This window comes from Odontesthes bonariensis, chromosome 21, assembly GCF_027942865.1.
Source record: "Odontesthes bonariensis isolate fOdoBon6 chromosome 21, fOdoBon6.hap1, whole genome shotgun sequence".
NCBI lineage: Eukaryota > Metazoa > Chordata > Actinopteri > Atheriniformes > Atherinopsidae > Odontesthes > Odontesthes bonariensis.
This window is the reverse complement of record NC_134526.1, coordinates 8,015,783-8,131,487: the sequence shown is the minus strand read 5'-3', so window position 1 is coordinate 8,131,487 and position 115,705 is coordinate 8,015,783. Positions and strand designations below refer to the sequence as shown.

At 40.6% G+C, this 115,705-nt stretch overlaps 8 protein-coding genes and 4 non-coding genes across 18 annotated transcripts; 3 read left to right on the top strand and 9 right to left on the bottom strand.

Annotated features, from left to right (window-relative positions):
• Positions 1–3,745: 3,745 nt before the first annotated feature.
• Positions 3,746–7,657, top strand: mylpfa (myosin light chain, phosphorylatable, fast skeletal muscle a). The gene is made up of 7 exons (XM_075454926.1): positions 3,746–3,854; positions 4,521–4,619; positions 5,815–5,890; positions 5,971–6,075; positions 6,223–6,301; positions 6,401–6,449; positions 6,837–7,657. The coding sequence occupies exons 1-7, from the start codon at positions 3,852–3,854 to the stop codon at positions 6,936–6,938; spliced, it is 513 nt and encodes a 170-aa protein (XP_075311041.1). The 5' UTR covers positions 3,746–3,851; the 3' UTR covers positions 6,939–7,657.
• Positions 7,658–8,029: 372 nt separating this feature from the next.
• On the bottom strand, positions 8,030–17,979 carry tbc1d10b (TBC1 domain family, member 10b). The gene is made up of 10 exons (XM_075453431.1): positions 17,506–17,979; positions 15,336–16,355; positions 14,448–14,547; positions 14,224–14,331; positions 13,624–13,730; positions 13,095–13,209; positions 12,496–12,561; positions 12,227–12,416; positions 11,881–12,035; positions 8,030–11,711 (listed from the first exon to the last, which is right to left on the bottom strand). Exons 2-10 carry the CDS (start codon positions 16,334–16,336, stop codon positions 10,794–10,796), a joined length of 2,760 nt encoding a protein of 919 aa, XP_075309546.1. The 5' UTR covers positions 16,337–16,355; positions 17,506–17,979; the 3' UTR covers positions 8,030–10,793.
• A 1,900-nt stretch (positions 17,980–19,879) lies between these two features.
• hsd3b7 (hydroxy-delta-5-steroid dehydrogenase, 3 beta- and steroid delta-isomerase) lies at positions 19,880–30,346 on the bottom strand. Of its 2 annotated transcripts, none has more exons than XM_075454246.1 (6): positions 30,124–30,346; positions 28,164–28,319; positions 25,566–25,674; positions 23,468–23,567; positions 22,728–22,890; positions 19,880–21,391 (listed from the first exon to the last, which is right to left on the bottom strand). In XM_075454246.1, the coding sequence occupies exons 1-6, from the start codon at positions 30,311–30,313 to the stop codon at positions 20,979–20,981; spliced, it is 1,131 nt and encodes a 376-aa protein (XP_075310361.1). In that variant the 5' UTR covers positions 30,314–30,346; the 3' UTR covers positions 19,880–20,978. The 2 variants fall into 2 exon arrangements, with proteins under 2 accessions (XP_075310361.1, XP_075310362.1); XM_075454247.1 differs by lacking the exon at positions 30,124–30,346 and adding an exon at positions 28,933–29,028.
• Positions 30,347–33,760: 3,414 nt separating this feature from the next.
• On the bottom strand, positions 33,761–56,047 carry setd1a (SET domain containing 1A, histone lysine methyltransferase). Of its 2 annotated transcripts, none has more exons than XM_075454830.1 (21): positions 55,981–56,047; positions 54,785–54,929; positions 54,595–54,693; positions 53,550–53,820; positions 52,293–52,423; positions 50,935–51,191; positions 48,938–50,615; positions 46,367–47,359; positions 45,793–45,960; positions 45,324–45,408; positions 45,096–45,238; positions 44,785–44,821; positions 44,511–44,697; positions 44,325–44,368; positions 42,889–44,174; positions 41,740–42,094; positions 41,409–41,590; positions 37,332–37,442; positions 36,736–36,855; positions 36,417–36,554; positions 33,761–36,325 (listed from the first exon to the last, which is right to left on the bottom strand). In XM_075454830.1, the coding sequence occupies exons 2-21, from the start codon at positions 54,920–54,922 to the stop codon at positions 36,152–36,154; spliced, it is 6,597 nt and encodes a 2,198-aa protein (XP_075310945.1). In that variant the 5' UTR covers positions 54,923–54,929; positions 55,981–56,047; the 3' UTR covers positions 33,761–36,151. The 2 variants fall into 2 exon arrangements, with proteins under 2 accessions (XP_075310945.1, XP_075310946.1); XM_075454831.1 differs by lacking the exon at positions 55,981–56,047 and adding an exon at positions 55,873–55,971.
• A 2,483-nt stretch (positions 56,048–58,530) lies between these two features.
• Positions 58,531–63,361, bottom strand: ccdc47 (coiled-coil domain containing 47). Its single transcript, XM_075454924.1, has 13 exons — positions 63,274–63,361; positions 61,999–62,297; positions 61,787–61,888; positions 61,003–61,177; positions 60,737–60,858; positions 60,583–60,648; positions 60,379–60,480; positions 60,064–60,174; positions 59,856–59,941; positions 59,717–59,775; positions 59,514–59,623; positions 59,262–59,429; positions 58,531–59,143 (listed from the first exon to the last, which is right to left on the bottom strand). The coding sequence occupies exons 2-13, from the start codon at positions 62,287–62,289 to the stop codon at positions 59,063–59,065; spliced, it is 1,473 nt and encodes a 490-aa protein (XP_075311039.1). The 5' UTR covers positions 62,290–62,297; positions 63,274–63,361; the 3' UTR covers positions 58,531–59,062.
• A 1,388-nt stretch (positions 63,362–64,749) lies between these two features.
• On the top strand, positions 64,750–69,532 carry dcaf7 (ddb1 and cul4 associated factor 7). The gene is made up of 7 exons (XM_075454925.1): positions 64,750–65,137; positions 65,447–65,605; positions 67,014–67,125; positions 67,249–67,367; positions 67,450–67,659; positions 67,983–68,100; positions 68,348–69,532. The coding sequence occupies exons 1-7, from the start codon at positions 65,000–65,002 to the stop codon at positions 68,518–68,520; spliced, it is 1,029 nt and encodes a 342-aa protein (XP_075311040.1). The 5' UTR covers positions 64,750–64,999; the 3' UTR covers positions 68,521–69,532.
• Positions 69,533–72,273: 2,741 nt separating this feature from the next.
• kcnh6a (potassium voltage-gated channel, subfamily H (eag-related), member 6a) lies at positions 72,274–101,290 on the bottom strand. 5 transcript variants are annotated; one of them, XM_075454919.1, is made up of 17 exons: positions 100,744–101,290; positions 97,541–97,771; positions 95,672–95,821; positions 95,234–95,337; positions 93,794–94,103; positions 92,980–93,182; positions 89,568–89,678; positions 80,534–80,959; positions 79,557–79,986; positions 79,101–79,300; positions 77,345–77,597; positions 76,606–76,799; positions 76,395–76,494; positions 75,323–75,610; positions 74,705–74,888; positions 73,945–74,161; positions 72,274–73,692 (listed from the first exon to the last, which is right to left on the bottom strand). In XM_075454919.1, exons 1-17 carry the CDS (start codon positions 100,817–100,819, stop codon positions 73,405–73,407), a joined length of 3,765 nt encoding a protein of 1,254 aa, XP_075311034.1. In that variant the 5' UTR covers positions 100,820–101,290; the 3' UTR covers positions 72,274–73,404. The 5 variants fall into 5 exon arrangements, with proteins under 5 accessions (XP_075311034.1, XP_075311035.1, XP_075311036.1 ...); XM_075454920.1 differs by having other exon boundaries at positions 74,705–74,885; XM_075454921.1 differs by having other exon boundaries at positions 79,557–79,983.
• Positions 74,586–74,657, top strand: trnac-gca (transfer RNA cysteine (anticodon GCA)). Its single transcript has one exon. It is a non-coding gene; the product is annotated as a tRNA-Cys (tRNA).
• Positions 77,978–78,049, bottom strand: trnac-gca (transfer RNA cysteine (anticodon GCA)). Its single transcript has one exon. It is a non-coding gene; the product is annotated as a tRNA-Cys (tRNA).
• trnac-gca (transfer RNA cysteine (anticodon GCA)) lies at positions 78,522–78,593 on the bottom strand. The gene has a single exon. It is a non-coding gene; the product is annotated as a tRNA-Cys (tRNA).
• trnac-gca (transfer RNA cysteine (anticodon GCA)) lies at positions 95,856–95,927 on the bottom strand. Its single transcript has one exon. It is a non-coding gene; the product is annotated as a tRNA-Cys (tRNA).
• A 4,202-nt stretch (positions 101,291–105,492) lies between the features above and the next one.
• Positions 105,493–111,492, bottom strand: gfap (glial fibrillary acidic protein). The gene is made up of 9 exons (XM_075454566.1): positions 110,954–111,492; positions 109,217–109,277; positions 109,022–109,117; positions 108,737–108,898; positions 108,382–108,507; positions 107,910–108,130; positions 107,776–107,819; positions 107,258–107,340; positions 105,493–107,075 (listed from the first exon to the last, which is right to left on the bottom strand). Exons 1-9 carry the CDS (start codon positions 111,472–111,474, stop codon positions 107,034–107,036), a joined length of 1,356 nt encoding a protein of 451 aa, XP_075310681.1. The 5' UTR covers positions 111,475–111,492; the 3' UTR covers positions 105,493–107,033.
• Positions 111,493–115,705: the final 4,213 nt, after the last annotated feature.

The window sequence follows — 115,705 nt, the reverse complement described above, 5'->3', positions numbered from 1 at the left end:
TCTGACAATAAGCCAACCAGTGATGAAGAGGAAGTTATTGATCAAGGAATCTTTTAGTCAATGAGCTTCAGAGTCGCATGGTGACAGTCAGTGGAGGATGGAGAACAGCAGAGGGAGCTGCAGCAACATTATTATGGAATGTTTTCACATCTGGAGGATTCATACAAATAGGATCCATCCATTCATCTATCTATCTATCTATCTATCTATCTATCTATCTATCTATCTATCTATCTATCTATCTATCTATCTATCTATCTATCTATCTATCTATCTATCTATCTATCTATCTATCTATCTATCCTCAGAGACAAAAATTCAGATGTATTTTTCCGACTGACCAAAAATAAAAAAGACATTAGACCTGCCCAAAAACTGAAAATTAAAGCTACTGCATGGCAATGGATGAAACACAAACAGATGGCATCAAATAGCAAAACAAGGCAACCTGAGGCTGGTGTGCAATCGAACACACAAGAACATAAAATAACAGATGAATGTCTCTTGTGCCGCATCACTTCTTTAGACATGTCTTCCCCATAGGTCAAGCTGAGAGATTCTTCACATTCCAGAGCATACATACATACATACCAATCATCGAAAAGTGATTGATGACTTCAGAGGAGTGTGCTGACATGGGTCGTTTTACTGCAGCAGCGCGCGGTACGCACACATCTGTATGGAATACTTCCTCATGACAGTAGCATGTAGGCACATTGATAAGTGAGTAAAGTCAGTGAAGTGCACCAGCTGGCCCATCCGTCAAAAGCTTTGCATGCCACAGCTTCTTCTCATAGTTTTAGGGATAGCTTGACACTCATGGTATGTGGAAAAATGAAGACTGAATCTGCGGATCTCCACCACACAAAGTTATTTCCCACTTACGACTAATTTGGAAGACAAGTTAATTAGAAATGTTTGATACAAGCCAAAAGTATAATGAATCTCAGGAATGTGACAAACTGTTGCTGGAAGGTAGACATGATATGATACAATTTATCATATTAAAATGGGTGTTTCATGAAAAAACTAAAAAAGGAAAACTTGGAAAAAGACATTTGAATGTTTTACTTTATTTTTAGAACATCTGACTCTTAATTTTCGTGGAGGTCTCACACTTTTACTGTCACATGTCAGTCGTTCAGTTGCTCTGCAGGAGTGAGCAAAGGCACGTCACTTCAAACAAGTTAAAAAGGGGCTGAAAATGTTCCTAACAACTTTGTCAGCCTTCAACAAGTCCACCTTTTCTTTACATGCAGGCTGTGTCTTCTCGTACACGATGATCTCAAACTCAATGGCTCGTTGAAATGAATGTTCTCTACTAAAGAGGTCATTCGAGCTTTATGCTTCACGCACTTTCATCTTCAATGCAGCAGATACGTATTAGATGCTGAGGAGGTCAGAAGTCTTCACACATGGAGTAGATCCATAGGAACAATCAACTTCAGTAGCCTTGGAGGTTATTTAGATTTTTTTGAGAAATTAGTGAGAAACAAAACTCCCACCCAAAGGTTTTGGGTCTTATTTTTAAGCCCTTGTTTTTTTCTGCACAAGTAATTTTTAACTTGGTTTAACTAACTGCTTACTCAGCATAAGAATGATATAGTGGCAATACAGGAGATTTTCTTTATATATTTACTAAGAAACACACTGTATAAACAAATCAACTTACTGTTATGTCAACCAATATAAAAACAGACCAAAAAAATCTCTAAAAATGCTTTCAAACGTTGTGTACATCTAATAAATGTATAAAATGAAGCCTTACTGTTCCTGTCCCTGCACAAATAAAGTGATAAAAACATCTTTTTGCCACAAAAAGATAGCAATCATCAAATGGCCCAGAGGTCAAAGGTCAGCAAGAGCAAGGAGAGGACAGGCAGCAAGTGTCTGACCCACACAAACATCTGACTGATCCAGATTACAGCAGAAAGTAGAAACAAGTAAAGATCAGATGTGACTGTCAGGGAGAAGAGATCATTGGAGTCAATAACAGGAACAAACCAAAGTGCAAAAATAAATTGATCTAATGTATCAGATTAACAAATTTGTTAATTTAATTAGATCAGATCATCTCTGAGGTAAATTTGGATGTAAAACCTTAAAGATAACAAACGAAAGAAAGCAAGTTGCCCACAGGGGCCGAGAGGTGGCAGACCATCAAGTTTATTTAGCTATTTTGGTCTCTCTCAGCTGTCCTTTTTATGTTCCCTTCTGAATGTCTGCTGCTATCACCCTGCCAAGTAATCCCCTTATATTTAAAGGGGGGCGTGAGGGCTAGAGGGTGGGAGAGGGGGGCCAACAGGTGGGAAATTCTTCATAACAGTACCCACTCACCAAACACACCTTTATTATGATGGGACAGGTGCTTTCACTTGTCTGGCACATTGTCGTATATCTAAAGTTGGCTACACAGTGAAACAAACAGAAAAAAAGAGAAGAAGTAGTCAAAATTGTGATGAAACCACATAATATGGTTTCAAACATAAAGGTAATCTATCTATTGTAGGATATTTATATGCGTTTTGCTACTATGAAAAATGTTCTGATCCATTTGAATGCAGGGTTTTTACTTTTGGTAGTCTTGTACATTATGATATTATATTAATAGGAGTGTTTCATCTGCTGCAGCCATGTTTCATAGCATATATTAAACTTACATTATTGATTTGAAACATATTTTGATTTTTTTCATTACTTACGTGCCTTTTGCCTTCCACATACTTCTTGTTTTAGGTTACCTTATGTTTCACAATCAATGATTGAAATCTTAATGATGACTATTCCAAAGATATTAACCGAATTGATGATAAAGCATCAGAAATAATCACACCAATGTTTGAATTGTTTTTAATAACTACGTATGCTCAGAAAGTGAGATAATCAGATCAAATTAAAAGCATCAATAATCATTTTTGCTTTCTCAACTTTAGTGTCTGGTTCTAAAACCCATTTCATCAGGACAGAGTTACTAGAAAGCTTAAAAAGAATAAAAGACTAAACAGAAAGTACATAAAAAAAACATTTCTTAGTTAAGGCTCTGCATGTGTTTACATCAATGCTGCAAGAAAGACAGCATCTATACAGACTGAGAGATAAATAATAGTCTGTGAGCATTTATATATTCAAAGATACTCTAGGGCCTTATTTGTGATTTCCACAATTATGGATACAACTAAATATTTATCCTCCAACACTTTATTCTGTGTGTGAAGGAATATTTTTATTCATCTTCATGAACAATCACACATGTTCATGCATGTGTGCATCACTTCAGTTGGAAAAGCTCATATGTGACATTTGCAACGTTACAGTTTAAAAAAAGGCAGCAGAGCTGTGTGCGCATGCAGGGAAAAAGCTGCATCAGTATAGCTGCGGACATAAAATATAACATCGCAATGGACATCACAAACCAAAAATAAAGTCGGAGACTGGTCACAGAGCCTTTCTATAAGCAGATGGACATGAGGGTGGAGGGACAGTGTCCAGTGGTCCTACTAAGCATCTATGCCCTGAATGTCCTTATTAGTCCACGTGGGACTGCAAACCTGCAGTATGGTCCCCCAGCTATCAGGTTTACTTAATTCCAAGACTCCTGCATCTATTTTTGATCTCCTGTAAGGTGATACGCTATCCCGCCATTCTGTCTCCTTTACTTTTACCATCAGTTCATCACTGACCATCCTCTCTCACACCCTCTCTCTTTTTTATCCCCATCCAAACTTGAAGCTGTGGCTAAAGATAGACAGGCCTGCAGAGAGGTATATAAGCCCCCCAGGATATACGTAGGCCGCGGGTTCACACAGTCTTCTCTTCCTTGATCATTCAAGCCTGACTCGTAGCTTCTCAAGATGGTGAGTACCAGAGTACCTGCACTCTGCTGATGGAAATATCAACAGGGGAATCAAACCAAACCTATGGATTTACTCTTCTTTTGTGTATCACAGCATGAATTAGAGATTCCAGTAGATCAAACAGTATGTTTCGGACATTTTTATGGATATTTTTGAGATAACCGCAGTTCGTGGTGACGCTGATATCAGGTGCTTGGTAATGATCGGTTACTAGAATTGTAAATTCTAGAATTGTAATCTAGAATTGTAAATTCTAGTTTTATTCAGAAATGTCAAATCCAAAGTTGTGCAGAACGAGAGAACAGGAGAAGATTTTTACGATGAAATATTTAAGGATTTAAGGATTACTCTTGAACTTGTCAAAGAGAAATTTCCGACTTAAGGACCGGGACCTATAGAAAAGTACATAAGACTGTTCGGAAGTATAAGAAATCAATGTATTTACTATTCTGCTATGCTAAATTGATCATTTGTGTCACAGCTTTGATAAGTTAAATAAATAAATGTTTGATTAAACAATGAAATTTGGAGACTGTTTACTTGAGAAAATAAATTTTAGGTAGATAAATGCAGAGTAACACTGCTTTCTATTAAGGGAATCTCAGCATAGCTGTCGATTAGCATTCAAATTAATTTCAAGACTTAACCAATGTGTTTATCCCCCAGTCACCAAAGAAGGCAAAGAGGAGGGCAGGAGGCGGAGACAGCGGCTCCTCCAATGTGTTCTCCATGTTTGAGCAGAGCCAGATTCAGGAGTACAAAGAGGTGAGGTTTGTTTTAAAATGCAGTGACACATCAACCCAACAGCAGGCGGCTTTTTCTACTCCATGAGCATCATTCATGTCGGAATAAGGCGAAGCCCGGGGAGGCTTAATGCTTGCGTGTTAATATGGGTTAGTGGTCAGAACCAATTCCAGAGTACCAGAGTTTGCTTTGTGGCTCTTAGATCTATTTTCTCATCAGTTGTTCTTTCGCATGCCTCCATCTCTCCCCTGACAATTCAATAAGTATGAGAATGTTATTAGATGGAGCGCTGAAATTTTGACGCCATCTGAAGCTCTCCATATTTTGCTCACCTTTGACCTCCCACTCAGCTGTCACTCTGACATCTCTTCAAGGCTCCTTTTGAACAAGCAGAACAACCGGAGCTCTGCGTTTCAACGCAAATAGAACGTGTTACATATATTTGGACTTTATACAAATGCAAACGGCACGGGGTGCGTGTAACTGCCATGTGTGGAGTCCATTAAGGTCAAGGAGATGGGGTTTTACACGGGAATGTTGTCAAGAGATTGCATGATGATGGTGTCTGGATTTTTTGTGTTGCCAAGGGATACGTGCCCAAAACAGAGGAAGCATTCCTGCTGCGATAGGTGATACAGGCTTCTTAAGTGCCACTTGGGGAAGTATGACATGATGATTAGGACGATCTTAGCACTTTGCACAGATGGAAAGATACCAGCCAGAGGGATGTATTTGTAGCCATCAGAGTATGTGTGAGACAAGGTAAGAAATAGGATGGCAAGATGAGAGTGTGGGAAGAAGAAAGGTCAGTGACTAAGTTCAAGTTCAAGTTCAAGTCCAAGAGGTTATCTTAAGTTTCACAGACGTATCGCAGAGCAGATCAGACAGCTGTTCCCTGATGATACTTTCCCAAATTAACATGTAAGAAAAGCCCAGCAGGCACATTAAGCAACCCCACCAGCCCCTCCTGCCCAGCTTAAGGCCACCCGGGCTCAGTCTGACTTTTTGGGTGCAGCTTTTTTCTTGCACAATATCCACTAACGACATTTGCACATAACTGTGACAAAGATACTTTCCAGCTGCCATTTAAATGAGCAAACTGTTGACAGAGAGGTCTGAAAAAGCATGGAGCTAGTTCTCCCCCCTGGCCGTCAACACGTGTTAAATCTGTCCCAAGTGTTTCCTTCCAGCAATAAACCCAGTCTCTGCTTCCCAGGCCTTCACAATCATTGACCAGAACAGAGATGGCATCATCAGCAAAGATGACCTTAGAGACGTTCTGGCCTCAATGGGTGAGTCCTGATCGAACAAATCTACTCCAGGAAAGCATGTGGCGTTATATTATCCTGACTCAAATTTCTGCACTGCCCAGGCCAACTGAACGTGAAGAATGAGGAGCTGGAAGCAATGATCAAGGAGGCCAGCGGCCCCATCAACTTCACCGTCTTCCTCACCATGTTTGGAGAGAAGCTGAAGGGTGAACACTACATTTTTTTCATTTAGATTGCGTATTTGTATTAAAAACTATGTACAACATTTCATTAAAGTGATTTTGGGACTGTAGAAATAATGAAAACTAGTACTTTGGTACATAAGATCCATCTGTTCCTCCCTTTTTTGCCAGGCGCTGACCCCGAGGACGTCATTGTTACCGCCTTCAAAGTCCTGGACCCCGAGGGTACTGGAGCCATCAAGAAGGAATTGTGAGGACTTTTTAAGAATTATTTTACCGTCCACCATGTATGTCCAAATAAGAGGGATGGATTATTGACTCCCAAACTATTTTGCTTTGCCTATTTCAGCCTCCAGGAGCTCCTGACTACTCAGTGCGACAGGTTCACCCCTGAAGAGGTAAAATCCCCAAACTCTTCATCTTGCATGCTATACACAGTGGTCTTGAGGTAATAGAAAGGAGCAAAACAACTACAAATAAAGTACGGAATACAAGCAGTTGTTCTTCAAGCCTACATTGCGCGTGGATTTGTCCAGAGCCAAAATGAGTCACATCCTCGTTTTTTACAGTGAAGATCATCCATTTGTTTTTGGGATTAGTCTTCTCTTTAGCTACTTACTTACAGGTAATTTGCTGTTATGACATGAGGAACTTTCTTTGTTAGTAAAGGGGATAGTTTGACAACACAACTAAATGTCTTGAGAAAATGGTGTCTTTCTTAGATTGATAGATAGACTGATTGTTGTGGATTTTCTTTTTGATCACCCTGGTTTCCTCTCTCGCAGATGAAGAACATGTGGGCCGCCTTCCCCCCAGATGTGGCTGGCAACGTAGACTACAAAAACATCTGCTACGTCATCACACACGGAGAGGAGAAAGAGGAGTAAAGAAAAAGCGAGAAGACAGTTATCCCTTTGCTTTCTGCCTTCCCCTACATTTTCTTTCCTCCTCGTTCTTCCCTCTCCCTCTCCTTCCGTGTAAACCCATGTGCTCAGCCACTCACGTTCAAACCAAAGACTTGTCACACTGACATGTGAGATGGTTGATGTCTATGGGATGTCTATGTTTGCTTATGGGAATAGGGACGATTTTCAATAAAAATTATCCTGTAACATCATTTCCAACCTCAAGCTTTACTCAAACGACCTCACTTTCCTACTTCTTTACCTCTCTCTGCCCTATCACTTCACCCTCTGAAGTGTTTGTGTGAATGAAACACGTCCCTCCGCCTCCCTCGGCATCTGAGAGGGAAACAAGGTTTATTTGGAGGGCCTCACCAAACACGAGGACCTCATTCCAAATTCTGAAGATGTCCTCTTGGGTAGAAACAGTGAGATGTTGGAGAGTATCCACACAGGGAAAAAGCTGCATCCTTAAAGTGATGACAGCTTTCTTTCCTCGAAACATGTGAGAGTCTGAAGGAGAGGAGAGAAAGGGACGAAAGAAAACATACAAGTCTTCGATTTCTTTCCCTTCACTCCTTCTAAGTAAATCGCCTTTTTTTCCATAAGCTGTGTCAAATCCAGCAACGAAACTTTTCCTCGTCTTTCCTCTGTGATGAATAAAAGGGACAAAATGTGAATAAAATCACCTTGCTTTTGTACAATGGTGTGTCTGTTCAGTGGCTCTGTGGGGTTTGTGGAACTCAACAGTGAAAAAACTATTACTGACACCTGGTGGAGCACTTTGCATATGTGTGTTCACACTTCAGCCTGAAAGCACAGTACAAATAATTATCACGATCATATCACATCCTGTCTAATACAGCAAGTGTACTTCTCCTGCTTGAAAATAACCAAGGGCTATCTAAATCAAGCCACAAGTTCATAATATGCCTAAAACATGATGAAAAGTCTTATGATCAAGTCACATCAGCGTAAAGAAAACCTAAAGACTGAATTCTTTATCATGTCTGTTAAATCATTAGAGCAGTCATGTGCAAACAGAAACACACCGAGACAGAAACACACCATGATGATTTAATATATTATGGTTTATTACTCATCACAAATGTCATTACTTATAAATACAAGTTGTTGATCTGAAGGAATGAATTAATTTAGCTATGATTTTATTTCACTTTCGCCAGAGAGAGTGACATGTAAACTTAAAGACACAAAAGACATAACGGCATGGCATGAACAACAGCTAACACACTTTTTTTAAGTACTTGCATCAGTGGAGTCATTCCCAATGAAGTGTAGTAAAGGACAACTTCAGCATTAATGTGGAAATGCACGAAGGACAAGAGGACAGAAATGGATCTTCTTAATTCATCCTCAATATTGCAGAGCAAAGTGCTGAGTCTACAGCGAGCATCAGATTCACTTGATCGTCACGTCTCCGGCTGTCGTAACAAAGATAACTGACGTTATCATCCCGACGTGAGATGTGAGGAGGTATTGCTCTTAAAAAAAAATCAGTCCACATGCCTGAAAGTGTGCTGAAAAAAAAACCAAACAAAAAAACAAACAAACGAACAAAAAACACCCACTGAAGCACAAAATGAGATTTTCCATGGGACCGCTCTGATTAAGTCAGTGCTGCTGTCACCACACACACCGACAGTCACGATGGAAGAAGGTTTGCATAGATGCGTTTGGGTTACCCATGCGAAAACGACTCAATCTGTGCCAACAGTGGTGTGAAAACAGAGGATTAAGTGAGACATTTACACATCTAAATGACAACCATGAAAAGACCTGAAACAAGTGGAGAAACGGTGAATATGGAGGATATGTTGGCTACAATTACGCGAAAGTCCCGCTAATTATTAACTACGAAAACAGTACAGTTAAAGAGCATCAATGTTTTGTTTTTTTTGATGGTTTTCACACTAACTACCCGACACTATTCATTGTATACTGATGGGGTTCAGTGCCATTTAATGTATGCATAAATATGTTACAGTACAGAACACTGAGTGTAAATAGATTAGGAAGTTAGTTCTTAAGTCATTATGAATGTTAGAACAAAAACTGGTGAGACGAACATACTGAAGATCTTCAATTAAAGAGCTGTACAAAGCTCATAAATCACCTCCCTGTTTATCATACAGTACAAAGACTTTTTCTTCCCATATATTCTGGCTGGATCAACCGTCTCAAAGTTTGTTCTATCGGAGGCCCATTTTTTTTCACTCAAGTCTGCTTAATACTGCACTTCCATGAACTCGAGACTCGTGAACCAAACTGACCGAACTAACGATGACAGTAAAATTAAATAATAGAAAAGACATGCATCAAGTTTGTTGTGTAAAAGCAGAGGACTTGACGTGCAAAGGAAAAAAAAAACCAAAAAAGATCCTCCTGCAACTACGTTGTGTAATCTGCCATCATTCCAGTCCATCAGGTATCGCTTACTCACTTAGAAAAATAGTAAGAATGAAAATAATAATTCATAATATACTATATTTGATTAAATTAACCACTTTGTACATAAATACAGTCGCCCACAGGTCAAAGATCAGAGGTTAATGCTACATTGGCACACCCGGCACCTCTCGTCAAGTGGCTTCCTATAGATCCTCAAAGTAGAGATTTCAAACTACCAAGACTCAATTTCTATGTCAACTTCAGTGGTGCTTTGTGACAGAAACTCACAAGTGCAAATCAAATCCTTCATTCTTTTAAGATGCTTGAAATCACATTCTAATGGATAACGCACAGAAGCTCTTACCCATTCTGAAATTTTGGCGAAATAAAACGCATACACCATTTGGATCTAATCAATATCAACGTTAATTTTACAGAAGGACATTTGGTCTGCGTGACGCTCTTTCACACAAACAGTTTATTAACAACGCTGTGAATCTAAGATAACTTAAAATAAAAACTACGCATGCTCCCCTTTTGTTAGTTTGTCCAGACTAAAAGCGTCCGGTTGTACTTCTCCCTCTTTTCATCTGCTGTCCATCAGATCTACTCCAATGACAGAACGAAAGTAGTTTCTATGGGACCAACCATAGAAAGGAATAAATGGTGCTTTGACGTTAGCTTTGAAATAAAAAAATAACAGCATCGGGAGACCGTACACAGAACAACACATTTCACTATACTACTAAGGCACACACTCACTAACAACATTTAACAAGACAATAAATACAACCTGAACACGACTAGCATTTCTGTCTTCAGTGCCTGCATTTGAGATGACTTCATTTATTTATTTTTTAGTCTTTTTATTATTTTTTTTTACCCAGATATTCATATTACCTGCCAACGAGGAAGTCTCGACAGGATAGATGGAGTGTTAACTGGATCCTATGTACTGTAGCTACACTTCTAATTTACATAATCTATGGCACTATTTCTGAAAATATTCAGTCCAACACTCCCCAGCTCTGATGTCTCTCTAACAACTGCCATCAATCTGTTAAAAATGAAAACAAAAATAAAAAAAAACTAAAACAGATAATGACTGTAAATCCTGAAGAGATATTCAGATTCACAGCCTGTGCTCCAGTTGAAAAAAGGATATTTGTCCCACGTCAATAAAACTCAGTGAAAAAGAAAGCATTAAGCAAAAGGCCAAATGCCCCTCGAGGTGCTATTAAAACCATGATCCAGTCTTCTCCATCACAGTCCTTGAACTTGTTTAAGTCTTAGAAACAACGTGTTACACGGGAAGTCATCCCCATCTTTTATATTAATTCCTCTTTCTGTTTCTGGAGGGCTTTTGTTCCTCTGTCCTCTTTTATGTTTAGCCTCCCTTTTCATTATCCCAGAACGACGGGGTGAAAACTAGGCCGAATCTCCCGCCGCTGTCGCTCCGTTTTTGTCCTCCACCTCTCCTCCCCCTTTGTCTTTTTTCTTCCCTCCTTTCTTCTTCTCTTTTTCTAGCCTCTCTTTCTCTTTCTTCTGCCTCTCCTTTTCAGCTTTTTCCTTTTCCTTCTTTTCTTTTAGTTTTTTCTTCTCGTCTTCTTTTTCCTTCCTCTTGTCCTCTTTGCTTTTCTTCTTCTTCTTTCCTTCTTCCTCTCCAGCCGCAGCGTCAGCTGATGGTGTCGCTTCTTTTTGTGGATCCAGACATGGCAGCAGAGGGGCATTGTTTGCAGTAGGAGAGGGGATAGTTTGAGTAATTTGCTCCGAGACAATCTTAGGGGATGGGGACAGAGTGTTAGGTGGGGGTGTGCTTTGCATGGCAGCAGGCTGGATCTGTGCTGATGAGCTCTCTGCAGCTTGAGCCGATCCACGGGATGAGCCAGTTTCCCCCCCGACTAAGGGACTTTGGGCACGGAATACCGGTGGTTTCTGACCTGCCCCTGGGGGAATAGGTGGTTTATGGCTGGGGCCTCGGCTTGGGCTTGATGACAGTGCAGATGAAGAGTGAGCTGGCGTAGGCTCCATTCCTGACGGCCCTGAGAAGGAGCCCGTCTTAGTTTGGGAACGGAAAGGAGCCTTAGACCTTCGGAAGCCAGGGAGTGAGAGGAGGCTGGAGGAAGCCCTGAGGGGTCCTGGCGGTGGGACTGGGCTTCCAAGGAATGAGAAGCTACCACCAGAGCTGATGGAGGCAGCGCGGCGTTTGAACTCATAGATGGCTCTGGTACCATGGAGTCTGCGCCCTGGCTGGTGTGTCAGCTCCCCTCTCGACTCCCTCCATTTCCTCACCTGAACGCTGCACTCCCTTTCAATGAGAGCCTCAGTCACTGGAAGCATAATGACCTGGACATCAACACATCAGACAGCGACGAGACAGAGAGAGGAAGTGAAGAGCATTGGACTGGGCATGACATGACAAAATGACTCATTACTCGTGTCTCCGAGTGAGAAACAGAAGCAAGATCAGTTCATGAGAACGCTCCGCAAAAAACTCAGAGACAGAAAGACTCACCTCCTGTACCAATATGTCTTCTCGGATAGTGTCGGGTGAGATGTTTCTTAGACGCTCCATGGTCTCATACATGCCCTGTAGTTCCCGCAGTTTATCCACAGAGCCAAGCATCTGTTTCAGTAACACCAAGCCCACACGAAATACGATCTTTACACCTACAACCAGAGAATTCAATTAGGTTTCTGACAAACCACAGAAGAAGAACAAAACTACACAAAACATATCAGTGAAATGATCCAGTTATCACCATTCTGATACAAGAAAAAGTTCAATATGCATCCAATCAATCTCACATAATTCACCACCAGTCAGAGCTGGTTGCGAGCTGTGAAGATATGAGTTATACCTTCACAGAAAAACATGTCCCATACACGCAGGACACAGGACCATGGTAATGTGCGTGAGAAGATACACATGAACCACTCGGTCATGTAGAGAATGGGATCAATCTTGAACTTCTTAAGATGCCGGTATGCCATTGGACATGTACGCCGCAACAGATAGAAGAATATCTCGCCATCCAGCTGGATCGCCTCCTAAAAAACAGAGACTTGAGAGGTCAACAAAAGGTGATAAATTGACAGAAAAGGACGGAGAGGGTGTTGATTCACTCACCAGCCCTGCACTGTAGTAGCCAGGAAGATACTTCTCACATATCTGGACGAGGCACCAAAAAGCTTGCTGTAAAACGAAACCAATTTACAAGGTTACGGTCGTTAAAACACACCACACATGCTGCTCAAATGTTATCAATGTTACATAGCGTCCTTAACCATCCACATTCCTATTTTTATTTTAGGCTTTAAATTGTATCTGCATATTATTTATGAATTTGATCACTCTGCTGCTCCTTTTTGCAACTGTGATGTGCAACTTTGAGGCAAAAAAGCTTTCAAATTCTCATAGTCGCATACAGCACTACCTATTTATTTATGGAACTGAGCAAACTACGGTTTCAGGTGGTCAGAGTATAGATTTGGAAACTGTGTGGTCTCTATTGTGGTGTGTCGTATGACTTTTCTATATGCATGTATTTTTTTCCCCCATGGTTTTGTCCTTCTAAGTGTTGCTTCTGCTCTGTTTAACACTGTAGCTAGGACTTGAGTTGTAAAAGTGCTATTAGAAACATTCTTGGGAAAGCAGCCACTTAACACATCAGGGCTTTTCGGTTGACATTGCAATACCATAAGCATTTATTTCCTATACAACGTCACCTCAGCAGGCATATGCATGAGCAGCACTGCAGCCACTGGAGCCTGGGCCTGGCAGTAGCCCTCATCAGGCCGGTAGATGGTGTAGGCCTTAAGGATTCGGTACAAGTCCTGTTGTCTGTGGGAACAAGCATGAAAATTACTGAGTAGCCAACAAGTTGAACCCCAGTATTAACAGTATTCCTTAGCTGCATCAGTATCTGATATGGTTACCTTTTCTTTAAATTCAGATACAAAACATTGTCTAATAGTGATCATCTAAAATGTGTTCCTTGTATTCAGGTGCAGCGTATTCAACAGATTGAACTTGTGGATGTCTTTAAAATGAAGGACACAGCAATAGGAATGCAGATTTTACTATTTTTGGACAACAAGAAAAAAAGAAGAAGAAAATCACAAGATAAATATATGAGTGAGTTATGAATAGATCTGGCAGCCATTTATATAACTTGTCTGCCCAAGTTTTAACACTGCGTTGGAAACCCTGAGGTATGTTTAACTATGGTGCAAAATAAAGTGCAGGTGACTTTACCCGTGACCACCACGAGCAGCAAACATCTCATGAAAGGGGAACTGCCGGTGGAGATCCTTCTCTATAATGTCCAGCCATTTAGCCTCACCTGGCTCTCTTTCCAGCTCCTGTGGTGAACAATGTGGAAAAGAAACAATCTTTGTAATCAATTTTTGATTCCATAAATTAGCCATTAAAGTAGGTTACACTACAAAACCCTCTATAAAAATTAAATAAAGTGGAAGAGGATTTCTTCTGCATATGAAAGGAACATGGGTACGTAATCTCTTGGGTCGCAGGTCAAGCCAAGGCCAGACCCCCAACTTGGATAAAGAGGCAGGGCCAGAGCAGGCAGGATTACTGGTCAAGATAAGAAGCTTACAGCTTGCTTGATCCGTGCCAGCGCCCCTTTAGCACCCCTGGAGCTTAAATTGCCCTACTCAGCTACTCTTTACAGTGGTCCCCACCTCAGTTACTCAGTCAAAACACCATGACTCATTCACTGATCTTACCCTTCTCAAGAACTACAATCGATCGTTTGAAGGATTATAAACAAATTAATAAATAAGAAAACCATGAAAGTCTAGTTAAAAAAAAAAGAAAAAGAAGAGGACACGTTACATCAAATTTCCCAGGGTTAGCATTCAGAAGGTCTTGGCTGTTGGACAGTAACTGCCAGGCTTTGGACCTGAGAGAAGATGGAATCCCCTTCCTACAGCGCAGCTTCACCTGTAATGCACCGACACACCGAGTATTAGCCGACACGTCAAATATAACACTTCCATTCACTCACAGTTCTCGTTTTTAGCCACACATAAATCCAACAGAAATGTGGCTGCGCATACCTTCTGGAAACGATGTTTGACCCACTTATCCCAGTGGCAGAACATATCCAGCCATTTCATCTCCCTCTGCCGGGCAACTTCAACTCGAACGTCCTTTTCGCTGGAAACATGAACAATAAAAAAATTACTCAATAACTGGCAGAACTGGGAAGTTGTTTTTTCCACTTCTCATAATCCTAAATATTGCATATCTCTTAGTCCACAGACAGAAAAGCACTAACTCACTTTTTTACTGTTATTTGCACATTATTATGCTGAATAACACAGTTACAGAAAATCATTAACAGCCACCAGAACGCACTGCTGATGGAAGATCAATAAGATCTTAATTATTTATCAGTCGAAGTGCAATTAGCCCGTCAGAAAAACAGAAGCTAATCTGACCAAAAGAGTGAGGAAGAGAGCTGATGGGTGTGAGGGGGTGATGCCACAGAGACACAGAGTCAGTACATACTGACTCACTAAAGCGCTCTCAGCATTATCTGAGTCAGACCAAGGGGAGATAAAGGACAGACAGTTATGTTTAGTGCAGCAGAGAAGAAAAAGACTACAGAAAAAAGAGGTTGAGACTGAAAACAAAGGTCAGATAGAGCAGAGTGGCTAATTGAAAGGAACACAGTTGAGCTAGATGTACATTTGTCCGTGAAAGCCATTTCTGTTGCCCTAATAGTGTTTCATATTGGAAAAAAAAGAGACCTCATGCTCTAGATAAAGCATGATGGTAAAAACTAGATGACTTTTTACCTCCCTCACAAAACCACATTTAATAAGTGTTTAAAAATATCTTAAACCAAGCTATTCAACATGATAAAAATGAGCAAACACGATAAGCATTTTTCTCAGTAACAGGGAGTGTGAGTGATTATGACTTTATGTCCTATGACCTACCCTGCTTCACTGAACTGGTTTCCACCCAGGAAGCCATATTTATCAGTGCGTCTGACAGTCAGGCCATTGATCTCTGAGTCTGAACCCAGAGAGCTCCCATCCTCTCCCAATCCAGACAAGGACTCCAACGTTCCTGACATCAGACTGGCTGATTCTAGATAGCTGAGGTTGTCGAGGGCTGGCCGCTGGTTGGGGTTTGGTAGTGGGATGAATGGTTCGTGGATCAGTGGAACAGTGGGGCTGGGGTGTCCACTGGCCCCACTTCTGGTGGGGGAAGTGGGCAGGTCTCCCTTCCTGGCTTCACTGGAAGGGTCATGCATTGGGGACAGAGGAGGAGGCACACTTTGAGGATTTTGTGCTTCTTGGAGTGGCTGAGGTTTCTCCTCATCAGCTGTTGATGCTGCCAAAGGAGCAGGTGTGGCATTAAAATCCACACTCATTTGGGGTAGACCCACTGTAAGCTGCTCATCATCCATGACAGGGTCTGGGTTACAGGTGACATGCACATTAGGGTACAGATTAGGACTGGGATTTTGATAAGGAGAGGGTGATGCCTGAAGCACATTTCTCTGAGATGAAGGCTCACTTGCCAGTTCTAAAGTCTCAGTTTCAGTATTTAAGAGCTCCGCAGGTGGGTTACTGGTCACTGTCTCCAGCTTATCAATATGAGCTCCAGTTTCTGTATCATTCCCCACTGATTCCTCTCTTTGTGGAGCAGCCTCGTGTACCAATGTTGGAAGGGAGGTCTCAGCAGGGAGTGTTGTGGGATTTGTAGGTAGGTGGGGAGTCAAAGGTGAACCCCTTAACAGTGCTGTGGGAGTGCTTCCGGTCAAAGCTCCATCAGTGTAAAGGGAAGACTTGGGTACAGGCATCTCCTTAAAAGACTCGGAAACAGGTTTGTTGGAAGCAGGGAGCACTGACGAAGACGGTGCGATGGATGGAGTCGCATGAGGATCACCAAGTGCAGGAGGTGATGGGGATAAGGTGGAGAGCTCAGCCATGGTTCCACTCTGATCTCTCCTTCATAAATAAATAGAAAACAAAAGTGAGTTATCTTTATCCATAGTGAGGGTGTTTATTCAGTTCAAACTATAATAATGAATGAACACCTTCAACGCTTTACTCAATCTTTTAAATAATGAAAAGTCAGAGGAGATATATTCCAATACAAAGGGTAAATATACAAACTTCCTTTACAAGCCATTGCTTTCAGTGACTTTAAAGAGCAATTTTTCACAGAATATGAGTTGAATGCGTTTGATAACCAAGAGCTCTATTAAGCATAAAAAAAAGCATATTCAAAATCATGGCAAATTCCTGGACACTGCTGACATATACAACTTGGAAGAGGATTTATAATACAGTTATAATGAATCCACTTCAAGCAAAGTGTGATACTGTCGTAGTTTGAACTGAACTGAGTAAGGCAAGGCAATTTTATGTGTAGAGCACAATTCGTACACAAGGCAATTCAAAGGGCTTATCTTTGAATTGTATCAAATTGTAACTTTGAAAAGTATAACTTTATTAATACTCAAATGGAAACTGCATACATTTCTGAAAAAAAATCTAATTACAGACAGCAACAGATGCCTCAAGCTATATTTCCTCTTTTGCTACAGAAGCATTTCACAGTTAAATGATAATGGCATGGTTTTATAATTCAGGAAGTTGTTAATGGATGATACATTGAAGACATTAGCGAAGATGACGCCAAAAAAAATCAAATAGGCTACTATCAATGTAATATTCAATTTCCCACAGCTTCACAAAAGCGGTGAGCAGAGTGTCAAATACGTCGCTCACAGAGATTTAATAACTTTTTTATCATGTACCATGGCATATGCATTGAGATGTAACACTGTCAACAAAGCGCCTGGAAACCCATGGTGAACCAGTATTTTGCTGATAAAGCAGGTCCCTAACTGTGATGGTTGTCCCACACAGACATCGGTTACATGCTGCTGTAGCAGCGAATAGCACCACTCTCTTTGTTGTCAATCTCACTAGAGGCCGATGCAACTCAACTTCCCGATTCAGGGGCAACGGTATACTAATAGCTGACAGTTAACACCCTCATTGCCTACCGAGGCCCTGGCCGAGCAGAGCCCACGGCCTTGTCCTGCCAAGTGCCCCGATCAACAACAACTTCATCTCCGCTTTAACTCACCTACGACCGGCGTGTCACACTGATCCGTCCGCCTGGATAGCCAGGGGGTTCCTGTAGGCACGTCCCCCCGCCACAGTTTCGGTTCCGTAATCTCCGTTTGATGAAAACACGAAAGAGCAAGACCAGTGTAGGAGCCGCTGAACAGCGAGAGCAACTGGAAGAGCAAACGTCCTGCAATCTGCAAGCTAGCTAGCTAAGTTACAAGCTAGCTAAGTTAGCTAATTTTAGCCTACTGTTACTATTAGCATTAGCGTTGTTAGTGTTCTGTTTCTGTTAGCCTTGCTAGTTAGCAGAAGGTCTCCGTTACCTCGGTTAGATATGCGACCTTACTGTAGCCAGTCTTATCAAATGTAAGCAACCCTCTTAGTAATACTTTATATGATGAATCAAAAGAACATTGTGTGATTAATTTATCCAAGCATAGCGGGAGGGTTGCATCCAACACGAACAGCTTGCATTTCCTACTGACAGCTACGTGCGTGTTCTCGTCAATGTCGTCGGGCACGCACACGTACAGGAGCCTCCCTTCCACAAAGCAGAAATTGATATTGTACTTCTTTCAGCTCAGTTACTTTTCAACAGTATTTTCTTTAGGTTTTGACGTAATTTTATATCAGTCACGCAAATTATTTATTCGTTAAACTATGTTTATGTTTGAAGTTACCTAAAAAAAACATTCGAAGATACTTCTTAAGTGAAGCAATGGATGGAAGGTTAGTCATATATTTCTTAATAAAAGCACTAGATGGCAACACCGTCCATAATACTGATAAGCTTTTCACCTCTCCATGGAGATTCAGGGTTGTGATACCAAAACACACTCAGACTCACATGTCTGGTTTATATTGCCCGTGGGCACTCTCCATTGACACAATGTGTTCCCTGATGCCTAACCCAAACCTTTACCCTAAAACCAAGTCTTAACCCTAAAAAAAAATCACTTGTACAGACCAAGTTTCTGTCACAGGAAGACCCCAACAGTTAGTGTGCAGTCAGATTTTTGTCCCTATCATGTTGGAAAAACAAATACACGTGTGCAGTCACAAAGAGTGTTGTTTTCATGACTTCAGGCAACACTGCATTGACTTTTACCCATTCGACATGCACCAATCGAAACCTTAACTAGCTGTCTTACCCTTGCCTGAGCCTACATTAATCTAACCTTAAGACAGGTCGTCATCTTAAACCTTTATTTTCATTACGGGGACTTGATTGTCCCCATAAGGACAGCACATTAGACCTGTTATTTTAAAGCAAATTGAAATGATTCCCATTCTCCATGCTGTGGAATGACCAGATATAAAATTATTTTGATTTTGGACCATGGGAAGGCCTGCCTCATGAGCCATAAAGTTTTAATGTTTATTTTTGCAAAAAACGCCTGACATTTTGCCTCATTTTGCCTCATAACCTCCATATAATTAATCATAGAGCATTATGAGAGGTACCATATGAAAGCTGGTAAAATGTACTTTCAGGTGATACCAAATATATTCATGAACTAGACAGTCATGGTAGTTTTTAAAGCAAAAATGTGCTAAATTTTAGGCGATTTTGGAGGTTTCAGATCAGACATCACATCATTGTACTTGTAACATGTACTGAATAAACAAATATAATGGCAGATTGAACTTTGAAATGAAATATATTTACAGTAATAGCCTTGCACATCCTCATAATATGATTTTGTAAGATTTTAGTGTCCACTATTTACCAACAAACTCATACTGAGGCATGCTTTCTGTCAGATATATGAAAATTGGACACATATCCATGAAAATATGTACTATTCATCAAGATTATTCTGTAGGACAACGACAACAAGCTTTGAAATAATTATCTGAATATCGAGGGGACAAAAAAGAACCAGCAATTGTGTGCAGGGATTATGAGTAATTTCTCTTCCCTTGGACATGTCAGTGTTGTGGTGTGGTTTTATCACTATGAATATAAATAAAGTTGAGTTGATTGCTACGAAAACCCTTTGAATGAAATGGGAGACATCCAAACATAGTGTGACGTCATACTATTTAACAGAGAAACTGAGTTAAACTTCGGAAGACAAGGAAACACCATTCAGCTGGCTCGAACAAGTTTCTACAAGAATGTAGAGGCTCAACCCTTTGTACTGTTGGAAAGCAAACGGTTTCCATAGTAACTAAAAACAATTACCAAGTGGAAATGTTAAGACAGCAGCGACTTCTGATCATTTGTTGTGTTTCTAGGTGGTGCACACTTTAATGATGACATTCACCGTGTTCCATAACATGATGCGCTGTAAGTGACATCAGTTATGGAAACATAAACATTGGAATGTGGACCTTCCCTGTAATGTAAAACACATGCAAGGATACAACAAGAAAGGCTATGAAGATTGTATTAAATAGACTTTATTTAGAATTACAAAAAGAAAATTAACAAAATAAACATATTAGTATAAGTATTGAAAAAAAAAAAACGTTTATATCCATATTATATATTAAACAATGTGGATGTAAAAGCTTGTAAATCATGTTTACATCAATCAACTTACAGGTAGGGTAAGGGGGTCTTGCCTAAGGACCCTTACTGGAGGTAGTACCTTTCATGCAGAGGATTTGAACCCAGGTCACCAACATGAAAGGTAGCTATCTTACCACTACACTCCAGTCCGAGTGAAGTAAATCATCTTTACTTTTGTCATAATTTACATAACTTATGAGCTCTGATGTGAGAGTTTATATTTAAACACTGGCACAACATGTCGGCAGATGTGCCAGCAAAAAAAAAACTGAACTAAAAATATATTTATTGTATATTTTTTTTTTAAATATTACACATTCTTTAATATTGTATTACATAAACAAAACAAATGCGGTAAAAGTGTTTCTGGACAAACTTCTGACTTTTGTGTATAGCACCAAACAGCTTTAAAATGAAGCTTGTAGACAAACAAATAGCATATTTATTGTGTAATGCTTTTAAAACCAACGATTAAAAGCATCTTTTCAGAACTAACTATTAGATTTAATATTGCTTTCTCCCTTCTTTTCACAACACACACTTCGTGCCCTTTCTCTTTTGAAACTGATGTTTGGAAAAGAACTTGGAAGCTGAGTTTATCAAAGAGAGCTGAGCACACATGGACCATCTTAATACATCAAGAAAAAAGTGCTTAATTATTTTGTGAATATTCTTCAGTTTGTGGTACAAGATATACTTTTGGAGAGTTTTCAAGCAAAAGTGACTATAGTTCCCTCTTGGATATTGTGTCATATTCCATGACAAAATCACAGTAATAACTTGTTTAATCACACATTTGATTTGAGTCTGCATGGATGTTTATACCATTTTAATACTATTGCTTTCTTGTAAAGACCACTTGCCCCCACTGAACAGCAGGCCACTCCTTCCCACATTAGTATCTGGGATCCTGCTCGTCTACATAGCAGCATCACAACACACAACAGTGTGTTGCGGTGGATGAGTTTACATCAAGAACTTTTGATTTTCTCTGAAGGAAACGTGTTGACCCATTTCTGTGTACGGGCCAGACATTGATTCCAGTCAAAGAGGGGGCGATAGTGGAAATATCTCTCAGCTTTGTCTGTGCGCACTGTGAACGTGGTACTGGCCACAGCCAAGGTGTAACGATTCAGCAACGGTGTGTAGTTGCACAGTGGACTCAGTAACCACCGGAGGAGGTCATTAAACATGGCCAAGAACCAGAGCACCACAGCAGGCATGCGGGCCTTTCTGAAGTTGAATGCAGAAAGCAATGTTGTATTGAAATCCTCATAACTCTTGTAGGGTGAGTCATCGTAGCAGAAGAAAGCTTCACCTCCAACTTTCTGGGGATTTTCCTTCAGGGCTCTGGCAGCGAGCACATGCATCCAAGCCACGTTGCCTAGCAACACAAACAAGTGGGTGAATATTAAAATGAGTGAAAGAGGAGTTTCTTCAAATTTTATGCATGTATAAATAGTTTTTGCGCCCCATTAGAGATTTTTCCTTTTTAAAAAGTTTAAACAATATAATCATATTTGTTTTACAATGTACTGAATGAGCCAGAGAGATAGATTTAGGATACAAGTTTGATTAAGTTGGACAAAAAGTATTCAGTTTCTCATCACTTAAAAACAATCATGAACCTGGTTGGTATTCCTCAAATTTAAGGATTTACACGACTGATAGATGAACATGAACCAGACATTTGCACGATTGAAAAGATTTAAAAGAAACACGTCAACACAAGCTTTAGTTACATGTTGAGTACCTTTTTCAAATATTGTCTAATTGTGTCATCAATCAAAATGAAGATGTTTTTTTTCCACGCAGAGTTAATTCTTTGTAGAAAATAATGTGTATCCAATAACAATGTTTTATAACCACATGCTGCTGAATATGAATATATGAAATAAGAGACAATATCAGTTTTAAAAATGAGAGTTAATATATTAAGCACCGGCGTTTTGACATTGTGTTAAAGAACTCTAAAGCCTAAGTGATGTGTGGTGTAATTTCACAACTCTGACCATGCTGAACTGACATCATGGAAGTTCAGCTGATATGAAAGCTGCACTGACTGACAAAATATTTACAGTGCCTGATCATAATGGCATCCAAAGGTCATCAAGTTTTGAGCCAACTTGTACAATTCCACATACAACCAATGTGTAACGTAAACATCTGGCCTGGCTGTTGGAAATTAATTAAAACCCTTTATTATATTATGATGTAAGATTGTTATCTATTTGTTAACAGGCAACAGCTTAAGCCATGACTAAACATAAAGCAAAAACAATATGTTGAGGCTGAATTTAGGAGAGTTTTTCCTTTATACATATGTCATATGTCCAAGTGCTGTTGTCATAACAACAAACCATGTGATATACATCTAATCTGCATTTTCTATTTCTTAATGTTACAGTGCATTCATCCCTAACCTGCCACTCTTTTAAGAGTCAGCAACAGAGCATCATGATTTTTTTTTCAAATCATACTCTGAAGTGTAACAATGAACAATATCGGGTGCAGAAATATTCAAACGTTTCTCTGAAATACAAAAGAAATGCAAATGAATGTGTTTCTGCTTTTAGTTCAGGGCAGAACTTAAGTTACTGTGCTTGACTTGAACATGGTTCCCCATTTGCAGCTAACTCTTTATTGCTTTTCTTTTGAGATAAAAGTGGAACTGAGGTTGTATTATTAGGCCACAGATTCTTCAGAACAGTAGTTTTTACCTGCATAGACTCGCCCATGCTCAATGTGGTCTGGGATGCCCCCAATAATCAAGCCTCCCCTTTGAACAGCCATTGTGTAGAAGTCCTTAATTAGCTCATGTCCCTCACCGTAGATCCCCGTCGGTCTCAGTGAGCAGGTGTTTAAACACTTCCCACCCTTCACCTGGACAAGAAATCAAAAAACAACAATGACTGTGTTAGAACATTAAGGAGTGTGAGGATGCCAAGAAACGAATGGGTCAAAGGGAACAACAGCAATCAGCCCACAGCAAGATAACAAGGGAGATGGTCTGAATTTCTGTGGCAAAGTTGCACAAGCAACAACACCACAAAAATGCTGTCCAAGCGGGAGTCAAACCAGCTCTCAACAGCTCAAATAAATCAAAACTTTCATGTTGCTCCCCAGTCTTCAGGCTTCAAGAAACAAATATTCTGTGTTGTACGCACAATAATGAGAAATAGGAGTACAAATGATGGGATAAAATAAATGTTTTCTCTTCCACTTCTTTGGCTTTAGTTGTTTTGGTATTAACATGATGTAAACAGGTTTTTATTAGCTTTCTCACTGCGTCTGTATCAAGTACTCTACTGTTCAAATGCGCTTTTCAAACACTCCTGACTTGAACTTCAAAATGTGAATACTCTTTAAGACCGTAAAGTTGCAGAATGTGCACAACAAGAAAAAGAAGAAAGACAATGACTTCTTTATTGTGAGATGAATATTGTGAAATGAGTTGTACCTTGGTGCCATTAGCTTCAAGCACAATCTTCTCTGCCTTTGCTTTACTCTTGGGATAGGCCATCGTGTGATTCACTTTGTAAGGTGTGTCTTCATCACCCCTGTAGAAAAACAAAATACACTTTCAGAGAAGCACTCAGGAGAAAGCCAGCATTTTCTTGAGCTTGCATTTGTGCGAGTAGAGTGTGCTTGATAAAGCCAATTGATGAACAGCTATTGTGATCATAAAAGGAGAAAGAAGGAGAAACAGAATCAAACTTATATCAGTTCTGTCTTTCTTTGAATACTATTCTAAGCTTTCATCTTGTTGGTTTTCCTTATCCTGATCAGAACAAAACTCTTTATCAAGAGCAGGCAGAATGACTTAATGTTATGGCATCAGGCAGAAATTCCAAAAAATGCTGTGAGGTGCAGCTGTAGCAAACACACACACACACACACACACACACACAAAATCTGGAACAGCGTTGGCGATTCCTGCTGGCAGATTGGTGCAGGAGCCTTGCAACTACAAGTTCTCACTAGTTCATAGAGGGATTACATCAGTTTGTTTAAATATTTGAACCAGTTGAGCTGTCACAGTCAACGAACCGCAGTGTTCAGTGGAAAATAAGTCAGCCTTTTCAAATCAGCCGCCACTGATGAAATTAGAAATAAATGCAGAAGGGATTTTTGCTCACTTTATTGGATTATAGCAAGTCACAGGTCTGCAGCCTGATTTTCATACATAAAAAAAATAAAAATAAAATAAAAATGGAAACCAATGTCTGCACTGAAGTAGGGGAGTAGTGAGCACTCACAGAGTGAACTAAGATCATTTCTTATCAGCATCTGAGTCTAGGTCTGCAACAAAGTGCACACACACGTCCTTTGGATTTCATTCTTATTTTCCATTTTAAATGTTCAGATTCTTATCCTTCACGAGAGAGTCTGATGTCAAAGAGACCTGTGTGTTTACAGATCAAGCTAATCTCTTCTAGGCATTACTTTTCAAAGCATCCTTACATTTCTTTCTGTGCCTTAAACTTAGCTCTGATGTATATGCCAACAGACAATTGTGATTTATGTTTTGTATTATTATGCTGTCAAGTTCAGAAAACCATGATTGATTAGTAAAATACATATTTACATATTTCACACCGTCTCCACCTAGATTCCTACGTTTTTGCTGGAATGTAAACCAGCTGGGCGTGACAAACTGGGCGTGACTCCTTTGTAACAGACATAACTTTAATCTCTAACTTTGTGTTGTTTTAATGAAAGCAAAGTCTTGGATGAACTTCTACCCAAACAGTAGTTAGTCTCATGATGCAGTTATTCCAAACTAAACAACATGAGAATGTGAAATATTAACCTGGGTCATGAGTCACTTCTGCAATCATCTTTGCAAATTCTTTTCCTTTTTCGGTGCCTGGTCTTTGTGCATCCTTGCACCAAAAGACTCAATATTAATCAAGGAGTCAAATTTCCTTGTATAGAATGACACAAACGTCCAGAGAGGCAGTCAATATTTGAAAAAACACTGCATCTGTGGGCTGCTGATGCCACAGTTACTGTCATTTACAAGATTCAAGATGTCACATTGAGTGCAATACAGAGAAACATAACTGCTTTTAAATGATCTCATGACAGGTAATAAAACCCATTTCACCTTCAAGCTACAAACATGTCATGGCTGCTACAACATTACACAACGCATCTGTCATACCACAGTCTCATGCAACACATTACCCAGGGAGCATGTCGCTTTCCAGTTCTGTAACACTAAAACTCCAGTTTACTATGTTTTTCCTTCCAGAGGGAATTCAAAACCCCTTTGAAAGTCTATGAGGGTACAGGATACTGTATTTATGAAGACTGTGTGTGACCATGACTCCACCCAAACAAAAATGTTTTTCTGTACAGGCCTCATGTTTTCCATGATGGTACATTAAAGAGACGGATGAATAAAGGACTGGTCTCTCTGGAAAAAAAAACAAGGGAGATAAAGAGATTCTAAATTGCTAACATGTGGGCTCTGTAAGGAAGGCCACTTAGGCTGCACTACCAGTTTATCAAAGTGTATCAAGTGTACAGATTAGTATTATTTTTAGATTTACCTCTTAAAGTGGTCTCCATTGATGTTAGGACCAATAACCTCCATGCTGCTGGTATAAACCAGACACTCAACCCCACACTCCACACAGGCCTTGATCACGTTCTCAGTTCCTGAGAGGAGAGAGAAAAACAAGAATCAGTAGTTAATATAACTGTGTTCAGTTTGGATAGATCTGAATTTATTTTGTTAGGACACACACAAGATTTTCCTCCAATCCCACATGTTTTGTAGAGTTGGATTTCTTCTGGCTTCGGGTTTCAGTGACTTGAAACCACAAGTTTAAAGTTATATATCAATCTGGATTTAAGAGTAAAAGATTTAAATGCATACACTGTAACATAACGAAAAGGATGGTTGACTTAGGATTACTATTGAGTCCACGAGGAAGGAATAAACATGTAATTAACTTAAAAGGGGGCATTGCAACATGTGTTTGGATTTGTTGACAGGAAACTTTTTTTCCCCCCCACAAAAGTCTGGCCTCTATTATCAACAGCTGACGTACACTGCAAAAAATAAATAGTTATTTTCAAACCCAAAGTCTTTCCAATTTGACTTATTTGGCCTGTTTTTTTTTTTACATTAAGCTTGAAGTTAAACTTAATGAATCATAACAGGGACATAGTTCACAGGCAGCACTGTTACATTTGGCCTTCTTTGGCATGAAATGAAGTTATGTGTGTCTTGAAATCCAATACAAGAATGCCAATTCACTTTTTAACGCATTTTGGCCAAAAAAAAAAAAAGTAAAAATTGACAAACTAGATTATGTCACAGTGGTGGCTTTAAGGTGAAACATTCAGGAAATACTCGGAATAACTCCATTAGGAAGAGTGAGATTTTGCCTCCAGGACTGAAGAAGGGAGACTTCACAGCTATTTGAAAAAAATGTGGTGCAGACAAGGAGCCCTTGAGATCAGAGCAGAAGGAAAAATGATCAAATTCTTAAAATATTTGTCATTCTTTCAGCATAACTGAAGCATTAGGTACAGCACTTCAGAATCAAATCTTTCCGTACTTCTCGACCCAGGTGGAGAAATACGTTTGGGCATTTTTTAAATGGAAAACATATAAAAAAAATCAACTAATCACTCTTGTGGTATTTTTGAGGTCTTCTTTGCTGCTTTCGGGAAATGATAAACCAACAGCTGAGTCAGCTTCCAGATGACAAAAGCATCTTTTGTGTGCTGAATCAGTGAAGACAATTGATTACCAGAGTCAAGGCAAAAACAATTCAGTTTAGCCCAAAAGTAAAAACGCGTTCAGTTGCAATGTGACCATTGCTCTCTATCTGAATTTAGATCAGAACAGATTCCCATAAATCTAAAAAATGATTTAGTTTCATAAGAAAAACATCTGACCGGCTGTTGTCAATAGATTTGTCTCCTTAGTCACTTGTGCTTCAAGGCCAGAGACAATGAGCTGCAGTATTTCCTGAACACATGTGTGCATCGATAAGGCTTCAAGTAATACGAAGCATTGCCTGCTCATATCCAAAGCTGGATACAGCTTATTCCTCTGTGCCACAGAGCTCTATTGTTGTCAAACACCATTCAAACACCCGCCCTTCATTATACTGAGCAGTGGTCTGTAGTTTATTTTGAATCTAAAACACATTGACCAAACGGCTGCTGTAAACACTTTCAGGGAAGAAAAATCTTAAAACATCGGTGGCTGCATCAGCATAAACTTGTGGCGTGTTAATGTGTCAGGAGTAAAGAGGTTAAGGTGAGAGCTTGCAGCACAAACCACGGTGATTGAAAAGCTCATCTATCCTCTGATTACATGGATTTACCCTGCACAAACACTACCTGCACACTAAATATGGACTTTTGCTCTACTTTTATACTCACTGATCATTTCTGAGGCTGGAATTGGTGCCGTGTTTCACTGTTTATGCTGTTTAGTTAAAAAATATAGAATTTGCATGCGACACAAACATTGAGTCACTCCATATGACAGCAGCCAGAAACGCACATAATCACATTCAAACACGCCATCTCTGTGTTTGTCTCACTTAATCAGCAAGACCTAAGGACTGTACATGTTTAAACATGCTTTAACAGCATTTATTGTTATGAGCACAACACATTAAACAGGGGCACTATCAGGTTTCTATAAGAAGAGTCTACAACACGTCTATAAGGAGACTTCTGACTCACTGCCTTGAGCTTTTAACAGTAAAATGAGAGCATTTTGAGTGTCAATCAGAGCTTCTCTGATTGGAGACATCGTGCACAGCATTACGGGACACTTGGACTCGCACCAGTTTCAACATTAACAGCAGTTAGAGCCTCAAGGAAAATGAATCAGTGAAATGTCAGACCATAAATCAACCAAAAATTAATCAATTGCACAACCTTTGAACACAATGTCACCATTATCTTAAGTTTAAGTGAAGTGACATAACGTCTTTGTCTTCATGGGTACCGTTTTTTAAACTGAAAAGGAAGGAGCGCCCCGGGTAACCATCCGGGGAGATTTCCTCTGCATTTCTCGATTCTCAAGAAAAATTCATAAACCTTTTCCACCCATTGATGTTTCCGGTTAAAGCTTGTTCCTTGTTATCATTCAAAATCATCCCTTCCCTTAGTCACACCTGTTACGTTGACAGAGTAGATGAGTTTCTCTGGGACTTTGTGCCAAACATCCACCAAGCTGGCCGTGTGGATGACAACATCTACCCCGCGGGTGGCCTCCAACACACTGCTGCAGTCTGTGATGTCTCCTTGAGTGACAGTCACCTTTATCCGCTCTGCACGAGAAACAGGAAGACACAAAGAAAAACATTTAATGCCATGTGTGGTGAAAGATAAGGGTGAGTGTGAACATGCAAGAAAAAGAAAACCTTCTTAAATCAGTTTATACTTAGATTAGAAAGCATCCAAGCGAAAAATGCCTTGGTTTTATATCAGCTGTATCATGGTGGCATGAAACCTGGATGAGATTTCCTAATCCAGACAAGTAGAATTTTGTACATTGCCCTAATATAGCCTGCACAGTTAATGAAAAACCCAACAACTTAAACTGCATTAACCTGTTCAGGTTAATGAGTGTTTCTCTGCAATTACAACCGGCTCTGTGTAACAAAATTAAGCTAACACCTGTGAGACTTCCTCAGAGCTGGATCAAACTGGTGGTTCCCCCTCCCGCCCCCACCACCGGGGGCTCCAGAGTTAAAGAGGTTGTGCAAAATGTAGTCCCGTTCAATGAATTGCATCATTGCCCAGAATGTGTTCAAACAAGAACCTTTTGTAGAAACAATGCATAATGATCGATTGCAGAAATGATACATTTCAATAATCTAATGGTGTATATAGCCATTCCACACAGTTCCCTCTCACACGAGACCTGCCGTGGAGCATTACCATTGAGTCTTGTTATCATTCTGAAGGTCTTGAACCCTTGGTTTATCTTTGCTCTCATGCCATGGCCTTGAAATGCTGATAGAGTGCTGCAGCTGACACAGAAGGGGAAGAGGAATGGACTTTTGAACGTCGCCTCAGATAGTCTGATGCAATTCTGACTAAAAATGTTACATCCTCTCATTTAACATTAAACCCATTTCAAGTCATTCCAACTGACAAAGGAGGATGCCATGCTCAGTTATTCATTCATTTCTTTCTGCTGTGTGGAATTAACTAGGCGTCTGCGAGAGAGCTATCCTGTTTCTGTAAGCCAGTCTGTCTGAAGGAACAGATCATGGGACAGATGTGTCATTTGGGGGTTTGGAGGCTTCTTCTAACTGAATGAAAGGTCTTTTGTATTTTTTGTTTAAAGTGATTTACAGCATTTCATGTTGCAAACTGCAAAACCCTCAACCCAAAAACAAAAACCACAGACTAGCTTATACTTGATTTAATTGCTATTTTTGTTTTACCAGGAAGTAAAGCCTTATTCTGATAGATACAGAGCCACCACCTGTTTTCACTGTCTGTTCCACAGAAGAGGCCGCGGACCTTTCATTAATCACACAGAAGTGATGACATCTTTTTCGTGGTATAGGAAAATAAGGGGAGTTGACCATCCTGATATCAGGATATTTGTCCAGCCTGCAGGTTGACCCTTTGACCACAAACCATGTGATGGAAATCATTGTTTAAAGTTTTTAAAGCATTTTTGTTCCCTTTTGGTGAGGCAGATTAGAGCTGTACTTAAGTCATGACTCTCAAAGTTACTCCTTTGATGTTCAACTCAAATATTAAGTGATTAAGATTCAATAAACACATCTAAATTCATTAGGATTTTAGGATCAAGTACAGAAATCCATGTGAAAACTACACATTTTTACCAGAAGGGTCATAAGAATCATAAGTAAAATGCACTTGAAATCAAATATAATGCAAGATTTCACTCATCACTTGATTGTTAGGAAGCTTTTGCTGCTTTTCCATAAAGGTGATAAGTGACAGTTTTCATAAGAAATCCTTGTCAGTCAGAAATACGCAGAGCAGGTTATGAACGGAAAAAAAAACATGCCATCCCCACAGAAAACATATGATTAAAACAAGATTGTAAACATACACAGCGTAACTAAAGAACATCTTATCAGCTCTTACCTGTGCTGAGTCCCTTTAAGCTGGGATCTATGTGTTTGTCAAACACCCGGATCTCCACCAGCTTGTCCTCCTTCTCCAACAAAAGCGTCAGCAGATGCTTACCGAGAAATCCGCATCCGCCGGTGATCAAATAAACGCGCTCTCGTTCGTTTTCAGACATGTTGAGACTCTGCTGCAGTGACAGCTGCATCCGCTGCTTTAAACCCCAGAAACAAGCTCGATCGAGCTTATAGTCTCCGATGCGCGCGCAAACAGGGGAGGTGCCGTTGCTCTCTATATACAACTCAGAGCTATGACAACGGGCACGCGACATAGTGACGCGTGTGCTCATTGAGCAATATAAAATAACATTTTCACTATTTTGGAAACACACAAGCAAAGGAAAAAATCTTGGTTAAAACGATTTTCCACAAGTCGATATTCCAAAGGGGCTATTTTGTAGCATTTTATGATCGATTTACCTCGTTACTGAGTCAACAGAGTTTCTAAGCAACATGTGTTAACTGCCATATATTACTGTGGGGAAAACAAGGAGATTTAGTGTGAAATAAAAGTGCCACAAAAAGGGGGGAAGAATGAATGTGGAAATTAAAAAAAAGTATTGTAACGTCCAGACGCAAGTGTTGAAAGGATGAAAGGAGATCAGCGAACAGCTGCTTTATTGAACAGAGCTGGTTACTGTCCAAAGAAAAGAGAAACCGTAAATTAAGAGTCTCAGTGCGTCTCAGTGCGTCTGGGGGTGTTGTCTGGATGCACGGAAACAATGAAAAAATTCAAATTTTCTCATTTGATTTCTTCTTCTTAAACATATTAATGCCTTGTGTCGCACTCCTAAATGCTTACCATCTTTATTTTTGTTGTGTGCACTTGTTTTAAATAATAGAATAAAATTAAAAATATAGCTGCAAGCAGCAATGTGGGGGTCCTAGCAGAATGGCCCAATAGGCAAGGCTTGGGCTGCTCAGGAAGGCGTCTTGAGTCCATGCAACAAGTTTGGCATCGATACATCAATGCATCGCAGAGATACGGCCAAATGTCCCGTTTACGCATCGGCGTAGAGTTTGATTGGCTGTCGCGGTTACACGGAAGTGAAGTAAAAAAATCCACATGATAACTTATGTGCGGCTTGGTCTGAAGATTGTATTTGCCAAGTTCCGTCGAGATTGGACAATCTCAGTGGCCTGAAATGCTTTTTGAAGGTTTTCGATTAAATTCAAAATGGCGGACAATCCAAGATGGCGCTCATGACGTCATGACGTGCATTGACCTCGGCTGCATCCAGGGATTCCATTGGTACCTCATTTGTGACATTTGGACCAAGGGGTCCAAAGTTATGAGCAAAAATGCATTTTGGCTACATATAGCGCCACCTATAGGCCGAACGTCACCAAACTTCTTGGGCCTCTTACCATCTTGGTCGTAAGTCTGTGTTATAAGTTTGACATCATAACATCAAATGGTTACCAAGATATGGCCTCACTTCCGGTTTGGGGGCGTCAACGTCGAATTTGATTGGCTTTTATGGAAAAATGGAAGCCTAATTAAAAATTCCCTTGGATAACTTTTGTGCGGCTTGGTCTTAAGAGTCTATGTGCCAAGTTTCGTGTAAATTGGACAATCTCTGTGACCTGAAATGCTTTTTTAAGCTTTTTGATAAAATTCAAAATGGCGGAAAATCTAGGCATACGCAAATTGACGTCGTAGGGTGCGTTGGACTCGTCATGATCCAAGGATTCCAACGATGCCTCATTTGTGAAATTTGGACCAAGTAGTCCAAAGTTATTAGGCTGAATGCACTTTGAACTTTGACGTGTTGGTGGCGCTAGAGAGTAAGCTCTTGGGGCATGAAAATTCTTGACTTTGGTTTTGGCACTTGGCTGATTAGGTGTGCCAAATTTCACAACTTTTTACCATAGCGTTCATGGGGCTGCCATAGACTTCAATTGCAGCGGAAACGGATTAATAATAATAATAATAATAATAATAATAGGAAAAGCTACTAACTCAATGGGTTCCTGCAGCTTCGCTGCTAGGACCCCCAATAACATCCCAATGAGATTCCTCCACTGCGAAAAGCCAGCTTTCAAAAATAAGAAAAAAAAAGTACAAAAATTAGGTGTATTTTGCTTTAAAAAAAGCAAAATTATCTGCCAATGGAACAAGAAAATGTGGCTTGTGAAGATTTTTCAAAACAAGTACAAATATCTAATCTCAATTAACCCACAAATACCTTAGAATTAGTGTATTTTAACTAATAACAAGTACATTTTTCTTGATTCTAATTAAATACATGTGGCCTATTTTCTCAATATATTGAAAAATATTCTTGAATTAAGTAAATGCTAGAGCCATTATCTTGACATAGTGGTATGCACTAGGCCTTATAATTCTTGAAACCAGCTTGGAAACTGTTGATATTCTAGCTTCAAGCATGTACTTACTCAAAACAGGTCATAAAATCTCAGTAACAAGCTGTAATATCTTATTTAGATAATTAAGGACAGAAACACTTAAAACAAGTGAAACAGTCTAACATAAAAACTGCTTACTAAGAAGAACTATCTTATCAGACAAAAAATAAGCATATATCCCTTTGATCTAAGATATTTATTTTTTACTTAGAATTCACTTTTTGCAGTGTCGTTTGATTTGGTTTTATATTTTGGGGAAGTAATTGCAGATCATTAACTTCTGGTCCTTGAACTTCAGCCAAAGTTACTCTCGGGACCATTAAACACGTCACACAATGTTAGGAGGATACTTGGAGGAAGGAAGAACTGGTCAGAGTTCTCTTTGCATGCATGGTGTCATCAAAAAAGGAATTAGGACATGACGATTAAAGGTGTCAGGAAGGCAATTAGAACAAATTCCGGTATTTCTATGACTTAGAATTTTAGAGTCACAAAAACTTCCAGATGTTTAAGGGTTTGACTATGACCTGAACTTCTTTATCCAATTCATACAAATTACAAAAGTGTGGCAGAGCTGAAACAGTCTTCCAACCACAGTGCAACTCAGACCGCAGGCTTTTTATATTCCTGCTCATCACTCTGCATTCAATCTGAAAGCCTCTGTTGGAACAATCATGGAAAACAGGTCAGACTTGTTTTTGTTTCAGTTTCAGAACTTCTGACTCAAGCTTTTCTAAACACCTTCTAAAATGTGGAATTCTGCAGTCTAAACCACAGCCTGCAGGTTAAAAACAAAAAAACAAAAACAGAATGACTCATAGGAAACTACTGAGGTACCTTTTCCCCTAAACAATCACTTCCAGGTCCTGGATGCACTTCTGGTAAGTTAACTAGGTGTTACCCGTTATTCAGAGCAGACCACATGTAGTTTTAACCAGAGGCTAACATCTGCTCTGTGAGATTTACTCCCTTGCTCTCTCTTCTTGTCGTCACCTGATTAAAAAAAAAAAAATTTTTTACTATTTCTAGATCCAAACTGAGTTTCTCACATCTGAACGGGAAATGCTGCAGATGTGTTAACTTCCACTTCCTGCTAAATCTACTCTGCTAGCTATCTCTAAAGGCACGTAAAAGCCTTCAAAAAGCAGTAGTCACAACCCCTCAGACAGCATTTGCTGCCTTTCTAACAGTGGGGCAGCGTTGTTAAGGCAAAACAGGAGAATTACTTTATTTAAAAAATATTTTAATGCACCATTAATAAAGGGTCCAACGCATTAATACAAGAGAAATATTGCAAATAATATTAAAATCATCAAATTAAAAGGAAAAACAATAAAAAATAAATGAATGGAAGGTATGTACAGGTTTCCTCCTCATGGAGAGAGGAAAAGGAACAACATATTTACAGCTTGGAATCAGTGTGTTTCTACGAGAAACAAACACCTCTACAATATTTACACGGACTTCTTCGATTTTTTTTTTCCTTTTTATCTTGTAGTAAAGAGGGTATGTTTGTATGGAAAGGCTTTCATTGCAACAAGTTATATCTTACACAAGTTCCTGTTTGGGAGGGAGCAAAAAAAAAAAAAAAGAAAAAAAGAAAAAGGTCGAGTTAAAAGTTCAACATTAAAGGTAAACTTTGGACGGCCATAGCCTTTTGGGGAAAAAAAGGGGGTAACACGAGGGTCATAGACATCCTCCGTCTGCCGTGCGCCGCAAACCTGCTGAGGTCTGTAAATCTAGCAGGCACACAGTCAGTCACGCACCTTTCACCCATCCGCACCGCAAACAGATCGGAAACTAGACATCTGCCCATGAAGCAATCGTCAGGGAGGGATGTTTTGTAAGGGACAAACGGTAAAACATTCCCAGATAAAATAAATATTAATGCATTCTGTGAAAGCCAGAAAAGCAAAAGTGGGAAGGGGTGGGGACCTTACAAAACCAAACCTTTTAAGAGACATGACCTTATAAAGCAAATGTGCCTTTTAAAAAGACATCTGCAGCACAGAATAAGTTTAACACTGACCACACAGTTTCACAAGGACCTGCAGGAGCTTTGTGGTGACACGCTTTTGATAATTAAAGGAACAGGAAGCTGGCACATAAGGGCACGTTGTCAGGAGCCAGTACACAAACTAACATCCTTCCAAACACCCTTTGTTACCTAATATTGTTGATATACGTGTTTTTTAACCAACATTTACACAACCACGGTGACGCCAACATCATTATTCAGGCTTGCTTTTGAAATTTGAGCGTCTGGATGACGTCTGGAGAAGATTATCCAGGAAAGGGGCAGGTTAGGACTCATCCTTGACAGAAACCAGGATTTAGAGCCTCAGAAAGTGGAAAAACTTAGTCAAGGTGACTCAACAGAAGGTCAGAGTACAGTTGCTGTTGGGATTATTAAATATCAATGAGAAATATGCAAATGGGGGAAAAGCTGCATGACTTTCTCCTCCAGAACAGCACCACTGTTGTGGGGATGAAAACAACTGCTGACATCACCTTCTGATGCAGCCCCCACTGATGCTGTGCTGAATGCATTAAACAGCTAATTTCTTAGGTTGTACACAGCCAACATTCGTAGGGAATGCAGGACGCACACAGAAGCTGCAAAGAGCAAACAAATGAGTCGTCAAAAGCATGTGCAATGTTGGTCAAAACCTGTGGGGGGGGGGGGGGTCAATTTTATGTTGTGCTGATCCTGCAGGTAACAATTCAGCGGCAATGTTACGGAAATAAACACACTTGGCTGACAGGAGGTCGCAGCAACTCAGGAGCAGAGAGAGGACAGGTGAATCACAAAGCCACTGAGGACAGTGGATGGGTGCACTGAAGCTCTTTTAACTGTAAGATACTTACAGCTAATGCAACTAAGTAACATTACTATCAATAACAGCAAGAGTAATATTCTAATAATACAAGGAAATTAAATTAAAATAAGCTCCAAAACAACCTTCACACTTGGGAATCTTGCATAACTGAAGACCAAATTGACTGACGTTTGTCATCCTAAAAGTGTGCACTTCACTGGCGTTTTTAAAAACCCTGAATTTGTCTGGTATGATATTCGTGTGCGTTTGTGCGCGGATGTCTACGGGTGAGTGGGTGCAGGAGAGATTTGACACTGGAGGGATAATCCCGGGCTATAGACTATGTGAGCCGACGCGGACATAAAACAACTGTGCGTTATCGCTGGCCTCTATAAAACGGATGATGGCAAGGGGACAGAAAAACCTTTCATGCCTGGGTTCAAGGAACAATTACCTCGGAAAACATTAGACATTCCATTCCATCAGTCCAGCAATACTTCCACGAACAGAACCAATGCTGAGGGGAGTCTCCAGTGTTCTCATGCCAGATTATGAGAAAAAAAGAGAAAAACATCACACACTGGCACATGGAACTGCCTAGGCAATGAAAAGAGTGCGTGAAAAGTGCATGGCTGTGCGTCACTGTTTTCCAACTTATTGTGAGGACCCATGAGGCCATCCGGGGAACACTGGAGATAGCGGGGTGGCTTTGTTTCGAGTCGCAATCTGAGAATGGTGAATTACGGAGGTTTCCGGGTCTGGCCGGCCATTGTCAAGTGAGGGAAAGAAGTGCTTTTACTAGTTAAGTGTTCCACGACAGTTCTCTGTTCCACACAGACAGGGGATCTTGTTCTCCTCCAGAGGGAATTTGTAGTCATAGGTAATCTCCTCATTGACGGCGATAGCCTGCTTTGAGTAGATCACAATCTTTTTCTGTGATTCTATGGTGATAACCTTGGCGTAGCAGTTTGGCTAGAAGAAGAAAAATGAGCAGCAGTGGGATTAGTCTCAAATAAAACACGTCAGATTCGGACTAATGTATGCAGAGGGTGTTCAGACTCACAGTGCAGCAGTGGTTGATGAATCGTGCCAGATTACCACACTTGGTGGCATCTATAATTGTGTCGTGGTCCACTCTGAACAAGTAGCTGCTCCCGATGCCCTGCTGTGTGTACCGCTTCTCTCGATGGTCAGCCACCATCTGGACATACAAGACAACAGATAATACGGTTATTGACACTGTGTGCAAGTCAATTCCCTTTACGATCCTACTCAAATAGCAATGCTCCTTTAATGACTGTTCATCATTGTACTTGGAGGCAGGCTGTAGCTGGAACGTTTTAAGATATTCACTATGTTTAACTCAGATACGGAAGCAGTACCTGTCTGATGTTTTGGCCAACATACTCAATGACCATCTCATCAGCAGCAATGGGCTCCATGGCGAACAGGCCCCATTCGTGGATCCTGCTGCGTCCAAAACGAAGCTTTTTCTTGCGGAACTGTGTAAGGAGAAACAGGCAGTTTTAATTACTTCCATGGTAAGATTTTTTTTGACTAATTAAATCATCTTACAGATAACACTGAAAGCATATGGAAGCAGAAAAACCCAGCCCTACGTATTACTAACATTCACTGCTCCAGCTGCACTTTTGTTTTACAGCTCCAGTGAAAAATGGTGCCCACCCAAAGACCGAGCCACTGCCCTCTGTTAGGACGTTGGTGATGAGGGAAAATACCAAGTTTAACTATCTGTCTGAGACTGTAGCCCAACCATCAGTGATTGTGCCTCAAGTTTTGTTTAACTTTTCATTTATATCTCAACTACTCTCACAACAAGGCACTTTATAGGTAAAGGCATCTTGCCAAGACTCTAGGACTGTGATAAAAACACTCTGGTGTCTGGTGCACCGTGCATGTACCAGAGTTGACACACTATACCACGGCTGTTGTAATAAAACACCATGTCTGGCTGTACCTTAAGCTGGTTGAGTTTCAGCAGGTCAGAGTCCATGACAGCTGTGGTTCCGATGACAGTGAGGAGGCGGCGCTGCTCTGAACGCCTTTCTGAAAGCACTCGGTTAGCTCCCTGGCAGGAAAACAGACATGAAAGAAGTTTATAAAGTGCATCTTGAACAAGATTACTTTATCACATGGCCTTGAGTTGCTGGAAACTGATCGAGATATGCACCTTGACCTTGATTCGCAATAGTGTGAGTGAAGTTCAATTATTCAAATTGATAACTACTTCTGGGAAAAAAAAAAAAAAAAAGAAGAAGAAGCTGTGTGTGCGATGTTAGAGGCAAGTTTCCATTTTATTTCCACCACAAAAACTGAACTTAACCTTGTGGCATGTATTTTGTAACTGCTTCAATGCCACTGTGAAGGAACAAACAGCTATAACTTCATTTAAATAGTGTCCGAAAAACAATTAAATACCTCATAAGATGCAAAAGTCAAAGGGGAATCCAAGTGGAAGGAGATATTTATTAACAGAGTAACCTTTAAAAACCCTCATCTTATCAGCTTCTCAAGGACACTGCTTTACATTTTCAGGTCAATGTAGCCATTTTACTTTATTTATGAAATCTTTTTTATTAGATTCATTTTATTTTATATTATTTTAACAAATAAACCCTTACTTAGCAGCCATTACACGACAAGCCATCAGCTAAGATAAATATGGCCATTGCATAGGTTACTTAATAAAATATTAAATGTATGGATTAAACAATACCTGAACAGTGTGTTAAATAAGAACAATTTCAGGGACTGTGAAGAGATGCAAACAGCTTTAAAACAGTTAAAGATAGTTAAAGATGTGTTTCGGGTGTATTACATTCAGTGCCAGAAAGGGAAACGTTTCCCAGTTCATGAGAGTTAATGATTCTATAATTGTTATTATGTGTATAGAACACCTCGAACCTCTCTAAGGAAATACCATCAACCTTTTGGTCTTTTAAAAAAACACCAGGGTGACCACACCGCATGTCTGTGTACCTGTGGTGAATGCAGACTGTACACAGAGCAGTAATGATAAAGCTTCTGGTCGACTTTGATCAGGACATCAAAGAGTCTGACTGAGATGGTGTTCAATTATATCTCCGTTTACATCCTAAAACAATTCAAATAGAATTTTAAAAAAAGGGAAAAAAAGTATAAAAGGAAAAAAATATGTGTCTCCCAAACCATCAGACATCCAATGATTTGGAAAATCTGACTCATATCTTTGGTCTGTATGAAGAAACACGTTTTTCTCTATGGTGACAGCGAAGTCATCCGGAGAAAGGCAGCATGGAAAACACATCACTGGCAAATTCAGACTTTGCATTGCAACCCAACTAAGCTGATTTCCTGCTCAACCGATAGTCAAATCAAATGTGACGTAATGCTTGCAGATTATCCGACTGTCTGTATAAGCAGATACCTTCCCAAACAACAAACAAGCTGCATCTTTGAGGAGTAACTCAACTCCACACAGGTCGAGGTGAAATGGTGGCGCATCATATGGAACCAACTGCCAGGAAGCAGACACCCTTTCCACTTCTAAGACCAGGCTTAAAACTTTCCTTTCTGATAAAGCTTATAGTTAGAGATGGCTCAGGTGACCCTGAAACATCCCATAGTTAAGCTGCTATAGGCCCAGACTGTTGGGGGGCCTCATCTGTCACCTTTCCTCACTTTACTCTCCGTTTCCCCCGTTTAATTTCTCAAATGATATCATGTACATTTGGCATTATTGTGGTCATTAACTGGTGTTTCCCTGTTCCAACAGATATCCTTTGAATGGTGTTACAGTGTTTTTTTCCCCTCTTTTCTGTCCTCTCAAACCCCAGCTGGTGGAGGCAGATGGCCACCCTTCCTGAATCTGGTTCTGATGGAGGTTTCTTCCTGTTAAAAGGGAGTCGTTTCTCTCCAGTCGCCTCAGGCACGCTCAGGACGGGAGATAGGACTGAAGACAAGTTTCAGTGCAATCTGTTGGTTTCTTTAGCTCGGAAATTGTTTTTGAAAAGGCTCTGTATGAATGAATTGGATTAATTTGGAATTGAATTCATTGGCTTTGATTGGATTATGATTACAATGAATTGAACTCCAATTGGCTTGAACTGGACGATATTATTGAAGTGCCTTGAGATGACATTTCTTGTAATTTGGCGCTATATAAATAAAACCGAATTGAAACTGAATCATGAACATTGACACTTTCGATGTGACTCGAACCCTATTTGCTGGTATGAAACAAGGGAGACGTACTCATCAGCAGGCACTGAAATGATGAAAATGTCAAATGACAAAAACGACTCAATTAGGAAAGGCTGACAAGATTAATTTGTGTGTTTGTGAGAGAAAGAATTCAGGAACATCTGGGTCCTGAAACCAAAAACGTCAAGGATAATTGAGACAATGTACGTCATCAATTACTAACCTCAAAAACAAAAAATATATATATATATATATTTTTTTTTAAATCAGTAGAATAAAATAATATATCCCATGATAATAGTCATGAGCATATTTAAACAGCAAGTGACTGGTTCTCCTTTAAAAGATTGGGATTTAAAGTCTGGTGTTCTGATCTGCAGCAACGAGTTTGATATCTTCGTGTCAAGTTTAAAGGAAGAACAAAAACCCCAAAGCATGCCTAAGTATAGCTGTAAACCCCAAATATGTCATCACTGGAACCACAAGGACTCGTCTACAATCAGAAAAGCATTCAAAAAATTTCAGGAGAAGGCCCGAGCTTCAGTTTGCCAATGAGCACAAAGGCAGAGAACAGGTCTTATGGAAAAACGTGCTCTGAACAGATAAACTAAAGATCTTTTTTTTTTTTTTTTGAGGCAACAGTAACGGCAGACATGTCGGATTCTGAGAACAGAACTTCGATTCGTGATAGTTGAAATTTTATGGTTAGTTTGCTTAACCCATTCAAACCTGAAGCAACACTGGAGTGTTTCTGCCTTTCATAACTGAAGGTATGTTTGCATGCCGTTACCTTATAAGTCTAATGTGACGGAAACTGAGCATCAATTTCAAGACATACAGCCACTACTTATATTCAAAATATCAATAAACATGGACACAAACTCAACAACTACCAAAAAAAGTTGAAGTTTTAACCTATAAGTCTTATTTTAGTGACGTTAGAATAATTCAAACACTCGTCTGGTGTCTGTTTTACAGCACAGTTACACACCACCTTAATAACTGGAAAGATAATATTGCATCTACTGGCAAACCTTGTGAAAAGTACATAGATTATGTTTTTATGGCTTTTGTACAATATGAACCATATAAAGGACAAAAATCTTTCATCAAAAATATACAATGTGAATTGATCTACAACCTTTTAAAATAGTCAGGTTGCAGATGCACAGAGAATAAGGGGTTGCATCTCAGTAAGTTGCTCATAAGCCATTTGTGGAAACTAGTTCAACAATAAGTAGCTGTGTCATTCGATGGTAAAAAGGCTTCCGACTTTCACAAACAGAGGCCAAGTTATGAAACTTTGTGCCGATAATGAAATGGCTGTGGGCAACCTTCACATCAGACCCTGCCAGGAAAACTCCTAAGGGGTCTTAGAAGAGTCCTATTCCCTTTTCATAATAACCATACTCAGCAAAGATTACACCCCACAAAGTCTGCATGTGAGCCAGGTTTGGCCTGAACAACATGGATCATTTTCCCCGATGAAATCATCTGGAACCACGCTAAGATTGTTTTCACACTTTGCTTGAACTTTACAAAGTTTTTACATTTAGCGGTCTCTAGAACACAGAGTTCTCCAGCTTCATCTCATCTGCACCTCCAGCATTTTATCCTGTTCTCTCAACAAGACATCTGATAACAGCAACAATGGAGCAACCACTCACGGTACTTAAATCTCATTATGTTGAAGAGAGAACATCTAAACGAGCTGCTCAAATACATCATATGTCCCTAATTTAGGACATGTTTGAGACATAAACGAGAGAGAAAGAGGTTCCACCAGAGAGAATTGTGCACCTAAAGACAGACTTAGACAGCAGAGATTAAATGAAACCACCAGTCCACCTACCGAGCTGTCGACATTCTCGACCTCCCGTATGACCTGCTCAGGCAGGTCCAGGTCTAAGTAGACATCCTTCTCCTTGCGACTGATGGCATAGTAGCCCTCACTCCTGGCACAACCAGTCACATGCTCTCGGAGCTGTCCATCTGCGTTCTTCTTTTTACGGCGGGGGTTCGGCAAATTGGTTAGTGCAGCACAACGGTCAAGGACAACGACACATCAATGTGTAATTACCAATAGTAGAGAAAAGTGCCAATTCACACAAGCTATGTAGTGATTGAAAAGTCACATATTGTTTGGAAATGACCCAAACTATCATTGTCGTTATAAAGGATATTCGTATGGCTGACCCAGTGAGTGTCATTGAGCCAGTCGGAGCTGTGGTTGTCCTGTAGCAGCTTCTCGTAGGTTTTCTTCAGCAACATCAAGTCTTCACCATCCAGTCCAGAGTTCCAAATGTCATACAGGATGGTCATTTGTTCAAACTCACTGCGGTTATCATACTTTACTGCTAGTGGCTCAGGAGCTGGGGTGGGTTTGGACCACCGACGGGCTGATGTCACCCCTGCCTCCTGCAGAAAGAGGCGCTCACTCTTCCTTACTTCTTCAACCAGGTCATCCTCAGTATCCGAGCTGGACAGCTCTCCAGACTCGAGCTCCTCCACATCCACATCCTCCTCTAAGTCGGAAACCTGGAAAATAAATCATTTTAGGGGAAATTAAAAACTAAGATCCAATGTTACTAGTTTTAGGTGAAGTTCTAGTAAGGGTTCACACTAATGTATTGTCCAAAATACACCAGACTAAAAGGCACGGTTAGTCAAATAAGATGCAACATATGTTATGGGTGGTTTTATTTCTGTGGTGATTAATGACTTATGATAACATAACCTGTTTTGGGAAAGAATCACAGCTGCTGTCTTAAAGAGTGAAGTTCAAACATTTAACTACTAACAATAAGAGAGATGCCACAGGATCCATCTGACTCAGTCAAGGAGATGACAAAGACCCTTTATCATGGGTCTGCATTGTCATTTTAAATTTCTTAAAGCACGTTTCACAACAGAAAATGGTGTTACCAAACCTAAGCGGAAAAAAGAAAATATATGAATAAGCACTCTCTGTGCGGCCTGTTGCAAAGCAAGTAGCTGGAGCTGGAAGTGAATACCAGTGGGTCTGTGTTGACTACATCAGTCTGGTTACTGTGGAGAGCTTCTAAAGGCCACATTTATCTCTTCCTCCCTGTCAGCTTCTGTTTGTGATATACTATATTAAGATGCATTATAAATAAGGCCTGTCATTTTCTTTATCTGGGGTGTTTCATGTGACATTTCTAAAAATGTCACCAGCACGGAAAGCTAAATATGGGCACAGAGATGAGTCGCGCTTCTATGGTCTGACAGCATTGGTAAAGATTTCCGAATCTGTTGCATGGTTCATGATGATGACATCCACCAACATCTACAGGAAACCACGTATCACGCACCTCGAGTTTCCGCTTCCTCTGTTTCTTGCCAGGTTGCTCCTTCTGTTTTTTTGTGTGATGAAGCTCAATATTTTCTTTGTCCTTTCTCCTCCTCTTCTTGCTCTTGTCCTGTTCAAGTTCTAAACTCTTGCCAGCATGATACTTCTTCTTTGATGATGGAGACACAGCTGCCACTGGGCTCATATCAGAGTCACACAGCTCTCCCACTGAAGACAAGTATTCTCCTGTATCCACCCTGGATGGCAGTGCCTCTCCAATGACCTCCTCTGGTGCTTCAAGGACCCCTGAAATGGAGTTGAGATCTGCTGGCAGTAAAACTGAAGAATCCTGTCTGGAGGAAGTCTTTTTGGTAGAGGACGGTGCTGCGAGCAGAGGAGGTTTGCAGTAGTTGTGCTCCATAATGACAATAACACCCCCTGGGCCCATGACCAAGGCCAGTGACTCTGGGGAGAAGAGATCTTTTTCCATCTTCTGCTCCTCTGCTTCATCGGATGTCTCCGTCTCCTCAGAGTCCCCAGCGTCAGGGTCCATTTTTAAGGCGACGTCAGCCAACACAGACAGGTCAGTTGTCGAGGAAGAGGCCAGCTGCAGCAGGGTGGAAGCTCCTAACTGCTCTCTGAGTCTCAATCTCTGCTCAATGTCTTCCTCACCCTCATCTTCCTCCCGGAGAGAAGCGGAAATGCTGGTTGTCCGAGGTTTGCCTCTGAACCGTTTGCTGACAGAAGGTGGAGGTGGGGCCTCCTCGAAGGCCATCCTACACATAGAGGCATGGTCCAAAGGCAGGTTCTGGACAGTGCGGCATACCATAACTGGTGGGGCAGTAGATTTGGGAGAGTCTTTGCCTGCGCCCCGTTTGCCAGGGGATTTGATAGGAGTGGTCTGTGGAGAAACAAGAGGTCCTTTTTTGGACTCCTCAGAGTCTGGGGTCCTCTCAGACGGCGGAACAATGAGAGCATTGCCTTCACCTGGTTTTGAGGCAAAGGGGAGAAGCTGGATTCCTTGACTGGGACGACTTGTAGAGGATAGTGCAGCAGTGATGGGAGAGTCTGGAGGCCTGCCAGAGATGAGGGGAGATTCCCCAGCCACTTGAGATGGAGATGAAGACAGCAGCGCAGCTGGCAGTTGCGTTTTGCCATCATTCTCATCTGTGGAAAATGAGACCGTCTTCCTGCGTTTTTTAAGAGGGGGTACAAGAACAATAGGAGACGAAGGCCGTAGGCATGGTGGAGATGAAGGGTGCTTGGTAGATGCTGCCGTTGCATCCGCCTTGTTGTCCTTCGTGACGCCTGAGAAAAGTTTTGAGAGACAAGTTCAAAGTAAACACAGTGAACCTTATTCACCCTAATGAATGTGTGTGAGGCTAATCACAGAATGTCAACTTCCTTCATTTGAATTTACTTGTGAGTGTTTGTTAATGACACAAAACAAGGACTGACCTTTTTTGATGTCTGCCTTTGAAAGGGCAGCAGTATTATGTTCCCTATGAAAAACAAAACAGGAATTTGGAGAACAAAAGCAGAACAATTATGATCAAAAGCTTCCAAACGTTAAATTATGCAAAACTGACAACCCCCCCCAATTCCGAGGACAGCTACTGATCAAAGGATTTATATGTTTTATACCCATTATCCTCTTTCTCAGTTGTGCTGTCCATGGTTGAGTCATCCAAAGAGTCTGGCCCTTCACTCTCAACCTGCTCTCCTTCCTCTTCGTCCTCAGAGGAGGATGAAGAAGATGATGCTGAGGAGGAAGAGCCCTCAGAGGATGAAGAGAGGCTCTCGTCATCGCTATCAGCACTGAGGGCATCATCTACAAAAAAAACCAAAAAACATTAGCATTAACTGAAAGCTAACAGACAAAAAAAACATTGTAAAGATATAAATGGTTGTGCTTTACCATCAGATTCCTTTTCACTCTCCACTTCCTCATCCTCCTATACATGAGAAAGAATTGTTATTGCTGCACTCACATGAATCACAGTGAAACACTGCCATCTAGCTAACAACAAGGACAATCTGATTTCTATCAAACTTGGAAATTGAACATAAAACTAATTCAAAAAAATTTATCGTCTCACATTTCATATGAAACAAAAACTTGTTTATGAAATAAATCGTCATTGACGCATTACACAACAAACTGGTTTGAAAGCTGTGTTCTGTCATTTGTTTTGAAAGAAAGAAAATAGAAACTATGAATAACTTTGCCTTTTCAGTTGAAGAGCCATCAGACGTTTCCTCTCCCTCGCTGTCAAGCTCCCAAGGCTTACGAGTTCTTGGCTTCTTTTTCCTCCTCTTGTTGTCCCTTTCAGCTCCGTGCCGGTCTGTTTGTGGCAATCTTCCATCTGCAGCTGGAGACCAGACAATGTTCAGATAGTTATTTGCAGCAGATGCAATCCGTCTTTTAAAGATGATTAACATTTAAATGAAACAAACCTTCGTCGTCTTCATCTGGTGGAGTTGAGGGTCGTGGTCTCTTCATGTCTCCCTCTTCAAGCTCCTGAGGTTCTTTTCTTTTTACCTGCACAATTGGACCCGCACATTTATTTATTCTTTTTAAATCAATGAAACATAGCCAAGAACGTACTGCAAATTTTCTGGCTATTTTTCACAGCTTGCATGAGCCAATACCACAAACTCTAACAATAACAAACTGTACTCGTCAGCCGTATACATATCAAAATCAAACATGTTTATATAACACTAATTGCATGAGGATCATTATAATGATGATGATTGAGAGTCTAATCCAGGAAAAGCACGAACTTCTCTCAATATGCAAAGTTTAAAAATACCTCTACATTACCTACTGTAATAAGAGGTGAAGATCACGTTTCAATATTTACTGTGAGCTGTAATGTATAGAGAAAGAGATGGAAAATTTGCAGACATCTTGTGCTTTTACCTTGAAGGAAGGTAATCGCAGCGCTCCACGGAGAGACAAGCCTTCCACACCACCACTCTTTGCCCAATCCACAAGAGACATGAGAGGCTCCCGTGGACGGTTGACCTTTTCCTCCTTTTTGTCATCATCCCGTAGGGCAGACACCCCTCTTACCATTGTCTGGAAAGGCTGGAAAAAGAAAAGATTTACTTGTTGAAAAGATTGTTCATAGGCTCCCGATCTTTGTTCTAGCCTTTCAGATTAACAGCTTCACAACAGTTAGCCTTTATCACAGTTAATTGCTGCATGGCCTCTGACTACTGAGAATTACCAAACCAGCTAAAAATAAAAACGATAACAGAGGAAACATCTTCCATATAAAAATAACCCGTTGCTAGAAATAAAAATGTGAGATGTACTACAGATCTCTACAGACCGTCAACAAACTACAATAAAAAAATGATAGCAACAATCTCACGTTTCTATATCATTACAGGGAATAAATAAAGTATCAAATCTCACTTTTTCATAAAAACAAACAAAACAGCAAGCTTAAATCTGACAGTCCCCTCACTGTTGTGAAACGTCTCCTTACCTTAGCCTTGGTCTCCTTCCTCTCCCACCACTCGTCAAAAGTGGCAAATGCAACATTTTCCACCATCTTGCGGTTTAAGTCCCTCTGCATGATGTTCTTCATTTCTTGGATCAAAGTGGCCAAGACCATCTGCACTGTTGCCTCATGCGGACTATCAGCCAACATGGACATCTCCTCTCCAGGAGCCCTGTACTCATCTCCCTCCCCAGGCAGCATGGTGCCATAGCCAGGTGGGGGCATGTAAGACGGGTAGTGTGGAGGCAAGACGTGTGGTGGCCAGCCAGCGTGGTGAGGGGGTATGCTGTGGTGTGGGTGCGGTGGTATTTGGGTGCTGTGGGGGTCGGGGTAGGGATAAGACATATGGGGAGGCATGTACCGGTGGTCTTGGTCATAATGACCGCCTGCCCCACTGCCCTCTTGGTCCATGTAGGGGTGATGGGAATGGGGTGGTGGCATAGAGTGGAGATGGTAGGAAGAGTAGTCTGCAGTAGCAGCCTCACCTGGGCCTGAGGTGCCATTGGATGAAGACATGCGCAGCTGGTGTAGGCGACTCAGCATGTGGGTCTGCATTTGGAAGGACATAGGAGTTCCACCACTGTACTGGTTCATCAGCTCCATGGAAGTTGCGTAGTCATACATGTGGTGGGGCATTGGAGGAGGATACTCGGGGTGCAGCTCCATATGGGGGAGGGGAGGAATCCCTGGTGGTGGTGGGGGCTGGAGAGAGTAACCAGGGGGAGGAGGAGGAGGTAAATGAGGAGGGTAGGAGGGTATGGGTGGGTGCATGGAATTGCCAAAGTGCTGTGTAGAGTCAGAGATGGGTGGGGGTGAAGACGAGGGGTCTGCTGTTTGTGACAGCACAGCTTGAGATGTAGACGGTGAGGATCCCGAGGTGACCGATGGCTGATGGGTGGTCACCGTTGTTATGGCAGTTGTTTCCTCTTCCTCCTCATCTGAGATCTCCATGTCTTCCCCAGAAGAATGAGGGGAAGCCTGACATAAAAACAGAGTGATTACTGTTTAAACTCGGAAAAACGCCCAAGTGTTTAATTAAACGCACTCCACAGCGATAACCAAATCTAGAAGAAAGAATATCCGTTGCACTTAAGATTGCAACAAAGCTGTAAATAACCTTTGTGTGCGTTCTATAAGGGCCAAGCAGGCGAGAAATCATGAACTAATATAGCTCCTATAAAAACACTAAAGTCCACATCATTCATGTGTCTATATTTGACCATCATGTCCACAAGAGACCATAATGCTGAGAAATGTTATGAGAGCCATAACTGCTTGTATCAGTATACTTATCTTACGCATAAGCATGTCTGTTAAAATATCTTCCAAAGGTCATCTGATCACGCCATCTTCATTTTGGATGCATAATGCAAAATGTGCCATAAGAGTTGCTCAGTGTGCAGAGATCAAGCTCCAAACATTTTAGCTGCATTTCGGGGATTCTTTGGAAACTGTGACTTTGGAAATATGCTCTTGTTTATCTTATTGTCATCTAACATATAATAAAACGCCAGTAGTGAGTAAGAATTGGTGTGTGTGTTTTCTGTGAGTGAAAAAGGATGGAGAATTAATGTGAGCCTTATGTGGTCATCATCATAACAACATGGGGTGGAAACAGAGGTGCACAGACTGTCGTCTGCCTGTGTAGACTCAGCAAGCAGACTATTGCTCCTGTTTCGCTCAGGCCTTTAAACAGTCTGTTCATTTTGATGAGAATAAGATGTTCAATCAACAGATAATCATTCATTCTGACATTAAACACGTAAAGATATTTCAGAGAAAAGACTGTCATGCATTTCTTGGCCAAACATTTGCCAGAAAACTAGTTTAACAGCTTTAAACTTGGAACTGCAACCTGTCTGCCAGCAATATTTACTCTACAGAAGAGACTAAAAGTTCAATCAACTTTAGTACATCCAATCACACCGTAAAGAAAGAGCTGTCTTTCACTACATTTATGGGTCAGTTACTCTGTGCAGTTCATTGGCAACTTAATACAATATTTATTCCACCAAATAATGTTTATCAGTGCTTTGCTTTGGTTATAATTTATCCTTTTAGTGCTCAGTTTACAGTAATGGGTTAATATAATTAAATTAAGTTAGTTACTTACAGATTTCCTATCCACATACAGCAACATTTGCTTTAATATAGTTTTGGAATTTATTGCCAATTCAATTTATTTCTTGCGTCAGTTATCAAGTGATGCATTCAAGCGAGTGTCGAGTTAAAATTGATATAAATTGAGTTCCTAAATTTTGTGCTGTTCCTCCAAAATGTTTCATTATTGGAGCCTTGCTGCAGTTTATCTTGAGGTTTCACAATTTATCTACAAACGGGGCCTTTTTGGTTGCCGAGTTGGGTAGTAAAGACGTCTTTTGTACAGTGCATTCAGCAGAGACCCAAACCCGGGCAAGACATTACAAAGAAGAAAGTTGCTGTCAACATCAATCACATTTTGAGTCTACATTGGCAACTCTTGGGCCTCCAGAAGATCCCCCATGTATTTTTGTGTTTGTACCAAAGATGCATCATTTAGAAACGTCCTCATCATACCTGACTCTGCCCATTAAAAGGCGGTGTGTGCGCCCCTGTCCTGCTCCCTGCATTTGCAGAACCAGCCTGAGAAGACTCTTCCTGCAGAGCTCCAGTCACAGCGAGGCTGACCTGGGGTTGGGATTCTTCTGGAGGTAGGATGTGGGGCGAGTAGGTGGAAGACGGTAGTGTGGCTGCTTTAAGCACAGTCGGACTTTTCCTACTGTCTCCTTTTCCCCGTTTCCTTCCTCTGTGGCCATCTCTGTCTCTTTCCCCTTTCTTCCTATGGTCCTTCTCCCCCCTTTCTCCCATGTGTTCCTGCTCCCCTCTTGCATCACCTGACCGACCTCTCCGTTCCGCTCCATCCCCACCTCTGCCCCTCTGCTTCTCCTCTTTCCCATCGTCCTCATCTTCCTCATCAGAAGCAAGAAAAGAAAACTTAGCCTTTTGCTCTTTTAAGAGCATCTCAATACGAGAGTCCAGACTGCTGCTGTGGTAGACAAATGGTACGCTTTCATTCGTAGAATCTGGCTCCGGGGAGGAGGAGTCCCGATGAGGGGGAGGTGGCGAGCTGGAGGAAGAGGAAAGATGGTGAGGAAGGGAGGTTGATGAGGGGGAGTTTGAGGAGGAAGCAACAGAGGGGTGGGCAGGAGAAGACGGTGGGGGTGTCTTGGGTGGGGCAGGTGGAGTGCTGGGACGGCGTTTGGGCTTCCATTGGTCTTCGCAGACAGGACTGTCGTGGTTAAAGTCCAGAGTCCCGAGTGTCTCGGCTACAGCTGCTGCAATTACAGAGGCTGGTGGGAGTGGAGGTGGTGGTGGGGGAGGTGGGGGCAGAGTACTGTGATGGGCAGTATGGTAATCTTTGTCAGCACCTACGGAGGGCAGAGGACCCCTCTCTGCAAGGCTTGTGCTCCCTGGACGGTTGGAAACATCCAGTCCCTGAGGAGGGGCAGGGGCAGGCTCTTTGGAGGAGTATGCAGAGTAAGATGACGGGGGAGGAGACATGCTGTTAGAGGACGAGCGGTAGGAGTTGGAATTGTATCTGGGGTCAGAGCTATTGGAGTAGTCACTGTCTCTGTCCCTATCTCGGTCTCTATCTCTGTCTCGGTCCCTGTCGTGGCTGCTTCTTCTGCGACTGCTGCTGCCATGGTGGTTGTGAGAATGGTGGTGGTTGCGGTGTCTCTGGTGGCTGTGGTCACCTGACCGGGAGCCCAGGCTGTCTCGCCGGTACCCCCTTTCATCCCTGCGATCCGAATGGTGGTGGGAATGGTACTTTGAGGAAGAGTTTGTGTCCTGCTGGTGATGGTAAGATGACCTTCTGGAACTGACCCCCCCTGCTCCATATCTACCTCCCGAGTCTCTTTCCCGGTCCCTCTCCCTTTCTAACATTGGAGGCTGATCATACTGATTTGAAATGGGTGGTGGAGGCATTGAGGAGTGATGCGCCATGTGTAACCCAGGTCCTCCAACACTGGGGTAGGGGGGGTAGCACGGCGGCTCATTGGGACGGTATGGTGCGGCTGGAGGGTACACAGGGCGACCTCTGTGGTACACTGATGGTTCCTGTGCATCGTCAGGGTAGCGAGATACTTTGTAGCCTCCAACAGTAGATGAGACTGCAGAAGATGAAGATGAAGAAGGTAACATGTCCTGGGGAGGATAGCCGCTGCCCAAAGTGCCTGTATTATAGCCAGTATGCCTGCAACACAGATTAGGCAGAACAAATGATAATTTAGTAGACTCACATTCAAAACCACTTGACCATGGCTTCAAGAGTTACTGCCTCTTCTGTTAAAGAAAGCAAAGCTAAAACAGTGAGATTTAAGATTCCAGTTACATCAACTCCTTTAATCTCCATCCAAAACACACTAACACTAAAATATCTTAATTAAAATCTACCCAGCCACCCAATCAATGCCACATAACTGCAGCAAAGAATCTGTCAGAAATTCCCTTTTGTGTGTAAGCTAAAATTGAACTGAAACAAAAAGAAAATGAATTATGAAAGCTTTGCTAACCTGCTGCTGGTGTAGCCTGAGTCTTGAGAGAAAGGAGTTCCAGATCTGGATGTGTAAGGTGTTCCTCCACCCCCCTGAGATGAAGCAGAGGAGCTTGGGGTGAATGGGCCCGTCAAGGAGGATGGGGGTGTGTCTAAACGCTGATCGCTGTAGCTGGTATCTACAGAACATGGTGTGACGTTTCCTGATGTGAGGGCCTGGACCCCTGCTGCCAAAACCGCAAGGTCAGTGGAAATCCTCCGCCTCATTTCAGTTGGCTGTAAAGAAAGGCAGATTATTTTTTTTAAATTTGGAAAACCAAAGAAGTGTAAGTTGTTTACTCTATAACTACAGTACACATTGTTTGATCTTATATGCCATTTTACCATTAACACTCAAATGTTACTCTATTTCTGTCTTAACACCTGATGAGCTCACAAATTCTCAGCACTGTTGCCAAGCTGGTAACTGGGCTGTAGAATTTTCACAAAAACCTATATAGTGTAGGACAAACTATAGCCCAGCAAGTGCAATGACTTGCTGACATTGGCTGATGAAGCCACAGAGTAATTTTTATAATCAGTCAAACCTATCCCATCATATTCATAGAGAATACTGAGATATGTATTGTGTATTTCAATTTTAATCTTTAAAGACACAGATGTAATTTTCTAGCTGCTCTCGCCATTGATAGTTTAGAGTTTAACTTCCTCGTTCTGAACCAAAATGAAAACAGGCAGTTTGATTCCTCTACAGACCTGAATGTTTGTCTCATTTCCCTGCCACTAATTGTTTTTAATACATCTTGTATGCATTTAAAATTACTGATCGAAACAGCAGTTGGAACTTTTTTATACAAAAAGTGCAAAAGGGCTTCATAGAAAGCAGCTAGAAATATTAATGAAAGAAAATTCTGTTGCTAACACTGATCTAAGGAATACATGTAAACGCATTAAATAGAAGCAAAAAGAATTAATGACATCGTAATTTTACACTTCTGCTTTGCATTCACATTCATGTTGAGGCTTTATTTCTATTTGTCCTCCTTTGAAGTAGGTAGACAAGAAGCTAATATAACTGGCTGCTTATATGTTTTTCTTTTCTCTTTGTTAATTACACCATTTACAAAACTGTAGTTGGTCTTTTTGGTCACAATAACCCCATCCGCTAACCAGCCAGTTCTTTGGCAGTCGGAACTTTATGAATGGCTTCAAGATTAAGTACCCCCACTGAAACAGGACTGGGAACGCCTCGATTGAACAAGAGTAAGAGAGCAAATTACGAACAATACTGACGAAAACCTAAATGCATCTCAACACGTATTAATTAACACTTTAAATCATAAAATAGTTGATGAGGCAATTACGCTGCAACAATACCGTGTCGGGTTGTGACTGTGTTGGGGCCTGAGGCTGAACCCTGTCCGTTAAAGCCTTGCCACCCAGGGGCACCGTCTGAGGAGTGTAGGACCCATTAACTATCAGGTCATAGTACTTCTGCCTTTGTTGACCTGCATAAAAAACACAAGTCACAGAAAGATAAATATAGGTGGTGAAATTTGTTCATTGATAATAAATCGTATCAACTTATGAGGTTTTCCCAAATCAAATCAAATCAAATTTATTTGTATAGCACATTTCATGTACAAACAGTTCAAAGTGCTTTACATAAAATAAAAGCATTGCAGCAGTGAGTGCAAGAAGCATTAAAAATACATAAAAGAATATAAAGAGAAACAAATAAAATCATTTAAATGAATTTAAAAACAGGCAACAGTCTTGATAAGTTAAAAGATATTTCATGCATAGACACATGAGAAAAGAAATGTCTTTAACCTGGATTTAAAAATGTCTACATTTGATGAAAGTTTAATCTCCACTGGCAGTTTGATCCACTTGTTTGCAGCATAACAGCTAAATGCTGCTTCTCCATGTTTAGTCTGGACTCTGAACTGGACCAGCTGGCCTGAGTCCTTGGATCTAAGAGCTCTGCTGGGTTTATATTCTCTGAACATATCACAGATGTATTTTGGGCCTAAACCGTTCTGGGATTTGTAAACCATCAGCAGGCTTTTAAAATCTATTCTGTGACTGACTGGAAGCCAGTGTAAAGAAACCACAACAGATATAACTGCTTACAATGAGGTACAGCTTAGGTCTTTTGCAGTCTTATGTGCTTGTTAAAGTATTTTAAAAAATTAGTTAACATATTACAGTTTAAATTTAAGAGTAGATGAAGCAAAGAATAAGTTAATTACTTCTGAAATGTATTTGTATCAGTGCAAATGACAAAACTGCAAGCTAAAACTTTCAGCAGTTCCTCATAAACTCGAGCTGGACATGGTACATATATGACCGCACGTCATCGCATGTTTACAGATCAAGGCAAAGAGTAAAACTTTCCAGATCAAAAAAGTTTCAGGTAATTCCCTGAATAGTTTGTATTTAAATGTGCTTTGACGGGCACAATGTTTCAGACTGAAGGCTTAACTTTATTACATGTATACAAGTTAATCATTTGTCATATGAATTTGTAATGACAACAACAAAAACAAACCAACCTGATGTATCCCTTTAATAACTTGTAACAACCACCTCAAAGATTTAAGATGCCCCAGAGGAGGTGTTTTAGTTTACCTTTTATATCCAGCTGAGCATGGATGATGTTTCCCATGACAGAGGTGTTATGCAGTTGTTTGACTGTGTCCTTGGCTCCTCTGGTGCTGGTGAACAACACCCTGGCCAGCCCCAAGTGCTTCCTGGTCTTGGGGTGAAACAGGATCTCCATCTCCTCCACCTCACCAAACTTGGCACACATTTCTGCCAAGAAGGGCTCCTTGATGTTGTCATTGAGTCTAGCAAAGGTCACCTCCTTGAGCGGTATGGGACCCACATAGAACTCATCAAGCTGCGGTCACAAAAAACCAACAAACAGACAAAAAGATCAGGGGAAAGTGTTAGTGATCCCGACAGCAGAAGCTATAGACTTATTATATGCAGGTTGACTAACTCCATCCTGACATTTATCAACGATGGGGATCTGTCAAATTTGAGACTATTAATGCCTGATGACTGTGCCATCTTCACCATTCCTACAACGCCACAGTCGTCATCCAAACAGATAGACATGGCAACGTGAGTAAAGTATTACCGGTACAATAAATAAATCATGTGTATGTGTTTCTTTTCATGCCACAAGCAGAAGCATTTCCCTTAACTTCTCTTGGCCTTCATATCTATGGACAGCTGACTGCGTGACATTTTCCGACTTTTCACATACTTTAAAGATGTTCACATCGTCTCCCTCTCGATCATAGCAACTGGCATGAGATTTTCACTCAAATAAGTTTGCTATACATACTCCACCTGCATCTTCCTTTAGCCGGCAAAATTTAAAGATCAGTTTTAGTTTGAATTATTTACATTTAAATGAAGGTATATTTGTATAAAATGTCTATTTGTAGAAAGTAATTATGGAGTTATTGTGTCAGACTAAAGACAACTGCCACTCTGCCAAAATCTCTTTTCAAGTTTAGTCAACGATTTCTCTTCATTTCTCACATTATTATGGAGGTAGGAGTGGGCATTAGTCAATTAATCGTCTAAACTTTTGTTATTATGTCAAACTTTCAATATCCACTCTTGCCAAACTATGAAATAGATGTTGACCATCTGTGCTCACCTTAAACTTCGGCACCGGTAGGGACAGTTCTGTATATCTGGACCATAGTCTTCGGGGTCTAGGATCCCGCAGATCTCCCACAGGAGGAAATCCAGAATCCTAGAAATTAATAAATAAGTTGGAAATGAAAGATGCAACAACGGGAAGATGCACAATATTAAGACAAGCTCGTCACTCAAATTGAACTCACTGGCACACTGAAATGCACTCCATCATATCTGTAGATCTTCTGCGTGACCCGCCTAATGGCTGGGTCCTGGACGAGTTTGTAGCTTTTCCACTGCAAACTGACAGCTTTTTGTGATTCTGTCCCACCGTCTGGATCCATCCTACAACTGAGCAGCAAAAGAGAAACCATAACTATGGACAACTCAGGAGGTCATGAAGTTATTTTTAGGAACAAAATCACAACAACAACTACACAACGTGGAAGGAAGCTTTCACTAATTAGCATTACAGTTAAAGCAAGACAGCAATAAATTGATGCAGTAACAACAAATTAAGCAACCTCAACTGCTGGCGGTAGGCAAACTGAATGGAAACGTAACGGAACGATAAGCTGCGTCACATCAGTAAGCCAAAGGTTAACTTTTGAGACTACCCCGAAGTACTGCTGAATTTCAAGATAGAGGGGAGTAACTAATTCGTTTTAGCATGACTATAAGGATGTTGTTGGCCTCGGTTAAGCTAATGCGTGCTGTCAAAACAATGACTAGCGTTACGTCACTGACAAGATAGTTCAGCTAGCAACCGACTGTTAGCAAAGGCTAACGTGCACCGACAAAATGCATAGAAACTGTGCTAGCAGGCGGCAACACAAATCTCGCGTTAAATGCGCTTAATACGTGTTCCGGAGTATTTCTTAGGAACAGCATTATTAGTTGCTCCCAAATCAGACAACGTTAATCGAAGTTATATTAGTTATACCTTCTCGCTTTAGCTAGGGCAAACTGATGCTACATTGGCTAATGCTAACTAGCAAGATCAAGTTAGTAGTTAAAACTGCACTTAATGACCCTCAAACTCAATGCATCATATTTTGCCATTGACATTCGTGTTGTGTGCCTCTTTACGAGGCTCAAGTGGGTTGCTTTGCCCTTGCTATGCCTAAATTCAGATAGCACCTCTTGGAGACCCACTGCCCGCTCACCCGAAAGTAGCAAACCGCCGCTATAGTCAGGCCCTATACGAACAAGAAAAACACTGGTCCCTAACCGAAACGATACATCTCCAACCCGGCACTAAAGCAAATCTGACGGGCTAAAATGATACTACTACCATTCCGATAGTCAGTCAAGACATCGACACGCTTGTTCGAGCGACAAAGCCATTGTTATGCCTTTAAAATCCAGATATTGTTGAGAGAGCGGCCATCGCGTAACAAACCTGAAAGCCTCGCCTGTTCTCCATCTGTGTATGCTAATGCAGCCTACGGTTACGGACTGGCACTTTCTTCCATACGGACACTCTGGAAAATTAAAAGAAGACATAAAATCAAGTTACAGCCCCGTACATACAATAAAAACACATTAAATAAAGAAATATAATTGCCATAATTTATTTTCAGCCAAATTCCTATTAGTTATAAATATGTTTGAATCTGCTGGTAACATACCAAGTCTGAAAAAAATACCAAAGTGCCCCCTACAGGCTGATCAGTGGCAACAACCGTGGGCGACTGCTCCGTTAACCCAAAGTAATAAGACAGTAATTCACATAACTTGACCAAAATTTAATGTGAAGCTAAATGTGTTTTTGTTTTTTTTATGACACGAGAGACACTCGTGAAATTAGTCGAAATTGCCAAACATGATATAATACTCTATATTGGAGTGTTGGTGGAGAGGATTCATATAAGTTTGTGGCTAAATGAGTAAATAAAAGTTAATCTGAATAGTGGATACAGTGGACACGTAAGTGGGTGCAAATATACACAGATACATCTTCCTATTATGAAGGTTATAATGTTCAGTTCTTTTAGGTTTTTGTTTGTGGTCAGTTGTATTCTCACTTTATCCATCCCTATCAGATCGATTAAAGTAGGTTAAACAGAAATACACCTCTATTTTTCCTGCTGTGTGCAGCTTCATTGTGGGGTTCATTCAGGTTTTATCCCACATTAGTCTAGACAAAAGGAAATCCTCATACGTTTTACTGCACACTTTAAAAGCCTCAACAGTAACTGAAGATAATGCAGCTCATGAAACTAGGATTTATTGTCTGACTGCATTAGTTATATACAGGTGTTTGGAGCAAAGTGGTTCCCGAATGCATTTCTGGATTGATTGTAAAAGGTTATTGCAACGGGCAGGAATGACTGAAGATGTCTCTGACTGAAATTACATTATCATTACATTGTGAAGAGGGTGGTGTGAAACATGTGAAACATTCTTCTTTCCACAGTTCTTTTTCCATCAGATGACTACAAATAAAATTGCCTTCTCCTACAAGCAACTATTGCAGATATGCTACAAACATTGTGGAACCTAATTTTCCCCAAAAAGTTAAAGACTACTCTGTCCTTTTTTGTAGACATCCTCAGTAATACATATATAAGGGAGTGGGGTAAGATGAGCCATTTTCACTGAGGTTGTCCCATGATAAGGGGAAGTAAGACAGAAGGACAAAAAAAAAATAAACTTACAAAATTTCTGGAAATGATTTTAAAAGCATCCCTGACAAAGAGTTAAAAATATGGCCTCTTTAAGAAATGATATGCCTCAGATTCAGCAGAAGTTGCACTGTATGGGGTTAAACTGAAAATCTGATGAAATATGAAACTGAACACATGAATCAAAAGTGAGATTTTAAAGACAATTTTACCTCTAATTCACTAACGATTTAATAATCAATTTTCCTTCCACAAATACTCTCTTTTTTAAATAAAGCTATGTAAAGTACATAAAAATGACCGAATTAAGTTTGAATCTCAGTACCTTTAATTATTTGCACTTTTTAAAATAATTTAATGGATATAAAACATGTAACTTTCCTAAAAATGGACTAAAAAAGTGTGTTGAATGAAACTAATTTAAAATGTCTCTGATACAAGTAAACATGCAAGACAAAACATTAAGTCTGAAACCCAAATGTTATATGCAAATCCAGTCCTTCTTTCACTTCTGAATTTGCAAAGAAACCAACAGCTGCAGCTTAAAGACCAGTTTAAATGACAAATCAACTTTCTGTTCATCCAAGATGGCGGTATAATATTAATTGTGGCTCCCTCTTTGGAGTTCCCCCAACCTGGCCCCGCATTTGGCTCAGTATGTGCCATAGCTGGTGTTTTGGAAAAAACTATGCAGCTTACTAATTCAGGCCAATGTAAGGCTAAATGTTTTGCGTAGTTTTATACGCCGATAGATTAGCAACATGAATCATGAAAGATCTGGATAAAATGGGAACTGCTGTAACAGCTATTAAATTGTTACTGGAGCAACAAAAGCAAAGAAAACTGGTTCTCATCCTGCCTCCCATGTGCAGCTTCTTTTTACAGTTTGGCAGAAATGACGAGCTCTTCCCAAATAAATGGTTGCGAAGACAAAAGTCAGCTTAACCACTGGCTCATCTTACCACACTCCATTTATCCATTCCTATTCTTCTCTAGGGGAATGATTTCAAGTTTTAAAATGACCAGATTTGCAATGTAAAAAGTTTACTGGCGAGCGGGGCCTATTTTATGACTCAGTGTGATCAGAGACAGCCACACCCATGTAACCAAATCTAGCTCAGACACTGCTGACACGATTCAAAAGTTAAATTTAGCATTACGTCTCACCCTTTTGGGTGCCGTTTATAAACTCTCACTCTCTCCACCTCTAACATCAGAAGGTCTGTGTGGCTTCCCATGTCATACGGGCTACATTTCTAATAGTCCTCAACTATTGCTTAGAAATTAATTCAAAATTTACCATTAAAACCAAATGACAGAGACACTTTTCCAACAGACTCCAGTGCATTTTATTGTTCAATCACATCATCATTAGAAACAGCCTGCGAAAGACAGATTTCATAGCATATATAAATTAAAATTTCCTTGACATTATAATCTGGATTATATTAATGCTCATAAATTTCTAATGAAATGAAAATGGTTTCTGTCCTTTAAAAAAATGTGATGCAGTACCACCATGTGGTGCACTCCCTCCCTTCCAATCGTGTTTAAAAAGCCCATCGAGCTACGCAACTTTCTGACTTTTAATTAATATCAAAGAAAACTCCAGGTGTGAATCGGAGTGACAGGTTTGAAGGTGAAAAGATCCTCTAGACTGAGACAGGCAGTTCACTCACAGTCATTAAGATTTAGCCTCATCAAATGGAGCAGGTAGTGATACAAACAGCTAAGCTGGACAGACTCGGAGACGCAGGATGTTTATTTGGAGCCGTACGATGACTGCGAACAAGAGCTGTGGACTGTCGTGAGCTTCGTGTTTATGTGTGCTTGTATGCATTTCTCCACGGTGATCTTTCACATGGCTTTCACTTTGATCTGCTTCATCTTCATCTGCTTTTTCTCAATTTTCTTCTGCTCACGCCGCTGCGCTGCTTCCTATAAAAAACATTTTTAAAGAAAGAGCGAGGTGAGACAAAGTGAGCTGTACCTCAACAGAATAATTTCAACTTTTCAGGAGACCAGATAAAAAATGGGATATTGTTTTATTCAAGACCTCCAAACGGCGTTGTCTCTCAGGGTCCTCCTCATTCATGATCCTCTCCTTCTCGGCTCTCTTCTTCTCTTCCCGCCGTGTCTGCGCTGCCTCCTGACGCTGAGCGTGAGTCTGCTTCAGAAAGTTCTCTTCCACACGGGCCCGGTTTCTATCAGCTTTCTGTTTGCCCTAAATATGCAAGATTCAAGGATTTAGAAACACAAATCTCAAGTTCTGGAAATTCTGGAAATTCTGGAATGACAGAGCAAATACCTCTCTGTTAAGACGGAGCTTCTTGACTTTATCAAGGCTGTAGATCACCATGTTCATGAGAGGAAGCAGAGCGTCCATGTCTTTGGGAGATGTGTTGCCCATGCCAGACACTACAAACAAAAACATTTAGCACAGATACATCATCAGTGAGATGAAATTATCTCGATTTATAGGATGGTAGGAGCCAAATACTGTAAGCTCACCATTAAATGTAAACAGCAGTGTCTTCTTGGTCTCAGGCAGCTTTAGAGGCTGACCCTCCCTGAAAAACACAGGAATCATAAGCATCGTGTAGATAACACTAACGGCTGTAAAAGACAGAAAGATTTAGGAGATACTTACTCTTGCATAACTTTTGGACCAGAAAATTGGTCCGAGAAATGGATGGACTCAATCTTGTCAGCATGGTTTGTGATATAATGCACCATCTAAAAACACAACAAATATGTCGAAAAGCGAAGTTGAACTGAAGAGCTGCATTTAAAGAGAAGCTATTTTACCATGCCTTTTAAAAATAATGCCGATTGTGATAAGACAATTAAAACAGCACCTTGTTGTCCATCACACCATCCGTGACTTCACCCATCTCACTAAGAATTGACAGGGAGTCTGGGAGGCCATACTTTGCCCCAGACTTTGGCTTGTCGCCGCAGAACTCACTCTGAATGAATGAAGAACCAGGAAAAGAAAAAGAGAAAGATCGAAGATCAGACCTTTGTTTTGGCGTCAACTACCGGCAGTGGAAGAGTGAAAAATGGCAAAAGTAAACGCTATAAACAGGAATTTAAAAAGAATACTCTAATTACAAGCAACAAAAGCATTTAAGAAACAATTAGGTTTTAAAAAGTTTGTCGAGGATATTCACCAAGTCCTGCATCTCCTTCTGCATCCGAGCCATGGCCTTCTTGGTACCCACAGCAAACACAAAAGTATCCATGTCCTCATCATTAAGAGTCACTTTGATTTGCTGCAAGCAAGCATACAGAGGCCGTGGGTAAGACAACATATCTGAAACACTTTTCAGAGATGTGTAGATCTCCCTTTAAATTCCAACAAGATTCATCTGTACCACTTGGTCACACGCGGGCCTCATCATCCTGGCCAGAACGTTGAGCAGGTCTTGCCTCTTAAGAAACTGCAACAGCCAACAAATACATTGGATGAGTACATATTTAGAAAAACTCTTTGAGATGCGTGTAAATATAACAACACATTATCAGTACCTTGAGTTGAATTAGCATGCCCTCACAGCACACACGTCCAGAGCACCACAAGTTGTAGATGTGCTCATTTTCCTGGTTCAGCTTCCCAGTGCTCACTGCTTCTTTACTGGTGCCATCATCACCTGGTCGTGCAATTTAAAGACAATTACAAACCCTAACTAAATTACGCAGAGAGATATCATTCGATATTGAGACAACAAAAACATCCAGTCATCATCCACACACTGCAATTATGTAACAGATCAAAGACAGATGGAGGAACTCACCCACGAGTGCAAAGTTGCTCTCTAGCAGCTCTCTGTGAGAGTTAAACCAGGTCTGAGCCAGGCGACTGTTTTTGTTCTTGCCTATGATATAGTTCATGATATAGGCCAACAGGCCAGTCACCATCAGGATCTCCATGTAGTAACTTTCCCAGCTGTTTTGAAGATGTGCAGGAACCTGCAGAGAATCATACTGCAACTCAGGTACAAACTCAATTGACTTGCCACCATGTTTGACTAAATGTCAACGTTTAATATTTGGTCCAGAACTGTGACAGTGACGAATCAACCTTTCAGTGCTGCAGTAGTGCAATGACAGCAATACACTGAAATGACATCAAGCATGGTTTGAAATCTCTGCATTGCAGTTAGTTATGCGTCAGCTGGCATACGCCAACATCGATAAATCTGCAAAAGCTAATGGCCCTCCATGCATCAGACCGCCTATTTCTTAAATAAAACTCTAATCTGTTATCAATGCTGCTGAAGCTAAAGTAGTTCAAAGGAAATCCGTGTCAAAGGCTGCACTTTTAATGATGACACTGTTCAGGTTCATTTACAAAAATGCATGTTAATTGACTGAAGCCTCTTTAGAAGCTAAATCCAACAGTAACAACACAGCGGAGGAGTAATCACATGATCAAATATGACTTTTGGTGCAGAACAACCTAAACGAAAATAGCTTATGGAGCTAACATAAATTATGAGCACAGTCAGGTTGCAGTCAGCAGGATCGAATATGTAGGGAACTAATTCTGAGCCGATTTTAGCAATAAGCCTGGCTTACCGTATGGATTATAAGGGGGTCCTTCATTGAGTGGGTTGGCCTGTCCATGTCTCCAAACCCCTCAAACTCATCCTCATCCAACTTGCTTTGTATGTCTTGATCCTTGTAAAATAATATTGAATGTCTTCTGAATAAAATCTTCTAAATGAATTCATATGATGGAAAATGTGCTGAAATATTGAGCTAAAGACAGTAATAAGAAGGTAATGTACTTGTGTCTCTGGGTCCTCAAAACCGTCCTGTCCATCCTCAAGCTCCACAGTGGCTTCATCTTCATCTTCATCCTCTTCAGGCCGTGAAGACGGGGACACACGTGGGGGAGGGGCAGTTTCTGCCTCCGCTGTTAAATCGTCATTCGTGTCCTCAAACTCAGCAAAGTCATTGTCATCAAAGTCTGCTATGTCCTCCCCATCATCAAAATCGTCATTGTAACGTCCCTTGGACACAGGAAGGGCCAGGAGGAGCAGCAGCACAGGTATTAGCAGGAGACGCACACTTCTCATGGTGGCACCTGCATCAGAGCACAGAGATAAAAATAAGGGTGAACAAAGCGTTTATAGGAACACAATACATCAGCTGCATGGGAAAATCTTACACATTCTTACAAAACAAAGGTTCAAATCTGTTCAGTAATGTGTCGACAAGTACATGTTGCAACAGGAAGGTAGTTTTGTATTAACTGTCAAATAAAACTGACAAGTTATCTGAAGGCATATCAAGCACCACGCTGAATAAATTCATTATATGAAGTGACAGTAATTCTGCTTAAATCCTTCCTGCAAGCTGAGACTGAAAACACACTCTGTGAAGTAGTAATTATTAACCGTGACAGTTGGCTTACCTGCAATAAACTTTAACGTAGCCAGTAAACATTTACCTGCTCAATCAGTGGGTGTTCGTATAATAAATTCCCAAAGTGTTACAGATCCCACCGGACCGACGCTTAACGACGAAACGACTGATCGCGGAAGGAAAGCAACTCTCGTGCTAGATATTGGGAAAGGCTTGATAAGGTCACTCATTTTTAAGCAGTGGGTCTTTCTCTATGCGAGTAAAACGCATAGAATAGTAAAAAAGTGAATTATAGAACTTTATTCTAATGTTACATACATGCCACGATAGGCTAATCTAAATGTTTCAATAGAGAGCTGTACTTCTGGTGGCCGAAGCGCGTGCTAACAAGCTAAAATAACTCACAATGTTTGACTCAATGAGTTTATAAATGGATATTTTAAAAGGCGACAAAACTGCAATTAATTATTGACTATTGGATTAAACCACAAGCACTAATAGACCCCACCCATCCCCCCACCGTTTGAACACTAAATCTGCGTTAGCAAATTTGGCATTAGCATGCAGCTTACTAGCATGGCACCGTGTTGCTGCCGAACTACGTATCATCTGAGAAGATAAGAAGTATATTTACTCTTTAATACGAATGCTCAAAACGAGTCTAACTGAATAAAACGGGCGAATATGCTACTTACCTGGTGACAAATTATGAAAATAGACCTACAGCTCTTGAGAACAAGAAATCGGAACTGTCCTTGAAGTAATGTTGTGCCTAAAACAGGAAGTGAGCATGAAATCGTATCGACCTTTCAAAACAAAGGTGTCCCTGTAGAAAACTTTTTTTTAAATTTCTTAAAGCATTTTTTTTTAAATGTTGTGCTAACTGAAATTAAATAGTTAAATTCAACAGAACTATCACTGACTGAAAGGGGGGGGGGGGGGGGGTGACACAATAATACAATATTAGACGTTTATGAAAGCATGTTTTTACTAGGAGTAAGACCAAGACCATTTAAAGAAAGTGGTGTTTTTCTTCATGTGAATAAAAGGGGGAATGTAATGAGTGGATATTCCAAATTGTATTAATAATTTATTTATTATTTATGTTTGAGATTTGAAAATAGAAATTTACTTTTTGTTGAACTCATCATTTTGAAAGACGTGTGATGTGTAGCCTTCAAGCTACTGAGTAAAGGTACACAAAATATGTCATTGTATACTGATGATTTGTCTTACATTTGTTCATTTAGAACATTAAAATGTTCTTTTCACTTTTAACTTTCAAACGTATAATAATTAATTTGAAAGAATAAACAGGAAACATAATGTGGTAGCAGTTAGCTTGATTGTGCTGCAATTACTCATTGTCGCCACCAGGGGGCGAATATGCGTCACACACAATACTCCAGCCAACGTATTGTAGCATACAAGGCTACCACACATCTAATAAAGGTGGTTGGTTTGCTTATCTTTACAGCGCCTATTTGTAAATATTACAAAAATACAAAGAAAATAAATCAGTTTGTAAATACTAACATACTAATACTAGTACTGCAAGTACTAAATACGGTACTTGCAGTAATCAGTACACACTCAAAAAATAAGCCAGACATACCAGCAGAGCTATAAAAACGTTACATCTGCTGTCTTGCCGACTTACTCATGCTTTTACTAACTGTTAACCCAACATAATTACATTAGTAGGAATGCAGGTAAACAGACATGAAACAGTCAAGTTTAAAAACTTATTCAGAAGATACCGGATACAAACACCTATACAAACTTAGATTGTAGTTTTACTTTTTTCAAGACATTTACTTTTTTAACGTTGGCTCATATTCGATCATCAAAGTAGTAATACAATTACGAGGCAGGAGATGAAGAAGTATTGCTCGAGAAATTTTGATATAAACAATAAAGAAAACATGAATGTTCATGCAGACGAATTATACGACTGCCAAAATAATCCCTTTAGGATTTTTATAAACCATGAACAGATAATCATGACTAAAGGTATGGAAATAAAGAGAAAGTTTTGGATTTTTTGTATCAGAAACAAAAAGCATTTGGTTTAGTGGTAAAAATAAAATGTGATATATTGATGAAAACATTTCTTTTTAAAGGAATAGTACTTTTATGTTGAAAATATGTACCGGAACTTGGCTGCATACTGCTCCACTTGACCGTCTCTAAGGTCGTAACGAGCAATGCCACTCTTTGTTAAGTAAAGTGGTGGAAAATCTTGGTCTGAAACAAGCATTGCTTAATTAAACAGTCTATATCAGTAGTTCTCCAGACACTTGCCCTCGCAAGAGAAAGCGGCTTGTCAGAGTGCGCTTGCGGGGTTTTGTTTTTTCGTAGTTCGCTAACGCTAGTTAGCTAGCGTTTTAGCTGCTCAGACAACAGCCGCAGCTCGCCAGGATGTCGCTTCACGGCAAAAGAAAAGAAATCTACAAATACGAGGCGCCATGGACAGTTTACGCGATGAACTGGAGCGTGCGCCCAGACAAACGCTTTCGACTGGCACTTGGGAGCTTTGTGGAGGAATATAACAACAAGGTACGCAGATTTATTATTCAACGGCTACATTAAAAAAAACAAAAAAAAAACGGCAATGCTAGCTTATGATGCTAATGCTAACTGTCGTCCTCATCGAGGCTTCAAAACACCAGTGCCTGATTTGTTATTATTTTCTGCAGCTCATAAGTTTTAAGCTTTTTGTTTCTTTATTGAGATTTGACATGAATTTTGCACGTTCGTCACCTCTGTTATTTTTCTCCCAGCGTCAACAATTTTTATTTGGAGCCAGAAATTGACGCTGGCTCCTTTGTAAACAGATATTTAGCTAACACGTTTGCTCTCACTCAGGTTCAGCTGGTAGGTCTGGAGGAGGAGAGCTCGGAGTTTGTCTGCAGGAACACCTTTGATCACCCTTACCCCACCACCAAGATCATGTGGATCCCGGACACCAAGGGGGTCTACCCGGACTTGCTGGCCACCAGCGGGGACTACTTGCGCATCTGGAGGGTAGGATAATAGATATCAAGTGGAAACCCGGTCATTTTGTATTTGTTTTTATCCGAAAATCAAATTAAATCGGAAGGTCAAAATCAAAACATCTTAATAAACGTTTCCTTTATGTCCAAATGTAGGAAATATGTTACTTGTCCTAGCTTCCTTCTTGTTCACATATGACTGAGTTGAGATATTTGTTGTTAGTTTGGGTCCACTTGTTTCCCAGGAGTAAGGGGTCGCTGCAAATTAAAGACAAGTTGTCACCTGTAGTGAAACTATTAATCATCACAGAAGCATTTTCCTCTACTATGACTATGCCCCATGTTCAGGGTGACTGAATAGTCTCCGTCCTCTTGTCTTAACCCATCTCTAAACATCTTTATTGTCAGTATACTGACTTATAAGACGTTATAAGAGTCTTTTTGGTACTATAATTTCTGAATTAGCCAAAAATGTTTTTGTTTTTTTTTTGCAAGAGATTTGATTTTCAGCACAATACAAGCTTTGTAATTTGCCTTTTTACTTTACAATGTCTTATCTTCTAAATTAGAATAGAAACAAATAAAATCTAACCAGGCAGTGGTCTTAAACGGAAGGAGCGTTTCTCACAAGATGGCGCTAACGTCCCAGCATACAACACGCCTTGATGTATCTACACCTTTTCTGTAGACATGCAGTAAATTTTCACCCATGGCACAGATAATAAGCGCATAACAGTTGCTTAAACTTGCAAAGTCCTCTTCTGTATCAACTCTGAACAATAAGAAACACCTGTAAAAATAACACATCAAATCATCATTTTCCTCATTCTTAAAAGTCAAAGGTTAACAGGTTAACTGGTGATTTTGTATATTTAGTTTTTTTTATTTGTTTTAATGAATGTTGAATTCACTGGAAAGGTCAGAACCAACTCGTGTGCATGCACACAAACATGTGGGGATACATCTTCAAGTGCAGCCACACTTGAGGTGGTTTAGCTGTTTTTCTCAGTTGCATTTCTAAAAACAAAGATGGAAACACCTGAAGCGAATCTGTTCAGGTGTCGTGAACATTTTACTTGCAAAAAGCCACGAGAACAATCGGGTGCTTTTACTGTCAAGAGAATAAACCTTATTGGGTGAAAACCTCAGTGTCCAGACGCATAAAATCAACACTCCTCTGGGAGAAGAAATTGAATTTGGAATTGATAAATATCAGGTTTGTTGATAGAAACCTGAAAATAAAGCTGAATAGAAATGTATTTAAGTTTTCATGTCACACTGAGTTGTAGCGCTAAAGCTCTGTTGTGGCAGATAAAGTTGGTGTGTTTACTCCTTCATCTTGGTCAACTGGCAGCTGTGAAATTGTCTCATTTGCTGGTAAAAAGAACTCATTGTGCGACATCGGCTCAGTGACATATTTCTTTGCATTTGTCTCACAGGTCAGTGACACAGAAACGCGTCTCGAGTGTTTGCTGAATAACAACAAGAACTCTGACTTTTGTGCTCCCCTCACCTCCTTTGACTGGAACGAAGTTGATCCCAATCTGCTGGGTAAGAAATCCAACAACTTCAATGATAATAAAAACACGGCAAATGTTAATATGATTTTCTAGTTTTTGCTTTGTTTTGCAACGTCTGTATTTGTGACGTTTTATCTTTCTTTCTGCTCCGCAGGAACATCCAGCATCGACACCACCTGCACCATCTGGGGGTTGGAGACTGGTCAGGTGTTAGGACGAGTTAACCTGGTGTCTGGACATGTGAAGACCCAGCTGATTGCTCATGACAAAGAGGTCTGTGGGTGTCTGCACCAAAGAAAAACGAGGTGCTCTACGTGCTCGTGTATGATGAGGAATAATCAGTGCGTCTGTGCAGGTGTATGACATCGCCTTCAGCCGTGCAGGAGGGGGCAGGGATATGTTTGCCTCTGTGGGAGCTGATGGATCGGTGCGCATGTTCGACCTCCGACATCTGGAGCACAGCACCATCATCTATGAAGACCCCCAGCACCACCCGCTGCTCCGCCTCTGCTGGAACAAACAGGACCCGAACTACCTGGCCACGATGGCCATGGACGGCATGGAGGTCAGTTTGCTGTGTTCAGCCCAACTTTTGAGTCTTTATTTATGTCAATAAACTTTTCTTTTTGTGTTATTATGCAGCACAGAAGGGCTGAACTGTGGGATATTGAGAAACAGTTTGGACTTTATGCATCTCCAAAGCTGGAGTTGTGTATGCATAATGACAATAAAGAATTCTTGAGGAATTGTTGTTGACCTCTTGGACAAGTCAGATTTCTACAATTCTACAATATCCTGTAGAACTTTGCCTGTTTGAGGAGGATTGTGTGGTGTAACCGAAAGCTACAGCTACTCAACGGACCAGTCATTAATATTTCTGTTTGGCAGGTGGTCATCTTGGATGTTCGTGTGCCGTGCACTCCTGTGGCTCGGCTTAACAACCACCGCGCCTGCGTCAATGGCATCGCCTGGGCTCCGCACTCCTCGTGTCACATCTGCACTGCAGGTGAGTGGTTTTTTTTTTAATCTAAAAAGGGGCCTAATTGAATCGTTTTTGTGTGTTTTGACAGTTTGATCCAGACTTTTCTATTTTTGTAGAGGCATTTCATGTTCGTAATTGACACGATGTGCTTGGACATAATATAAATAGAAAGATTGGCCTTATTCAGCTCAATGAGATCTTATTTTAGTTTCATTTCCATCTTTACATGCCCTGATGGTCCTGTCTCTGTGTGCCTCTCGTCTTCCCTCAGCCGATGACCACCAGGCCCTGATCTGGGACATCCAGCAGATGCCGCGCGCCATTGAGGATCCCATCCTGGCCTACACCGCAGAAGGGGAGATCAACAACGTGCAGTGGGCCTCAACACAACCAGACTGGATTGCTATCTGCTACAACAACTGCCTGGAGATCCTGCGTGTCTAAAGCTACGGAAAAGGAGCGCAGTTTCACATTTGGACTTTTGTGGTCCTCACCCCTCTGCTTTCAAGAAAAGGATCAGGCCACGAGTGGACTCCCTGAACGTGTCTGGAGTATCACATGCATACTCCACAATAACCTGGTTTACATTTATTTTACACGTTTTTTTCTCCACTGCTCTTCTATTAAACACGTAAAACTCTTATTTATTTTGCTCGGCAGGTAAGTGTTCAGCAGCTGTAACACACATCAGTGCTTTGAACTCTTAAGCTGTTTATGGAAGTCAGATTTTTATACTTCTTGATGTGATTTCAGCCAGCTGTGAGATTATCATGAAGGATTTTGATGTTTTGCATTTCATCTGTTTAATTTGTCGAGGTTGATACAAGCTGCTGTAGGTGGCAGAAGATGACCTCCCTAAGAAGTAGGGTTATGTTGTAGCCTTCTTGTGGAGTCATGGATCAACATATTATAGTCTTGTTTACCTATGTGGCAGGCAGTTAAATCGCCTCCTTTGTGGACGATTTTGTCTTGTCTGGAGCTCGTTATCTGTGCGACTTACTGTAAATAACCTGAGAGGGATTCACGTCGTCGGCTACCCATAGTTTGGCTGATGCTGTGAGGCGGCTCCTACAGCAGCACCCAGAACCTACCAGAGCAATTCTGTTCAGCCTTCGAGCTCCCTAATTATTCTCTTCTTCATCTTTTTATTTGTAGAAGATCGTGCTTTGAAAGCTGCTTTTTTCTTTGTTAGAGTGAGGTGTGAAATGGGTGGAAAAAAAACTTTCTGATTGTGTCTTTCCCTTTTTTTTTCTCTTTTTTTTTCTTTTTTCTGTGTGTTTAATAATCAAAGGGTCATGTCCTTGTAGCATGCCATTACAAGGCACGGTGTACATACATATAAATATATCAACTTCAGATGTTGGTAAGCCAAGTGTTCATGTTGTAGCTTTTTTCATAAAGTTTATTATTGAATTTGCTCTAATAAATTGTATTCGTCCATGTCTTAGAAACCGAACGCCTATTGTGTTGCTTTATTATCTGACCGATTACGATTTTATCTTTAGTTGCTTTAACAATAACATGTATTCAGGTTAGGATTTCGGGTATGTAATAAAGATAACGATTCCTTTATTGTCGCTATACATAGGCATTGTACAGTGAAGTTGGTGGATAATGAGTAACATGGTGCTCCCAGCCAGTACAAAGGATTTCATTCTTAAATCTATTTTCCCAGAAACAGAAATTGAGATAAAAATTAAAGGACCCTAGCTGGTGCATTCCTATTTATTTCACCCTCTATCAGTGCTTATTATAATCTATAAGTATTTACACCTTTTACTGAAGGATGACTGGAACATTTCTCCAGACTTGGAACTTCTGTCTAAAATCTGCTCCCGTGACAGACATCTTATGCATTGATTAGAAAATTTTCTGTGCTGTCAGGAGATTAAGTTTAGGTCGGGTGTCCTTCACGTGGTAACAAGAAGTGGGTAAGTGATAGTTTACCTCATTATACTGAATTATTGCAGTTCTCTCAGCCAGTCGGAGCTGAATGTTTCACAAAAATATATTCTTTTCTTTCTCTGTGGGAAGTTACGATAAATAGGAAACCATATTAAAAGCTAATCCAGCTTGGGTCTTGCATTTTTAGTGAGGTAAACGAGTCAAGGCTAGATAAGGCAAATTAATTTGGCTCAGCACTGCAACGCCAAGTCTCCATGAACATCAAAACCAAAAAATCCACTTCGACCGTATCTAGCTAATAAAGGAGTTTTGAATGTTTTGATTTGTGCCTTAAAGCACAACATCTATGAAACGACAACAAACAATAACTTTCTTGCCACATTCTAAACTCATCTCCTCGTCAGGTTTGGAGCTGCCAAAATAAATGTCTGAGTTTTAATGTTTAAAAACAGTGACAGCTGTTCCTGGGGTCCAACTCAGAGTGAGCAGATTGTTTGATGTATTGTGGATATTAAACCTGAGATGACTGAGACAGAAAGGTATGGAAAAAACACAAATATACTCAAACAATCAGACATATTCACTGCAAGTCCCTCCTCAAAGGTTCAGAGTGGTCTCAAAAGTACAACCTAACAACTTGGGCCTTTTCTTTAGTTCTGGGTCCTCCAGTCGAAGGCCAGGAAAAGACCACCAAAGACTGGTTCCTGGAAAGGTTCATGAGGTGAAAATGCAGCAAAAGATTCATCTATCTGCGCCCTCCACACCAGGGAGGAAGCTCATAAAACGTGTTCTTTGCCCAGTCTCAATGCTCCATCTTGTGAGTCTTTGATGGTTGCAGCATTCTGTATCTCGGCTCTGATACCTTCTACCTCTGGACTCTCAAGCAGGGTTGCAGTTCTGACACACGTTGACACGGGCAGATTCTTGGTTCAATTTCGTCCTTCGAATGTTTTTTGGCAACACCGTTAGCTATACCCAACAAAACGTTTATTACAATGAACAATCAGTTTTCCTTTAAAGTCTGTTTTACCACGGCGATGGAGTTGATTAATAATTATATTATACACACAATAGGTGTTAATCTCTTTATGCTAAACCCATCAGTGTAAGATTGACAGTTGGCGAATGTGCTTAGAAATGATGATAAGGCGTGGAACCCAGCAGAACTAATGCAGTGGGTTAAAACTACAATATTAACAATGAAGAAAGATCATTGGGAATGTGCACTTGAAAGAGTTAATTCTTCATCATCCTGTGCACGTCTATCTCTTATTCAGTTTAAAGTCCTTCACAGGGTACATTATAGTAAAGCCAGACTGGCTGAAATATACCCAGGAGCAGACGCAAGCTGTAGCAGGTGTTCATTTTCTCCTGCTAATCTCACACATAGTTTTTGGTCCTGTCCCTCCCTTGAATAATATTGGTCTGGAGTGTTTAAAACCCTGTCTGATGCATTGGACATACCCATCGAACCAAACCCAATTACTGCAATTTTTGGTATACCTTTAGATCTAGACACAGTTACAAAAACCCAGTCTGATGTTATTGCTTTTACTTCACTGCTTGCACGGCGCAGGATTCTCTTAGGATGGAAATCTTCCACACCTCCTTCCCTAGGCCGATGGTTGGAGGATATCATGCTCTTTCTTAAATTAGAAAAGATAAAATTCACCCTAAGAGGATCAATGAAAAAGTTTAATTTGAGATGGCAACCTATTATCACTCACTTTGATAATATGAAAGAACTGGAGGCTAACCCCACATAGCTTAAATTCAGATTTCAATAGTCTTTTCTTGTAGTATACTGTAGGTGTCCTTATTGTGCTTTATTAGCCCCCCCCCCCATATTGTTTTGTTGATGTTTATTATTATTTATTATTGTTGTTGTTGTTGTTTATTTAGATATATGATTTGTGTTATTATATGATTTATGTTATTCTTTGTCTATTATGTGTTGTTTTGGTTTTCAATAGTGTTGTCAAGGTTCTATGTTTAAAAAAAAAAAAGAAAAAAAAAAGTGGAAACTTTCTACTATAATTGTGAGATGTCTTCTCCAATGAAACAATGAAGAAGAAGAAGCACAAAATGGAAATAAGATTTAGTCTAAGAATTGATTCCTCTTCCCAAAATGGTGTTTGTTAACAGCCTGTAATTTATGCGTAAATGACTCATGGTAGTAATATCTACTACGCTCATTCTGCAATGCATGCGACTGCACATTTAGGATCGAAGCTGCCATCCCAGCGTTATGTTGAGTAATTTGCAAATGAAAATTATATGGGGCTCCAACTGTAACCCTGTGTTGAATCTTTAATATGAAAAGAGAGATACATAACGGGAATTTGTTCTTCATGAAACACTGTATAGAGCTGTAAATGCTTGAATATCATTACATTCACCTTGTAGTTGCAACTGTGAAGTAGTTTTAACAAATGACACGTTTAGACGTCGTCTTTGTGATTGACTGTCACCATCCACGTGTCTCTCAGACCTTCTGCACGTTTTCTCTCTCTCTGTGTGTGTACAGGTTAGGTGTCGCGGTCCGTCCGCTGTGACAGAACAAGCCCTCCATGTTTGGCATTTTCAGATAAACAGGTAGACTTTGTAATAAACCATGTGACACAGGTCTGGAGATAAAGAAACACAGAAACAAGAGGAAACTAGCTGTCATAATCAAAGCAAGATCTTCAAGTAAACGTAACAGGAACTATGACTGTGTGTCTTGTAATACTTTCTCATGATCAAAGAACACGCTTTGCTGATTTATGTCAGAATGTTACAAGAAATATGAGATGAAAATGACATTTTCCCAGCTGTACCTTGAACCTTTGTCTCTCACAGTGTGTCTTAAAGTTATTATCATATTTTTTAAATTCAACACACCACAGTAACACTGGACCAAAAAAACACTCATAGTTGTTACATTTACTAGATGCGTAACCATCATCTCTTTTATATTACGAAAACGATTTCAGTTTCAAGTGATTACGTTCTTCTATGCTAAAGCTTAAATGTGCAATTCTCGGACAAAGTGAACGCAAATCATTTTTCAAACATGAACTGTATTAGTTTCCCTTGTCATTGCCCCTCTCTTTATGAAAACCTGAGTCTGCGATGCAGTTTGTGTGGCTTTCAGATCCAGTGGTTGCTTATATGTCAGTGTGCTTACTGTCAGTTTAGGTTTAACAACTTTTCCACCCGTCGGGCCAGGAATAATCTCTTCTTTACGCAAGCCCCGAAGGGATGCTGAACTTCAGCAGCCTTTGAGGGGCATAAGCAGGAGGCACTCTGAACTCTCTGTGTCGCAGAAAGCAAGGCACCCCTCGCTCGACAGCAGCAACTGAGCAGGAGATTGGGTTTGAGGGGGTTGAACGAATCAGTGTGGGGAACATATGGCTGTCCTGTACAAAGGACCATTCTGTTCTAGCTGCCAGGTAAGACGGGGTCAGAGACGTGCCTTTGGATCTCCTGCATTTCTGTGGAGTTCTCGAGGTGCTCAGGGAGGGAGGGGAAGCGCTGGCTTCCACATAACAGTCCAGGAGGTTCTTGAGCATTGGAGCACAACACTTGAGGAGGGGTGAGGTCCACCACAGGCAGATGTGGAGGGTCAGCTACTGGTGACATGGACATAGTGTCATCTGATGCCACTGTGAGATGGATACCGCTGGATAGGGAGTCTTTGGATTTGTGTCCGAAGTCGGAGTCTGGACTCTAGAAAGACAAAGAAGCACCAATTCAGATAGCATTAGGTATATGTGGCATTATTCCATGACGGCTATATTGTGCAATCAACATTCATTTTATATGTTAAAGAAAAAAAAATTAAAACTACACATATTCTTGGAAAATTGAAAGATGTTAGAGCATCTTCTTCATCTGTATATTTTTCCACGTTTTGCTGAATTAACTTGCTGCAATAGCTTGATATTAAAATGTGATTTGGTATAAACTCTGTCCCGGCACCTGTAGCAGCGAGACAGTGCTGTCGATCTGCACTGGCTGGACTGGAGGGACAGTGTGGATTGTGGGTGCTCCTGTTCTGTACAGTGTGCTGGGGTGAGGCGGATGAGATGGGTGAGGGCTGGGAGACACAGCGCTGTAGGCCGGAGGAACCGGGGCCATCTGCCTCTGGAGGAGCTGCAGGACCACATTGATGTCTGCAGTCATACGGGTCTCCAGCCTGGGCACGATAAAAAGACAAATTAAAACTCATCCCTCTGATCAATGAACACACAGTTTGGATCTATTCTGACTGATTCTCCACAGAGCAGTCCCTCCTTTCTCCTGCTTATGAATGACGGTCCGCTTGGCCTCTCTTTGAGCATCTCTTTATCTCATAATTTATAAAAAAAAAATCAAACAGAAATCATAAAAGGAAAAACATGAGACCGACTTTAGAGATTTTCCCATATGTTCAGTTTCACCATTGAAACGTCCTTTTCTTAGTGTTTCCCTCTTCCTCTGTCTCCTCCATGAAACCACTCAGCTGGGAGTTTATTCAAGTCACAGATGGACAAGGACGAAGCGTCAGAATCACTCAAAAATAAAGACTGCTTTACATGTACTGAAGATCACATTTCTTACCTCAAAACAAGCAAAAGTGAGGGGGTATAGCTCAGTGGTAGAGCATTTGACTGCAGATCAAGAGGTCCCTGGTTCAACTCCTGGTGCCCCCTCATTGTTTTTTATTCTCGCCCTGAAACACAGAGTAAATACGACTTACCGGTTCAGCTGAGACTGCAGCAGCTCCAGTCTGGACTCCAGCTCCCTGGGCCGGTCCTCAACACAAACAGGAGGCTGAAAAGCGGCCCTGACTGAGGACGGCCGTCTCTGGTTCTCTGAGAGTTGGCTGCCCCGGCGATCTGGCCAGTATCCATACAAGCCTGACATGCTGATAGGGGCTGCTGCTGTGCAGAGGAAATGTGGAAAATACACGGGTGTGTGTTCCAGTTGTGACCTTTTTAATTGGATTCACATTTCTGCTCACATTGCAAAAATTTTGATTTAGAAGGTATGTGAAAAAGTAATGCAATACTATCTGTGAGCCAAAACCTCTTTTACCCTTCATTTCCCTCCCTGCACTGTTAAACTTTCAGTCACTGCCAGATTTTCTCATGTTAAAAGCTGCAATAATGCTAAACTAAATATCTTGTTTAATTTTCAGATTAAGATTGATTCTTTTTTCTCTGTGCATTAAATTGTGCATGAAATGAACATGTCTTTAATCTGCTTAAAAATAGGTGGAATAGTGAAATAAAACTGAATTCGGTACCTCTTAAAAGCTTCAAGACTCTCTTGGCAAAAATGGAGACATGGTGAAGGGATTGTAGGTGATCCTTACCTGAGTACGGAGGGCCTCCAATGTCTAAGGACTGTCCCATTCCCGCTGAAGGCCCGCTGTGAGGCAGTAGGCTGACCACTGCAGGCGGATAGTCTCTGGTGTCAGCCGCATGGGGATAAAGTTCCTCCTTTCTGTGTTGCATGGGCTTTATGTCCTCATCACTAGAGTGCGAACTGATACTATCACTGCCACAGAGGTCTTCCCAATGAGATCCTTCCACTTTGCCATGGTGGTGGTTCGCCATCGGACAGGACTGATCTGGGTAAGAGTCTTCCCGATCCATCCCATCTGCTCAGACAAAGTCACATAGACAGACAGTATAAGACAACTTGGATGTACAGAAACATACAAAAGCTTTCTAAAACAGCAGATCAGGTCAGTGGTTTTTTGTTTCATTTGAGTCTGCTCAGAAAAGCCAAGCCTGACCTGCATGAAAAACATTTTGGAGAAAGTCATCCATTCGCTCATTATGTTCCGGTTGGACTATTGGAACTCCTTTCATTATGGTTTAGATCAGTTGTCTCTTCATCACCTACAGCTTGCTCAGAACGCAGCTGCTCATATGTTATCTGGGAGGAGACGACATGATCATACAACCCCTGTGCTTGCAGCTCTTCACTGGCTTCCCGTTAGTTTTAGGATCCAGTTTGAGATTCTGTTACTTTAAAGTTTTAAATGGTATGGCTCCATCATATTTGTCAGAGCTGCTACACCAACATGTTCCAGTGACAGCTCTGAGGTCTTCAACCCGGTTCCTTCTGGAGTTTCCATATTCCAGGCTCAAATCCAGGGGTGACAGAGCCTTTTTGGTTGTGAACAGCTGCCTCTTCGCATTCGAGCCGCTCAGACACTTTCAGGTTTTAAGTCCTTACCTAAGAGCCGCTTTTTTTACGCTGGCTTTTAAACACAGTTAAGCTTGATATTTATTTTATCTTTTACCTTTTAAATTTTTTTTATTGCGTTATTTGCATTTATTGTTTTCATTTTGTCATCGTACAGCACTTTGGGTAAGTGCGGCTGTTGCAAATGTGCTATATAGATAAACTCGACCTTGGCCTTGTCCTTTACTCACCCGGCCTGTTCCGGCGGCGCAGCGAGCTTCTCCGATGCCTCCTCAGACGGCAGCCAGATTCAGAGTCTCTGCTCGGGCTTGGAGGGTTTACTCTATCTGCCTGATGCATATTAGTTTCAGTAATTCAAAAACTCAAAATGCTTTTCTCAGACAAAGAAACCAGATTACTGTATGCAGGAGCAATAATGATTCCCAATCTGGTGGCACTTACATCTCTTAAGTTGAAGGTGATCTCCAGATTGTTCCAGAAAGCATCAGCAAAGTCAGGATACATGTCCAGAACTTCCAGCAGGTCGTCTCTCACGATCTTGTGAAGGTCGCAGTAGGTCAAAGCCCTGACATCAGAGCTGGATTTCCCTGGCCTCCCATAAAGGCTGATGGGCTCACCGAATATGTCATTCTTTCCTACACAAATCACAGCAAAAAGAAAGACAACCACATCAAATGAGGAGCAACATCCCACCAAAAAGGGCTTGAACAACTGTGCAAACCAAAGCTAACAATAAGGAAAACAGTTCACTGACAGAATGTTGATGGATGAATCTGATCCATGACAAAGGAAAAGCAAAGTGCTACAACAACACTGGTCTGCCACAGCTCAGAACAAATTAATGGTCCTCACAGCTGAAAAAGAAATGACCTTTGCAGCCTGGATGTGAGTGCTGGCCCTATTGATGATCAATGCCACTGTGGAATGAAAGTGGAGCTGTGCCCAAACACCCTCTGGCAACACAACACACAAAAGCGTGCATGTTATTATGGTGTAAAAGCCAGTTTCAGTTGTGGCCGTGGCTTTGAGGAGGAGATAGGATGAGTAAAGCGAAAACAAACAGAGACCAAAGAAGAGAAACACATAAGCAAACAATAACAACGATTTAGGCTCATAAAGAGCCTGGTTATAATAAGCTGATGACTTAAATGTGTAAATATCTGAATGCACTTCAGCTCACCTAAAATGGCCACCACCACGTCGTCCCTCAGGATCTCTATGGAACCTCTGGAAATGAAGTAGAGGGCAGTGAGAATGTCCCCACTGTGGACAAGTGTGTCACCCGGTGGAGCGTGGGTGGTCTTGAATCGCATGGCCAGAGCTCGTAGGCAGCCTTTGTTGGCACCTCGAAAAGCTCTGCAGTTCTGCAGCAAGGTGCGGTTCAAATGAAGGCAGATGTCCGCTTGCAGACACTCAGGGAAACCCTTTAAAACCTGCAGGAAAGTAGAAGGCATAAAGTAAATAATTCAAATAATGATCTATCTATCTGATCTTTCCTTTACTGTACTGTAGCTTTAAAACAGAGTAATCTAAAAGTGGATAATGCAAGGCGGATTTGAAAAAAGTATGTGAAAAAGAACCTGGGGGGTTGAGAGAAGGAGAGCAATGTGTCAGATTGATTCACACTGGGAATCAGCTCCAAGTGATTATCTATTCTTGCATTGAATTGGCAGGCTCTAATGCTTTTTCTCTGACTGCGTCACTCTCTAGTGCTGTGAGCAGCCTCAGTCCATACAGCGATATGATGCACATCATCACCAGAAAATGGGTCATCAACTCGAGCAACATCAGTCGAAACAGCATCCAAATGAAAAGGGGGCACCCAGAGTCGAACTGGGGACCTCTTGATCTGCAGTCAAATGCTCTGCCACTGAGCTATACCCCCACAAAAACATTAGCTTGTAACATCTTTTTTTCCCCCATCACAAGTATAACATTCCTTGTAGTATCTCTGACATGGTTAGAGTGAAAGTTCCCTGCTGGAAAATGGAGTCATTGCTGCATGAAAGAACATGAAAAACTAAACATGCAGATCAAAGAGAAGCTCGAGGGTAATGCAGCAAACACCACAAGGAAAGCAGTTTGAAAATACTTATATTATATATATATATGTATATATATATATATATATATATATATATATATATATATATATATATATATAAATATATATATATCTTATATGGTTTATTCAGTCTTTATGATGTTTAATATGGTGCAACACTATAGGGGTAACTAATTAATCTAGTCCAACAGCTTATTATAGGACACTTACACTGCATGTTCGTGCCTTGCCGTAAGAGATAAGCTTTTCCACCCCCATAAGAAGGAAACACAACCATACGATGTCAGTAGAGAGGGGGCACCCAGATTTGAACTGAGGACCTCTTGATCTGCAGTCAAATGCTCTGCCACTGAGCTATACCCCCTACTGTCAATACAGACATTTTCATCCAACAAATATCTACGAGGCAAAGTTTGTTTGAGGACTGAAATGGCATTTTCAGAAGATCTTTAAAATGAAGCAAAGTTTTAAAAATTCAACTGTCAGTCAGATGTTTTGAGGATGAGTTTACAGTACAAAAGTGTGTATGTTGATAATGGATCCAAACATTAGTAGATTTTTGCACTGGCAGGCTGTTTGAATGTACAAACATTGTGTTGAACATTTTATAACCCAGTGTCCTCTCATAGGAGAGAGAGGAAACAGATTTAGACTACAGACCTTTTGATCTGCAGTCAGATGCTCTACCACTGAGCTAAGCTCCCATTAGCAACATGTTTTAAGATCAAAATTATAACTCATCACATAACATCGTTGCCAACATTGTTTTCCAAAAAATACATTCAAAACATAAAGAGCTTGTTTATGGGCTAAAGTCAGATTTTGTATGTGTGTGTGTGTGTGTGTGTGTGAGACTGTTTAAAGGACTTACAGCATTCATATCAATGCCATTTGTGTAGGACCAGGCATGTTGGAAGTACTCCTCCAGCCTTTGCCTCAGACCTCCTGGGATCTGGTGGAAACGGATGAACTCTTTGACCCGCAGCATCTGAGTGTGGTAGCGGGCCGTGCCTGAGTACAGTCTCTGAATGATGGCAGACACGTTCCCAAAGATACTGGCATACATCAGAGCTGAAAGGGACAAAGGACAGAAACACTTAAGGCTCTGACGCCAAATGATTAAGGTGGCTACCATTGACCACAATGTCATGAATTTGGCTCCAATCAAGGGCATTTGTCTCTTTACCGTCAACTATCGAAGAAAACTAAAATTACTCAATGAAACACGTAGATTCCAAAGGTGGATGTCGACTCCTGTTTTAAAGCCGTATGTTGTGTTTTCCTTTAGTGTGTTTGTCGTACAATAGGTCACTACCATTCTACTCACAGCCAATGAGCATGACACAGATGGAGAAGATCTTCTCTGGGTTGGTGTTTGGTGAGACGTTACCAAAGCCCACACTGGTCAGGCTGCTGAAGGTGAAGTACAAGGCTGTAACATACTTGTCCTTGGTGGAGGGCCCTGAGGCTATGTCAGTGTCATTGTAGTGTTTACCAATCTGGTCAGCCAGGTTGTCCAGCCAACCAATCTTCATGCCACCAATACGTGCAGAGCTAGTGCGCTCCACATTGCCGATGGCATACCAGATACAAGCCAACCAGTGGGCGATGAGGGCAAATGTGCACATGAGGAGGAAGAGGACAGCAGCGCCGTATTCTGAGTACCGATCCAACTTCCTGGCCACTCGCACCAACCTCAACAGTCTGGCTGTCTTCAACAATCCAATCAACGTAGTTTGAGTCTGAGGCTCTGTCTGCTAAAAGAATAGAATTAATGTTGCAAGTAAAGCATAAAGCCTGTGTATAAAAATGGTTGTCATGCTTTTGCAAATACAAGAGGTGAAAGATATTAATAGAACTGATTTTATCATGTCTTTCAGGGCATTTAAAGCGGGAGAAGTATTTTCTGAAATGGCTCCTTTGCAAGTTCAGGACCGATTTTATGATTTTAAATTCTGGTACCTGTATTCGTTTATCTAGGGACATTTCAGTGTCATGAATGATTCAATGGAGAACTTGATTTCCAAGCACTTAGCTTGACTGTAACTTAGAGGGATTTCTATATTTTCTAATGTCGTAAAATGAAAAACAATTTTTTTTCATACACTGATGGAGATAGTGGAAAACAAGAATTTTCAAGAGTGAGGGTAATATTACATATATAAGCTCCATAATAATGCCCAACATCTGATACCTGATTCTTAGATATTGGTGCATAATAGGTGTCGCTAACAGCAGACATGCCAAATACATGAGTTAGCTTAGCGTAACCACTGATATCCACTGTGTGGGGTTCTTTCTCACCTCCTGTGACCCAGAACGGAATATGAGGAGATCAAATGGGATCGCAGCGACTATGTCTATAAGGAACCAGCCCTTGAAGTAATGCTGCGCAATGCGTCCCGGGTGGCTGACCACTTCGTCGTTGTGATTGACGTAGGTGGTCCTGAAGTTGATGAGGATGTCCACGATGAACATGACGTCCACTACAAGGTCCACCACGTTAAGTGGGTTGCAGGTGTAGCCACAAGATCTCCTTTGCTCTTCTTCTACTTCATTGAGAAGGAATGCAGCAGAGTATGGTGTGAAGATGGCAGTGTAGATGACCAGCAGCAGGATGACCCAATCCCATACTGCTTTGAAGGGGCTGTAATGAAGGATGGTCCACTTGTGGATGCGTGGGGCCTGGAGCTTGTATTCTGGCAGCACGTCAGCGCCAAGGGACAACACCTAAGGAAGGCGAGGGACAGGACGGAGATGATATAAGAAATGCAAAACAATACAGTGGGATTCACAACCAAGGAATGTACTTTTATAGACTGATTTGAATCTAAGTTTTCTTATGAAGCTTAAATGCCAGATAAGATGGGGAGGGAAAAATCTGTCCATGAGAGTGCAAAGGGGCAAAATGCGTACACTTCATAAAACTCTAGAATAGCAAGCAATCAGCATCATGCAGAAGAACAATGACTTCAATAAAAAAAAGAAAGACGTGAGGAACATGTTCAGTATTTCCCCTGGATATAAAGAACTTCAAATAATCATTATAATCGAAGCCTCATTAACTAAACACAGCTTTTACTGCTGCACTGAATGTTGAAGGAGAACAAAATTTGCATCAGATTTTGATCTTTAGTTGAGATTTAATATTCATACATTGCAGTGTAATTTACACTCCACTATTGGTTTGTGTATACAGCAAAGACTATAAATAAACTATAAGCAACAATATAAACTAAACATTGTTGCTGTCGTTACTATTTTATATTATGTCAATGATCAATATAAAAATAACAGCTAAAAATTCACCAGAGCTGCATGAAAAATCTTAATTTTTGTTCATTTCTAAAATGATGGTATTGACCCGTTAAAATTTAAATTTAAATTAAAAGTTAAAATATATGTTAAGACGGGTCATCTAAATGTGTTTGATTGACAACAAAACTGGGCCTAAAATCAAGCTGATGCAGAAGTTCCATAAGGAAGACCTTTTCCCACTCATCGGTGTTTGGGCTTTACTTCCTGCTTCGCTTTGTTACTTCCGCCTTGTCACTTCCATTATCTGATGCTGTCAAGCTCACCTCATTCTTAAATTCTGTTGTCACAACTCTGGTTCAATGATCTTCTTGCTTGCTGCTTTTTAAGCCAATAAGTCTATTCCCATTTTTTAAAACTGTTCTGTCCCTCCAGACTCACATAACCCATCTATTTTCCTCTTCCTGATACCAACAAAATCAGAAGTATTGGCTCCCTCATATCTCTCCTCATCCACCACCACAGGGTCACAGTCATTGCATGTCCCTACCCCATTGAGATTATACATCACTGTTCAACTTTTGTACATCAATAAATTTTGTCATCTCTCCTTATCAAAAGGTGCTGGGCAGCTGAACTGACTGACCAGATGCCACAGCTCTGCAGTGCAACCAGCCTGGGTTCAAGTGGTAAAAAGGTTTGCACTTTCCTATAGAGGTGCTTCAAAGAGTAAATGCTCCAGTAAACAGCTAGTCAGATTTATAAACTATTAATGATAACTAAACACGTCACAGTAGAAACTCTTCAGCAACAAACAGAACAATCAATATGCAGGAAGCAGAAATATTACATATACCACACAACATCCTCAAAGTAAAGCCCAACAATTCTCACGACTACATATTGTCTCATGAGGCAACACTGACACTTGTCTTTCCTTTCTAAGCAAAAGTTATCAAATCTACAACAGGAACATTGAGTATTTCTGCTTATTTCTCATTTGGCACTCACTTAAATGTATAAAACAATGAGCCAAAGATAAGTCATACTCCCCAAAAAAAAGATTTTCAACTTTGACTGGACAAAATGTCATATCTAATGTCATGTTTAATAATAGCACCTGTGCTGTCACGTTGCTTCTCAGTGTGAGACAGTTTTAGAAGAGCAAAGGTTCAGCAACAGGACCAGTATGGCCTACTATTCCTCATCGTGCACTGTCCCCCCCCCCCTCTGAGTGATGTGTTAAGTGCCATTAAAAGATGATCAATACAAAACAGTAATTTTACAGGGTAATAGAGTAGTCAGCAATGAGTAAGAACCTACTGACCGGAACAACAATAAGAGCCTCCATGTCCAGGTTGTCATCCTGGTGTCGACCACAGCAGCAAACCCTCTGCAGGCCCACCGGCCTGATGTGCAGTGACCAGCTCCTCTCCTCCATCACTTTCTTGCAAATTTTTTTTCAGAATTTCCTCTGACTTTTAAAAAGAACCCCCACCACAATCCAGCTGTAAGGACCCAGTGCCACTATATCTCTGGTAACTGCCTTTTTAAAGAGCCGTCTGCTGCTTCACCTGTCTCTGTGCACCATGTGACCCACTTTTGTCTGAGCCATGTGACACCTCCTGCTAGTGTTGTGGTCAATTGTGGACCAGAGTAAGTGCTGGCATCGACTGGGCGCCATGTAGAGCAGTGATTTTGGTTAATTCATGTTAAGAGCAAGGTCAGAACTCTGTTTGGGCAAATCATCAGTGCAGATGTGAACAGGCTCCTTTGTGTGCTCCAGTGCACCATTTCTGACATCCATGTCAACCATCCAAAAATACGGAACACTTTTGCATCATGGCGCTTCCATCTCCTCAGAAATCCTTTGATGGTTGGAGCATCATTTATATTTTAGCTGGCATTTAGAAAAGGCACTGGACATGATGAGCCCGGCAGAGGACATCCACAAAAGAGTCCCACAAAAAGCAAAAGTAAAATCTTGTCTATTTGCCCTTTTTAGTTTTTTGAAAGAAAACTTCTCACCCTCCCAGTTAAAAAAAAAAAAGGGAGCAGAAATAATAAAGTAAATAGTTTCTCAAGGACAAAGTGCATGTAAAAAGTCACTAAACGTGTACCTTCCCATATTTGGTGGAAAAAAGAAACACAGGGGGAAAAGTTCCCTTACAAGGAATTAGCAGGAGTGTATTGAGTAATTACAAAGAGATGCTGGCTTATGCTCCAGCTCTTTGTATATCTGATGGGAAAACACGCAAAATTAACTTAGTTTGTCCAACATAACAACCGCCTGTACTCCCACAGTGGCCTAACAGATGTGAAGAGACAACAGAGTAATGACCATGTAAACACACGAGGAGAGGCTCACTCGCCAAACAAATCTCACATCACTGATGTTGTCAATCGCTGAGTCTCATAATGACAATCAATTTATTAAGTTTGCTATATACTAAACTGGAAATATTGTTGTAATGTGTAACATAAGGGAAATTTAAACACATAACATGATGTGAATTATGGTATATACTCATTGAAACTGCTACTTCTACAATGTAAAAGCAGCACAGCTTTAATACAAAATATCAAAGTTGTACTATTCACACAAAAATACTGACACGACCACAGATACAACCACAATGAGTAATGCTAAATCATCCAGTCATTTTGGTGAAGTGTAAATTCCATCTACATACATTTTCAGCAAACCCAAAATGCAACTATAGCCATAGTGCTTATCAATCAGACTTAATGACATCGACTCTTGCACTTGAAAGTAAAGCCAAAATGGGACCAATGATGATGTCAAAGTGAATAAACTGAAGGTTCTGTCACCGATCCTTGTGAAATCTATCCGAATTGGACCATATAGCAAGGGGAAATGACATCGGTTTCACCTAAATAAAGTGGTTGCTGCTCACCTGTGGAGCTGCAGTCAGTAATCAAGGAGCCCAAGAGGGAAGAGGAATAAAGAGAAGGAAAAGAAGAGCCATAAATGGGGAAAATGGCAGCAACCAACAGGCATATGAAGCTGAAGTAAAAAAACAGCAGGGAGCATGAAAAGTGCAGTAAAGGCTGAAGTACTTACAGGCTGAAGTTTCTGCTTGCTCATGATGATGCACACCATGGGATAAAAGCAGGAAAAAAGTAAGACTAAGAGTAAGAAAGTGAGGCATAAGGCAACCTCTACCAATCAGCCTATCTCTTCCTCCCTTGTGCTCCCTTGTTCTTCCTCCTTACCCGCAGCCCTGCCCTCAGCAAGGGATCCTCCTTCAAACATATAAAAATGGTATATGGGCTCTATGAAACTGCACACTCCTCCTCCACTGGTGGTTAAGAACCAGTTACTGCGCTAAAAATCAAAGTAGGCCTCGTCTGATGCCATAAAAGACGATTGGTGATCTGAACCATCAGCTTCTAGTTGGTTAACTTTCCTGCACACGTGCCATATTTTATGGTCAGCTGGGGAAATAATTATGTAAACATTTACACATGACTTTATATGTGTTGTGTTACAATAATAGTTAGATCAATAGTTAACTCATTGTATTCAAAGAACCCAGAAACAATTTAATATTCAGCCATAACAACTGAGAATCAAGCCATTGGCACATTTTAATAGTCTTCTAAACACCTGATGAAGATGTAATTAATCTCAACAACAGTTAGAATTACTGTAAATACGGAGATAATGTAAGCCTGCTACAGACTGTGAATAGGAACAAATCTATACGAACAAAACAAAATCCCACTCCGTTTGGCATTAATTTATCGACATTGTCCTGTTGGGAGTTTAATCAAAGCCAGGGGGCGCCATACAAGCACGCACATCTATTTTCCCCAAACACAGACACACTCAGCTGGTTACAGTGAGCTGGGGCCTTTTTATTTTATTTTATTAGAGTTATTTGCCTTTAACAAGTAGCAGCTGAGTTAATTACACTGTGTGCATTACGTAGACGAATCAATATGAACAAAGATCAATCACAACTTTCATTTCTCTTGCTTTAAAGTGACAAATCGAAATCCAATTAAAAAGGAGCGATAAAGAAACCTATCCTGTAAACCAGAACATAATCAACAGAATAAATCAATGCAGGTTTGTATCATTTGGTTACAAGAAAACACAATGATAACAGTCGGGCTTTAGAAAACTCGACTCGTCACTCGGCGCTGTTAGCTGTTTGTCACATGGCAGCAGCAATGCTGACTGTGACTTAAGCCAAACTGCAGCATTTTTGGAAAACTCATGACTTTCATACCCCTGCCAGCCAATTCAGCTGTTTAAACAGGAGAAAAACTCAAACTGGCACCAACATGAAGACGCTTTGGGGGTACTGCAATGTGATAATACTGTGATTTAGTGGGACAGATGCAGAGAGCGTACTTTCCCGCTGCCCTCCATTTCCATTAGTTACAGAGGCCAAGGTCATTGCAGAATCAAGCCACAAAAAGCCGCTCGATAGGCTCACAGCGGCTGTTCTTTTCTCTCGCTTTCATAACTACATCTCACCAGGACCCCTGTCCACTCCCACAGACAGCTTCACAGACGGTCTGTGAGCCCTACACACACCCACACGCTCGCCACATGCAACCTCACACTCGCAGCATGTCCTCCCCTCTCTGTACTGCCAACCTACCATAAATACTGACACCACATACAACTGGCACAAAGACTTTTATCTATGATCAAACAATAGTCACAGAAATGTTGGTAAAAATTACCCCTATTTTGGTAGTTTGTCCGAAATAACTTTTAACAACTGCTTTCATCAGTAGTCGGTGGATGGAAGTTTGCATTCTGGCATGTCTTACTGAAGAAAACTTCATAGTTCTGGTCCATTCATAGGAAGTGCAAACAACAAAGACAGTGACCGAGATGATAAAAAGACACAGTAACTTTAAGACCACCTTCCACTAACAATATAATTTGTCTTTTGCATCTTTTTTTTCAAAATGCATCCGCTTAGGGGAGACCCTTCTGTGCAAGTTTAATCTAAATGTAATGACGTGTACATATGATAGCTCACTGTGCCACAAATGTTTTGACAACCAAGTTTGAACTGAACGATTTGTACATCCCTAAATTATCAGTTAGCTCTGCAGAGAGAATAGACTGAAAATAATAATAATGAGGTCTTTCAACTAAAATCTTGTTCAGCAACATACACGACGAGAAATGAGTGTTATGAAACTTTCAAACACATTTTACACTAAAAGTTTGCCCAAAATATACACAGTATGTAAAAAATATATAGAATAATCTAGTTTTCACCAGCTATTCAAAGCTAACTGAAGACCTGAACCCAACTAAGATGCTTTGGAAACAACAGAAAGATTTAAAGATGAGGGCAAGATTCCTGATAATGTCATACAGAAAACAATTATTTCAAGTTATTGCTCTTTGAGGTGCTCTATAAGCTTTCGAATCATGGGTGTACTTAGTTTTTAACACACTGTTTCTACATTTGGGTTTTGGTAAACGAATACTGACACGGTGTAATATGTCATGTGTTGTTGTCCATCTGAGGTTGTATTCATTTTAAATCTGGTAAGTGCCTTGTTATTTTTTAATAAAAGCTGGATTTAAAGAATCCCTGCTGAAGAAGACCTTAATAAGACAGTGTGTGGTCTGTCAGCTAAACAGACCACAGACAGATAGCGATAATTACTGCCCTTTACTTTCCAGCTGAGACATAACGAAAAGTAAAACAAATCTCACTGACAAGCTGACAAATACTCGCTGTTGTGCTGACACAGAGGAAGGCTCACTTTTGATCCAAACCTGTTCCTGACGTCAGCAGAATCATGATAAGAAATTCAGTGTTCTGCCAGGCCCTTTCAGGAGAGCTTCTGTTTGTACAGTCAGTTTTTCCAGGGCCACGTTGCCTCAACATTGTGCATTAAGTCACAGCCAGCTGTCCATATCACAGTTGCTCCCCGTGGGAAGAAGTGAGATCTCACTGCCATCACAGCAGCAGCATTCAGTCACAAAGCAGCCACATACGGTAACTGCACCGGCACATAGAAGGAAAATTCAGAGCCTTGTACTGTTTGAGACTATAGAAGGAAAAATGCACATTTGAATCTAGAAAGTATTAAAAACATTCACAAATGACTGCAACTAAAGATAATTTCTTTTCTGCATATGTATCTAGAGCAGCAGGCTGTAACTGAGGTAAACAAAGAAGATTTGAATTATTCAGTGTCAGCTACTGTGTGTGTGTTTTTTTAATCTAAATTTAGTGGTGTTTGGATAGACCGCTTAAAAGTTGTGGCAGTTCATGTCAGATAAGCCTCACACCTACACAAATCTGGAACACAGTCAGTAGAAAAATATTTTAAAAACATACTGAGACATTTCCGAAGCTGCTGCTGATATATAATGAAGTAATTATGGGGAGGAGTGGGTAGCTTCTACTTTTAGATCGATCTTAAACCAAGACAGAAATACCAAATCCAGCTCATTCTCCAGATTTGAAGGCCTTCAATCACCCAAACAACTAAAATAAACTGCTTTATGTAAAATGCCCTTAAGTTTATGACAAATGACTTCATGGTTATGTTACTGTATCCACATTTCCACCCAAAGCGACTTAAGGTCGTTCTAACATTGTAACATCTGCTAAATAACAAAACTAGCCAAACAAAACAGTTAGCTGAAAAGAGTTTGAACTCTTTCATTGGAAAGACTATAAACTAGGGCTGGGCAACGATTAACATTTTTAATCTAATTAATCACATGATTTCCCTGATTAATCACGATTAATTGCATTTGTACGCAGAATCCAAAAATGAATCCAAAAGTAGTGTATAGCTTTTAGCATTTTGTTTTATTCTAAATGTACTGCCATATGAATGAAAGTGCCATAACATTTGTTGTGCAAACACACTTTTAACATCAGCATCTTTCTGTAGTTTTTATGTAGAAGCCTCGCTCCACTGTCTGTTTCCTTGAATGACTTGCTGCTATCAGTTGTGTGTTTTGCCTTTAAGTGATATTTTAGACTGGAACTACTACGCTGAGAAGACAATTCAACTTGGCAGTGTTTACAGATGACTTTGGTTCTGTCGACTCCGCCGTCTGGAAGAACTTTAAAATGAAAATGGCCGAGTAAAAGTTCCGTACCCTTCTCCATGTTTGGTGGATCCGCCGATTACTTTCTTTTCATGTTCCGCAGTAGACAGCAACAGACTTTTACAAAATAAAAGCCTGTGAGCAACAGACTTTTACAATAATAAAATAAATAACAAAACAGGGGTGGTCTGTGGCATAGTGGGTTGAGCAGGCGCCCCATGTACAGAGGCTTTAGTCCTCGCTGAACTGGCCCCGGTTCAAGTCCCACATCGGACAGCCCTGTGCTGTGTGTTGTTCCCCCTCTCTCTGCCCCCTGCTTCCTGTCTCTCTGAACTTTCCTATCCATTAAAGGCACAAAAGCCCCCCCCAAAAAATGATTTTTTAAACAAAAAAAATAAAACCTGCGTTAATGCGCGATAAAATATCAATCAGCATTAAGTAATTAACGAATTAACGCGATAATCACGAGTTAACTCGCCCAGCCCTAGTTAAAACACATAAACAGCGTTAATGTGATGCATTGAGAGAGCCGCCCCAATGCCCGACCAACATCTGACATTTTGGTCTGTGTGAAACAAAATATTTGCAGTTTAATGTGAAAAACAAAATGTGTCAGCACTTCAAAGCTATAATTCGTTTGTATTTTAACAAGTTCTGAAGCTTTTTCCATTTTTCTCCACTAACGTTTATTTAAAGATTACAGTCGGAGATACCTTTAGATGTTAGTATGTGATGAATGAACTGCAATTAGAAAGCACCTTGATCCAAAAGTTATTTGCCTCTCTTTACAGTATATGCCATTTACAGTAGCCTTACAAACAGCTGGTAACAGCAAGGAGTCAAGCAATGTGATCCAGGACACTTTGACAAGATGCTTATGAAATCTGGGGAAAATCAACAAACAAATTTAATAATCCTGCTGTGGGACAGGAACCATTATGAGGTATCAGTAATAATACTGGTTATTCAAATTGTGCATTTTTGAGCCAGTTTTCAGCAGATTTTTACTTGTTTTAAGATGTTTTTCCATTGTGGATCTTCCTCTGCTGTTAGTTTAGCGTCACACTGTGCATGGAGACGCTGGGGTGTGATGACAGGTGGCTGATGAGTTTTGTTCTGCTGCAGACACCAGAAGAAGTCACACCTCAGGTGAGATTATTCTTTCACACTATCACCCTGTAACTGCAGGTGTCTCTCAGTGTCTTCAGTTAGTAAGAAGCAAAAGGCATTTATAGGCAAACTTTTTGTGTGCAAAGACAGTGAACTGATGTGCCAGTGAGAAAACATCAAGAGCAATAATGCCTGACAACATGATATTATCAAACAGGATGGAAGGAGAGGAAAGGTGACATGCAATTCCCAACAATATAAATTTCACTTTAAGAAACATCCAAAAACTGGAAAGGCTGTAATGAAACTTTGCTCTAACACCGAAAAGCAGATGGCAGTTAAGGGAGCGCCATCAGTGCTTAAATCTTTGGACAAAACCAGATTTATGTCATGTTTATGGACAGCCCCTATTTATAAAAGGGGATGCTGTGCAAAATATAAACGTAGACTAATATTTCATTCACACCAGAACACAGAGAACATATCAAATGTTTAAAGTAAGACAGATACTATTTCAGGTGCAACGAAACATGAATAACGTGTACTCGATGGCAGGAATAATGTCTCCAAAAATTTGGGACGGGGGCAACAAAAGGCAGGAAAGGTAAGTGGTACAAAAAAAACACAGCTGAAGAAACATGATGCAACTAATGAGGTTAACTGGCAACAGGTCAGGGAATTAAAAGAGCACCTTAAACAAGCAGAGTCACTCAGGAGTAATGATAGGCAGATGTTCAGCAGTTTCTATTGTGGAACAAATGGAACGACACCTGCGATCCAGTTCAGGCAGTTCGACTCGAGCTCCCATGTGATCCGTCCCACACTCTGCATGCCACTTATCAAATGCACCCCTCATATGTAGGCAGAGTATTTAAGCTGCAAAGCTCTCTGCCTCATGCTTGCTGCCACTGCTGCTGCCCTTCAACACAGCATCCAACAAAAGCTCGCACAAGAAGTGATGAGCCTGGGCGTCAAACTTAAATCATGCACTTTGATGAAAGTTTATAAATGTTCACACGTGTCGTCTGACTGACATTCAGTTGAATGTTCCTTAACGTAAACTTTCCAAGTTACCTTTATTTATATAGCACTTAGCAGCTGATCCAAAGTTGGCTCCTAAATATATACCTAACCTCCTCTGCTATCTCAGAGCTCTTAGACCCTCTGAGAAGCTGCTTTTAGCTGTTCCCGATCGAGATTAGTTAAGAAGGGAGATCGTGCCTTTGCAGAGGCACTTTTGTTCTCCTTCACCTTTAACTTCATTTAAGAATTTTTGTATTTTTAACACTCTAAAGCATTTTTATTGTTATTTCTGTTATTTTTGTTAGATTTGACTTGGTGGTGTCTTTTAGGCGCTTTCAATCTGTTTCTGCTTAGACGTTTTAGTTTTATGTTCTGTACTACACTTTGGTCAACTGTGGTTGTTTTAAATGTGCTTTATGAATAGATTTGATTTGACAATAGAGTAAAAACAAACACAGTGACAGAATTAATCAAGAAAAACATTGTGAACCACTAAAAGAACAATCGTGATGATGACCTAAGTGAGCTTGTAGTCAAGAGAAGAGTTCATGTGTTAATAATGTAATATGGAGCAATGTCATGAATTGTAATTATTATAATCAAAATTATAACTTAAAATCAGTCAGGCATCTCTCTGGTAACCAGTTATGTGATCCCTTTTCTTTTTTGCCAGTTAGAAATCTAGCAGCTTTATTGTGAATTAACTACATATAGGAAAATATTATGTATATAAAAATATATATATCATATATTAAATATCATGCAAATTCTTTGAAAAAGGGCCAGTTTTATTCTTGAAAATAAAGTGGGATGGGCTAAATATGATTAGTTCAGTTATATTTTTATCTAGTTAAAGGAAATTGCTTCCCAACTAGCCTTCAATACATTTAGTGACGGGTCTTCAGATGTCACAGAGAGATAAAACTGTCATCAGTACAACACTGATAGGAGACATCGTGCTCATCAAAGACTAAACCAAAGTCAGCATGCACAACAAGAAAGAAGACCTAAAAGGAAACCCGGGAAGATTCCACATGTAATGGAAGCAATGGATGATATGTAGCTTCCTATTTTGATGAAAGCAGTTCTCCTTGGCAGTGATGAAGTAAATCACTTTAATACTGTCCCCTGAAAACTGACTTAAACTTCCAGGCATTCCAGTAAAATGTTATGATCTACAGTTTCAAAGCTGCTAAAATCCAAGAGAGCTAAAAAAGCATATTAGCCAGAGTTGGCAGATAAAAGAATTTCATTATCGACCTTCAACAAGTTGCAAAGACTTTGGATATTCCATCATCTGCAGACCTTAATATCATCAAAAGATTCAGAGAATATATAGACATTTCTGTGCGAAAGGACGCTCTCGAGAGGCACTACATTAAAAACAGACACGACTCTGTCATCAAAATCACTGCATGGGCTCAGGAACACTTCCAGAAATCATTGTCTGCAGTTCACCGTGCCATCCACAAATCCAGGTTAAAGCTCTATCATTAAAAAACAAGCCATACCCGAACATGATCCAGAGACACTGCTGTCTTTTCTGGGCCAAAGTTCATTTAAAATGGATGCAGTCAAATCATCCTGCTGACTAATGAGTAGAAGGACCACACAGCTTGTTATCAGCGCTCCATTCAAAAGCCAGCATCTCTGATGCTATGAGGGTGCATTAGTGCCTATGAAACGGGAAGCTCGCACATCTGGAGAGGCTCCATCAGTGCTGAAAGGTATATACAGGTTTTAGAGCAACATCTGCTACCACCCAGACGATCAATTAATCTATTACAACAGCATTGCTTCGTAGTAAAAGAGTCCAGGTCCTGGACTGACATGTCTGCCTTCACCACCTGAAAACATTTGGAGATTCATGAAACCCAAAATACAACAAAGAAAAACCAGGACTGTGAAGCAGATAGAATCCTGTGTCAAGCAAGAATTGGATGGCATTACTCTCTCAAAGGTCCAACAGCTGGTCTCCTCAGTTCCCAGATGTTTACAGAAGAAGAGGGGATGCTACACACTGGTTAAAATGCCCCTGTCCCAAATATTTTGAGACATGTTGCTGTCATCAAATTCTAGATGAGCTAATATTTTTGTAAAAAATGTCTTACTTTCACCATCTGAAAGTGATGTTTTCTATCTTTCGTTGTGAATTAAGTATATATTAATGATCATTGCATTCTGTTCTAATTTACATTTTACACAGCATCCAAGCTTTTTTGGAAAAATGTGTGTGTGTATAAGACAGACTCTCTTTTTCCTCCTAAGATCATAAAGGACATCTCACCTGCGTGACTTGAGTGACCTTCTCAGTGACGTTCTGGGTTCGGTCTTTAACCTTGCTGGGTGCAATGATTTCAATCTCGGTGGGTGAAGGAGGTCTCATCCGGTCAGAGCCAAACGTGAGTGTGACCTGAGGGATGCGGCCGATGGTTCTATGTCTCATAAGGTCTGAGTCAGAGGTGGAGTTCAGAGCGTTCGGCTTCAGATCTACAAAATTCAAATGCAAGCGGTGGTTTGAAAAAAAACTAAAAATGTAAAAATGTAAAAAATCTAAAAATGAATTAAAATGATTAAAAACTGAAAGTGAGGCAGTTCTTTCTTTAAGGTTTTTGATAAAAACCGTATATGCATATATGAAGTATATAGTTCAAATAAAATGATAGTGTGGGCATGTTTCTTGGAAATCTTTTTGGGTCCAAAGCAAAGAGTCCAGATGTGATTTTGGGATAGGTCACGATCAGACTCAAAGGCAAGATGGACACAAAAACATGGTGAAAAGGAAAGAAAATTAGACAGTGTTATAGTACAGCCTAAGCTTGGAGCCTGTATCCTGTACAAATGTTCTCTAAATAATATTTCCCCTGAGAGAAGGAGACAGATGTGCAGTGATGTGTAACTGTAACAGAAATGCATAACAAACCACTCACACTGAATATTGTGTCTTTACTGGAATAAACATCCCTGAGATGTTCTGTGTTTTTCTTATTGTTTCTTCCACTGAATTATAGTCGGGGAATGTTACAATAAAATACCCAAAAATGACTCATAGTGACATTATGTTTCATTCACACTTTCACTTTTCCCAAGGAGAGACTCACTGCTGTTACTTCGGGGATCTCCAGGTTGACAGCTCCATTCTGTCCTCATGCCATCGATGTCATCCAGCGAGGAGGCACGTCTGAGGCTGCGGATGCTGTCTCTCGAGCAGCTCCGAGGTAACATCCCCCTAGTAAAGGCGATGCTGGGGTCTAGCCGATCCATCAGCAGGGAACACCGGTTGGTGGAGGACTGGGCTGCCGTTGAGGGGGAATCCAGGTCCTGCTCTATCAGAGCCTCCGTCTCAGACTGCATGCAACTCTCCTTGGAAGGGATCCGAAACTCTTTCAGTGGTACTTCCTCACTGTTTGGCTGTGAAAAACCGAGAGTAATAGAGTAAGAGGACATTATTCTCACCATTATGTGTGGAGGAGGTCTGTATGCACAGTATGATTCGTGTATTCAAACATAGATTACTTGCAACAGCACATATTATGTGTCGTTCTTCTAAATATTGTCTGAATGGGTATCTATTCTGCTCCTCAAAGCTGGAACAGAGAGGAATGTCACTTCCACGCCAGAATATAAATTCCAACAGTCCCAACATGTAAATTTGTCCGACCCGTTAAAGTTCCATTTTCAGGTACGGATATTGTCAGGAAGTCGCTTCGCATAAGGTGCAATCCATCAAAGCAGAGGAAGTCTAAACAGAAATGAAGGAAGATTCTGGCACGAGAAAGAGAAAGTGTGGAATGGTTGCTTTTCTATCCAATCTTCCAGTTGTCCAGTCTTTTAGGGCTGAGAAAAGAGTCTTTGAATTTCAAATAACTTTCACTGTTTTATGCAGAAAAGCAGCGCTAATGCCTGCAATTGCACATAGATGTTAAAAGCCAACAGCACAAGGCTGTTGTCACCACCTGATTTAGAAGTCAGTTTTTGGTTTTTTTTGTGCTTTTCGTGCATGATTGAAGAACAATAAACCATTAGCGTGGAGGTGGGGCAGCGAATGCATTTCAGTAAGTTAAAACTATGTCATTAGAAATAGAAATAGAAAAATACTTTATTTATCCCCCAATGGGGGAAATTCAAATTCGTCACGTAGCTCAACATTTTTTTTAAATATTTACAATGATTGAATTAACAACAATAAAACAACAATAATAATACTACTACTAACTAAATAATAATAAATGACTAAATGGCAAAATAAACAAATAAATAAAAATCAATCAATCAATTTGAGAAGAACATGTCAGCAGTCACTGTTAAAAAGGCTTATGACTGTGGGAACAAAGGACCTTCTGAACCTCTCAGTCCTGCAGCGCAGAGAGATGAGCCTCTCACTGCAGCTGCTCCTCTGAGGTATATATTGCAGATATATGTGGAATTATTTAGATTTTAGCAACTCCCACATGTTTCTTTGTTTTATATCAGAATGTAAAATTTAAATTGAATGCATTGCATGGTTTCTTTAGAGGTGCAGCTGTGTCAAACCATCTCACCTGGAGGTAGTCCACGACCACTCCTTCAAACTGATCTTTGGAGAGTGAAGATCGTCGCATGGAGCGAAGTACCGGCAGCCTCATCTTCAACCTGCGATTCTGACCTGACAGAGAAACTGTGTTCAGCTTGGAAATGACCAAAACATCCAATTAATCGACTACGACTTTTCTGTAACTAAACATTTAAGGATGATTTTTATACCTAGACTAATCAAAAACATCACACTGCATTCTCACTGCACTGGTCTCTAAAACTGCCAATGTGTGCCCTTGCTGTCTAAAAAGAAATATTAAAAAATACTAATCAATGTAAATAACTACAGCAAAGTAGTTACAAAACTGACGATTCATACTTTATATCTATAGTTACAAAAATTACAGTTGAACTTTCTGAAGAACACAGTCTGAGCTTCTCTAGTTAAATGTTAAAGGACTTACAGTAAAGCCATCCTTGGGAGACTCTCTGCCTGAGGCCCGACTTCTTCAGGGAAGGATCAATTAGCTCCTGGAAGTCAAGGATGTACATGATGACGAGTCCTTCCTCATTTTTAACAGGTACAATGTCCACACGGCAAGGTCGACAGGTCCCTGTAAACAGAGAAAGAAAGAAATAATAGAAAACAGGGGGCACCTGGATTTGAACCAGGGACCTCTTGATCTGCAGTCAAATGCTCTACCACTGAGCTATACCCCCTTGCTCATGCAAAACAGATTCATTACTAATCTTTTGATCTTTGAAGTGATGTGCATGTGGAAAAAGGGACCTATGAAGGAACGAATCACCAACACTTCTGTCAGGGCTAACATTATTCTGCAATCAGTGTGGTCTAAAAATAGAAGTAGGAGAGAGGGCAGATCAGACAACCACGCACACACTGGACCACACGTATCCACACACATTGCCTGCATTCAGCCCCATTCAAAACCTCACACAGAGTCTCGAAGTTTAAAAAAATAAATAAAAAAATCAGCCTGTGAGAGCTGCGGACTTGCTCGGAGTCCCGTTGCTTGTGCACATTTCCCCGCACGCTAAGCCTCGGAGCACAGTAGGAAGCAGGAGACAAAACAAATAAATGCTTAGTGGATTTGAGCTGGCACGTTGATTGCATTTCCATGACAACGGCACGGTAGATTGCATGCCCAAATGCTTAAAGTATGTCAGAGTATGAATGTCAACTTTGAATCCATTTGGGTTAATATGCAGTGTCAATCCTGAGCGTGATGAGTCTTCGTGCCAGCAACAGACAGACAAGTAATCGTCCTACTTGATCCAATCCCCTTTTTACAGGTGAAGCAGATCAGAAATGTGAAACAGATCTAAGACTGGTGTCAAGAGGAAATTAAGCTTTAGGAGAGAACATTCAGTGAAGAACAACTGTGCATATAAAGAACTTAAATATCAGTGTTTCTGGTTTATTAATTTGTGTTTTCTTTCAACGTTTTTACACAGAATTATTTCCCTTTTCCTTTTGTAAAATTATTTTTAAAGTTTCTGCAACAAAGAGAAACAGGCTACAGAGACGATGAGACTCATAGTTGCGACTGTTAGGGAGAGATGGGAAAGGGATTAAGGTTACACCAATATGGTGAAGCAGAAGAGGTAAAATAAAAGCAGGTTTTACAAAGAGATAAAGAATATCACGCTGAGTCTGCCTCCCTCCTGTCAGGCTGGAGACTGGAGCCCACTGCTTGATTTAAATAATGATTATAATACTCTGATTTGGCTGCTGACTGATTTTCAGGATCATGGAGAGACCTGAGGAGGTCTCTAAATAAGACGATAGGGTACAGTTAATGAGATCCACTCATGGCGGTGCGAGACTGAGATGTTTCCTCCATATTCCTGTTTCAATGTTTGGTTTTTCATGATTAGAATCTCAAAAAATGTGAGAAGACAAGTCTTTTGAGATTTTAAAAGTCTTCTACATGTTTCTGGATTGAAGCAGATTGTGTTTTTTATCAAAAGCATTAAAATAATGATCATTTTGTTGTGAAAGAAACGCGTCACTATGAATAATTGTTAGATTATTAAGATTTCATTTTAAAGTAACAGAAAGAGGCCAAAATGACTGATTGGACCACATGTCTTGAAATAAGATGAAAAATATAAAGTACATAAATACGAAATAGAGGACCATATGGAGGATTTTGGTGACTGTGTTGACAAGACAGTCCAGCTGTCCAGCAGACTAGATTCTGCGATGGCCAGAAGGCTTGTTCCCAAGGTTATGAGCAGGCAAACAGTTTTGATTCCCTCCTTCCCTGCTCCTTGTTCCACTTCCCTCTCCCTTTACTCCAGTGCCTCACCTTCCTTAGAATAGTAAAGGATCTCCACCTTTCGCTCCTCAGACCCCAGCAGGGCCTGTGCCAGCTGGGCCAGGGCACTCTTCATGGTGCCGGGACCAACCAAGAACTGGCAGGTGCAGGGCTGCTGCATGATCTCTGCTCTGGTAAAACCAAACATCTGGCAAAAGCCTTCGTTGCAGAAGATGATGCCACAGTTCTTCATCTGGGCGTTGGCAATCAGAAACTTGCGATCTGAAAGATGGGTGAAATGTCATGTCATGTGACAGCTTAAGAAGGGATGAAAAGGAATAAAGACATGCCAGAAACAAAGCTGTTCAGCATAGTTTCAAATTGATTACACTTAGATGAATGTATAAGCATTCTTTGTCAATACTTAAAAACATTCAGCTTTTGGTATAGGTGTCCCATTATACTTTTTTCTAGTTTTCTGATTTATTCATGATATATTCACAGTACTGTTTATGAATAAATCTATACACAGTTTAATCAATCAGCCTAAAGTACCATGTTTATTTATATAGCGCCAAATACAACAAATGTCATCTCAAGGCACTTAGATAATAAAGTTCAATTCAAGCCAATTGTAATTAAATTAATTATAATCCTAATCAATTAATTGTAATCATAATCCTGCATAGCTTTGTGTCCATAGAGGTCGGCCATTTAATAGAAGATTCTTCTTCCTCCTTCCTTGGAAATAAGCCGAAGTGGAACTAATTAAGTCCAGCTTTCCATGGTACTAACGTTATTAGACTTACCGTTCCTCCCAAGGGGATTGAGGAGCAGGTGGGCAATTCGTGATAAAAGCCTCCGTAGCATCACAAGCACTCTCAGGTAACGTGTGGGAATCAGCCTGCTGATGTCTGTCAGCGTTAAACCTTTTTGCATGGCATTTTTAAATGATCCACTTGGTCACAAAATGGTTTCAATATTTGCTCATATTCTTATTTTTCTTATTTTGTTTGTGTGATTTCTGGAAGATTGTTTTGGCTCTCTTATCTCAGATTATGGGCAACTGCACAATGCCTGTTTTTTGCTTTATTTTGTTTAATATAGAGCTGATGTGTTTCAGTGAGGCAGTCATTTAACTGTCTATTACCTTTAAATTATATTTAATGCAGTTTTCCTCATATCCACATGAAAAACAAAAAAAATCAACAATATGGGTTTTATACAGATTTTTTAAAAATAGCATCAAGCATAAAAACAGCTAAATATTTCATAGGTTTTGTTACAAATGCATCATAAAACAAATTTTCCTGTCATGTTAATAAAAAGTCTTTGAATGTAGCTTAACTATAGCAATTTCTATCTTTGGTGACCACAGAAGTGACGTGTTTTGTGGGGAAAAAAACCCACAAAAAAGTTAAAGGATAGCTTTTTTCTGCAAAATGGCTCAATTGTGCAATGTTGTATAGAGTAACATATGTAAAATGTACAGATGGATTCTGAAATGCTAATTCTTTTCTGAGGTGTCACGATCATGGTAAACATGACAAACAACAAACATTTGAATTATTGGCTGAGTGGAAACTATGTTAATCTCTTATCGGATGGTAGCGCGTGGATGCAACACCATGTCTTCTCACCAGCAAATGACCCTCCCCCAGGGGTCAAACAGCTCTATTGATAATCTTTCACACTGTGAGAACACTGGCAGCATCAAGTACAACAATTCTGTTTTTTTTTCCAGGCTGTCAAATATTTGATGCTGAGTATTTCAGAGTTATGTTGCTCTCATGGAAATCCTCAGTAGTTATTTCATGCTGATATGATGCTATCCCGTTCCTGTTATTGATGACTGCAGCTCCAGCACCATGATGCCAAAAATGCTGCATGACAGTAATGTAGAATAGTTTTGTTAGAAGGCTGCTAATGGAGGAGCTCAATGAGCTGAATGAAAGGTACATACATAACCTCTCCCGCCCCTAACGGACCCTTTTTATTAAGCTCTGGTGGAACTGGGTTACACAGCTGTTTGCTGCCCGCACAGATGAGAGCAAGGGACTCTTCTGTTAGACCTTCTCTTTAAAGTAAATGGCTGAGCTACTCTAGTGGAAAGCACATTCTGTCCAAAGTCATTATCTGGGGCTCAAAGCAGAAACACTGATCGTCACACCGTTGCTTAGCAGCACCACTGTGGCACGTGCACTCACCTGGTCGTGCACATGGCGGTGCGTGCATACATACACACATTTAGGGACACTATAAAGGCATTATGTTATAAAACCTTTCTCAGTGTCATGCATTATTGGCTCCAAATCTGATTGGACTAAAACAGAATAAGAGTCAGCAATCAACTATTTCTCCATGTTTGGGCAGTATCTAATCAGGATAGCAGGGTTATTTTCAGTCTTACATATCCAGTACAGTCTGAGCAACGCGTTGAGAATACAATTAAGCCCAGGGGAAATTTACTACACCATACCAGTTATATTGGATGTGGGGTTTTATAGTCTTTTTGATTGACACGCTTTATAAACAAAGACCTAAAATACTGATGAACATTTTAAAACACAACTTGTGAGCTTTAAGTATACGGGGAAGAAAAAGTAAGCCAAGGTCAAAATAAGACATACTTTGCAACATCTGCGTTTTATCAGAAACCCGGTTGCAGGAGAACATTTTTTTTCTTTCTAAATGTGTGAGGTGGTCTCCCTTTGCAGCCCGTGGAACATGTGAGCTAATGGAACATAAGGCATTAGGTGAGCACTTACTGATACACACACATGCAGGTGCAAAACCCCTAAAGCATAAAAGCAGCAACGGGGGTCTGTCAGCATCACAGATCCAAAAAAAGATAAGATCATTTAATGTCAGCATGGCATATAAACAGCCTGACAATCCGCCAGCTAATCAGCAATAAGTGTGTCCAAATGAATTTGACAGAACAAAAACAAACATGTTAAAAAGATAAGGGACTCAAAAGCAAACAAACAAGCTTTTAACTACATTAGCAATCCTGATACTTTGCGGATTGTTGGCATTTACTCAGACAGATGATCCACAAACTGTTAGCTAGCTATTCTTTTTTTTAATGATAGGTGGAAGGTTTAACTGGTAATTGGGGTTGTTTTAGAGTAAAAAACAAACAACAACAACTAAAAATGACTATAAATGTGGTTTTTGGCACATTCTGGATCCTGGTCACAGTGTTGATATCAGCCATGTGTTCAGAGTCAACTCATTTTAAGGGCACTTACTTTGCTCGTCGAATTTCCTGATGATAGTGTCCAAGTAGGTGTTCTGGAGCGCAACATGACCGCGTCTCACAGGCATTTTGGCACTGAAAGACTGTCCGTCCCCGACACATGAACCTCACTGGTTTCAAATAAACACCAAGTTAAACAAAATCTGAAGTGTCACCACTGAGGGAAGTAATCTTGCTCCAGTTGTAGGAGATGGTGCAAAAGCGGTTTCTCTGTTGTCCCCGCGATGCCGCTGATGGTGAGGGATGAAGCGCTGGTGAATGATGGAGAGGAGGGCTGGTTGCCGGGGCGATAGCAGATGCAGGATGTTGCACGCGGAAAATGCGGGAAGGGGGCGAAGTAGACTAGGATGACGTAAAAGCCATGTGCCACCACAGTCGTCTTTTAAGTGAGAGGAACCTGTTGTGGGAGAAAGTTGTGAACAAAAGCTGTAACGCGCAGGATTCGTCAGTTTGATTTACGACCGCAACATTCTCCCTGAAGTTTGGACACCGAGCGATAAGGACGACAGGGAAGAAGCTTCTATCTGCCACAGTCCCAAATCCACTCCCCTTCCACCGCCCCCCCGGCTAAAAAAAAGTGACTGTCAAGAGACTTAAATTACCAAACCCCAGCGGAAACACGTTATTTATTTATTTATTTCAAAATAAACTTTTTAAGTTCCCTTTGGGGAAAGATCCAAGTTAACAATGATGTGTGATCTGTCCAGTGTGATGCTGCCTTAATCTTTCTTTATGAAGCCTCTCTTTGGATAATGTTTTTGTCGTACCTCTGATTGTTCTTGTCTATATTTTTAAGCATCCCTAAATTTGCTCAAAGAAGGACGTTGTGATACATTTTATTTGCACCAGTTTTTATCAGCTTGGTTTAGTCGACAGCGAGGTGTTTTAATTTGAACTGTTCATCCTGAAGTAATGTTTAGTTTATTATAGATAACTTGACAGTGGTCTGAGACTGACAGAGTGCAGACCCTCTCATCAGTCTACTCAGTCTATACATCACAAGCGCCTGTGCTCCAAAATAGCAGCATCCGCTTTCTGTGTGGGTGGAATCACACTATTATGCAGGTGCAAGGTTAAAGTTGTGAGACTGTGCATGGTTGGTTCAGAGGATGTGCTTTTAAAGCAAATTTTTGTGGGGGAGAAATTGCAAAAGCAAAGTGGGCTGGTATTATGAATCACACCACAGTGATGCTTCTAGATAAATGCCACTAAAAGCAGAAAGGCAGCTGTCAAACCAAAAAAGAATCAGAGATGAAATCTGAAAACAAAACGTTATTTTAAAAGTTTGTGAGAGGACAAGAGGTTTTAAACACTGGTGGATTTTTCAGCAGCATATTTTAATAACTTGATCGGTTACAAATGTGATTGACTCAGAATTGATTAGATCAAAAAGAGATGAGATTCAGATCTGACATCTTCAGCTTTTACCTGGACCCCAGTCATATAAATAAAGGCCCCAATCCTCTGCTTTCACTCAAAGGGGGGACATTTACCTGGCAACGCCAGTGCATTCAGAGAAACACCAGACGTTCAGGCGTACATAAAGTTCACTTGGGGAAGTGACTTCTTGACACAAACACACTGCACATCGTTAGGTTTGTTTGGGGAAAGCTGTCACAGAGCAGTTTCATTGACCAACAAGACTGATAAATGTTTACAGCTAAGAGGCATTTTATGGCCGGTCAATCTATATTCTCCTCATTACCTCTGGAAACAGAGACAATACTCATTTTCATAATCTGAATCTATGATATTTCATGTAATATCTCTGCAGTCAAGGTTTACCCTTGTTGTTTGCTGTTTTAATCTAATCTACAGCACACACTGTGAGAAAAAAAATCATTTGGTAATCACCAGAAATTAAGAACGTGTGACAGAATCACATCAAGAGACCACTCACAGTCATCTGAGCTGGCATGTTGCTCACCTGTACGTCCCAGAAGTCATCATTCCACTTTGTACAAAGGAAAGTAGCTGTCGTGGGCGTGTGTTCAATGATATGGTGGCTCAGACCCTTGGTGGTGTTTGGAGATCAGAGGGAATGTGGTTGCTCTGTGTTTTGTCTAAATGGTCTTGATGAAGTGAGGGCTAAAATTAACCAAAGAGCACACATGCCTTTTCGTGACCCTTTGGAGTGAGAGCAAAGTAAGACAGGAATGCGAGGGCAGCGAAAGAAAGAGTAATGCCCGCCGTGCTCGATGAGCCTCGTGAGCTTGGAACCGCTGTGGTATCACGCTGATGATATTACCTGAACTAAGAAGTAAATCTTGTAGTACCTTTACACCTCCTAAATTAAATAAATACATGATTTGATTCTCTTTTTGGTTTTTTATTGATTTGTCAATACCTGAAACATTTTGAAGAATGTGTGAAATAGGTACATTTTGTAAAGATGTGCTGGTGTTGGTGCTGATCACTACTTAATCTACCTCTTGCACATCTGTATGTATCTATCAAGAATAGATAAGTAACGTTATCACTGTTGTAAGTTCATCTGCTGAATATTTCATAATTAATCATAATTAATTGAGTCATCCTTTGGGCTCCAAAACATTTTACCTGCCACAATCTTATGTCTAAAAGTCGCTTTTTAATCTCTGAACGAAAGTTCAGTCATGAAAAATCCACAAAAACAGCTCAAACCAGGGCATAGAAAACTGATTCATAATCAAATCACAGCTGATTGTTTTCTGTTTGACAATAATAATCAGGAAAGTGGGACACTGCTCGGTGAAGAAAAACTACTTGAATCATAATTACACAACTGTGAGTTTTCACGGAGATCTGTTGATCCATCCCCCGAAAAATGTTGCTTATTCTCACAAGACCAGGCGGTTGTGAGCGTTCATTTCCACTTTACATGCTATATACATACAAGACAGCTGCTGTCACCTCACCATCTATGGGAAGGTAACCAGCTTAAAATGCACAAAGCTTGAACCTTTGTGGAAAATGATTAGCCAGGAAAAAGCCAGACGTCAAGGCTCGGGCCCTCGACCGCCCAAGGGTTTTATCTGCCTGGAATTCCTTCAGCTCAGGGCAGCCTTCGTCGCAGAGCCGAGACCCTCCATACCTCTGATAAGAGCTGAGCAAAACAAAAACATTTTGTACACTACACGCACTCTGCTGCTGAGTTATAACTCAATGCACACATTAGAGCCATGCGAATAAAAAATAAGATTTCCAGTGATACATTTTATACCGCTGGAAGCCAAGATCAATTTTTGTGCAGTTCTCTCAAAGTTCTAGATGAAAAATTTAATTCATCAGTCTAAACACAAAGCTTATTTAGAAATACCAAGTAAATGTGGTAATGGTCTGCATTTCCATGTTGGGTCTTGGAAAGCCATGCACACACTTTAATAACACAAATGTTTAGTTTGGCCAGTAATAATCATCCACAGATGCATTTCAAAAGTATTTCTTGACCATATAGTTGAGACTTTTGATGTCACCAGACTCTCACCCTGTACTTCTTAAGCAGCAGATAGAAACAAGAACTTTTAGCTCAGTCTGTTAGATGACAGCTGCTGTTTGTCCTCTGCCCTCCACTTGAGCTTTTCCCTTTAGATTACAGACTGACCTATATTTGTAATAGTTTTCACACAGTTTGATAGCAACTGAGTGTTGTTTGGAACCTTGCAGACAGAACAGTCACCATTTTGGTCCTTGACTACAGCTGGAAACACCTGCTGGAGTGGTTTTGGTGACCTCAATAAGCAACCTAATTTTTGCCTCTAGAGGCGCGAGTTGATTCAGAACCAACTCTTAAAAAAAGTATGTGACACTTGTTTTTTCAAAGTCAGACTTACAATAATATGCACATTACCGTGATATAGTCAAAATATTTAGTGCCTGAAAATAATTGACTGCTGCTGAAATCATCACTTTTATTACAGCTACAACAAGAGACCTTATTCAGTTTCATCATATATCTGCAATACATCTCTAAATGTTTATGGGAATTTAATAGCAAGCTTCAGGAGTTTGAGTGAGACAAGCTAGTTGCATGGCTTTAAATTAGTGTAATATTTTCTTCAGTACAAAGTTCCCTGGACAGTGTTTATGTTCAGAGCTGCAGTCACTCGAATTGTTTAAACTTAGGAGCCTCATCCTGGCTTTTTATTTTGGAATGTACCAGCATTTGTAACCTGGCTGTGAATTTTGTTCCTTATCCCTCACACTCAAAGCACTTTAGGAAAGTATCTCTTTATGGCTAGTATGAGCAAAAGTAATGATTTAAGCAAACAAAAGCAGTTTAATAGCAACTCTTCAATGGTACTTTTAACACTCCAACAAGCCTAACAGAATTTTGAAATATGGGCACAAATGAAAGGAAACTGCTTTTTCTTTTGAGAGCTTGAGATCTGGTGTTTTTTAATGCATTGGAGATGTTTATCTGTATCTCAAGCGACACTATTTCTGGCCACAAATCAGATTTCTGCCTGGACAAACAGTAACAGTCATAATGAACCCAGCTGCTCAGTGTTAGAACCTGGCTGAAGGGCAGAAGCAATCAGCTTTGAGTAGTGTCTGTCGGCTGCTGTCAGCCATCTAATACCCTGAAGTTATCTGGAACTGTCAGCATATGTAACACTCATTCACAGACACTAGACCTGATATATTGCATGCATGTGTCAGTCTTGAATCAGAAATGAGAAAATAAAAGCAAGAAGAGATCATGATAAATGAATCGAAAGCCTGTTCTGAAGGCTTTTTGTATGAAAAAGAAGGCACCGTCTCCAATAAACAAAATCTTTTATTATTGTTACATAACATCTTAGAAGGTGGCACTAGTCAAAACTAATGTTATGGTCATATCTATCAAAAAAATATCATTAGAAAGAAAAAGAGCAGATGGGGTTGAGACTCTGGGGTAGAAGGTGGGGTGCATGACTCAAAGGTGTCCTTGGTGACGAGCATAGACACATTCGGCTTGTCATTCTCATTAGTGGCACTGCCTGTCAGCATGCTTCAGGCAGAGCTTCCAACAAAGTCAGGACTTGGATGAGTATTTTCCCTGTGACATGTCCATCCCTCCGATCCCTTTCTCGCTCACTCCAGTGTCCTCTCCTTTAATTAGATAAAACAGAGACAGCACTGCACTTCTCTCCTCTGGCTGTGCGTCTCTCTCTGACATCATGTCAACACTAAAGAAGCAGGCTGACACTTTCGGATCAGAGAGGCTGGAGGACAAAGGTGGCGTGAGCTTGCACACCTTCAACCTGACCCTGTCTGTGCTTATTATCTGCACAAGAGATGTGGGCCTGTCCTGACACACCGGGGCGCCATAAATGATGATGCCTTTATCAAGAAGTGTTCAAGAATGCTACAGATGATGCAGAGGACTGGTGTTAAGGCGCTGGGGAAATTTGAAAGGTTTCAAAAACTTGATTACACTGATTACACCTGGTCTCCAGACTGTGTAGATCTGTACAGAGCCTGTTCCTTTTGTTGTAGATGTAGATGGGGAAGCTCACTCTTTTTATTAGGATGGTGCTAAGTGGGAAACCACACTCAGACATTAGTGTGATCATGTGAAAAAAAGTCACGAAGGTAAAAGTTAAGATAATTAAATATAGCAATTTGTTCAGATTTAATCTGTTCAACTCTGGGCTCCTTAGGTGTTACAGACGCAAGTGCATGCACACGAGACTTTAGATACAAGAAGCAGATAAAGCTCCTGTAAAAATAAGAGGTGAAAAAAATAGCACCAGACAAATTCACACCAGTCATTCCGTAAAAGCCCCTGTGACATACATAAATCTCTCATTCCTTACCTAAATCCAATTTAGACTTAAACCTTGACTCTCTCCTGTCCCTCTTTTGCCCCATTTCACATACACATAACCACACATCAACCTCCACAATACTACAAATAAGATGAACGCGACCACAACTTTTCAAGGCCTCTTCTATGGCAGCTAATTGGAATCTATGCTAAAACTCTGGTCTGTTAAAATAAAAAAATTAAAAGTAATTCACAGTTTATTTTTTCTCTTACTGGAATAGGCTACAGTTCATTTAGATTGGACTACAGCAACTTCAAGATAGATGTTTTCAGCTGATATTAAGTGGTTTGATGGTAATGCAATGGCTGAAAGGCAGTTAAATGGATTAGAAAGAAGGTGATGATGAGCAATGATGCAAAACTGAATGATATAACGATAGAATGAAGAGGGGCAGTTTGGGGATGTGGAAATAAAAACAGGAATAGTATGCAATTTTGAGCATTAACAATCCCCAGAATGAAGACTCGATAGGAAAGCTGGTCCTTGAACTTCAAGGAAGATCTTTGTGCTCAGTCGTTGATTCCTTAATGATCTGAAAAGAAAGAGATTAGAAATAAAAATAAGAAACAGAGCACTTCCCTGGTGGGGTGGGTGCGCTTAATTCTTTGAATATCTGTGACCAACATTGCCATCAAGAGGGCATATATGAGAGGTGCAATGTGCAGGTGTGTCCCTGTGGAGGAATTACACTGTTTGTAGTGTCTCAGAACATACCTCCCCATCTCTGGTCTCCACAGTTCGAACCAGGATGCTCCTCTTCACATGAGCCTCTGGGGTTTTAGTGTCCAAATTAGTTTCTAAGCAATAAAAAGGAGGGGAATGGAAGGTATTTAATGCAGTCTGAAAATACAAAATTCTCCTTATCTTCTGCACAAAAGTGTTTTACACTGTCGTAAAGTATTCTTATACAGAAAACAGTGCAGTATATTTACATGGACATGGTACAATGGATTTGATGGGGTTTTGTTTCCTATTAACAAAACTATTTTTAATCACAATAATTTGAAAACTGTGTTTTTAAATGTATTTGCTGGGATATGTTTACAGTCAACAGGGTCCAAATATTATTGGGGATAACCCCAATGTTTCCCTCTCATGCCACATCAGACCAAAATGCTCTGTTTTCTGCTGAGAAACACGATACTAAATCACTCAGCTTCAAAGTTGATGTGACCAAAAGCAAAAAGAATCCAAGTGAAGGAAAATACGAGAGTCGTTTTTTTTCTGCTGACCTCTAAACTGCATGTTGGAAAAGCTCTGAACTGGAATGGTGATCCTGATAGAAAAGATAAGAAAAGTAATATCATCATTATAACAAGATTTATGCTAATGTCATAAACAAACGGTCTGCCACGTGCTGGCTCACCTGCTCTCTTCTCCCTCAAGCAGTTTCCTATAAGTGGCGATCTCAATGTCCAGAGCCAGTTTGACATTGAGGAGATCCTGGTACTCCTGCAGATGCCTTGCCATCTCCTCTTTCAGCGCTTGGATCTCCTCTTCCATGCGGCCCACCGTATCTTGGTAACCGGCTGTCTCCATGGCACAGCGGTCCTCCAGCTCACGCAGTTGGCGTTCAAGAGCCTCATTCTTAAGAAGAGAAGAGAACATCACATTTGGAGAAATAAATGCAAAAATGACCACTGTATACTTAACTTTACGTTAAACTTTGTGGACTTTTAGACTTTTATATCAATATATTAGCCTAAAAGACATGATTGCCTGATTGTCAGAGAATCCTATTGATCCCACACAACTGAGCAAAGAGAAAAACAGCAGGGACAAATTCCTGTTATTTGTCTAGTTCTCATGCCGTCTTGTCTGTAGTTAGGTGGACTCACTGTGCCACGGAGAGCATCCAAGTCACAGGTCAACACCTGGATCTGACGGCGATGCTCATTGCCCTCCTGCTTGGCCTGGCGCAGGGCTTCTGCATTTCTGTTGGCTGCATCAGTCAGGTCAGCAAACTATGACAAACACACAGTGTGAGAGCCAGTTTGTATGTTTAACAATTGATATCCTCCTTGTTTCAACTTATTAATCTTTGCCCATTTTCATTTTTTATTTTGCACAGGATGTAAAGTAAAAAATCTCACAAATTACATCCTTCCAAAACACAACATTAAGGGGAAGTTACATACAACTTAATTTGGAAAGAAAGCATTCTACTTCACCGCCCAATATAAGAATTCTGACCTTGGATCGGTACCATTCCTCCGTCTCATGCATGTTTGAAGTTGCCATGGTTTCATACTGAACTCTGATATCTCTCAAAGCAGCAGTTAAGTCTGGTTTGGACACATCTAAATCAACATGGACCTGCTGGGCCATGATATGCTCCTGAAACTCATGCAGCTCCTGAAAGGATAGAGTAAAGATTTTGCCAAATTCATAGAAATTAGAAGTAACTGTAGTTAAAGTTGCTTTTTTTGTTTGTTTCTTTATTTTTTTTTTTACCTTCCTTCAAATCTTTAGTCTTACCTCTTCATGAATTTTCTTCAGGAAGTTTATCTCATCCTGCAAAGCTTCAACCTTCCTCTCCAGCTGGACACGATTGAGAGATGCCTCATCCACATCCTATTTCAAAGAATGAATTTCATCCACGGATGAAATTGGATAGTCAGAAATAGCGAATATGTAAATAATTTAGGATGTGATTCCAGGAGAGAAGATTACCTGTCTGAAGGTATTCAAATTGTTCTCCCCTTCCTGCCTGAGGCCAATCTCCTCTTGCAATCTAAGTCACATAAAGGCACAATAATTATTAAAGTTCTTAACAGATTATTGAAACCAATCAAACTTGAGACCAAAAATGCTAAGGTTCCTGTCTTAAGTGCTCTAAAAGATGCAGAAAGAAGTCTAATTTTAAGTGATTCTCCGGTAAAATTTACTAAAAAGCTTTTAACGGACAAAGGTCCACAAAAACACATCACAAAAATGGCAGTTATGCTAGAGTGAATGAGAGCAGCGGTTTTTCTTTCCAGCTCCATACTTTAGCATCATCAAGAGAGAACAACTGTAATTCAAATGAGACTCTGTAATAAGGAGTGAAGACGTATTTAAAGCATTTGATTGGACTTTCCCAGAGTGCTTCAGTGCTGCCCCTCATGTTACAGGCGACAAGCTGGGCCCAGCTGAAAGAGCAACTTACGCATCATTACACATTCACTCCAATTTCACAGCCAGAGGCCTTTCCCACGGGACAGAATACACATCCATAAGAACAGCCTTGCACACAGACAGACACCACCTCATAATCCATCTGCCACACACACACACAGACATGAAACCATAAACACTCAGAGTAACATCTGCACAGCTTCTCGCAGAGTTTGTTGAAGAGAGTGCGGCACAGAGAGCAGCATGAATCACAAAACTGACCTCTGACCCTCCCAGCCACTGCATCGCCATTCACTCTTCGATCTTTCAGGGAACCGGCAGCTGATTGGTCAGAGGGCAGAGGACTGTGAAGCAGACCTTTCCACCCTTCCAATCAGTCTTTCTCAAGATAAAATTAAATTGAAGATTCAAGCCACGTGTACCGTAGAAGGCAGGCTATGTGACGTCAGTGAATTCATGTTTTGGAGTAAAAGGGGACAAAAGAACATCTGCCTGGCTCCCTTTGTGGTAGGCCACTATTGTGTTTGCCTCATTCCTCCACACTCACTCAGTGGTGATCAGGGGTTTAGTCAGGATCAAGTTTCTAAAGAGGGATCCAGGAGTAAAGCTTGGGCAGACCACAGTGGTCTGCATTCCAACAAATCACAAACAACACCAAATCTCCATATAAATGCACTTGTAATTAAAAAAAAAAACCCTGAGACATGCAAGTAATCTATTTGTGCCAAGATGCACCACATCTAGTCTTGTTTAATTGGCTTTCTCCTGACCTTTGAATCCCAAATAAGAGTAAAAAACATCACAGTGAACCAAGGCTGGCCAAAAGCTGTAGAAATCTTTCATAGTTTAAGGATAGAAAATTCTACAGGATGCATCCTGAGTGTTATTAGACCTTACCCAACAAGATAAAAGACTAAAGAATGAATAAAATCCAAAAATCTTTGCACACTTCTAGAATAAAACCTCCTTTTTATTTCGGTGTTATAGCAGTAAAAGTCTTTATTTGATGAGAGGCTCTTTAGTTTTGGAACTAAAATAAGACTTTGTGCATACAGTTGGACTGCTGTTCTTTTCTGTGAATCTAAGGTTTTGTCTGACAACATAAATCTCACTTCTCTTGTCTTGAGATTTAAGTAAAGGAGTTTGAATTATTTAGTTTTTACTTCCAACATCAGTTCCTATGAATGCATCTAAATCTTATAAAAGACTAAGAACAAAAAAGATACACAAAGGGCTGGTACCACTGTGTGATCGTGCATCCAAATAATGTGATCCTCCTCCCCTTTCTCTTACCTCTGCTTGAGCATGCCCACATCTGCAGCGAGGTTGTCCCTCTCAATCTCCAGCCGAGCCTTGCCGGTCGTCAGACCATCCACCTGCCGGCGTAGCTCTCTGAGCTCGTCCTGGTAAACGTCTCCCAAGCGACTAGGCTCCTTCCCTTTCAACTGGTTCAGCTCTGCCACCAGCATCTTGTTCTGCTGCTCCAGCAGGCGCACCTTCTCTATGTAACTGGCAAAGCGGTCATTTAGCCCCATCATCTCCATTTTCTCATTTGTGCGGGTTTCTTTGTACTGGGCTTTCATCAAGGAATCAGCTGAGAAGTCCAACCGGTCCCCAGGGCTCCCCAGCAGCAGGGCTGCGTTGGCAGAGCCCAGGGAGATCCGAGATATGGGGCTGGAGTGGGTGATATTTCGAGGGGTGCCATGCCAGGACAGGCGGCTAGAAGACATGCTACTAATCCTGGCTCCTGTGCTGCCTGAGCCCTGAGGCCCAAACCGTTTCCTGTACGAGGACTGGACTCTATGGGTCTCCATGGTGGGGAATAAGCTCACTCTGGGCACAAACAGGGCTTTTATAGGAGAAGCAAAACCCCCCAAGTCCAAAGCAGAGAGGCCACAGGGTGGGGCAGGGAAAAGGGAGGGTGGCAGGCAATGAATGGGACAAAAAGGGAGAGTGAAGGGGTGGTTTACATGACACTCAAAAAGCTGTGTGCCAGGGATTGTCTGTGCTCGTCCACTCAACTACAAATGTCTCCTGGCTTTCTCCTCCTCTCCCCCTTTCCTCCCTTCTGCCCGGCCTCTGACTCACTCTCTCTTTCAGTCTTACGTTCACCCCTTTTTGTCTTACTCTCTTTCTTTCTGTTCCAACTGAATGAAAAGGAATGTGTGACAGGGTCTGGCCACAAATTCAACCTGGCCACACATGCACTCTCACAAAAACAGAAACAGAGTCTGATCAAACTGAAGCACGACTGGAAGAAATTCTTACTCACTGATCAGAAAACACAACGGTGAAATAAAAAACAATCCAAGGAAACAGTGTTATTACAGAGTGTGCATCAGATATGTCCACTTAAAGCCACACAGCAGATAAAACATGTAAGCTATTTGTTTTTTCAAGACAAAGTTTACCAATTTGCACAAATGTGTCTATTTGTTTGAGAAATGAAAGATTATGATAACAAACTACCTTAATTTATGTCAGTTTTTAACTTTCTTGTCTGCAATAAAGTCTCTAATCCCAAAAATGACAGTTTGAGTGAAATCTGTTACCTTTAAACTTCTATTTGGGCACCAATCGTAAAATATCTACATTAGTCTGACCATCACACTGCAGGAGAATATGCTCATTTTTACTATAAACGGTGTAGGAAAGTAGCTGAAGCCCCCAGTGAGATTGTAAGATTGGGAGATGTTCACTGTGTTAGGGTTATTAGACATCCTGCCGGTTCCAGAGACAGATGGATGGTCGAGTTGAGGGGGAGTAGGATGTGAGGAGGGGTCGAAGAGTGCAAACCTAATCTGAACTTCAGGATGACTAACAGAGGCAGCATTACAAAACCCTTTTCATCCATTACCTTGACAACCACATAGCTGACTATATCAGAGCACTTAAGTACATATTCTTCTTGAGTTCTTTTTCCAGGAATGTCGTGGAGATGAGATTTAAACCAGCCGTCAGATTCCTTGTGGAAACGTGGTTCCTTAAGGCAAGAAAAATAAAAGGAATAAGAGTCCTTTAACACGACACATTCCTCAAAGTCTACTATTAAGAAACAACAAAAATAAAGACAGAAGCAAGCTGTCAGTGGTTGTAAGACAAGCAAAAGTCCAAAAAACACCAGAATACTATGGTACAATTTTGGATCGCTTTTTTCCTTTCAGTCTAATTTGCCTTTGATGTGTCTGTATCTATATAAATGTCACTAATGACAACGAGTAAAGTTGATGCAATGGTTACTGTGATTTATCACTAAACAGAAAGCTAGTTTCAAATTATTTCCCCAAGGAATGGAAACCAGTGGCAACAAAGGGAAAAAGCAAGAGGGATACATAAAAAAAAGCTTTCCGACACCCATTTCATAAATATCCATCAAAAATGTAACGTTAACTCTTATTTGCACTGCGTAAGATCCAACTTACAAGAACAGAAGCACGGTTAACTGCCATTTCGCCACCGGCAGTAAAACCACAACAACAGTGGTGCATAAAGGATTTCTTTGGGTCATGAAGTCACAGGGAGTGGAAACCAGTGGTACTGGGAGACAGTGAATAAAGCCTCTTTGACTTTACTATCTGGATCCTGAGTGTTGTTTCTGTAAAAGAAGAAAAACATCAACACAGTGTCTTGAATCCCAATTGGTCTCTGTTAATAGAGGTTAAACGAGATGGCACACTAAGTCTGGCAGAGATTTGTTGATTTAAAAGGCTCCATCTCTAAGGATTAATAGCATGGTTACAATCATTACAGTGACACTAATTGTTTCGGCTGACTGGATTTTTTAGACGATCACTGCCGTTGCCTTAGATCTGGTCACTGAGGTAATATATCCTGATGATTAAACATCCACACGGAGAGAGTGTGAAAGCAGAGATGTAGACCTCTGCTTCTCCTCCCTCCCTGTCGATGCAGTCACTGAGGGGCCAAGTCAAACATCTGATTGATGCATTTGTGTCTTGCAGAGACGTCTCATCTGCAGGACACACAATGAAAGGGGGTGTACATTTGATTGCTGCTGGTCAACATATCATGGTTGCCAGATTTGTTTGAGCTATCTGGTATTTATTGTGACCCTCTTAAGTACCACAGTTCAACCTCACTGTTGTCTGAATGTACATGACCACATACCAAACTGAATCCTTACCAGTGAGCAGGAAACGCCACAGTCTCAGCTCCACCCTCGGCTCCACCCTCCTCAATACACCAAGGCCATACATGGTGTAAATAAACAAGGAGCAGGCCTTGATCTAGAACGGTAACTCAATTTTCAGCTAGTTTCTCCTTTAATATCAGATCCTGCACTAAATGAAACAAGATTAACTTTAAACAATGAGTTGGTCCTTATTAGTCAAAGCATATACACACTTAAAAATAAAGCAGAACAGATCACAAAGAACTTTGTAAATGCTGCATGAATCTAAATGATCAACCCAGTGAAAGCTGAAAAAACAAGATAAAAAAAAACCTTGAAATAACAACTAGTGCTGGGTTTCCTCCTGCAGGAATTTGCAGCCAGTTAGACAATTGTCTCCCCATGTTGTCACTGGCAACGAGTCGGACTTTAATGCAACTGAATATAAAAAAAACTTGATGAAAAAGGGGATTTATTAATCTTTTTTTAAATTTAGTTGATCTAATTGATTACTACTCACAAATAATGCAATTTTTCACTGGAACTCCATTGACAAATAGCAGGCTTTTATTTTATATCAAGCCCACCTTTTGAAAGGACCTCTTGACTGATATCTCCCTCACTCTCTTGATATTCTGCTGTACCCATTAGGTACAGGTATTAAGGACAAATGTCATCTATTTGTGACCTCCTGTAGCTCACAGCATAGTTCAGTCGCTGCTGAAGTTGGCAGAGGTTTAATCACCCATAATATAACACATGTGTGATAATTATTTTGTCCTTAACTAAGTAGCACAAGGACACTGGCTGTGTCAGGACTGAAAATGATACTCGACAAGTTGGCTTATTTTCTTTGAGGGGAAATTGATCTTTCCTTTTTACACCGGAACTTCCTTCCGATGGAAAAATATGAAACTAACACAACCTATGGTCTGTAGTGTTCTTTGTTGTATGCCTTGTAACAGTAAAATTATGTAAAAGTAACTTCATAACCAACCACACCCCAAAAACACAACACCCTGACATCTTTAACTGAAGATTACAGACAGCTCACAGAAGTGTTTTCATGTATTTCTCTAATTATCTCATATAAAAACTGTTTGAATGTGTACATGGTGACCTCCCTTAGTATTTTTCAGGTAGGAAAAATGTTATTGGCTCAAGAGGTCAGTGACCTTATTTACACCAAACAGAACTTTGTTAAACATCAAATTGTGCAGAGATTTTGGAAAGAAAAAGGGAGAAACCTGTGCTTGTCTGTGGCCTCGTGAATATAAATGTGTAACGTAAGTGATCCGAGTCTTTCTTTACCAACTAAATCTGACTGTTTGGACCTCTTACATGCATTTCTGAACCCTGAGACTTGAATTTCCTGGGTGCCACTGAAGCTAAACTGAAGGGGGGGGGGGGTACAAACTGGGTTAGACTAGCCATCTATATGACTCAGCATCACTAGGTCCAAATAGAGCAAAGCTACAAAGAGGGCTGAGCAGGTTCAGGCCCAAAGCTCCAGTCTGCCTGTCAGCAGTAATGCTGGGGGCCCAAATAAACAGACAGATCTGCATACCGCACACTCACGTCACATTACAAGCACAGCACTGGGTCCCAAACTGTAAGCTGTTTTTTTTTTAAAACCACATGGATACCTGAATGTTTATGCTTGTACTGACGGTTAAACAACTTTTAAATCTCACAGAATACCAGAAAGTATTTAGACTCAAAGGCCGACGCCGTGTAGACTGCGCTGTGAGCGTCAGTACATGCTAACATCAGCCAGCAATGTTTATCAAGGTTACTCGTTTTACCAGATATTAGCACTGTAATATCTGTTTATCAGCACTGAGAGGGACGTTATAAAGTACTGGGAGATATGTTTCAGCTGTTTTGAGATGACAAGGATGTTACCTAAGATA

Bases quoted from the DNA above. Each gene is read 5' to 3' on its own strand.
- mylpfa (XM_075454926.1), top strand. The intron at 5,891-5,970 runs GTGAGTCCTGAT...TGCACTGCCCAG, and splicing joins AGACGTTCTGGCCTCAATGG to GCCAACTGAACGTGAAGAAT. The intron at 6,076-6,222 runs GTGAACACTACA...CTTTTTTGCCAG, and splicing joins GTTTGGAGAGAAGCTGAAGG to GCGCTGACCCCGAGGACGTC.
- tbc1d10b (XM_075453431.1), bottom strand. From the start codon at position 16,336: ATGGCTGAGCTCTCCACCTTATCCCCATCACCTCCTGCACTTGGTGAT. The intron at 13,731-14,223 runs GTAACGTGTCCT...TGTTCACCACAG, and splicing joins CTAACCCTGGGAAATTTGAT to GAGCTGGAAAGAGAGCCAGG. The intron at 12,417-12,495 runs GTGAGTGAATCA...TCTGTTTTTTAG, and splicing joins GCTACTACAGTGCAGGGCTG to GAGGCGATCCAGCTGGATGG.
- hsd3b7 (XM_075454246.1), bottom strand. From the start codon at position 30,313: ATGCAGCTGTCACTGCAGCAGAGTCTCAACATGTCTGAAAACGAACGA. The intron at 25,675-28,163 runs GTGTGACTAAGG...CTCTCCTCTCAG, and splicing joins CTACTCTGTCAACGTAACAG to GAACTGAGAACGTGATCAAG. The intron at 21,392-22,727 runs GTAAAAACTACT...TTGTGTTGCTAG, and splicing joins GCATGGGCGAGTCTATGCAG to GCAACGTGGCTTGGATGCAT.
- setd1a (XM_075454830.1), bottom strand. From the start codon at position 54,922: ATGGATCCAGACGGTGGGACAGAATCACAAAAAGCTGTCAGTTTGCAG. The intron at 54,694-54,784 runs GTGAGTTCAATT...ATTAATTTCTAG, and splicing joins GAGTGCATTTCAGTGTGCCA to GATTCTGGATTTCCTCCTGT. The intron at 45,239-45,323 runs GTTTGTTTCATT...TCTGGTCTCCAG, and splicing joins ACCAGATGAAGACGACGAAG to CTGCAGATGGAAGATTGCCA.
- ccdc47 (XM_075454924.1), bottom strand. From the start codon at position 62,289: ATGAGAAGTGTGCGTCTCCTGCTAATACCTGTGCTGCTGCTCCTCCTG. The intron at 60,175-60,378 runs GTGAATATCCTC...TCATTCATTCAG, and splicing joins AGAAGGAGATGCAGGACTTG to AGTGAGTTCTGCGGCGACAA. The intron at 59,776-59,855 runs GTAAGTATCTCC...TGTGTTTTTCAG, and splicing joins GGTCCAAAAGTTATGCAAGA to GGAGGGTCAGCCTCTAAAGC.
- dcaf7 (XM_075454925.1), top strand. From the start codon at position 65,000: ATGTCGCTTCACGGCAAAAGAAAAGAAATCTACAAATACGAGGCGCCA. The intron at 65,606-67,013 runs GTAGGATAATAG...TTTGTCTCACAG, and splicing joins ACTACTTGCGCATCTGGAGG to GTCAGTGACACAGAAACGCG. The intron at 67,660-67,982 runs GTCAGTTTGCTG...TCTGTTTGGCAG, and splicing joins TGGCCATGGACGGCATGGAG to GTGGTCATCTTGGATGTTCG.
- kcnh6a (XM_075454919.1), bottom strand. From the start codon at position 100,819: ATGCCTGTGAGACGCGGTCATGTTGCGCTCCAGAACACCTACTTGGAC. The intron at 97,772-100,743 runs GTAAGTGCCCTT...CCCATCTTTCAG, and splicing joins CAGGAAATTCGACGAGCAAA to ATCGCAAGTTTCTGATTGCC. The intron at 93,183-93,793 runs GTGAGTCTCTCC...TGAATTTTGTAG, and splicing joins AGATCCCCGAAGTAACAGCA to ATCTGAAGCCGAACGCTCTG.
- gfap (XM_075454566.1), bottom strand. From the start codon at position 111,474: ATGGAGACCCATAGAGTCCAGTCCTCGTACAGGAAACGGTTTGGGCCT. The intron at 109,278-110,953 runs GTAAGAGAAAGG...TATGTGACTTAG, and splicing joins GTGGGCATGCTCAAGCAGAG to ATTGCAAGAGGAGATTGGCC. The intron at 108,899-109,021 runs GTAAGACTAAAG...CTATCCTTTCAG, and splicing joins TGAAGAAAATTCATGAAGAG to GAGCTGCATGAGTTTCAGGA.